Source organism: Leptodactylus fuscus, chromosome 4 (assembly GCF_031893055.1).
Source record: "Leptodactylus fuscus isolate aLepFus1 chromosome 4, aLepFus1.hap2, whole genome shotgun sequence".
Classification (NCBI taxonomy): Eukaryota; Metazoa; Chordata; class Amphibia; order Anura; family Leptodactylidae; genus Leptodactylus; species Leptodactylus fuscus.
In genome coordinates this window covers 4,668,274-4,800,138 of record NC_134268.1, presented here as the reverse complement: position 1 = coordinate 4,800,138, position 131,865 = coordinate 4,668,274, and the positions used below count along the sequence as shown (strand labels likewise).

Genomic DNA, 131,865 nt, shown 5'->3' with positions numbered 1-131,865 from the left:
TCGGGCAGTATATGATGTGCGCGGAGCCCCCACTATGAGAGCGGGCAGTATATGATGTGTGCGGGGCCCCCACTATGAGAGCGGGCAGTATATGATGTGCGCGGAGCCCCCACTATGAGAGCGGGCAGTATATGATGTGCGCGGAGCCCCCACTATGAGAGCGGGCAGTATATGATGTGCGCGGAGCCCCCACTATGAGAGCGGGCAGTATATGATGTGCGCGGGGCCCCCACTATGAGAGCGGGCAGTATATGATGTGCGCGGGGCCCCCACTATGAGAGCGGGCAGTATATGATGTGCGCGGGGCCCCCACTATGAGAGCGGGCAGTATATGATGTGCACGGGGCCCCCACTATGAGAGCGGGCAGTATATGATGTGCGCGGAGCCCCCACTATGAGAGCGGGCAGTATATGATGTGCGCGGGGCCCCCACTATGAGAGCGGGCAGTATATGATGTGCGCGGGGCCCCCACTATGAGAGCGGGCAGTATATGATGTGCGCGGGCCCCCACTATGAGAGCGGGCAGTATGTGATGTGCGCGGAGCCCCCACTATGAGAGCGGGCAGTATATGATGTGCGCGGGGCCCCCACTATGAGAGCGGGCAGTATGTGATGTGCGCGGGGCCCCCACTATGAGAGCGGGCAGTATATGATGTGCGCGGGGCCCCCACTATGAGAGCGAGCAGTATATGAAGTGCGCGGGGCCCCCACTATGAGAGCGGGCAGTATATGATGTGTGCGGGGCCCCCACTATGAGAGCGGGCAGTATATGATGTGCGCGGGGCCCCCACTATGAGAGCGGGCAGTATATGATGTGCGCAGGGTCCCCACTATGAGAGCGGGCAGTATATGATGTGCGCGGGGCCCCCACTATGAGAGCGGGCAGTATGTGATGTGCACGGGGCCCCCACTATGAGAGCGGGCAGTATATGATGTGCGCGGAGCCCCCACTATGAGAGCGGGCAGTATATGATGTGCGCGGGGCCCCCACTATGAGAGCGGGCAGTATATGATGTGCGCGGGGCCCCCACTATGAGAGCGGGCAGTATATGATGTGCGCGGGGCTCCCACTATGAGAGCGGGCAGTATATGATGTGCGCGGGGCCCCCACTATGAGAGCGGGCAGTATATGATGTGCGCGGAGCCCCCACTATGAGAGCGGGCAGTATATGATGTGCACGGGGCCCCCACTATGAGAGCGGGCAGTATATGATGTGCGCGGGGCCCCCACTATGAGAGCGGGCAATATATGATGTGCGCGGAGCCCCCACTATGAGAGCGGGCAGTATATGATGTGCACGGGGCCCCCACTATGAGAGCGGGCAGTATATGATGTGCGCGGAGCCCCCACTATGAGAGCGGGCAGTATATGATGTGCGCGGAGCCCCCCACTATGAGAGCGGGCAGTATATGATGTGCGCGGAGCCCCCACTATGAGAGCGGGCAGTATATGATGTGCACGGGGCCCCCACTATGAGAGCGGGCAGTATATGATGTGCACGGGGCCCCCACTGTGAGAGCGGGCAGTATATGATGTGCGCGGGGCCCCCACTATGAGAGCGGGCAGTATATGATGTGCGCGGAGCCCCCACTATGAGAGCGGGCAGTATATGATGTGCGCGGAGCCCCCACTATGAGAGCGGGCAGTATATGATGTGCGCGGAGCCCCACTATGAGAGCGGGCAGTATATGATGTGCGCGGAGCCCCCACTATGAGAGCGGGCAGTATATGATGTGCGCGGGGCCCCCACTATGAGAGCGGGCAGTATATGATGTGCGCGGAGCCCCCCACTATGAGAGCGGGCAGTATATGATGTGCGCGGGGCCCCCACTATGAGAGCGGGCAGTATATGATGTGCACGGGGCCCCCACTATGAGAGCGGGCAGTATATGATGTGCGCGGGGCCCCCACAATGAGAGCGGGCAGTATATGATGTGCGCGGGGCCCCCACTATGAGAGCGGGCAGTATATGATGTGCGCGGAGCCCCCACTATGAGAGCGGGCAGTATATGATGTGCGCGGGCCCCCACAATGAGAGCGGGCAGTATATGATGTGCGCGGGGCCCCCACTATGAGAGCGGGCAGTATATGATGTGCGCGGGGCCCCCACTATGAGAGCGGGCAGTATATGATGTGCGCGGGGCCCCCACTATGAGAGCGGGCAGTATGTGATGTGCGCGGGGCCCCCACTATGAGAGCGGGCAGTATATGATGTGCGCGGGGCCCCCACTATGAGAGCGGGCAGTATATGAAGTGCGCGGGGGCCCCCACTATGAGAGCGGGCAGTATATGATGTGTGCCGGGCCCCCACTATGAGAGCGGGCAGTATATGATGTGCGCGGGGCCCCCACTATGAGAGCGGGCAGTATATGATGTGCGCAGGGGCCCCCACTATGAGAGCGGGCAGTATATGATGTGCGCGGGGCCCCACTATGAGAGCGGGCAGTATGTGATGTGCACGGGGCCCCCACTATGAGAGCGGGCAGTATATGATGTGCGCGGGGCCCGCACTATGAGAGCGGGCAGTATATGATGTGCGCGGAGCCCCCACTATGAGAGCGGGCAGTATATGATGTGCGCGAAGCCCCCACTATGAGAGCGGGCAGTATATGATGTGCACGGGGCCTCCACTATGAGAGCGGGCAGTATATGATGTGCGCGGGGCCCCCACTATGAGAGCGGGCAGTATATGATGTGCGCAGGGCCCCCACTATGAGAGCGGGCAGTATATGATGTGCGCGGAGCCCCACTATGAGAGCGGGCAGTATATGATGTGCGCGGGGCCCCCACTATGAGAGCGGGCAGTATATGATGTGCGCGGGGCCCCCACTATGAGAGCGGGCAGTATATGATGTGCGCGGAGCCCCCACTATGAGAGCGCGCAGTATGTGATGTGCGCGGGGCCCCCACAATGAGAGCGCGCAGGATATGATGTGCGCGGGGCCCCCACTATGAGAGCGGCAGTATATGATGTGCGCGGAGCCCCCACTATGAGAGCGGGCAGTATATGATGTGCGCGGGGCCCCCACTATGAGAGCGGGCAGTATATGATGTGCGCGGGGCCCCACTATGAGAGCGGGCAGTATATGATGTGCGCGGGGCCCCCACTATGAGAGCGGGCAGTATATGATGTGCACGGGGCCCCCACTATGAGAGCGGGCAGTATATGATGTGCACGGGGCCCCCACTATGAGAGCGGGCAGTATATGATGTGCGCGGAGCCCCCACTATGAGAGCGGGCAGTATATGATGTGCGCGGGGCCCCCACTATGAGAGCGGGCAGTATATGATGTGCGCGGGCCCCCACTATGAGAGCGGGCAGTATATGATGTGCGCGGGGCCCCCACTATGAGAGCGGGCAGTATATGATGTGCGCGGGGCCCCCACTATGAGAGCGGGCAGTATATGATGTGCACGGGGCCCCCACTATGAGAGCGGGCAGTATATGAAGTGCGCGGGGGCCCCCACTATGAGAGCGGGCAGTATATGATGTGCGCGGGGCCCCCACTATGAGAGCGGGCAGTATATGATGTGCGCGGAGCCCCCACTATGAGAGCGGGCAGTGTATGATGTGCGCTGGGCCCCCACTATGAGAGCGGGCAGTATATGATGTGCACGGGGCCCCCACTATGAGAGCGGGCAGTATATGATGTGTGCGGGGCCCCCACTATGAGAGCGGGCAGTATATGATGTGCGCGGGGCCCCCACTATGAGATCGGGCAGTATATGATGTGCGCGGGGCCCCCACTATGAGAGCGGGCAGTATGTGATGTGCGCGGGGCCCCCACTATGAGAGCGGGCAGTATATGATGTGCGCGGGGCCCCCACTATGACATCGCGCAGGATCACATGTCTAGCAATAGGGCGCTGGCGATGTCTTGCTGACACCAGGATACAGTGACGTGTCTTGCCCTTGCACTTGGCGGGCTGATAGCGGCGTTGCGAGGCGGTTGGCTGCCGTTCCTCACACCCCTGTGTTTGCTCAGGATTAATAAGTCATCTCCTTCACCTGTGCAGAGATAAACGCTGACTGCGGAGGAATGTGACTGCCGGTGGGGCAGAGATCAGGGGGCAACGGGCGCCCTCTGTACCCCGTCCCTGGGTGCCCCATCACTTAACACCTCACCTCCCAGAAGCAAGAGAAGTGGTACTGTGCACTGTCCATATATACAGTATAGGAGAAGTAGTACTGTGCACTGTCCATATATACAGTAAAGGAGCAGTAGTACTGTGCAGTGTATATATACAGTATAGGAGCAGTAGTACTGTGCAGTGTGTATATATACAGTATAGGAGCAGTAGTACTGTGCAGTGTGTATATATACAGTATAGGAGCAGTAGTACTGTGCAGTGTGTGTATATACAGTATAAGAGCAGTAGTACTGTGCAGTGTGTATATATACAGTATAGGAGCAGTAGTACTGTGCAGTGTGTATATATACAGTATAGGAGCAGTAGTACTGTGCAGTGTGTATATATACAGTATAGGAGCAGTAGTACTGTGCAGTGTGTATATATACAGTATAAGAGCAGTAGTACTGTGCAGTGTGTATATATACAGTATAGGAGCAGTAGTACTGTGCAGTGTATATATACAGTATAAGAGCAGTAGTACTGTGCAGTGTGTATATATACGTATAGGAGCAGTAGTACTGTGCAGTGTCTATATATACAGTATAGGAGCAGTAGTACTGTGCAGTGTGTATATATACGTATAGGAGCAGTAGTACTGTGCAGTGTGTATATATACAGTATAGGAGCAGTAGTAGTGTGCAGTGTGTGTATATACAGTATAGGAGCAGTAGTACTGTGCAGTGTGTATATATACAGTATAGGAGCAGTAGTACTGTGCAGTGTGTATATATACAGTATAGGGGCAGTAGTACTGTGCAGTGTGTATATATACAGTATAGGAGCAGTAGTACTGTGCAGTGTCTATATATACAGTATAGGAGCAGTAGTACTGTGCAGTGTGTATATATACAGTATAGGAGCAGTAGTACTGTGCAGTGTGTATATATACAGTATAAGAGAAGTAGTACTGTGCAGTGTGTATATATACAGTATAGGAGCAGTAGTACTGTGCAGGGTGTATATATACAGTATAGGGGCAGTAGTACTGTGCAGTGTGTATATATACAGTATAGGAGCAGTAGTACTGTGCAGTGTGTATATATACAGTATAGGAGCAGTAGTACTGTGCAGTGTGTATATATACAGTATAGGAGCAGTAGTACTGTGCAGTGTGTATATATACAGTATAGGAGCAGTAGTACTGTGCAGTGTATATATACAGTATAGGAGCAGTAGTACTGTGCACTGTGTATATATACAGTATAGGAGCAGTAGTACTGTGCAGTGTGTATATATACAGTATAGGAGCAGTAGTACTGTGCAGTGTGTATATATACAGTATAGGAGCAGTAGTACTGTGCAGTGTGTATATATACAGTATAGGAGCAGTAGTACTGTGCAGTGTATATATATATACAGTATAGGAGCAGTAGTACTGTGCAGTGTGTATATATACAGTATAGGAGCAGTAGTACTGTGCAGTGTGTATATATACAGTATAGGAGCAGTAGTACTGTGCAGTGTATATATACAGTATAGGAGCAGTAGTACTGTGCACTGTGTATATATACAGTATAGGAGCAGTAGTACTTTGCAGTGTGTATATATACAGTATAGGAGCAGTAGTACTGTGCAGTGTGTATATATACAGTATAGGAGCAGTAGTACTGTGCAGTGTGTATATATACAGTATAGGAGCAGTAGTACTGTGCAGTGTGTATATATACAGTATAGGAGCAGTAGTACTGTGCAATGTGTATATATACAGTATAGGAGCAGTAGTACTGTGCAGTGTGTATATATACAGTATAGGAGCAGTAGTACTGTGCAGTGTGTATATATACAGTATAGGAGCAGTAGTACTGTGCAGTGTGTATATATACAGTATAAGAGCAGTAGTACTGTGCAGTGTGTATATATACAGTATAGGAGCAGTAGTACTGTGCAGTGTGTATATATACAGTATAGGAGCAGTAGTACTGTGCAGTGTGTATATATACAGTATAGGAGCAGTAGTACTGTGCAGTGTCTATATATACAGTATAGGGGCAGTAGTACTGTGCAGTGTGTATATATACAGTATAGGAGCAGTAGTACTGTGCAGTGTGTATATATACAGTATAGGAGCAGTAGTACTGTGCAGTGTGTATATATACAGTATAGGAGCAGTAGTACTGTGCAGTGTGTATATATACAGTATAGGAGCAGTAGTACTTTGCAGTGTGTATATATACAGTATAGGAGCAGTAGTACTGTGCAGTGTGTATATATACAGTATAGGAGCAGTAGTACTGTGCAGTGTGTATATATACAGTATAGGAGCAGTAGTACTGTGCAGTGTGTATATATACAGTATAGGAGCAGTAGTACTGTGCAGTGTCCATATATACAGTATAGGAGAAGTAGTACTGTGCACTGTCCATATATACAGTAAAGGAGCAGTAGTACTGTGCAGTGTATATATACAGTATAGGAGCAGTAGTACTGTGCAGTGTGTATATATACAGTATAGGAGCAGTAGTACTGTGCAGTGTGTATATATACAGTATAAGAGCAGTAGTACTGTGCAGTGTGTATATATACAGTATAGGAGCAGTAGTACTGTGCAGTGTCTATATATGCAGTATAGGAGCAGTAGTACTGTGCAGTGTGTATATATACAGTATAGGAGCAGTAGTACTGTGCAGTGTGTATATATACGTATAGGAGCAGTAGTACTGTGCAGTGTGTATATATACAGTATAGGAGCAGTAGTACTGTGCAGTGTGTATATATACAGTATAGGAGCAGTAGTACTGTGCAGTGTGTATATATACGTATAGGAGCAGTAGTACTGTGCAGTGTGTATATATACAGTATAGGAGCAGTAGTACTGTGCAGTGTGTATATATACAGTATAGGAGCAGTAGTACTGTGCAGTGTGTATATATACAGTATAGGAGCAGTAGTACTGTGCAGTGTATATATATACAGTATAGGAGCAGTAGTACTGTGCAGTGTGTATATATACAGTATAGGAGCAGTAGTACTGTGCAGTGTGTATATATACAGTATAGGAGCAGTAGTACTGTGCAGTGTCTATATATACAGTATAGGAGCAGTAGTACTGTGCAGTGTATATATATACAGTATAGGAGCAGTAGTACTGTGCAGTGTCTATATATACAGTATAGGAGCAGTAGTACTGTGCAGTGTCTATATATACAGTATAGGAGCAGTAGTACTGTGCAGTGTCTATATATACAGTATAGGAGCAGTAGTACTGTGCAGTGTATATATACAGTATAGGAGCAGTAGTACTGTGCAGTGTCTATATATACAGTATAGGAGCAGTAGTACTGTGCAGTGTGTATATATACAGTATAGGAGCAGTAGTACTGTGCAGTGTATATATACAGTATAGGAGCAGTAGTACTGTGCACTGTGTATATATACAGTATAGGAGCATTAGTACTGTGCAGTGTGTATATATACAGTATAGGAGCAGTAGTACTGTGCAGTGTGTATATATACAGTATAGGAGCAGTAGTACTGTGCAGTGTCTATATATACAGTATAGGAGCAGTAGTACTGTGCAGTGTGTATATATACAGTATAGGAGCAGTAGTACTGTGCAGTGTCTATATATACAGTATAGGAGCAGTAGTACTGTGCAGGGTGTATATATACAGTATAGGGGCAGTAGTACTGTGCAGTGTGTATATATATACAGTATAGGAGCAGTAGTACTGTGCAGTGTGTATATATACAGTATAGGAGCAGTAGTACTGTGCAGTGTCTATATATACATTATAGGAGCAGTAGTACTGTGCAGTGTGTATATATACAGTATAGGAGCAGTAGTACTGTGCAGTGTGTATATATACAGTATAGGAGAAGTAGTACTGTGCAGTGTGTATATATACAGTATAGGAGCAGTAGTACTGTGCAGTGTGTATATATACAGTATAGGGGCAGTAGTACTGTGCAGTGTGTATATATACAGTATAGGAGCAGTAGTACTGTGCAGTGTGTATATATACAGTATAGGAGCAGTAGTACTGTGCACTGTCCACATATACAGTAAAGGAGCAGTAGTACTGTGCAGTGTCTATATATACAGTATAGGAGCAGTAGTACTGTGCAGTGTGTATATATACAGTATAGGAGCAGTAGTACTGTGCAGTGTGTATATATACAGTATAGGAGCAGTAGTACTGTGCAGTGTGTATATATACAGTATAGGAGCAGTAGTACTGTGCAGTGTGTATATATACAGTATAGGAGCAGTAGTACTGTGCAGTGTACATATGCAGTTTAGGAGCAGTAGTACTGTGCAGTGTCTATATATACAGTATAGGAGCAGTAGTACTGTGCACTGTCCATATATACAGTATAAGAGCAGTAGTACTGTGCAGTGTGTATATATACAGTATAGGAGCAGTAGTACTGTGCAGTGTGTATATATACAGTATAGGAGCAGTAGTACTGTGCAGTGTCTATATATACAGTATAGGAGCAGTAGTACTGTGCACTGTGTATATATACAGTATAGGAGCAGTAGTACTGTGCAGTGTGTATATATACAGTATAGGAGCAGTAGTACTGTGCAGTGTCTATATATACAGTATAGGAGCAGTAGTACTGTGCAGTGTGTATATATACAGTATAGGAGCAGTAGTACTGTGCAGTGTGTGTATATACAGTATAGGAGCAGTAGTACTGTGCAGTGTCTATAAATACAGTATAGGAGCAGTAGTACTGTGCAGTGTCTATATATACAGTATAGGAGCAGTAGTACTGTGCAGTGTCTATATATACAGTATAGGAGCAGTAGTACTGTGCACTGTCCATATATGCAGTATAGGAGCAGTAGTACTGTGCAGTGTCTATATATACAGTATAGGAGCAGTAGTACTGTGCAGTGTGTGTATATATACAGTATAGGAGCAGTAGTACTGTGCAGTGTGTATATATACAGTATAGGAGCAGTAGTACTGTGCAGTGTGTATATATACAGTATAGGAGCAGTAGTACTGTGCAGTGTGTATATATACAGTATAGGGGCAGTAGTACTGTGCAGTGTGTATATATGCAGTATAGGAGCAGTAGTACTGTGCAGTGTCTATATATACAGTATAGGAGCAGTAGTACTGTGCAGTGTGTATATATATACAGTATAGGAGCAGTAGTACTGTGCAGTGTGTATATATACAGTATAGGAGCAGTAGTACTGTGCAGTGTGTATATATATACAGTATAGGAGCAGTAGTACTGTGCAGTGTGTATATATACAGTATAGGAGCAGTAGTACTGTGCAGTGTGTATATATACAGTATAAGAGCAGTAGTACTGTGCAGTGTGTATATATACGTATAGGAGCAGTAGTACTGTGCAGTGTGTATATATACAGTATAGGAGCAGTAGTACTGTGCAGTGTGTATATATACAGTATAGGAGCAGTAGTACTGTGCAGTGTGTATATATACAGTATAGGAGCAGTAGTACTGTGCAGTGTCTATATATACAGTATAGGGGCAGTAGTACTGTGCAGTGTGTATATATACAGTATAAGAGCAGTAGTACTGTGCAGTGTGTATATATACAGTATAGGGGCAGTAGTACTGTGCAGTGTGTATATATACAGTATAGGAGCAGTAGTACTGTGCAGTGTCTATATATACAGTATAGGGGCAGTAGTACTGTGCAGTGTGTATATATACTGTATAGGAGCAGTAGTATTGTGCAGTGTCTATATATACAGTATAGGAGCAGTAGTACTGTGCAGTGTGTATATATACAGTATAGGAGCAGTAGTACTGTGCAGTGTCTATATATACAGTATAGGAGCAGTAGTACTGTGCAGTGTGTATATATACAGTATAGGAGCAGTAGTACTGTGCAGTGTGTATATATACAGTATAGGAGCAGTAGTACTGTGCAGTGTCTATATATACAGTATAGGAGCAGTAGTACTGTGCAGTGTGTATATATACAGTATAGGAGCAGTAGTACTGTGCAGTGTGTATATATACAGTATAGGAGCAGTAGTACTGTGCAGTGTGTATATATACAGTATAGGAGCAGTAGTACTGTGCAGTGTGTATATATACAGTATAGGAGCAGTAGTACTGTGCAGTGTGTATATATACAGTATAGGAGCAGTAGTACTGTGCAGTGTGTATATATACAGTATAGGAGCAGTAGTACTGTGCAGTGTGTATATATACAGTATAGGAGCAGTAGTACTGTGCAGTGTGTATATATACAGTATAGGAGCAGTAGTACTGTGCATTATAGGCTCTCTCTTACTTGCAGGGTGTGAAGAAGCCGTTTACAGAAGTTATTAAAGCAAACATCGGGGACGCTCACGCCATGGGCCAGAAGCCGATCACTTACCTCCGGCAGGTGAGGCTGCAGTACACATGGCCTCCACTAGGGGGGTGACATTACAGGGTCATTCCTCTGATTGTGACCCCGGGGTGTTTGTCCTGCAGGTCAGCGCCATCTGCTTGTACCCCGAACTCCTGAATGATAATAAGTTTCCGGATGATGTGAAGCAGAAGGCCGTGCGGATCCTGCAGGCGTGTGGGGGCAACAGCATTGGTGAGTAGAGGCGGCGCCTGATGGGGTCATACACTGGTGGTGGGGTCTGGTATGACAATGACATTTTATAGGTAGTGTCAGGGTCATACACTGGTGGTGGGGTCTGGTATGACAATGACATGTTATGGGTGGTGTCGGGGTCATACACTGGTGGGGAGGTCTGGTATGATGTTGACATGTTATGGGTGGTGTCGGGGTCATACACTGGTGTTGGGGTCTGGTATGACAATGACATGTTATAGGTGGTGTTGGGGTCTGTCACGGGATGGTTAGAGTCTATACTATAGGCAATGTGTAATATATATTTCATGTGGAATGTATTCTCTAACCTGTTATATACATCAATGTGTAGTTGGCTGATTAGGGTCTAGTGTGTTAGCACATTGTATGCAAATACCTCTAACTAGTGAGGACCAGTGAGGACAATGGGTGGAGATAATCTGATCAGTGTCTCCAAGAAGATGTTGGATGGTGCATTGTCCATAGTAGACAGGGAGTCTGCTCTCCTTGGTATAGGTGAGGGGGGAAGGATCTGTGACTCAGCCCTTCCCCCCCACAGATATAGGTGTAACAGTCTTAGTATATAGTTGTAGCTAGGAGTTAGTATGAGTTAGCCGGCCTGTGCACAGCTCTGCAGAGATCCAGGATTTAGTTACAGGACCAAGGAGCCAAAGCTATCATTGGATTGTGACTTCTGTGGACTTATTGTTATTACGGTTGATGTGACCGCCGCCGGCTACTAACTTTGTGGATTACAATAAATTGCTGTTGTCTCCCGACCTCTTGCGTCCGTGTTGATTCAAAAGACCTTCCGGAGGAAGACGTATACCTCAGCTCTGTGACAACTGGTTGGCAGCGGTGGGATCAACAGCGGACAGCGAGATGGACTACAGCAGCCCAGCGATTAATGGAGCCACAACCTCAGTATACAGGAACTGGACTATGGCAAGTCTACAAGTAAGGGCCCGGGAACTAAACCTGAGTTACCAGGGAAGAACGAAAGAGCAACTGATCGAGGCACTGGAGGAGATGACCCTGCAAAGCGACCATAAGGAGGGCTGCCCCCAGGAGACAGTAGAGATACGGGAGTGGCAGGTACAGACCCAAAAGAGCAGATGGGTTGTTTTGTATGAGGAGGAATTGGCAGTGCTGGGGCTAGGAGCAACTGCAGAGCAAAGGAGTAGAGCATTACAGAGGGCTCAGGAAACGGAGAAGGAGGAACAGAGAATGGCGCATGAAAAGGAAAGAATGGCGCATGAAAGGCGAATGGCTGAGATAACTATGAGGAATTATAATCAAACGTCGACCCCCAGCCCAACAGTGAGAGAACCACCATATGTCTCCCATAAACACTTCAAGACCTTTGATGAAGCGGCTGGGGATGTTGATGGATATTTTCAGGACTTCGAACACCAGTGCCACCTGATGGAAGTCCCAGAGAAGGATTGGGTCCGGTATCTGGTGGGGCACCTACGAGATGGGGCTGCGGAAGCTCTCAGAGCCATGGACCCTAGTGATCAGCGGGACTATGAGGCCATTAAAAGAGCGGTGCAGAAGTATTATGCAGTCACTCCAGAGTCCTACCGAGTTCAGTTCCGCTCTTTGTCTTACAATGGGGGAAGCTCCTTCCACATGTTCGCCCACAAGTTGAAGCAAGCATGCAAGCGCTGGCTAGAAGGAGAGGAGGCTGTCACAGTCGATAAGATCCTCCAAGTCATACTTAAGGAACAGTTCTTTTCCCAGTGCCCCGCTGAGATTCGTGAGTGGGTGCTGGAACGGAACCCAGCCACAGTGGAGCAAGCTGCTTCCCTTGCAGATGAGGGCCTGACCATCAAGCCGCAGTGGAAGAGGTTGTTTGCAGAGGAGCGGAAAACTACCACAGTCCGCCAGACACCCTTCAGCCAGCAACCCATCTTTCGTGCCCGGCCTCAGGATTACAATTCCCCCTCTACCCCTGCCCCAGCCCATCGGCCTCCAGCTATGAACAACCCTGTCCCTAGACAACGACCTACTGGAAGAATGCTAGAGCGCAGATGTTTTGGGTGCGGGCGGCCTGGACATTTGCAAGCTAGTTGCCCTGTTAACATGGGGGCACGGGCCACCGTGGCATCCCGGCCTATTCACTACCTGGGAACCACCCCTAGGACAGAAAGTTTGGCCCCATTTCCAGATGACTCCATGAATGACCCATCTGTTCCACCTCCAGGGGTCTATGGGATTCAGCCTTCCGCCACACATCCCGCAAACCTTCAGAGGAAGCACTTGCAGGAGGTCCTACTGGATGGCCGAACAGTTGTTGGATTCCGGGACTCGGGAGCTTTCCTAACGGTAGCGGACCCCCGAGTGGTTCGACCTGAGGCCCTAGAGGAGGGCCCTGGCCTTTCTATCGAGTTGGCAGGAGGTACTCGGAAACGTATTCCTAAAGCTACCGTGGAACTCGACTATGGTTATGGACCAAAACAATGCACAATTGGTGTGATGAGCGGGCTGCCGGCCGATGTTCTGTTAGGCAACGATGTTGGAAATCTACAGTGCCACTTTGTGGGAGCAGTGACCCGCAGCCAAGCTCAGGGAGAAGCCAACATGGATCCACCGGATTTTCTGCCAGATGCCAGCCCTTCAACTCTACAACTTTACCATTCAGTACCGCCGAGGGAACCAACACCAGAACGCGGATGAGTTATCCCGGCAGGAGGACATATGAGCTATAGAGACTGATGTGCATTCCCCAATTTACCTGTGTAGGCCAATTGTGTCATGCACATGTTTTGAGAGGGGGAGGGGTTGTCACGGGATGGTTAGAGTCTATACTATAGGCAATGTGTAATATATATTTCATGTGGAATGTATTCTCTAACCTGTTGTATACATCAATGTGTAGTTGGCTGATTAGGGTCTAGTGTGTTAGCACATTGTATGCAAATCCCTCTAACTAGTGAGGACAATGGGTGGAGATAATCTGATCAGTGTCTCCAAGAAGATGTTGGATGGTGCATTGTCCATAGTAGACAGGGAGTCTGCTCTCCTTGGTATAGGTGAGGGGGGAAGGATCTGTGACTCAGCCCTTCCCACCCACAGATATAGGTGTAACAGTTTAGTATATAGTTGTAGCTGGAGTTAGTATGTGTTAGCCGGCCTGTGCACAGCTCTGCAGAGAGCCAGGATTTAGTTACAGGACCAAGGAACCAAAGCTATCATTGGATTGTGACTTCTGTGGACTTATTGTTATTACGGTTGATGTGACCGCCGCCGGCTACTAACTTTGTGGATTACAATAAATTGCTGTTGTCTCCCGACCTCTTGCGTCCGTGTTGATTCAAAAGACCTTCCGGAGGAAGACATATACCTTCGCTCCGTGACAGGGTCATACACTGGTGGGGAGGTCTGGTATGACAATGACATGTTATGGGTGGTGTCGGGGTCATACACTGGTGGTGGGGTCTGGTATGACAATGACATGTTATAGGTAGTGTCGGGGTCATACACTGGTGGTGGGGTCTGGTATGACAATGACATGTTATGGGTGGTGTCGGGGTCATACACTGGTGGTGGGGTCTGGTATGACAATGACATGTTATAGGTAGTGTCGGGGTCATACACTGGTGGTGGGGTCTGGTATGACAATGACATGTTATGGGTGGTGTCGGGGTCATACACTGGTGGTGGGGTCTGGTATGACAATGACATGTTATAGGTAGTGTCGGGGTCATACACTGGTGGTGGGGTATGGTATGACAATGACATGTTATGGGTGGTGTTGGGGTCATACACTGGTAGTGGGGTCTGATATGATGTTGACATGTTATAGGTAGTGTCGCGGTCATACACTGGTGGGGTCTGATATGACAATGACATTTTATGGGTGGTGTCGGGGTCATACACTGGTGGGGAGGTCTGGTATGATGTTGACATGTTATGGGTGGTGTCGGGGTCATACACTGGTGGTGGGGTCTGGTATGACAATGACATGTTATAGGTAGTGTCGGGGTCATACACTGGTGGTGGGGTCTGGTATTACAATGACATGTTATGGGTGGTGTCGGGGTCATACACTGGTGGTGGGGTCTGGTATGACAATGACATGTTATAGGTAGTGTCGGGGTCATACACTGGTGGGGAGGTCTGGTATGACAATGACATGTTATAGGTGGTGTTGGGGTCATACACTGGTGGGGAGGTCTGGTATGACAATGACATGTTATAGGTAGTGTCGGGGTCATACACTGGTGGTGGGGTCTGGTATGACAATGACATGTTATGGGTGGTGTCGGGGTCATACACTGGTGGTGGGGTCTGGTATGACAATGACATGTTATGGGTGGTGTCGGAGTCATACACTGGTGGGGAGTTCTGGTATGACAATGACATGTTATGGGTGGTGTCAGGGTCATACACTGGTGGTGGGGTCTGGTATTACAATGACATGTTATGGGTGGTGTCGGGGTCATACACTGGTGGTGGGGTCTGGTATGACAATGACATGTTATAGGTAGTGTCGGGGTCATACACTGGTGGGGAGGTCTGGTATGACAATGACATGTTATAGGTGGTGTTGGGGTCATACACTGGTGGGGAGGTCTGGTATGACAATGACATGTTATAGGTAGTGTCGGGGTCATACACTGGTGGTGGGGTCTGGTATGACAATGACATGTTATGGGTGGTGTCGGGGTCATACACTGGTGGTGGGGTCTGGTATTACAATGACATGTTATGGGTGGTGTCGGGGTCATACACTAGTGGTGGGGTCTGGTATTACAATGACATGTTATGGGTGGTGTCAGGGTCATACACTGGTGGTGGGGTCTGGTATGACAATGACATGTTATAGGTAGTGTCGGGGTCATACACTGGTGGTGGGGTCTGGTATGACAATGACATGTTATAGGTGGTGTTGGGGTCATACACTGGTGGGGAGGTCTGGTATGACAATGACATGTTATAGGTAGTGTCGGGGTCATACACTGGTGGTGGGGTCTGGTATGACAATGACATGTTATAGGTAGTGTCGGGGTCATACACTGGTGGTGGGGTCTGGTATGACATTGACATGTTATGGGTGGTGTCGGGGTCATACACTGGTGGTGGGGTCTGGTATTACAATGACATGTTATGGGTGGTGTAGGGGTCATACACTGGTGGTGGGGTCTGGTATGACAATGACATGTTATAGGTAGTGTCGGGTCATACACTGGTGGTGGGGTCTGGTATGACATTGACATGTTATGGGTGGTGTCGGGGTCATACACTGGTGGTGGGGTCTGGTATGACAATGACATGTTATAGGTAGTGTCGGGGTCATACACTGGTGGTGGGGTCTGGTATGACAATGACATGTTATAGGTAGTGTTGGGGTCATACACTGGTGGGGAGTTCTGGTATGACAATGACATGTTATAGGTGGTGTTGGGGTCATACACTGGTGGTAGGGTCTGGTATGACAATGACATGTTATGGGTGGTGTCGGGGTCATACACTGGTGGTGGGGTCTGGTATGACAATGAGATGTTATGGGTGGTGTCGGGGTCATACACTGGTGGTGGGGTCTGATATGATGTTGACATGTTATGGGTGGTGTCGGGGTCATACACTGGTGGTGGGGTCTGGTATGACGATGACATGTTATGGGTGGTGTCGGGGTCATACACTGGTGGTGGGGTCTGGTATGACAATGACATGTTATAGGTAGTGTCGGGGTCATACACTGGTGGTGGGGTCTGGTATGACAATGACATGTTATGGGTGGTGTCGGGGTCATACACGGGTGGTGGGGTCTGGTATGACAGTGACATGTTATAGGTAGTGTCGGGGTCATACACTGGTGGTGGGGTCTGGTATGACAATGACATTTTATAGGTAGTGTCAGGGTCATACACTGGTGGTGGGGTCTGGTATGACAATGACATGTTATGGGTGGTGTCGGGGTCATACACTGGTGGGGAGGTCTGGTATGATGTTGACATGTTATGGGTGGTGTCGGGGTCATACACTGGTGTTGGGGTCTGGTATGACAATGACATGTTATAGGTAGTGTCGGGGTCATACACTGGTGGTGGGGTCTGGTATGACAATGACATGTTATAGGTGGTGTTGGGGTCATACACTGGTGGTGGGGTCTGGTATGACAATGACATGTTATGGGTGGTGTCGGGGTCATACACTGGTGGTGGGGTCTGGTATTACAATGACATGTTATGGGTGGTGTCGGGGTCATACACTGGTGGTGGGGTCTGGTATGACAATGACATTTTATAGGTAGTGTCGGGGTCATACACTGGTGGTGGGGTCTGGTATGACAATGACATGTTATAGGTAGTGTCGGGGTCATACACTGGTGGTGGGGTCTGGTATGACAATGACATTTTATAGGTAGTGTCGGGGTCATACACTGGTGGTGGGGTCTGGTATGACAATGACATGTTATAGGTGGTGTTGGGGTCATACACTGGTGGGGAGGTCTGGTATGACAATGACATGTTATGGGTGGTGTCGGGGTCATACACTGGTGGTGGGGTCTGGTATGACATTGACATGTTATGGGTGGTGTCGGGGTCATACACTGGTGGTGGGGTCTGGTATGACAATGACATGTTATGGGTGGTGTTGGGGTCATACACTGGTAGTGGGGTCTGGTATGATGTTGACATGTTATAGGTAGTGTCGCGGTCATACACTGGTGGGGTCTGATATGACAATGACATTTTATGGGTGGTGTCGGGGTCATACACTGGTGGGGAGGTCTGGTATGATGTTGACATGTTATGGGTGGTGTCGGGGTCATACACTGGTGTTGGGGTCTGGTATTACAATGACATGTTATGGGTGGTGTCGGGGTCATACACTGGTGGTGGGGTCTGGTATTACAATGACATGTTATGGGTGGTGTCGGGGTCATACACTGGTGGTGGGGTCTGGTATGACAATGACATGTTATAGGTGGTGTTGGGGTCATACACTGGTGGGGAGGTCTGGTATGACAATGACATGTTATAGGTAGTGTCGGGGTCATACACTGGTGGTGGGGTCTGGTATGACAATGACATGTTATAAGTAGTGTTGGGGTCATACACTGGTGGTGGGGTCTGGTATGACAATGACATGTTATGGGTGGTGTCGGGGTCATACACTGGTGGTGGGGTCTGGTATGACAATGAGATGTTATGGGTGGTGTCGGAGTCATACACTGGTGGTGGGGTCTGATATGATGTTGACATGTTATGGGTGGTGTGGGGGTCATACACTGGTGGTGGGGTCTGGTATGACAATGACATGTTATGGGTGGTGTCGGGGTCATACACTGGTGGTGGGGTCTGGTATGACAATGACATGTTATGGGTGGTGTCGGGGTCATACACTGGTGGGGAGTTCTGGTATGACAATGACATGTTATAGGTAGTGTCGGGGTCATACACTGGTGGTGGGGTCTGGTATTACAATGACATGTTATGGGTGGTGTCGGGGTCATACACTGGTGGTGGGGTCTGGTATGACAATGACATGTTATAGGTAGTGTCGGGGTCATACACTGGTGGTGGGGTCTGGTATGACAATGACATGTTATAGGTGGTGTTGGGGTCATACACTGGTGGGGAGGTCTGGTATGACAATGACATGTTATAGGTAGTGTCGGGGTCATACACTGGTGGTGGGGTCTGGTATGACAATGACATGTTATAGGTAGTGTCGGGGTCATACACTGGTGGTGGGGTCTGGTATGACAATGACATGTTATGGGTGGTGTCGGGGTCATACACTGGTGGTGGGGTCTGGTATGACAATGACATGTTATGGGTGGTGTCGGGGTCATACACTGGTGGTGGGGTCTGGTATGACATTGACATGTTATGGGTGGTGTCGGGGTCATACACTGGTGGTGGGGTCTGGTATGACAATGACATGTTATGGGTGGTGTCGGAGTCATACACTGGTGGGGAGTTCTGGTATGACAATGACATGTTATAGGTAGTGTCGGGGTCATACACTGGTGGTGGGGTCTGGTATTACAATGACATGTTATGGGTGGTGTCGGGGTCATACACTGGTGGTGGGGTCTGGTATGACAATGACATGTTATAGGTAGTGTCGGGGTCATACACTGGTGGTGGGGTCTGGTATGACAATGACATGTTATAGGTAGTGTCGGGGTCATACACTGGTGGTGGGGTCTGGTATGACATTGACATGTTATGGGTGGTGTCGGGGTCATACACTGGTGGTGGGGTCTGGTATTACAATGACATGTTATGGGTGGTTTCGGGGTCATACACTGGTGGTGGGGTCTGGTATGACAATGACATGTTATAGGTAGTGTCGGGGTCATACACTGGTGGTGGGGTCTGGTATGACATTGACATGTTATGGGTGGTGTCGGGGTCATACACTGGTGGTGGGGTCTGGTATGACAATGACATGTTATAGGTAGTGTCGGGGTCATACACTGGTGGTGGGGTCTGGTATGACAATGACATGTTATAGGTAGTGTTGGGGTCATACACTGGTGGGGAGTTCTGGTATGACAATGACATGTTATAGGTGGTGTTGGGGTCATACACTGGTGGTGGGGTCTGGTATGACAATGACATGTTATGGGTGGTGTCGGGGTCATACACTGGTGGTGGGGTCTGGTATGACAATGAGATGTTATGGGTGGTGTCGGAGTCATACACTGGTGGTGGGGTCTGATATGATGTTGACATGTTATGGGTGGTGTCGGGGTCATACACTGGTGGTGGGGTCTGGTATGACGATGACATGTTATGGGTGGTGTCGGGGTCATACACTGGTGGTGGGGTCTGGTATGACAATGACATGTTATAGGTAGTGTCGGGGTCATACACTGGTGGTGGGGTCTGGTATGACAATGACATGTTATGGGTGGTGTCGGGGTCATGCACTGGTGGTGGGGTCTGGTATGACAATGACATGTTATAGGTGGTGTCGGGGTCATACACTGGTGGTGGGGTCTGGTATGACAATGACATGTTATAGGTAGTGTCGGGGTCATACACTGGTGGTGGGGTCTGGTATGACAATGACATGTTATGGGTGGTGTAGGGGTCATACACTGGTGGGGAGGTCTGGTATGACAATGACATGTTATAGGTGGTGTCGGGGTCATACACTGGTGGTGGGGTCTGGTATGACAATGACATGTTATAGGTAGTGTCGGGGTCATACACTGGTGGTGGGGTCTGGTATGACAATGACATGTTATGGGTGGTGTCGGGGTCATACACTGGTGGGGTCTGGTATGACAATGACATGTTATGGGTGGTGTCGGGGTCATAAACTGGTGGTGGGGTCTGGTATGACAATGACATATTATGGGTGGTGTCGGGGTCATACACTGGTGGGGTCTGGTATGACAATGACATGTTATGGGTGGTGTCGGGGTCATAAACTGGTGGTGGGGTCTGGTATGACAATGACATGTTATGGGTGGTGTCGGGGTCATACACTGGTGGGGTCTGGTATGACAATGACATGTTATGGGTGGTGTCGGGGTCATAAACTGGTGGTGGGGTCTGGTATGACATTGACATGTTATGGGTGGTGTCGGGGTCATACACTGGTGGTGGGGTCTGGTATGACAATGACATGTTATGGGTGGTGTCGGGGTCATACACTGGTGGTGGGGTCTGGTATGACAATGACATGTTATGGGTGGTGTCGGGGTCATACACTGGTGGTGGGGTCTGGTATGACAATGACATGTTATGGGTGGTGTCGGGGTCATACACTGGTGGTGGGGTCTGGTATGACAATGACATGTTATGGGTGGTGTCGGGGTCATACACTGGTGGTGGGGTCTGGTATGACAATGACATGTTATGGGTGGTGTTGGGGTCATACACTGGTGGTGGGGTCTGGTATGACAATGACATTTTATGGGTGGTGTCGGGGTCATACACTGGTGGTGGGGTCTGGTATGACAATGACATGTTATGGGTGGTGTCGGGGTCATACACTGGTGGTGGGGTCTGGTATGACAATGACATGTTATGGGTGGTGTCGGGGTCATAAACTGGTGGTGGGGTCTGGTATGACAATGACATGTTATGGGTGGTGTCGGGGTCATACACTGGTGGTGGGGTCTGGTATGACAATGACATGTTATAGGTGGTGTCGCGGTCATACACTGGTGGTGGGGTCTGGTATGATGTTGACACATTATGGGTAGTGTCGGGGTCATACACGGGTGGTGGGGTCTGGTATGACAATGACATGTTATAGGTGGTGTCGGGGTCATACACTGGTGGTGGGGTCTGGTATGACAATGACATGTTATGGGTGGTGTCGGGGTCATACACTGGTGGTGGGGTCTGGTATGACAATGACATGTTATAGGTGGTGTCGGGGTCATACACTGGTGGTGGGGTCTGGTATGACAATGACATGTTATAGGTGGTGTCGGGGTCATACACTGGTGGTGGGGTCTGGTATGACAATGACATGTTATAGGTGGTGTCGGGGTCATACACTGGTGGTGGGGTCTGGTATGACAATGACATGTTATGGGTGGTGTCGGGGTCATACACTGGTGGTGGGGTCTGGTATGACAATGACATGTTATGGGTGGTGTCGGGGTCATACACTGGTGGTGGGGGTCTGGTATGACAATGACATGTCATAGGTGGTGTTGGGGTCATACACTGGTGGTGGGGTCTGGTATGACAATGACATGTTATGGGTGGTGTCGGGGTCATACACTGGTGGTGGGGTCTGGTATGACAATGACATGTTATGGGTGGTGTCGGGGTCATACACTGGTGGTGGGGTCTGGTATGACAATGACATGTTATGGGTGGTGTCGGGGTCATAAACTGGTGGTGGGGTCTGGTATGACAATGACATGTTATGGGTGGTGTCGGGGTCATACACTGGTGGTGGGGTCTGGTATGACAATGACATGTTATAGGTGGTGTCGCGGTCATACACTGGTGGTGGGGTCTGGTATGATGTTGACACATTATGGGTAGTGTCGGGGTCATACACGGGTGGTGGGGTCTGGTATGACAATGACATGTTATAGGTGGTGTCGGGGTCATACACTGGTGGTGGGGTCTGGTATGACAATGACATGTTATGGGTGGTGTCGGGGTCATACACTGGTGGTGGGGTCTGGTATGACAATGACATGTTATAGGTGGTGTCGGGGTCATACACTGGTGGTGGGGTCTGGTATGACAATGACATGTTATAGGTGGTGTCGGGGTCATACACTGGTGGTGGGGTCTGGTATGACAATGACATGTTATAGGTGGTGTCGGGGTCATACACTGGTGGTGGGGTCTGGTATGACAATGACATGTTATGGGTGGTGTCGGGGTCATACACTGGTGGTGGGGTCTGGTATGACAATGACATGTTATGGGTGGTGTCGGGGTCATACACTGGTGGTGGGGGTCTGGTATGACAATGACATGTCATAGGTGGTGTTGGGGTCATACACTGGTGGTGGGGTCTGGTATGACAATGACATGTTATGGGTGGTGTCGGGGTCATACACTGGTGGTGGGGTCTGGTATGACAATGACATGTTATGGGTGGTGTCGGGGTCATACACTGGTGGTGGGGTCTGGTATGACAATGACATGTCATAGGTGGTGTCGGGGTCATACACTGGTGGCGAGGTCTTCACCGCTTCCTTCTCTTCGTGGCAGGTTCTTACAGCGCCAGTCCCGGTATCGAGGTCATCCGGCAGGACGTGTCCAAGTACATAGAGCGGAGAGATGGTGGGATTCCCTCCAGCCCTGACAACATTTACCTGTCCACCGGTGCCAGTGACTCCATTGTGGTAAGAGTCTGCCCTGCCCCCACTCTGCCCCACTGGGACCTCACCGGACGTAAAGGGATCCTCCACATTTATTCAGCTTCTTGTGTGGGCGATTGGAGGGATGGCTGAGCCTTGTGGTGATTGTTGTTTCTATCCCTCTGCATGCCAGTGTCATGTATGATCCGTGTGTCATGTGATGGCTATGGAGAGGCCTGATGATGATGATGATGACGAGGTCTCTGCATTGGTCACCGTGTCAATGGCTCCTTTATCTCCTCTCGGGATGTTCTGTCCCAGATGTCTGATCTCCGGCATTGTCCTTGTCCTGGCACCGGCTGCCACCACCCCCTGCCCGCAGGCTGCACATTCCACCTCCTCTGCCATTTCTTCATCTCCCCCTCCCCCATTTATTTTGGCTCATCATTTTTTAACTTTTCTCTAAAATTTCTTTAATTCTTTCCTCTAAAAAATCCAAAATATAAATCTGTGCGGATCTTGTCAGCAGCGTGGTCATCTCTGGGGGGTTATCGGGGGATCTGCTGGGGGTCCCACCTCATCCACATGGATGGTGATGATTGGTGATGTTAACCCTTGCTGTGTCCTCTCCTCCAGACTATGCTGAAGCTCTTGGTGTCTGGTCAGGGAAGCTCTCGGACCGGCGTCCTCATCCCCATCCCCCAGTACCCGCTGTACTCCGCGGCCCTTGCAGAACTCGGTGCGGTGCAGGTGAATTATTACCTGGATGAGGAAAACTGCTGGGCGCTGAACATCAAGGAGCTGCGGAGGGCGCTAGAGGAGGCGCGGAAACACTGCAACCCCAAGGTCCTGTGCATCATCAACCCGGGCAACCCAACAGGTAACCCACCAAGATGAGGGGCCACACACAGGGTCTCTGGTAGATATGATGAATCCCCTGTAATGGGGGGTCTGGGGTCTGCACCCCATGTCTCTGGTAGATATGATGAATCCCCTGTAATGGGGGGTCTGGGGTCTGCACCCCATGTCTCTGGTAGATATGATGAAGCCCTTGGTAATGGTTGGTCTGGGGTCCGCACCCCATGTCTCTGGTAGATATGATGAAACCCCTGGTAATGGGGGGTCTGGGGTCCGCACCCCATGTCTCTGGTAGATATGATGAAGCCCCTGTAATGGGGGGTCTGGGGTCTGCACCCCATGTCTCTGGTAGATATGATGAAGCCCCTGGTAATGGGGGGTCTGGGGTCCGCACCCCATGTCTCTGGTAGATATGATGAAGCCCCTGGTAATGGGGGGTCTGGGGTCTGCACCCCATGTCTCTGGTAGATATGATGAAGCCCCTGGTAATGGGGGGTCTGGGGTCTGCACCCCATGTCTCGGATAGATATAATGAAGCCCCTGGTAATGGGGGGTCTGGGGTCTGCACCCCATGTCTCTGGTAGATATGATGAAGCCCCTGTAATGGGGGGTCTGGGGTCTGCACCCCATGTCTCTGGTAGATATGATGAAACCCCTGGTAATGGGGGGTCTGGGGTCTGCACCCCATGTCTCTGGTAGATATGATGAAGCCCCTGTAATGGGGGGTCTGGGGTCTGCACCCCATGTCTCTGGTAGATATGATGAAGCCCCTGGTAATGGGGGGTCTGGGGTCCGCACCCCATGTCTCTGGTAGATATGATGAAGCCCCTGGTAATGGGGGGTCTGGGGTCTGCACCCCATGTCTCTGGTAGATATGATGAAGCCCCTGGTAATGGGGGGTCTGGGGTCTGCACCCCATGTCTCGGATAGATATAATGAAGCCCCTGGTAATGGGGGGTCTGGGGTCTGCACCCCATGTCTCTGGTAGATATGATGAAGCCCCTGTAATGGGGGGTCTGGGGTCTGCACCCCATGTCTCTGGTAGATATGATGAAACCCCTGGTAATGGGGGGTCTGGGGTCTGCTCCCCATGTCTCTGGTAGATATGATGAAGCCCCTGGTAATGGGGGGTCTGGGGTCTGCACCCCATGTCTCTGGTATATATGATGAAGCCCCTGTAATGGGGGGTCTGGGGTCTGCACCCCACGTCTCTGGTAGATATGATGAAACCCCTGGTAATGGGGGGTCTGGGGTCTGCACCCCACGTCTCTGGTAGATATGATGAAACCCCTGGTAATGGGGGGTCTGGGGTCTGCACCCCATGTCTCTGGTAGATATGATGAAGCCCCTGGTAATGGGGGGTCTGGGGTCTGCACCCCATGTCTCTGGTAGATATGATGAATCCCCTGGTAATGGGGGGTCTGGGGTCTGCACCCCATGTCTCTGGTAGATATGATGAAGCCCCTGTAATGGGGGGGGGGTATGCACCCCATGTCTCTGGTAGATATGATGAAGCCCCTGGTAATGGGGGGTCTGGGGTCTGCACCCCATGTCTCTGGTAGATATGATGAAGCCCCTGTGATGGATGGTCTGGGGTCTGCTCCCCATGTCTCTGGTAGATATGATGAAGCCCCTGTAATGGGGGGGGGGTATGCACCCCATGTCTCTGGTAGATATGATGAAGCCCCTGGTAATGGGGGGTCTGGGGTCTGCACCCCATGTCTCTGGTAGATATGATGAAGCCCCTGTGATGGATGGTCTGGGGTCTGCTCCCCATGTCTCTGGTATATATGATGAAGCCCCTGGTAATGGGGGGTCTGGGGTCTGCACCCCATGTCTCTGGTATATATGATGAAGCCCTTGGTAATGGATGGTCTGGGGTCTGCTCCCCATATCTCTGGTAGACGTCAGACATGACAGAGTTCCTTCCCTTGCCCCTCAGGTCAGGTGCAGAGTAGGAAGTGCATTGAGGACGTGATCCGCTTCGCTGCTGAAGAGAACCTCTTTCTGATGGCTGATGAGGTCAGTAGTCCCGTGCCCCCCCCCCCCCACAAACTGCAGAAGACTTGTTCTATGCCCCCATCTTGCCCATTTTTGCCCCTTGTATTGTGGCTCTCGCTGACACCGCTCCTCTACAGGTCTATCAGGACAATGTCTACGCCAAAGGCTGCGCCTTCCATTCCTTCAAGAAGGTTCTCTTTGAGATGGGCCCCAAGTACTCCGATGTGGTGGAATTGGCTTCATTTCACTCCACCTCCAAGGGGTTCATGGGCGAGTGAGTATTGTCCAGGCCGTACAGATCTGCTGGGAGTCCATTCGGTGGAGGTCCCCAATAAAGAGCTTATGTTTTCCCCAGGTGCGGTTTCCGGGGTGGCTACATGGAGGTGGTCAATATGGACCCAGCTGTGAAGCAGCAGTTGACCAAGCTGGTGTCTGTGCGCCTGTGCCCTCCTGTTCCAGGGCAGGCACTTCTGGATGTGGTCGTGAACCCTCCTCAACCTGGAGAGCCGTCCTACAAGCAGTTTATGGCGGTAAGACCATTGGAAGTGCTCGGTGTGTAGAGCGCTAGACGAGTGGCGGTGGTATAACGATGAGTGACCGTGCGCGCCATCAATCCAAATCATTCTTAATTTCCAGGAAAAACAAACGGTGCTTGGCAATCTGGCCGAGAAGGCGCGGCTCACTGAGGAAATCCTAAATCAAGCCCCCGGGATCCAGTGTAATCCTGTCCAGGGAGCAATGTATTCCTTTCCAAGGATCGAGATTCCAGAGCGAGCGGTCAAACTGGCCCAGGTAATGTCCAGAGGAGACAGGAGTCAAGAGACCACCCCACGTAATGTCCTCTTGGATTGTAACATGGTCTCATCACATGATGGAGTCCAGGAGTCAATTCTATGCTCTGATAGGGGACTGGGATGAGACCTATGTGACTCCAGCTTCATGGAGATGTCCTCCTTCTTGGTGGTGGAGTCCAGATCTTTGTGTTCCAGATGTTTCACACTTCTCGTCCTCTTCTTCTCAGGCTGAAGGTCAGGCCCCGGACATGTTCTTCTGTATGAAGTTATTGGAAGAGACTGGTATCTGTGTTGTACCAGGAAGCGGGTTTGGCCAACGAGAAGGAACCCACCACTTCAGGTAGGCCAGAACCTTGTACCAGTAGCCGTCGCTTGCCTCGTGCTCTTCTTCTCCTCTTGCTTTGAGGACAATCCTCACTTCTTCTTGTCTCCTCAGGATGACCATCCTCCCACCCACTGACAAGCTGAAGAGTCTCTTGGAGCGGCTGAAGGATTTCCATCAGAAGTTTGTCCAGGAGTATTCCTAGATGACGGCGCAGTCCCCTCCACTCTAGAGCCGCCATGTTGGAATGGACTATGATGAGGACTTACAGAGGAAGCCGTAGATGGAGTCTTAATTCTTGTAGATCTTGTCTCTGCACCTTGTCACTTGTCAGTATTACACGTGCCAAATCCGTCCGGGTGAGCGCGGCTGCCCGGACCACCCCAGCACTTTTATCTCATCCCTCTTAGGTTTTGGTCCCTGGAACTTCCCCACATTTTGGTTTTGGAGAAGTTCATCATATTTTATAGATCTTTTAACCATTTTAGCATATCCCGGTCATGGGCCCCCAGCTGATGATACCCTGCCGATAGCGCCCCCTACTCCATGTGACATCTCGCTATTCGCCTTAATTCACACGGTTAACTTGTGCCTATGAAATGCTTCACGTGAGGAGATGTCAAGGAGCCCTTGTATCTTCATGCCTGGTCTTCTCCAGAAGCGTTGTGCCCCCAATATCTGCCATCTAGTGCCGAACCTGCAGAGCCTTGATTAGACAAAGGGCTCCACCCCCTTCTGTGGCCCCTCCCCCACAATTTCCCTGCACAATATACAGAAATCACTGGATGACGCTGCTATGCAAAACGAATGAACCTGATGGTCCTCCTGCGGCCAGTGTCGGCGCCCTATTAGTCCTGGGAGGTGGCAGAGGGTTTATTTTGGGGTGATGGGTGCGCCCCCTGCTGGTAATTTTTTATACAATGATTTGCTGCTGATGTGGACAAGGGCTAAAAATGTGTGACTGTCTGAGATCAACCAATAAAGACGAAGCAACCGATGTCTGGCATTCTCGTTGGTCACTTCTGGATCTCATGAGATCCCAAAATATTCTTCAAAATGCACAGACACCGTGTCTGGACCCCATACCCTAGAAAAGGAGGCCATGCTAAACAACAAGAGGTCATTACCGCCACGGACCGCTGCTATGTTATGTGTAGGTCCAGACTGACGGGTCGGGGAGCGAGGGCAGGGGTCGCATGGGGCTGTGCTCACGTTCAACACAATGCAGATTTACCCACTGTATAGTGTGAACATGAGGCTATGAAGCCCCTGCCTGCATGACAATGACGTGTCCAGGACCGAACTGCAGCCCTGACCCCCAACATACCCCCATAACACATCTCATGTGAACAAAGGAAATGAAAGTTGCCATATTTATCCTTTAGGGTTGGGATGTGACTTCTCCTCCTGGCCAGCCGTCGGGGTGTCTGCGGTGCCAGGAGGTGGGTTGGAGGGTTGTCTCATTTTACATTAGAAGTTCCCCCTGTGACATCCCAATATCCCGCAGTGTGTGTAATCTCATTCACCAAAGAACCCCAGTGAGGTGTTGTCTGATGAGATACTGGAGATCACCACAAGATGGCGGAAAAGAGCTACAAAAAGCATCTGAAAGGCTACTTTTGGGTAGTGTGCCTCTTGGGGGGAGATGACTGGGGGTTACTTATCATCTGCCCCTTTTTTAGCCCTATTTTTTTCAGCTGGTTATGATATCGGCTCCTTTCTACGTGTTGTGCACATTAGTTAGTCTCCCCCCACGTGTCCTTTGCCCCTTTATAACGCAGTCGGTTCTCAGCGTGTCCTGGGGGTATTTTAGTCTCTTTTTTGCGCCTTTTCGAAAAGCTGCAAATCATAAAAATGGCGTGAAAAGGATTTCCGTATAGGCCACGCGCCCGGCAGAACACATAAGAGGTGAGACGTGGAAAGAGGGCGCAAATGCTTCATAAACGAAACCCAAGGCAGAAAAAGACCACAAAGGGCGCAATAATAAAAGTAGCTGAATACATGGGCCCGACTACTAGGGACGGGCCTACAACAATGGAAGACCCTGAGAGGAGCAGCAGACAATCTACTGCTACTCCTATATACCATACACAGCCTGTATATACCTCCATGTCCTGCCGTATCCCATCTTGTATCCAGACTACAGGTATAACATCTGTGGTAAATGTACTGCTATATACCATACACAGCCTGTATATACCTCCATGATCTGCCGTATCTCATCTTGTATCCAGACTACAGGTGTAACATCTGTGGTAAATGTACTGCTATATACCATACAGAGCCTGTATATACCTCCATGTCCTGCTGTATCTCATCTTGTATCCAGACTACAGGTGTAACATCTGTGGTAAATGTACTGCTATATACCATACAGAGCCTGTATATACCTCCATGTCCTGCCGTATCTCATCTTGTATCCAGACTACAGGTGTAACATCTGTGGTAAATGTACTGCTATATACCATACAGAGCCTGTATATCCCTCCATGTCCTGCCGTATCTCATCTTGTATCCAGACTACCGGTGTAACATCTGTGGTAAATGTACTGCTATATACCATACACCGCCTGTATATACCTCCATGTCCTGCCGTATCTCATCTTGTATCCAGACTACAGGTGTAACATCTGTGGTAAATGTACTGCTATATACCATACACAGCCTGTATATACCTCCATGTCCTGCCGTATCTCATCTTGTATCCAGACTACAGGTGTAACATCTGTGGTAAATATACTGCTATATACCATACACAGCCTGTATATACCTCCATGTCCTGCCGTATCTCATCTTGTATCCAGACTACAGGTGTAACATCTGTGGTAAATGTACTGCTATATACCATACAGACCTGTATATACCTCCATGTCCTGCCGTATCTCATCTTGTATCTAGACTACAGGTGTAACATCTGTGGTAAATGTACTGCTATATACCATACACAGCCTGTATATACCTCCATGTCCTGCCGTATCTCATCTTGTATACAGACTACAGGTGTAACATCTGTGGTAAATGTACTGCTATATACCATACAGACCTGTATATACCTCCATGTCCTGCCGTATCTCATCTTGTACCCAGACTACAGGTGTAACATCTGTGGTAAATGTACTGCTATATACCATACAGACCTGTATATACCTCCATGTCCTGCCGTATCTCATCTTGTATCCAGACTACAGGTGTAACATCTGTGGTAAATGTACTGCTATATACCATACAGACCTGTATATACCTCCATGTCCTGCCGTATCTCATCTTGTATCCAGACTACAGGTGTAACATCTGTGGTAAATGTACTGCTATATACCATACACAGCCTGTATATACCTCCATGTCCTGCCGTATCTCATCTTGTATCCAGACTACAGGTGTAACATCTGTGGTAAATATACTGCTATATACCATACACAGCCTGTATATCCCTCCATGTCCTGCCGTATCTCATCTTGTATCCAGACTACCGGTGTAACATCTGTGGTAAATGTACTGCTATATACCATACACCGCCTGTATATACCTCCATGTCCTGCCGTATCTCATCTTGTATCCAGACTACAGGTGTAACATCTGTGGTAAATGTACTGCTATATACCATACAGACCTGTATATACCGCCATGTCCTGCCGTATCTCATCTTGTATCCAGACTACAGGTGTAACATCTGTGGTAAATGTACTCCTATATACCATACACAGCCTGTATATACCTCCATGTCCTGCTGTATCTCATCTTGTATCCAGACTACAGGTGTAACATCTGTGGTAAATGTACTGCTATATACCATACACAGCCTGTATATACCTCCATGTCCTCCCGTATCTCATCTTGTATCCAGACTACAGGTGTAACATCTGTGGTAAATGTACTGCTATATACCATACACAGCCTGTATATACCTCCATGTCCTGCCGTATCTCATCTTGTATCCAGACTACAGGTGTAACATCTGTGGTAAATGTACTGCTATATACCATACAGAGCCTGTATATACCTCCATGTCCTGCCGTATCTCATCTTGTATCCAGACTACAGGTGTAACATCTGTGGTAAATGTACTGCTATATACCATACACAGCCTGTATATCCCTCCATGTCCTGCCGTATCTCATCTTGTATCCAGACTACCGGTGTAACATCTGTGGTAAATGTACTGCTATATACCATACACCGCCTGTATATACCTCCATGTCCTGCCGTATCTCATCTTGTATCCAGACTACAGGTGTAACATCTGTGGTAAATGTACTGCTATATACCATACACAGCCTGTATATACCTCCATGTCCTGCCGTATCTCATCTTGTATCCAGACTACAGGTGTAACATCTGTGGTAAATATACTGCTATATACCATACACAGCCTGTATATACCTCCATGTCCTGCCGTATCTCATCTTGTATCCAGACTACAGGTGTAACATCTGTGGTAAATGTACTGCTATATACCATACAGACCTGTATATACCGCCATGTCCTGCCGTATCTCATCTTGTATCCAGACTACAGGTGTAACATCTGTGGTAAATGTACTGCTATATACCATACACAGCCTGTATATCCCTCCATGTCCTGCCGTATCTCATCTTGTATCCAGACTACCGGTGTAACATCTGTGGTAAATGTACTGCTATATACCATACACCGCCTGTATATACCTCCATGTCCTGCCGTATCTCATCTTGTATCCAGACTACAGGTGTAACATCTGTGGTAAATGTACTGCTATATACCATACAGACCTGTATATACCGCCATGTCCTGCCGTATCTCATCTTGTATCCAGACTACAGGTGTAACATCTGCGGTAAATGTACTGCTATATACCATACACAGCCTGTATATACCTCCATGTCCTGCCGTATCTCATCTTGTATCCAGACTACAGGTATAACATCTGCGGTAAATGTACTGCTATATACCATACACCGCCTGTATATACCTCCATGTCCTGCCGTATCTCATCTTGTATCCAGACTACAGGTGTAACATCTGTGGTAAATGTACTGCTATATACCATACACAGCCTGTATATACCTCCATGTCCTGCCGTATCTCATCTTGTATCCAGACTACAGGTATAACATCTGCGGTAAATGTACTGCTATATACCATACACCGCCTGTATATACCTCCATGTCCTGCCGTATCTCATCTTGTATCCAGACTACAGGTGTAACATCTGTGGTAAATGTACTGCTATATACCATACACAGCCTGTATATACCTCCATGTCCTGCCGTATCTCATCTTGTATCCAGACTACAGGTGTAACATCTGCGGTAAATGTACTGCTATATACCATACAGAGCCTGTATATCCCTCCATGTCCTGCCGTATCTCATCTTGTATCCAGACTACAGGTGTAACATCTGTGGTAAATGTACTGCTATATACCATACACCGCCTGTATATACCTCCATGTCCTGCCGTATCTCATCTTGTATCCAGACTACAGGTGTAACATCTGTGGTAAATGTACTGCTATATACCATACAGAGCCTGTATATACCTCCATGTCCTGCTGTATCTCATCTTGTATCCAGGCTACAGGTGTAACATCTGTGGTAAATGTACTGCTATATACCATACAGAGCCTGTATATACCTCCATGTCCTGCCGTATCTCATCTTGTATCCAGGCTACAGGTGTAACATCTGTGGTAAATGTACTGCTATATACCCTACACAGCCTGTATATACCTCCATGTCCTGCCGTATCTCATCTTGTATCCAGGCTACAGGTGTAACATCTGTGGTAAATGTACTGCTATATACCATACACAGCCTGTATATACCTCCATGTCCTGCCGTATCTCATCTTGTATCCAGACTACAGGTGTAACATCTGCGGTAAATGTACTGCTATATACCATACAGAGCCTGTATATACCTCCATGTCCTGCCGTATCTCATCTTGTATCCAGACTACAGGTGTAACATCTGTGGTAAATGTACTGCTATATACCATACACAGCCTGTATATACCTCCATGTCCTGCCGTATCTCATCTTGTATACAGACTACAGGTGTAACATCTGCGGTAAATGTACTGCTATATACCATACACCGCCTGTATATACCTCCATGTCCTGCCGTATCTCATCTTGTATCCAGACTACAGGTGTAACATCTGCGGTAAATGTACTGCTATATACCATACAGAGCCTGTATATACCTCCATGTCCTGCTGTATCTCATCTTGTATCCAGACTACAGGTGTAACATATGTGGTAAATGTACTGCTATATACCATACACCGCCTGTATATACCTCCATGTCCTGCCGTATCTCATCTTGTATCCAGACTACAGGTGTAACATCTGTGGTAAATGTACTGCTATATACCATACAGACCTGTATATACCTCCATGTCCTGCTGTATCTCATCTTGTATCCAGACTACAGGTGTAACATCTGTGGTAAATGTACTGCTATATACCATACACAGCCTGTATATACCTCCATGTCCTGCCGTATCTCATCTTGTATCCAGGCTACAGGTGTAACATCTGTGGTAAATGTACTGCTATATACCATACACAGCCTGTATATACCTCCATGTCCTGCTGTATCTCATCTTGTATCCAGACTACAGGTGTAACATCTGTGGTAAATGTACTGCTATATACCATACAGAGCCTGTATATACCTCCATGTCCTGCCGTATCTCATCTTGTATCCAGGCTACAGGTGTAACATCTGTGGTAAATGTACTGCTATATACCCTACACAGCCTGTATATACCTCCATGTCCTGCCGTATCTCATCTTGTATACAGACTACAGGTGTAACATCTGTGGTAAATGTACTGCTATATACCATACAGACCTGTATATACCTCCATGTCCTGCTGTATCTCATCTTGTATCCAGGCTACAGGTGTAACATCTGTGGTAAATGTACTGCTATATACCATACACAGCCTGTATATACCTCCATGTCCTGCTGTATCTCATCTTGTATCCAGACTACAGGTGTAACATCTGTGGTAAATGTACTGCGATATACCATACAGAGCCTGTATATACCTCCATGTCCTGCCGTATCTCATCTTGTATCCAGGCTACAGGTGTAACATCTGTGGTAAATGTACTGCTATATACCCTACACAGCCTGTATATACCTCCATGTCCTGCCGTATCTCATCTTGTATCCAGACTACAGGTGTAACATCTGTGGTAAATGTACTGCTATATACCATACACAGCCTGTATATACCTCCATGTCCTGCCGTATCTCATCTTGTACCCAGACTACAGGTGTAACATCTGTGGTAAATGTACTGCTATATACCATACAGAGCCTGTATATCCCTCCATGTCCTGCCGTATCTCATCTTGTATCCAGACTACAGGTGTAACATCTGTGGTAAATGTACTGCTATATACCATACACCGCCTGTATATCCCTCCATGTCCTGCCGTATTTCATCTTGTATCCAGACTACAGGTGTAACATCTGTGGTAAATGTACTGCTATATACCATACACCGCCTGTATATCCCTCCATGTCTTGCCGTATCTCATCTTGTATCCAGACTACAGGTGTAACATCTGCGGTAAATGTACTGCTATATACCATACACAGCCTGTATATACCTCCATGTCCTGCCGTATCTCATCTTGTATACAGACTACAGGTGTAACATCTGCGGTAAATGTACTGCTATATACCATACACCGCCTGTATATACCTCCATGTCCTGCTGTATCTCATCTTGTATCCAGACTACAGGTGTAACATCTGTGGTAAATGTACTGCTATATACCATACAGAGCCTGTATATACCTCCATGTCCTGCCGTATCTCATCTTGTATACAGACTACAGGTGTAACATCTGTGGTAAATGTACTGCTATATACCCTACACAGCCTGTATATACCTACATGTCCTGCTGTATCTCATCTTGTATCCAGGCTACAGGTGTAACATCTGTGGTAAATGTACTGCTATATACCATACACAGCCTGTATATACCTCCATGTCCTGCCGTATCTCATCTTGTATCCAGACTACAGGTGTAACATCTGCGGTAAATGTACTGCTATATACCATACAGAGCCTGTATATACCTCCATGTCCTGCCGTATCTCATCTTGTATCTAGACTACAGGTGTAACATCTGTGGTAAATGCACTGCTATATACCATACAGAGCCTGTATATACCTCCATGTCCTGCCGTATCTCATCTTGTATCCAGACTACAGGTGTAACATCTGTGGTAAATGTACTGCTATATACCATACACCGCCTGTATATACCTCCATGTCCTGCCGTATCTCATCTTGTATCCAGACTACAGGTGTAACATCTGTGGTAAATGTACTGCTATATACCATACACAGCCTGTATATACCTCCATGTCCTGCCGTATCTCATCTTGTATCCAGACTACAGGTGTAACATCTGTGGTAAATGTACTGCTATATACCATACACCGCCTGTATATCCCTCCATGTCCTGCCGTATCTCATCTTGTATCCAGACTACAGGTGTAACATCTGTGGTAAATGTACTGCTATATACCATACAGAGCCTGTATATACCTCCATGTCCTGCCGTATCTCATCTTGTATCTAGACTACAGGTGTAACATCTGTGGTAAATGTACTGCTATATACCATACAGAGCCTGTATATACCTCCATGTCCTGCCGTATCTCATCTTGTATCTAGACTACAGGTGTAACATCTGTGGTAAATGTACTGCTATATACCATACAGAGCCTGTATATACCTCCATGTCCTGCCGTATCTCATCTTGTATCCAGACTACAGGTGTAACATCTGCGGTAAATGTACTGCTATATACCATACACCGCCTGTATATCCCTCCATGTCCTGCCGTATCTCATCTTGTATCCAGACTACAGGTGTAACATCTGCGGTAAATGTACTGCTATATACCATACACAGCCTGTATATACCTCCATGTCCTGCCGTATCTCATCTTGTATACAGACTACAGGTGTAACATCTGCGGTAAATGTACTGCTATATACCATACACCGCCTGTATATACCTCCATGTCCTGCCGTATCTCATCTTGTATACAGACTACAGGTGTAACATCTGTGGTAAATGTACTGCTATATACCATACACCGCCTGTATATCCCTCCATGTCCTGCCGTATCTCATCTTGTATCCAGACTACAGGTGTAACATCTGTGGTAAATGTACTGCTATATACCATACACAGCCTGTATATACCTCCATGTCCTGCCGTATCTCATCTTGTATCCAGACTACAGGTGTAACATTGGTGGTAAATGTACTGCTATATACCATACACAGCCTGTATATACCTCCATGTCCTGCCGTATCTCATCTTGTACCCAGACTACAGGTGTAACATCTGTGGTAAATGTACTGCTATATACCATACACCGCCTGTATATCCCTCCATGTCCTGCCGTATCTCATCTTGTATCCAGACTACAGGTGTAACATCTGTGGTAAATGTACTGCTATATACCATACAGAGCCTGTATATACCTCCATGTCCTGCCGTATCTCATCTTGTATCCAGACTACAGGTGTAACATCTGTGGTAAATGTACTGCCATATACCATACACCGCCTGTATATACCTCCATGTCCTGCCGTATCTCATCTTGTATCCAGACTACAGGTGTAACATATGTGGTAAATGTACTGCTATATACCGTACACAGCCTGTATATACCTCCATGTCCTGCCGTATCTCATCTTGTATCCAGACTACAGGTGTAACATATGTGGTAAATGTACTGCTATATACCATACACCGCCTGTATATACCTCCATGTCCTGCCGTATCTCATCTTGTATCCAGACTACAGGTGTAACATCTGTGGTAAATGTACTGCTATATACCATACACCGCCTGTATATACCTCCATGTCCTGCTGTATCTCATCTTGTATACAGACTGCAGCCATATACATTATCACGTCACACTGAGGAGATTCACCAGGACATGAGAGAAATCCTCGGACCCGCCATTATCCATAGTCTGTGCTGTCACCTGTTCTCATACGCGGTGCGGCGACGCCTTGGCCTGTAGGGGGCGCCTGTTCCTGATTGGTATAATCGGCACCTCCTGGTTTTCTGGGTGACTTGCCCCCTCATGTGGTGGATGTTGGTACTGCAGGGCTTACTATATACCCTGGCACTGTGAGGGCAGTATATATAGAAATGTATATTCACACACGTCAGATTTGTTATAGATATTTTTGTGACTGTTCCACTCAAAAGAACGGAGAAGAAATCAGTCAGATCCATCACATGTATGGAAGAGGATTGAAATCTGCTGCATGTGAATAAACCCAAAACTCATCTGGCACTGCAGTCACACACTGGGGCCGGCACAGCAGGACAGATTCTGTCTCTTGCATTGATTTTACCTTTGAATTTTAATGAACAGTAGGGATCCAGCCTGACTATAGATCTGCTCTGGTTATAGATCTGCTCTGACTATAGATCTACTCTGCTTATAGATCTGCTCTGACTATAGATCTGCTCTGGTTATAGATCTGCTCTGACTATAGATCTACTCTGCTTATAGATCGGCTCTGACTATAGATCTGCTCTGCTTATAGATCTGCTCTGACTATAGATTTACTCTGGTTATAGATCTACTGTGGTTATAGATCTGCTCTGACTATAGATCTGCTCTGACTATAGATCTGCTCTAGTTATAGATGTGCTCTGACTATAGATCTGCTTTGTCTATAGATCTGCTCTGGTTATAGATCTGCTCTGACTATAGATCTACTCTGGTTATAGATCTGCTCTGACTATAGATCTGCTCTGGTTATAGATCTGCTCTGATTATAGATCTGTTCTGGTTATAGATCTGCTCTGACTATAGATCTGCTCTGGTTATAGATCTGCTCTGTTTATAGATCTGCTCTGATTATAGATCCGTTCGAGTTATAGATCTGCTCTGGTTATAGATCTGCTCTGACTATAGATCTGCTCTGGTTATAGATCTGCTTTGACTATAGATCTGCTCTGACTATAGATCTGCTCTGGTAATAGATCTGCTCTGGTTATAGATCTGCTCTGACTATAGATCTGCTCTGGTTATAGATCTGCTCTGACTATAGATCTGCTCTGGTTATAGATCTGCTCTGACTATAGATCTGCTCTGGTTATAGATCTGCTCTGATTATAGATCTGTTCTGGTTATAGATCTGCTCTGGTTATAGATCTGCTGTGACTATAGATCTACTCTGGTTATAGATCTGCTCTAATTATAGATCCATTCTGGTTATAGATCTGTTCTGGTTATAGATCTGCTCTGACTATAGATTTGCTCTGACTATAGATCTCCTCTGGTTTTAGATCTGCTTTGACTATAGATCTGCTTTGACTATAGATCTGCTCTGACTATATATCTGCTCTGGTTATACATCTGCTCTGACTATAGATCCACTCTGACTATAGATCTACTCTGACTATAGATCTGCTCTGACTATGGATATGCTCTGGTTATAGATCTGCTCTGACTATGGATCTTCTCTGGTTATAGATCTGCTCTGACTATGGATATGCTCTGACTATAGATCTGCTCTTCTTATGGATCTGCTCTGACTATAGATCTGCTCTGACTATAGATCTGCTCTGGTTATAGATCTGCTGTGACTATAGATCTGCTCTGGTTATAGATCTGCTCTGGTTACAGATCTGCTGTGACTATAGATCTGCTCTGGTTATAGATCTGCTCTGATTATAGATCCATTTTGGTTATAGATCTGTTCTGGTTATAGATCTGCTCTGACTATAAATCTGTTCTGGTTATAGATTCGCTCTGACTATAGATCTGCTCTGGTTAAAGATCCACTCTGACTATAGATCCGCTCTGGTTATAGATCTGCTTGCTCTGGTTAAAGATCCGCTCCGACTATAAATCCGCTTTGGGTATAGATCTGCTCTGACTATAGATCTACTCTGGTTATAGATCCGCTCTGGTTATGGATCTGCTGTGATTATAGATCTGTTCTGGTTATAGATCTGCTCTGACTATAGATCCGCTCTGACTATAGATCCTCTGTGACTATACCTCCTCTCTGACTATACATCCTCTCTGACTATAGATCCACTCTGACAATAGATCCGCTCTGACTATAGATCCGCTCTGACTATAGATCCGCTCTGACTATAGATCCTCTCTGACTATAGATCCGCTGACTATAGATCCGCTCTGACTATAGATCCGGTCTGACTATAGCTCTGCTCTGGTTATAGATCTTCTCTGGTTATGGATCTGCTCTGACTATAGATCTGCTCTGGTTATTGATCTGCTCTGACTATAGATCTGCCTTCACTATAGATCCACTGTGACTATAGATCCGCTATAACTATAGATCTGCTCTGACTATAGATCCGCTCTGACTTTACATCTGCTCTGACTATAGATCTGCTCTGACTATGAATCTTCTCTGACTATAGATCCGCTCTGACTATAGATCCGCTCTGACTATAGATCTGCTCTGACTATAGATCCGCTCTAACCATAGCTTTTCCTTGAACATGGATCCCCTGTTGTTATCCCCATATTCTCCTATGTTCTGGCTGCCTATTTCTATTCTGTATGGTGGCTTTCTTATTATCATGTCACCTCCCCCCCCCCATATATTACATCATTACTTCTTATATGGGGGGATTTTTGTATTTTTTGTTGTTACTTTACATGTTACATGTGTGACAAGGAAACATAAATGACATCAGACGTGTTTATTGAAGGGTCACTCTGCCCCGGACTCCATTATCTACAGAGGCTTCATGGTGGCTCCAAATCTGGATGGTGGGAGGTCTGGTGTCATCTAGGAGTGCAGGCGAGGACGATGGTGTGTGTGACCGGAGGGAAGGTCGTCAGATCACCAACCCTCAGGAATACTCCGTCATAAACCGTGTGTGGAATTGTGTGATCTTCTGGAGGATGGATCTCAGCTCATCGATGGGATGGAGAAGAGTGATCCTACAAGACAAGATGGAGAAGAGTGATCCTACAAGACTGAGAAGAGTGATCCTACAAGACAAGATGGAGAAGAGTGATCCTACAAGACAAGATGGAAAAGAGTGATCCTACAAGACAAGATAGAGAAGAGTGATCCTACAAGACTGAGAAGAGTGATCCTACAAGACAAGATGGAGAAGAGTGATCCTACAAGACAAGATGGAAAAGAGTGATCCTACAAGACAAGATAGAGAAGAGTGATCCTACAAGACTGAGAAGAGTGATCCTACAAGACAAGATGGAAAAGAGTGATCCTACAAGACAAGATAGAGAAGAGTGATCCTACAAGACAAGATAGAGAAGAGTGATCCTACAAAACGGAGAAGAGTGATCCTACAAGACGGAGAAGAGTGATCCTACAAGACAAGATGGAGAAGAGTGATCCTACAAGACAAGATGGAGAAGAGTGATCCTACAAGACAAGATGGAGAAGAGTGATCCTACAAGACAAGATAGAGAAGAGTGATCCTACAAGACAAGATAGAGAAGAGTGATCCTACAAGACAAGATGGAGAAGAGTGATCCTACAAGACAAGATAGAGAAGAGTGATCCTACAAGACAAGATAGAGAAGAGTGATCCTACAAAACGGAGAAGAGTGATCCTACAAGACGGAGAAGAGTGATCCTACAAGACAAGATGGAGAAGAGTGATCCTACAAGACAAGATGGAGAAGAGTGATCCTACAAGACAAGATAGAGAAGAGTGATCCTACAAGACGGAGAAGAGTGATCCTACAAGACAAGATGGAGAAGAGTGATCCTACAAGACAAGATGGAGAAGAGTGATCCTACAAGACAAGATGGAGAAGAGTGATCCTACAAGACAAGATGGAGAAGAGTGATCCTACAAGACAAGATGGAGAAGAGTGATCCTACAAGACAAGATAGAGAAGAGTGATCCTACAAGACAAGATAGAGAAGAGTGATCCTACAAAACGGAGAAGAGTGATCCTACAAGACGGAGAAGAGTGATCCTACAAGACAAGATGGAGAAGAGTGATCCTACAAGACAAGATAGAGAAGAGGGATCCTACAAGACAAGATACAGAAGAGTGATCCTACAAGACGGAGAAGAGTGATCCTACAAGACAAGATGGAGAACAGTGATCCTACAAGACAAGATGGAGAAGAGTGATCCTACAAGACAAGATGGAGAAGAGGGATCCTACAAGACAAGATGGAGAAGAGTGATCCTACAAGACAAGATGGAGAAGAGTAATCCTACAAGACAAGATAGATAAGAGGGATCCTACAAGACAAGATGGAGAAGAGTGATCCTACAAGACAAGATGGAGAAGAGTGATCCTACAAGACAAGATGGAGAAGAGTGATCCTACAAGACAAGATGGAGAAGAGGGATCCTACAAGACAAGATGGAGAAGAGTGATCCTACAAGACAAGATGGAGAAGAGTGATCCTACAAGACGGAGAAGAGTGATCCTACAAGACAAGATAGAGAAGAGGGATCCTACAAGACAAGATGGAGAAGAGTGATCCTACAAGATGGAGAAGAGTGATACTACAAGATGGAGAAGAGGGATCCTACAAGACAAGATAGAGAAGAGGGATCCTACAAGACAAGATGGAGAAGAGGGATCCTACAAGACAAGATGGAGAAGAGTGATCCTACAAGATGGAGAAGAGTGATCCTACAAGATGGAGAAGAGTGATCCTACAAGACAAGATGGAGAAGAGTGATCCTACAAGACAAGATAGAGAAGAGTGATCCTACAAGACAAGATAGAGAAGAGGGATCCTACAAGACAAGATAGAGAAGAGTGATCCTACAAGACAAGATGGAGAAGAGTGATCCTACAAGACAAGATGGAGAAGAGTGATCCTACAAGACAAGATGGAGAAGAGTGATCCTACAAGATGGAGAAGAGTGATCCTACAAGATGGAGAAGAGTGATCCTACAAGACAAGATGGAGAAGAGTGATCCTACAAGACAAGATAGAGAAGAGGGATCCTACAAGACAAGATAGAGAAGAGGGATCCTACAAGACAAGATGGAGAAGAGTGATCCTACAAAACGGAGAAGAGTGATCCTACAAGACGGAGAAGAGTGATCCTACAAGACAAGAAGGAGAGCAATGACATCAAACTGTTCCGCCAACCTACTGATCATTAAAGGTTCTTAATACCCCTGGGGCACTCCGTAGTGATTATAGGGGCACTCTCGGGCTGGCAGTCTCTATGGGGCACTCCATATTGATTATAGGGGCACTCTCGGGCTGGCAGTCTCTATGGGGCACTCCATACTGATTATAGGGGCACTCTCGGGCTGGCAGTCTTTATGGGGCACTCCATATTGATTATAGGGGCACTCTCGGGCTGGCAGTCTCTATGGGGCACTCCATACTGATTATAGGGGCACTCTCGGGCTGGCAGTCTTTATGGGGCACTCCATATTGATTATAGGGGCACTCTCGGGCTGGCAGTCTCTATGGGGCACTCCATACTGATTATAGGGGCACTCTCGGGCTGGCAGTCTCTATGGGGCACTCCATACTGATTATAGGGGCACTCTCGGGCTGGCAGTCTCTATGGGGCACTCCATACTGATTATAGGGGCACTCTCGGGCTGGCAGTCTCTATGGGGCACTCCATACTGATTATAGGGGCACTCTCGGGCTGGCAGTCTCTATGGGACACTCCGTAGTGATTATGGGGGCACTCTGTGATGTTGTTGGTATCTCCCACATTCCTCCATTATTTCCAGCCCAATCGTTTTGCTCACTTGGCACGTGTCCCCCGCAGGGGGCGATAACGACCTACCTGAAGTGATAAGTCCCCACTGCTTGTCCAAAGCTGTTACCAGTGCACAGCACGATGCCCGTGTCCTCCAGCAGAAGATGGCAATAGAAGTCATCAGGCTTCTGACCCCGCTCCTAGAAGAAAGGAGGAAGAAAATAGGATGAAGAGTCCGCCATCTTGTATGACATTAACTAGGGATGGAGTGTCCGCCATCTTGTATAACAGTAACTAGGGATGGAGTGTCCGCCATCTTGTATAACAGTAACTAGGGATGGAGTGTCCGCCATCTTGTATAACAGTAACTAAGGATGGAGTGTCCGCCATCTTGTATAACAGTAACTAAGGATGGAGTGTCCGCCATCTTGTATGACAGTAACTAGGGATGGAGTGTCCGCCATCTTGTATAACAGTAACTAGGGATGGAGTGTCCGCCATCTTGTATAACAGTAACTAGGGATGGAGTGTCCGCCATCTTGTATAACAGTAACTAAGGATGGAGTGTCCGCCATCTTGTATAACAGTAACTAAGGATGGAGTGTCCGCCATCTTGTATGACAGTAACTAGGGATGGAGTGTCCGCCATCTTGTATAACAGTAACTAGGGATGGAGTGTCCGCCATCTTGTATAACAGTAACTAGGGATGGAGTGTCCGCCATCTTGTATGACATTAACTAGGGATGGAGTGTCCGCCATCTTGTATGACATTAACTAGGGATGGAGTGTCCTCCATCTTGTATAACAGTAACTAGGGATGGAGTGTCCGCCATCTTGTATAACAGTAACTAGGGATGGAGTGTCCGCCATCTTGTATAACAGTAACTAGGGATGGAGTGTCCGCCATCTTGTATAACAGTAACTAGGGATGGAGTGTCCGCCATCTTGTATAACAGTAACTAGGGATGGAGTGTCCGCCATCTTGTATAACAGTAACTAGGGATGGAGTGTCCGCCATCTTGTATAACAGTAACTAAGGATGGAGTGTCCGCCATCTTGTATAACAGTAACTAAGGATGGAGTGTCCGCCATCTTGTATGACAGTAACTAGGGATGGAGTGTCCGCCATCTTGTATAACAGTAACTAGGGATGGAGTGTCCGCCATCTTGTATAACAGTAACTAGGGATGGAGTGTCCGCCATCTTGTATAACAGTAACTAGGGATGGAGTGTCCGCCATCTTGTATAACAGTAACTAGGGATGGAGTGTCCGCCATCTTGTATAACAGTAACTAGGGATGGAGTGTCCGCCATCTTGTATGACATTAACTAGGGATGGAGTGTCCGCCATCTTGTATAACAGTAACTAGTGATGGAGTGTCCGCCATCTTGTATAACAGTAACTAGGGATGGAGTGTCCGCCATCTTGTGTGGTACCATAGTGAATAAGACTGGAGTGTCCGCCATCTTGTATAACAGTAACTAGGGATGGAGTGTCCGCCATCTTGTATAACAGTAACTAGGGATGGAGTGTCCGCCATCTTGTATGACATTAACTAGGGATGGAGTGTCCGCCATCTTGTATGACATTAACTAGGGATGGAGTGTCCTCCATCTTGTATAACAGTAACTAGGGATGGAGTGTCCGCCATCTTGTATAACAGTAACTAGGGATGGAGTGTCCGCCATCTTGTATAACAGTAACTAGGGATGGAGTGTCCGCCATCTTGTATAACAGTAACTAAGGATGGAGTGTCCGCCATCTTGTATAACAGTAACTAGGGATGGAGTGTCCGCCATCTTGTATGACATTAACTAGGGATGGAGTGTCCGCCATCTTGTATAACAGTAACTAGGGATGGAGTGTCCGCCATCTTGTATGACATTAACTAGGGATGGAGTGTCCTCCATCTTGTATAACAGTAACTAGGGATGGAGTGTCCGCCATCTTGTATAACAGTAACTAGGGATGGAGTGTCCGCCATCTTGTATAACAGTAACTAGGGATGGAGTGTCCGCCATCTTGTATAACAGTAACTAGGGATGGAGTGTCCGCCATCTTGTATAACAGTAACTAGGGATGGAGTGTCCGCCATCTTGTATAACAGTAACTAGGGATGGAGTGTCCGCCATCTTGTATAACAGTAACTAAGGATGGAGTGTCCGCCATCTTGTATAACAGTAACTAAGGATGGAGTGTCCGCCATCTTGTATGACAGTAACTAGGGATGGAGTGTCCGCCATCTTGTATAACAGTAACTAGGGATGGAGTGTCCGCCATCTTGTATAACAGTAACTAGGGATGGAGTGTCCGCCATCTTGTATAACAGTAACTAGGGATGGAGTGTCCGCCATCTTGTATAACAGTAACTAGGGATGGAGTGTCCGCCATCTTGTATAACAGTAACTAGGGATGGAGTGTCCGCCATCTTGTATGACATTAACTAGGGATGGAGTGTCCGCCATCTTGTATAACAGTAACTAGTGATGGAGTGTCCGCCATCTTGTATAACAGTAACTAGGGATGGAGTGTCCGCCATCTTGTGTGGTACCATAGTGAATAAGACTGGAGTGTCCGCCATCTTGTATAACAGTAACTAGGGATGGAGTGTCCGCCATCTTGTATAACAGTAACTAGGGATGGAGTGTCCGCCATCTTGTATAACAGTAACTAGGGATGGAGTGTCCTCCATCTTGTGTGGTGCCATAGTGAATTAGACTGGAGTGTCCGCCATCTTGTATAACAGTAACTAGGGATGGAGTGTCCGCCATCTTGTATAACAGTAACTAGGGATGGAGTGTCCGCCATCTTGTATAACAGTAACTAAGGATGGAGTGTCCGCCATCTTGTATAACAGTAACTAGGGATGGAGTGTCCGCCATCTTGTATAACAGTAACTAGGGATGGAGTGTCCGCCATCTTGTATAACAGTAACTAGGGATGGAGTGTCCGCCATCTTGTATGACAGTAACTAGGGATGGAGTGTCCACCATCTTGTATAACAGTAACTAGGGATGGAGTGTCCGCCATCTTGTATGACAGTAACTAGGGATGGAGTGTCCGCCATCTTGTATAACAGTAACTAGGGATGGAGTGTCCGCCATCTTGTATAACAGTAACTAGGGATGGAGTGTCCGCCATCTTGTGTGGTACCATAGTGAATAAGACTGGAGTGTCCGCCATCTTGTATAACAGTAACTAGGGATGGAGTGTCCGCCATCTTGTGTGGTACCATAGTGAATAAGACTGGAGTGTCCGCCATCTTGTATAACAGTAACTAGGGATGGAGTGTCCGCCATCTTGTATAACAGTAACTAGGGATGGAGTGTCCGCCATCTTGTATGACAGTAACTAGGGATGGAGTGTCCGCCATCTTGTATAACAGTAACTAGGGAGTGAATAAGACTGGAGTGTCCGCCATCTTGTATGACAGTAACTAGGGATGGAGTGTCCACCATCTTGTATAACAGTAACTAGGGATGGAGTGTCCGCCATCTTGTATGACAGTAACTAGGGATGGAGTGTCCGCCATCTTGTATAACAGTAACTAGGGATGGAGTGTCCGCCATCTTGTATAACAGTAACTAGGGATGGAGTGTCCGCCATCTTGTGTGGTACCATAGTGAATAAGACTGGAGTGTCCGCCATCTTGTATAACAGTAACTAGGGATGGAGTGTCCGCCATCTTGTGTGGTACCATAGTGAATAAGACTGGAGTGTCCGCCATCTTGTATAACAGTAACTAGGGATGGAGTGTCCGCCATCTTGTATAACAGTAACTAGGGATGGAGTGTCCGCCATCTTGTATAACAGTAACTAGGGATGGAGTGTCCGCCATCTTGTATAACAGTAACTAGGGATGGAGTGTCCGCCATCTTGTATAACAGTAACTAGGGATGGAGTGTCCGCCATCTTGTATAACAGTAACTAGGGATGGAGTGTCCGCCATCTTGTATAACAGTAACTAAGGATGGAGTGTCCTCCATCTTGTGTGGTGCCACAGTGAATAGGACTGGAGTGTCCTCCATCTTGTGTGGTGCCACAGTGAATAGGACTGGAGTGTCCGCCATCTTGTGTGATAACATGATGTCCGTGGATACATTATGTCTCGAGTTGTTATCCCGCCCTGATGTAGTGACCATGTCTGATGACCTCTAGTGGACATCACTGTGTTACCTATGTGCACAATATCAGCATTTTCCCCCTATGACCGTGGTGATACCTGTGCCAGTCTGACGGCCCTGTCGGGGATCTGGACCCTTGGGAAGGCGTACAAGGCTCCTTGGATGGGGTTACAGTAGATTCCGGGGGCCTGGTTCAGGATCTCCTTGGTAATCCGGGCCTTCTCTGCCAGATTATAGAGCAACGTCTTCTTCTCCTGAGAATAACATAGAAGAGGACATGTGTAAGGAAAAGGCACCACGACTCTCAGCAACCAATCAGATGGGTTGAATTTCTAATCTGCATTTGGATCCCTGATGGAAGATTCTGATTGGCTGCCATTATTAACAATAGAGTTGCTTACTTGTTATTGGATAGGCAATGTCTTCTATGAGAGTCCTAGGGGAGGGACCACTGTCTTCTGTGAGAGTCTTAGGGGAGGGATCACTGTGTTCTATGAGAGTCTTAGGGGAGGGATCACTGTGTTCTATGAGAGTCCTAGGGGAGGGATCACTGTGTTCTATGAGAGTCCTAGGGGAGGGATCACTGTGTTCTATAGTGTCCTGGGGGAGGGTCACTGTGTTCTATAGTGTCCTAGGGGAGGAGGGTCACTGTGTTCTATAGTGTCCTGGGGAGGAGGGTCACTGTGTTCTATAGTGTCCTGGGGGAGGGTCACTGTGTTCTATAGTGTCCTAGGGAGGAGGGTCACTGTGTTCTATAGTGTCCTAGGGAGGAGGGTAACTGTGTTCTATAGTGTCCTAGGGGAGGAGGGTCACTTTGTTCTATAGTGTCCTGGGGGAGGGTCACTGTGTTCTATAGTGTCCTAGGGGAGGAGGGTCACTGTGTTCTATAGTGTCCTGGGGAGGAGGGTCACTGTGTTCTATAGTGTCCTAGGGGAGGAGGGTCACTTTGTTCTATAGTGTCCTGGGGAGGAGGGTCACTGTGTTCTATAGTGTCCTGGGGTGGAGGGTCACTGTGTTCTATAGTGTCCTGGGGTGGAGGGTCACTGTGTTCTATAGTGTCCTGGGGTGGAGGGTCACTGTGTTCTATAGTGTCCTGGGGAGGAGGGTCACTGTGTTCTATAGTGTCCTGGGGAGGAGGGTAACTGTGTTCTATAGTGTCCTAGGGAGGAGGGTCACTGTGTTCTATAGTGTCCTAGGGAGGAGGGTAACTGTGTTCTATAGTGTCCTGGGGAGGAGGGTCACTGTGTTTTATAGTGTCCTGGGGTGGAGGGTCACTGTGTTCTATAGTGTCCTAGGGAGGAGGGTCACTGTGTTCTATAGTGTCCTAGGGAGGAGGGTAACTGTGTTCTATAGTGTCCTGGGGTGGAGGGTCACTGTGTTCTATAGTGTCCTAGGGGAGGAGGGTCACTGTGTTCTATAGTATCCTGGGGGAGGGTCACTGTGTTCTATAGTGTCCTGGGGAGGAGGGTAACTGTGTTCTATAGTGTCCTGGGGAGGAGGGTCACTGTGTTCTATAGTATCCTGGGGGAGGGTCACTGTGTTCTATAGTGTCCTGGGGAGGAGGGTAACTGTGTTCTATAGTGTCCTTGGGAGGAGGGTCACTGTGTTCTATAGTGTCCTGGGGAGGAGGGTCACTGTGTTCTATAGTGTCCTTGGGAGGAGGGTCACTGTGTTCTATAGTGTCCTAGGGAGGAGGGTAACTGTGTTCTATAGTGTCCTGGGGAGGAGGGTCACTGTGTTCTATAGTGTCCTGGGGTGGAGGGTCACTGTGTTCTATAGTGTCCTAGGGAGGAGGGTCACTGTGTTCTATAGTGTCCTAGGGAGGAGGGTAACTGTGTTCTATAGTGTCCTGGGGTGGAGGGTCACTGTGTTCTATAGTGTCCTAGGGGAGGAGGGTCACTGTGTTCTATAGTATCCTGGGGGAGGGTCACTGTGTTCTATAGTGTCCTGGGGAGGAGGGTAACTGTGTTCTATAGTGTCCTGGGGAGGAGGGTCACTGTGTTCTATAGTATCCTGGGGGAGGGTCACTGTGTTCTATAGTGTCCTGGGGAGGAGGGTAACTGTGTTCTATAGTGTCCTTGGGAGGAGGGTCACTGTGTTCTATAGTGTCCTGGGGAGGAGGGTCACTGTGTTCTATAGTGTCCTGGGGAGGAGGGTCACTGTGTTCTATAGTGTCCTTGGGAGGAGGGTCACTGTGTTCTATAGTGTCCTGGGGGAGGGTCACTGTGTTCTATAGTGTCCTGGGGAGGAGGGTCACTGTGTTGTATGGGGTCCTGGAGGAGGGATCAATGTGTTCTATGGGGTCCTGGGGATGACGCTCTCTGTATCCACTACTACACTCACCATCATGAAGGTCTCATAAGAGGGGTCTCCGGGCTGTGGAGGGTCCAGAATAACGTCCAACATCAGAGCTCCAATGACTGAGGGAACACTGAAGGATTTCAGGATGTACAAGGCCTCAAAAACTTCAGGATCAATATTCACAAACTCAATATATCCCGTCCGGGCCCCGCACCTTATGGAAGAGAGAAGAGAGAGAGACACATATTGTAGATAGATAGATAGATAGATAGATAGGAGATAGATAGGAGATAGATAGGAGATAGATAGACAGATAGATAGATAGATAGGAGATAGATAGGAGATAGATAGACAGATAGATAGATAGATAGATAGATAGATAGATAGATAGGACATAGATAGGAGATAGATAGATAGATAGATAGATAGATAGATAGATAGATAGATAGACAGACAGATAGATAGATAGGAGATAGATAGGAGATAGATAGACAGATAGATAGACAGACAGATAGACAGACAGACAGACAGATAGATAGATAGATAGATAGATAGATAGATAGATAGATAGGAGATAGATAGGAGATAGATAGACAGATAGATAGATAGATAGATAGATAGATAGATAGATAGATAGATAGGACATAGATAGGAGATAGATAGATAGATAGATAGATAGATAGATAGACAGACAGATAGATAGATAGGAGATAGATAGGAGATAGATAGACAGATAGATAGACAGATAGATAGACAGACAGATAGACAGACAGACAGATAGATAGATAGATAGATAGATAGATAGATAGACAGATAGATAGACAGACAGACAGACAGACAGACAGACAGACAGATAGATAGATAGATAGATAGATAGACAGACAGACAGACAGACAGACAGACAGACAGACAGACAGACAGACAGACAGACAGATAGATAGATAGATAGATAGACAGACAGACAGACAGATAGATAGATAGATAGATAGATAGATAGATAGATAGATAGATAGATAGATAGATAGATAGATAGATAGATAGAATGAGTTCTCACTCTCCGGTGATCCCCTTGGAGATGGAGTTGAGTGATACCAGCTGTACTCGCTCTGAGTATTCGGGGCCCATTTCATACAGAACTTTTTTAAAAGAATGGAAAGTAGCGCCGTCTCCGAAGACATTGTCCTGATAAACCTGAGAGGAGGAGACAGATAAGGAATAGAGATGAGCGAACAGTAAAATATTTGATGTTCGTTATTTGTTCTGAATATCATCTTAATATTGATGCCGACACCTCTGCAATGTAACTGGGCCAGCAGGGGGCGCATGTCTGGGGGCATCTAACACCCCAAAGCCCCTCTATTACCCCACTATCACAGCCTAACAACTACACACTATACACACTCACTACAACCGCTATCAAAGTGGGGGGAAATACCTGGAAACCTTCTTTACTCCCCAAATGGAGGGACACAAACCCCAATGTAAGCTCCACAAACATTACTGAGCCCCCCTTTATATCACATTACCCATGACAACCACAGATGGAATAGACAATGGGAAATCCTTCAGTCCCCCCCTGACCTGTCATTGTGGATGTGTGTGATGTGTATATATGTATATGTGTGTGATGTGTATATATGTATATATGTATGTATGTGTGTGTGTGTGATGTGGGGAGACCTTCCAAAATTCACTTTTATGGCCCTTAACATGAGCCTGGCTGAATGTAGTTGCAAACTGCGGCGGCCTGCCTTGTCTCCCCGCCCAATATTCCTGGCAGGAGTGCTGAAACACCACCCTCCTCCTCCTCCTCCTCCTCCTCCTCCTCCTCCTCCTCCTCCGCCGCCGTTGAAGTGACTCCAGCTACTGGTGTGGGGAGACGTCAGCAGGCCGCACTGAAGCTCATCAGCTTGGGGGACAGACAGCACACTGCCTCCGAGGTCAGGGATACCATCCTGGATGAGATGGCAATGTGGTTTTCCCTGCTACACCTGGGGCCAGGCATGTTTGTCTTGTGTGATAACGGCAGGAACCTGGTAGCGGCTCTGGAGCTTGCCAGCCTCCAACACGTTCCATGCCTGGCCCACGTCTAACTTAGTGGTGCAACGTTTTTTGAAAACACACCCCAATGTACACAAGCTACTGGTGAAATTGCGGCGCTTGTGCGCCCACCTTCGCAAGTGTACAGGAGCCGCTGCTAGCCTCCGAAGCCTCCAGCAAAGCCTCCATCTGCCAGAATAGAGTGTGTGAGCAGCGGAGACCTTTGATGGAGTACCATCTCCAAAACCCAAGGGTTCCTCAGAGTCAGCTCCCTCAGCTTCTGCACCATGAGTTTCCATGGGTGGCAGACTTACAGTCCTATGAAAAAGTTTGGGCACCCCTATTAATCTTAATCATTTTTAGTTCTAAATATTTTGGTATTTGCAACAGCCATTTCAGTTTGATATATCTAATAACTGATGGACACAGTAATATTTCAGGATTGAAATGAGGTTTATTGTACTAACAGAAAATGTGCAATATGCATTAAACCAAAATTTGACCGGTGCAAAAGTATGGGCACCTCAACAGAAAAGTGACATTAATATTTAGTAGATCCTCCTTTTGCAAAGATAACAGCCTCTAGTCGCTTCCTGTAGCTTTTAATCAGTTCCTGGATCCTGGATAAAGGTATTTTGGACAAACAATTCAAGTTCAGTTAAGTTTGATGGTCGCCGAGCATGGACAGCCCGCTTCAAATCATCCCACAGATGTTCAATGATATTCAGGTCTGGGGACTGGGATGGCCATTCCAGAACATTGTAATTGTTCCTCTGCATGAATGCCTGAGGATTTGGAGCGGTGTTTTGGATCATTGTCTTGCTGAAATATCCATCCCCGGCGTAACTTCAACTTCGTCACTGATTCTTGAACATTATTCTCAAGAATCTGCTGATACTGAGTGGAATCCATGCGACTCTCAACTTTAACAAGATTCCCGGTGCCGGCATTGGCCACACAGCCCCAAAGCATGATGGAACCTCCACCAAATTTTACAGTGGGTAGCATGTGTTTTTCTTGGAATGCTGTTTCTTTTTGGACGCCATGCATAACGCCTTTTTTTTTATAACCAAACAACTCAATTTTTGTTTCCAAAATGAAGCTGCCTTGTCCAAATGTGCTTTTTCATACCTCAGGCAACTCTATTTGTGGCGTACGTGCAGAAACGGCTTCTTTCTCATCACTCTCCCATACAGCTTCTCCTTGTGCAAAGTGCGCTGTATAGTTGACCGATGCACAGTGACACCATCTGCAGCAAGATGATGCTGCAGCTCTTTGGAGGTGGTCTGTGGATTGTCCTTGACTGTTCTCACCATTCTTCTTCTCTGCCTTTCTGATATTTTTCTTGGCCTGCCACTTCTGGGCTTAACAAGAACTGTCCCTGTGGTCTTCCATTTCCTTACTATGTTCCTCACAGTGGAAACTGACAGGTTAAATCTCTGAGACAACGTTTTGTATCCTTCCCCTGAACAACTATGTTGAACAATCTTTGTTTTCAGATCATTTGAGAGCGGGCTGTCCATGTTCGGCGACCATCAAACTTAACTGAACTTGAATTGTTTTGTAGAAAGAAATGGTCCAAAATCCCTTCATCCAGGATCCAGGAACTGATTAAAAGCTACAGGAAGCGACTAGAGGCTGTTATCTTTGCAAAAGGAGGATCTACTAAATATTAATGTCACTTTTCTGTTCAGGTGCCCATATTTTTGCACCGGTCAAATTTTGGTTTAATGCATATTGCGCATTTTCTGTTAGTACAATAAACCTCATTTCAATCCTGAAATATTACTGTGTCCATCAGTTATTAGATATATCAAACTGAAATGGCTGCTGCAAATACCAAAATATTTAGAACTAAAAATGATTAAGATTAATAGGGGTGCCCAAACTTTTTCATAGGACTGTATGTGAAATCCTTTCCCATCCTTTCCACTGGACACGAAACATTAGCATGCGCTCATCACAACTCCGGATATGGCAGCTGCGTTAAGCGGGGTGCAGGGTACAGTTTTCAGTGTTCTAGTACCAGTGTCCGGTGCTTGGACTGCTCGAGTTATTGGTTGAAATAATGTCACAGAAATCAAAGAAAAATACAAGGGGTAGACCCTTAAAAATGGGATTGAGCTGATATAGCCTGACTGCATTTCTGGGTCTCCCACCTAAGTTTTGGGGTTACACACTGTGAACAACTGTATTGAGCGGACATAACTGGACTGAATTTCGGTGTCTCCCACCTAAGTTTTGGGGGTACACACCGTGGATACCTGGATTGAGTGTACATAGCCTGACCTAATTGCTCTGTATCCTTATTTTGGGGTTACACAGCCTGAAAAGCTGCTTTGCACGTATATAGCAAGAAGTAACTGCAGTGGATTGCTGCTATTTTTCAGGACCCCCCAAAATTCCAGGCTTTTTCCAGCTCTATATGATCTAGTCACTGCTGTGTATTCCGGCTATTCTGTGTGCGGACAGCCAACAATGAACGCTGTTTCTCCGCTATATATGAAGGTGTATCTGTTGTGTATCCCTGTTCTCCACCGTCCGGGGACAGCTGGACTGATGTCCCTACAGTATATAGCTCTGAGCTGCTGGTTTTCTTCTTTAGTTCTTGCCTATCTGAAGCTAATCGCTATCTCACCCTCAGCAGATATGTTTCTCTCCCTATGTCTGACCGCCAAAATGGCGAATAGGGCGGCGGCCGTTCTTATGAATGGGTGGTTACATGTTTTCAGCAGCCAATGGGTTTTTCCTATTTTTTTCGATGCCTCCGTTGTCGTAGTTCCTGTCCCACCTCCTCTGCACAGTTATTGGTGCAAAAAACGCACCAGGGAAGGTGGGAGGGGACACAAATTTTTACTGCGTATGCGGCCTGGTATTCGATTGTGAACGACTACATTGAACGCCATGATATTCAAACGGCGTTCGCTCATCTAATAAGGAAGCGTACAGACAGAACATGATATACTACGTGTATAGCACCACAGTGCCCAGACAATATTACCTCCACGCTCACATACCGCCATATAGGCATGCATGATACAGCAATATCATGTACAAATAACACAACCCTCTAGATGTAGACTGATATTTTATATGTGATGTATATGTTGTATGTTTAATATGTTTTACATTCAAGTGTGCCTCTGTTAGTCATACCCTGTAGTGTACAGTACAGATTCTGCTGGATCTTCAGTAATAGCGCCCCCTGGTGTTCACAATGTATAGATAAGTGCCCCGTGTGCCTCTTTTAGTCACACATGCCGATAGAGTACAGTACAGTACTGGATCCCCAGTGATAGAAGCAGGTAGATAACTAAAGCGGAGCATAAAATAAATTCCAAACACCAGGGGGCGCTATCACTAGCGCAATACTGTGTGTGTGTGTGTGTGTGTGGGGGGGGGGCACTGCTGGGTATATAATACTATGTGTGGAGGGGAGGGCATATCATACATACTATATCATACATATACATATCATACATACACTATTATACAGCTACATATCATACATACTATATTATACAGATACATATCATACATACTATATTATACATACACATATCATATATACTATATTATACATATACATATCATACATACTATATTATACAGATACATATCATACATACTATATTATACATATACATATCATACATATTATATTATACAGATACATATCATACATACTATATTATACATATACACATCATACATACTATATTATACATATACACATCATACATACTATATTATACATATACACATCATACATACTATATTATACATATACACATCATACATACTATATTATACATATACACATCATACATACTATATTATACATATACACATCATACATACTATATTATACATATACACATCATACATACTATATTATACATATACACATCATACATACTATATTATACATATACATATCATACATACTATATTATACATATACACATCATACATACTGTATTATACATATACATATCATACATACACTATTATACATATACATATCATACATACTATATTATACATATACATATAATACATACTATATTATACATATACATATCATACATACTATATTATACATATACACATCATACATACTATATTATACATATACACATCATACATACTATATTATACATATACACATCATACATACTATATTATACATATACACATCATACATACTATATTATACATATACACATCATACATACTATATTATACATATACACATCATACATACTATATTATACATATACACATCATACATACTATATTATACATATACACATCATACATACTATATTATACATATACACATCATACATACTATATTATACATATACACATCATACATACTATATTATACATATACACATCATACATACTATATTATACATATACACATCATACATACTATATTATACATATACACATCATACATACTATATTATACATATACACATCATACATACTATATTATACATATACACATCATACATACTATATTATACATATACACATCATACATACTATATTATACATATACACATCATACATACTATATTATACATATACACATCATACATACTATATTATACATATACACATCATACATACTATATTATACATATACACATCATACATACTATATTATACATATACACATCATACATACTATATTATACATATACATATCATACATACTATATTATACATATACATATCGTACATACTATATTATACAGATACATATCATACATACTATATTATACATATACACAGTCTTGTAGTAATCGATCCCTCTGTAACAACTATATCACCCTCCATTGTTACACAGCCTCATCGTCTCCCCCTAGTGGCGGCCATGCTTGTATACTACAGATACCTCATCCGCCAGGATCAGCAGCTTCTCCTCGGCCGCCAGCTGGATCAGCTCTGTGATGTTCTTCCGGCTCAGGACGTGTCCTGGGGGTAAATAAGCTCAGGTCAGCTGTATATACAGGAGACAGCTAACATGTAGTATACAGGAGACAGCTAACATGTAGTATACAGGAGACAGCTAACATGTAGTATACAGGAGACAGCTAACATGTAGTATACAGGAGACAGCTAACATGTAGTATACAGGAGACAGCTAACATGTAGTATACAGGAGACAGCTAACATGTAGTATACAGGAGACAGCTAACGTGTAGTATACAGGAGACAGCTACCATGTAGTATACAGGAGACAGCTAACGTGTAGTATACAGGAGACAGCTAACATGTAGTATACAGGAGACAGCTAACATGTAGTATACAGGAGACAGCTAATGTATAGTATACAGGAGACAGCTACCATGTAGTATACAGGAGACAGCTAACGTGTAGTATACAGGAGACAGCTAACGTATAGTATACAGGAGGCAGCTAACATGTAGTATACAGGAGACAGCTAACATGTAGTATACAGGAGACAGCTAACGTGTAGTATACAGGAGACAGCTACCATGTAGTATACAGGAGACAGCTAGCGTGTAGTATACAGGAGACAGCTAACGTGTAGTATACAGGAGACAGCTAATGTATAGTATACAGGAGACAGCTACCATGTAGTATACAGGAGACAGCTAACATGTAGTATACAGGAGACAGCTAACATGTAGTATACAGGAGACAGCTAACGTGTAGTAAACAGGAGACAGCTAACATGTAGTATACAGGAGACAGCTAGCGTGTAGTATACAGGAGACAGCTACCGTGTAGTATACAGGAGACAGCTAACGTGTAGTATACAGGAGACAGCTAGCGTGTAGTATACAGGAGACAGCTAACGTGTAGTATACAGGAGACAGCTAACGTGTAGTATACAGGAGACAGCTAACATGTAGTATACAGGAGACAGCTAACATGTAGTATACAGGAGACAGCTAACGTGTAGTATACAGGAGACAGCTAACATGTAGTATACAGGAGACAGCTAACGTGTAGTATACAGGAGACAGCTAACGTGTAGTATACAGGAGACAGCTAACGTGTAGTATACAGGAGACAGCTAACGTGTAGTATACAGGAGACAGCTAACGTGTAGTATACAGGAGACAGCTACCATGTAGTATACAGGAGACAGCTAACGTGTAGTATACAGGAGACAGCTAACGTGTAGTATACAGGAGACAGCTACCATGTAGTATACAGGAGACAGCTAACGTGTAGTATACAGGAGACAGCTAACGTGTAGTATACAGGAGACAGCTAATGTGTAGTATACAGGAGACAGCTAACGTGTAGTATACAGGAGACAGCTACCATGTAGTATACAGGAGACAGCTACCGTGTAGTATACAGGAGACAGCTAACGTGTAGTATACAGGAGACAGCTAACGTGTAGTATACAGGAGACAGCTACCGTGTAGTATACAGGAGACAGCTAAAATGTAGTATACAGGAGACAGCTAACGTGTAGTAAACAGGAGACAGCTAACGTGTAGTATACAGGAGACAGCTAACGTGTAGTATACAGGAGACAGCTAACGTATAGTATACAGGAGACAGCTAACGTGTAGTATACAGGAGACAGCTACCATGTAGTATACAGGAGACAGCTAGCGTGTAGTATACAGGAGACAGCTAACGTGTAGTATACAGGAGACAGCTAATGTATAGTATACAGGAGACAGCTACCATGTAGTATACAGGAGACAGCTAACATGTAGTATACAGGAGACAGCTAACATGTAGTATACAGGAGACAGCTAACGTGTAGTATACAGGAGACAGCTACCGTGTAGTATACAGGAGACAGCTAACGTGTAGTATACAGGAGACAGCTAACATGTAGTATACAGGAGACAGCTAACGTGTAGTAAACAGGAGACAGCTAACGTGTAGTATACAGGAGACAGCTACCATGTAGTATACAGGAGACAGCTAACGTGTAGTATACAGGAGACAGCTAACGTGTAGTATACAGGAGAAAGCTACCGTGTAGTATACAGGAGACAGCTAACGTGTAGTATACAGGAGACAGCTAACATGTAGTATACAGGAGACAGCTAACGTGTAGTATACAGGAGACAGCTAACGTGTAGTATACAGGAGACAGCTAACGTGTAGTATACAGGAGACAGCTAACGTGTAGTATACAGGAGACAGCTAACATGTAGTATACAGGAGACAGCTAACGTGTAGTATACAGGAGACAGCTAACGTGTAGTATACAGGAGACAGCTAACGTGTAGTATACAGGAGACAGCTAACGTGTAGTATACAGGAGACAGCTACCATGTAGTATACAGGAGACAGCTAACGTGTAGTATACAGGAGACAGCTAACGTGTAGTATACAGGAGACAGCTACCATGTAGTATACAGGAGACAGCTAACATGTAGTATACAGGAGACAGCTAACGTGTAGTATACAGGAGACAGCTAACGTGTAGTATACAGGAGACAGCTAACGTGTAGTATACAGGAGACAGCTAACGTGTAGTATACAGGAGACAGCTAACGTGTAGTATACAGGAGACAGCTAACATGTAGTATACAGGAGACAGCTAACGTGTAGTAAACAGGAGACAGCTAACGTGTAGTATACAGGAGACAGCTAACGTGTAGTATACAGGAGACAGCTAACGTATAGTATACAGGAGACAGCTAACGTGTAGTATACAGGAGACAGCTACCATGTAGTATACAGGAGACAGCTAGCGTGTAGTATACAGGAGACAGCTAACATGTAGTATACAGGAGACAGCTAATGTATAGTATACAGGAGACAGCTACCATGTAGTATACAGGAGACAGCTAACATGTAGTATACAGGAGACAGCTAACGTGTAGTAAACAGGAGACAGCTAACATGTAGTATACAGGAGACAGCTAACGTGTAGTATACAGGAGACAGCTAACGTGTAGTATACAGGAGACAGCTACCGTGTAGTATACAGGAGACAGCTAACGTGTAGTATACAGGAGACAGCTAACGTGTAGTATACAGGAGACAGCTACCGTGTAGTATACAGGAGACAGCTAACATGTAGTATACAGGAGACAGCTAACGTGTAGTAAACAGGAGACAGCTAACGTGTAGTATACAGGAGACAGCTACCATGTAGTATACAGGAGACAGCTAACGTGTAGTATACAGGAGACAGCTAACGTGTAGTATACAGGAGAAAGCTACCGTGTAGTATACAGGAGACAGCTAACGTGTAGTATACAGGAGACAGCTAACATGTAGTATACAGGAGACAGCTAACGTGTAGTATACAGGAGACAGCTAACATGTAGTATACAGGAGACAGCTAACGTGTAGTATACAGGAGACAGCTAACGTGTAGTATACAGGAGACAGCTACCATGTAGTATACAGGAGACAGCTAACGTGTAGTATACAGGAGACAGCTAACATGTAGTATACAGGAGACAGCTAACGTGTAGTATACAGGAGACAGCTAACGTGTAGTATACAGGAGACAGCTACCGTGTAGTATACAGGAGACAGCTAGCGTGTAGTATACAGGAGACAGCTAACGTGTAGTATACAGGAGACAGCTACCGTGTAGTATACAGGAGACAGCTAACGTGTAGTATACAGGAGACAGCTAACGTGTAGTATACAGGAGACAGCTACCATGTAGTATACAGGAGACAGCTAACGTGTAGTATACAGGAGACAGCTAACGTGTAGTATACAGGAGACAGCTAACGTGTAGTATACAGGAGACAGCTAACATGTAGTATACAGGAGGCAGCTAACATGTAGTATACAGGAGACAGCTAACGTGTAGTATACAGGAGACAGCTAACATGTAGTATACAGGAGACAGCTAACATGTAGTATACAGGAGACAGCTAACGTGTAGTATACAGGAGACAGCTAACGTGTAGTATACAGGAGACAGCTACCATGTAGTATACAGGAGACAGCTAACGTGTAGTATACAGGAGACAGCTACCATGTAGTATACAGGAGACAGCTAATGTATAGTATACAGGACACAGCTAACGTGTAGTATACAGGAGACAGCTAACGTGTAGTATACAGGAGACAGCTAACATGTAGTATACAGGAGACAGCTAACATGTAGTATACAGGAGACAGCTACCATGTAGTATACAGGAGACAGCTAACGTGTAGTATACAGGAGACAGCTAACATGTAGTATACGGGAGACAGCTACCATGTAGTATACAGGAGACAGCTAACGTGTAGTATACAGGAGACAGCTAACATGTAGTATACGGGAGAAAGCTACCATGTAGTATACAGGAGACAGCTAACGTGTAGTATACAGGAGAAAGCTACCGTGTAGTATACAGGAGACAGCTAACATGTAGTATACAGGAGACAGCTAACGTGTAGTATACAGGAGACAGCTACCATGTAGTATACAGGAGACAGCTACCGTGTAGTATACAGGAGACAGCTAACGTGTAGTATACAGGAGACAGCTAACGTGTAGTATACAGGAGACAGCTACCATGTAGTATACAGGAGACAGCTAACGTGTAGTATACAGGAGACAGCTAACGTATAGTATACAGGAGGCAGCTACCATGTAGTATACAGGAGACAGCTAACGTGTAGTATACAGGAGACAGCTAACGTGTAGTATACAGGAGACAGCTAACATGTAGTATACAGGAGGCAGCTAACATGTAGTATACAGGAGACAGCTAACGTGTAGTATACAGGAGACAGCTAACATGTAGTATACAGGAGACAGCTAACATGTAGTATACAGGAGACAGCTAACGTGTAGTATACAGGAGACAGCTAACGTGTAGTATACAGGAGACAGCTACCGTGTAGTATACAGGAGACAGCTAACGTGTAGTATACAGGAGACAGCTAACGTAGTATACAGGACACAGCTACCATGTAGTATACAGGAGACAGCTACCATGTAGTATACAGGAGACAGCTACCATGTAGTATACAGGAGACAGCTAACGTGTAGTATACGGGAGAAAGCTACCATGTAGTATACAGGAGACAGCTAACGTGTAGTATACAGGAGACAGCTAACGTGTAGTATACAGGAGACAGCTAACGTAGTATACAGGACACAGCTACCATGTAGTATACAGGAGACAGCTACCATGTAGTATACAGGAGACAGCTACCATGTAGTATACAGGAGACAGCTACCATGTAGTATACAGGAGACAGCTAACGTGTAGTATACAGGAGACAGCTAACATGTAGTATACGGGAGAAAGCTACCATGTAGTATACAGGAGACAGCTAACGTGTAGTATACAGGAGAAAGCTACCGTGTAGTATACAGGAGACAGCTAACATGTAGTATACAGGAGACAGCTAACGTGTAGTATACAGGAGACAGCTACCATGTAGTATACAGGAGGCAGCTACCATGTAGTATACAGGAGACAGCTAACATGTAGTATACGGGAGAAAGCTACCATGTAGTATACAGGAGACAGCTACCATGTAGTATACAGGAGACAGCTACCATGTAGTATACAGGAGACAGCTAACGTGTAGTATACAGGAGAAAGCTACCGTATAGTATACAGGAGACAGCTAACGTGTAGTATACAGGAGACAGCTAACGTAGTATACAGGACACAGCTACCATGTAGTATACAGGAGACAGCTACCATGTAGTATACAGGAGACAGCTACCATGTAGTATACAGGAGACAGCTACCATGTAGTATACAGGAGACAGCTAACGTGTAGTATACAGGAGACAGCTAACATGTAGTATACAGGAGACAGCTAACGTGTAGTATACAGGAGACAGCTAACATGTAGTATACAGGAGACAGCTAACGTGTAGTATACAGGAGACAGCTACCATGTAGTATACAGGAGACAGCTACCGTGTAGTATACAGGAGACAGCTAACGTATAGTATACAGGAGACAGCTAACGTGTAGTATACAGGAGACAGCTAACGTGTAGTATACAGGAGACAGCTAACGTGTAGTATACAGGAGACAGCTAACGTGTAGTATACAGGAGACAGCTAACGTGTAGTATACAGGAGACAGCTAACATGTAGTATACAGGAGACAGCTAACGTATAGTATACAGGAGACAGCTAGCGTATAGTATACAGGAGACAGCTAACGTGTAGTATACAGGAGACAGCTAACGTGTAGTATACAGGAGACAGCTAACGTGTAGTATACAGGAGACAGCTACCATGTAGTATATGTAGCAGTCAGTAGTAGCCCCTATTGTCTTAACAGTGGTGTTTTGCTGCCATCTACTGGTGTGAAGAAATATAGCCTGGGACTGTACTACTGTGAGACAATAATCACCCTGTTCTGTTTGGTAAATGGTGCGGTCCAGAGGAAGTGACGTGAGCAGCGTGGTGTGGGCCCAGAGTGTGTGCTGTGAGGACCTGTGAGAGGCCATTGCTGCTGTAGGCCATAGTAGAAGGCCTGAAACACTGCAGAGACTGACTGGAGAAAGCGGCAGTGTTGTGGAGATTGTTCTGGAGACTAAAGCCGGACTGTGCCTTGGACTTTGTTCAGACCTTCACCCAAGACAGAAGCAAGACAGAGTCTGCTGAGTTCCTGGACAGGCCTGCATCGAGGGAGCACCACAGAGAGCTGAGAGACTGTATAAACCCGGTACCGTACAAGTATCTCAGGGACAGCTAGGGCCAGTTTATAGCGTGCGTTATCCTCATACTGTTATATGTAACTTAGTTTTATTTTGTTGATTCCTTCCCATTTTCCATAAGTAAATTGTGTTATATACCTGCCAGTGTGCGTCTGTCTCCTAGTCGCGGATCCTTGTTACCTGCTGGCCCGGACTTACATTTTGGCGTAGTCGGCAGGATCCGTAGCTCAGGAGACATGTCGGACAGGGAAGAGGGAACCTCTGCCGGGTCAAGCTCAGGCGCCCCAGCTGATAGTCCCAATGTAGCTGTTTTACCAGGAAGGAGAATGGTGCCGCCGGGCTCAGTGATGAGCCAAGTGACAAAATTTAATGGATGTAATATGACGGTAGCTGAATGGGCAGATCAGATACGAGGCTTACAGCAGATATATGACATTGCACCAGATGTGATAGTACAGTTAGCCACACTGACGCTGACAGGGGACGCCAAGACGACTGTCAGGCTACAACCAGCTAATGAGAAAAAGACATTTGATGAAGTAGTGACTTTGTTAGAGACCATTTATGGAGAGACAGCATCATTAGGTTCCCTAAAGGTCAGGTTCTTTCAGCGAACCCAGTCAGAAATTGAAACTCTCCCTCAGTATGCCAATGCCCTACAAGAACTACTCAATGACGTTAGGGAAAAAGGGGGAACCAACGCTATAGCCGACTATGACCGTACTCTCCGAGACCAGTTTGTCATAGGAATACGTGACAAGATCATAGCAGAGGCAATGCAAGATGAGATAAGGAGACGGCCACAATCTACCTTCAGTGACATACGGGTGGAGGCAATTTACCGTGCGAATAGTAAAGTGACAGAGCCACAGGTGAGACAGAGTGTCACACTAAGTCAAGGGGCTGAAGCAGCAGCTATAGGAAAAGCCAGAGACCTGGAGTCCATTATTCAGAAACTACAGGTACAAGTAGAATACCTAACAAAGCGCTGCGAAGATTATGCACAGCAGGCCAAGAGAGGCTATGAAGGAGGAAGAGTGAATAAAGTACCTGAGAGTGGAGTGTCAGGGGCCTACCGAGGGGGCCCAGAACAGGACCGAGAACGTTGGGTCTACCGAGGGGGCCCAGAGAGACGACCACCTCGGCGAGAGATCCAGTGCTGGGTGTGTGGAAGACTGGGACATGTCGCTGCAAAATGCCCAGACAAGTTCCCAAGACAGCCGCCTTTAAACTAGAAGGTTCCAGCGCAGCGGGGCATGCGTTGGAAGGGAATAAAAGAGTGAAGGAAGTTAAGAGCCCTGATGATACACTGATTGCAGCAAGCCCAGTATTGCAGGTCAAGATGAATGATGTTCTTGTTACTGGAATGATAGATACGGGATCACAGGTTACCACTATGGGAAGAGAATGTTATGAACGGTACTTCCAACAGTCTGCCCAGTATGACCCTGAGATGTTTGTGAGTGTGGTGGCAGCCAATAACCTACCTGTCCCGGTATGCGGAGTAGTCTGGATGGACGTGAACATATGCGGCCGAGACTTAGGCAGAAGAGGTATTATCGTAGTCCAGGAGGGCTATGATAAACAGATCCCCGTAATTTTAGGGATGAATATTCTGAAGGACATGGACCACCTGCTGTTTGCTAGAGATGGGCATAATTATTGGAGAGAAGCTACTGCTCACCAACCCACTCGGGCTGCCTTACAGCGATTAATAAGGATGTGTGGACTACAGAGAGCCACCGGTGGAGAACAGCCCGTGGGCTGTATTACTGTTCCTCATCACACCAAGATAACACTACCAGCTGAAAGAGAGACTATTATATCGCTCCCACTGGGCACCACCCGGAAATTAGAAGGCCTCTCTGTCATGATTGACCCATTATCTAACCAGATCGGGTGCACTAATGTGCTTGTGGCTCGCTCCTTGTCTGTGGTAACCCAGGGGAGAGTGTTGGTGCGGTGTGTCAATACCCATAACCAGAGTTTAGATTTGACTCCAGGTAGCCTCCTTGCCAAGGTCTATGCTGTCCCAGCTGAAATACGAAAGGCGACACCTTTAGAACTGACCCCGTCCGGGAAGGGGGAATGGTCAGTGACCGTGTCCACAGAAGCAGAAGGGCTCATTGTCTCCCATGAAGAAGGGTGGTTGCTGCGGGAACGGATGAAGTTAAATGTTTCCCGATTCACCACTGATCAAGTCAGAAAGATAGACCAGTTGCTAGGAGAACACAAGGCCTCATTTGCACGACATGAGAATGACTTTGGCTGTGCACAGGGAATCTATCACGAAATACCCACTGGAGATGCGGCTCCCATCCGAGAGAGATATCGGCAGATACCACCCCAACAGTACCAAGAAGTGAAAGATCTGCTGAATTCAATGCTGGAGAATGGAGTTGTTAGAGAGAGTCAAAGCCCTTGGGCTGCACCAGTGGTGTTAGTCAAAAAGAAGGACGGATCTTTAAGGTTCTGCGTGGATTATCGTAGACTGAACTCCTGCACTGTACGTGACTCTTACCCGCTCCCCCGTATTGAAGAATCGCTTACGGCCTTAGGCAAGGCCCGTTACTTCTCGTCCCTGGATTTAGCAAGTGGCTACTGGCAGGTCCCCATGAGTGAGAAAGACAAAGGGAAGACGGCTTTCATCCTCCCAATGGGTCTATATGAGTTCAACCGTATGCCTTTTGGTCTGACCAATGCCCCGGGTACATTCCAACGGCTCATGGAGAAATGTCTGGGCGATTTCAATTTCGAATTCACTCTGATTTACCTTGATGACATCATTGTCTATTCCGCTACATTCGAAGATCATCTTCAGAAGCTGGGGCAGGTTTTTAGGAGACTGAGAGAGCACGGTTTGAAGTTGAAGCCCAGTAAGTGTCGCCTGTTACAGGAAGAAATTGAATATTTGGGACATCGAATATCAGGACGTGGAGTGCAGCCATCCAGTGAGAAGATTGCGGCTGTGTGAGACTGGCCCACTCCTACCACCCTACGAGAGGTCCGTGCCTTCTTAGGGCTTGCTGGATATTACAGGCGGTTTGTGAAAGACTTTGCACACAAAGCTGAACCACTGAATGCGCTATTGAGGAATACCGCTAGGGGTCCGAAGGCTCAATGCGTGCCTTGGGGTATCGAACAAGAGAGAGCATTTCAAACTCTGAAAGATGCTTTGACCAACCCTCCAATTCTGGCATATGCTGATTACCATCTACCCTTTCAGCTTTATACAGACGCCAGCCAATATGGTCTTGGGGCAGTACTCTCCCAAATCCAGAATGGAGAAGAAAGAGTGATCGCATATGGCAGCCGGTCATTACGAGACTCTGAAAGAAACCCTGCTAATTACAGCTCCTTCCGCTTGGAGTTATTAGCCCTTGTGTGGGCAATGACTGAGAAGTTTGCGGGGTACCTCACCGGGGCAGAAGTACAAGTGTTGACAGACAACAATCCACTGGCACATTTGGATAATGCAAAGCTAGGTGCCCTGGAGCAACGGTGGATGGCCCGACTTTCTAAGTACCGCTACAGTGTGAAATATCGCTCCAAAAATGAGAATCAGAATGCCGATGCATTGTCCCGAGTCACCACCCAACCACCGGTCGGGGACATAGATCAAGAATTAGAATCAACAGAGGTACCTGATTTCACCCAGTTTTCCCAGAAGGTGGTGACTGCTCGACAGAGCGAAATACTGGGAACTCAAGTAGCTCCCTTCCTGGGCCCATCCCACCAAGAATGGATTGGGCTCCAGCAACGTGATCCAAGCCTGGCACTGTTATGCCGTTGTGTTAAAAAGGGGTGCAAGCCTACTACTGATGAAAGAGACCAGCTGTCACCCGAAGTATTAGCGGTACTGGGGCAGTGGAACCGATTGGAGATGAGGGACGGGATCCTACGACGGCGTGTATACTTGCCAACTGAAATTGACGCCTGTTATCAAATTGTAGTGACTACTGATCTGGCCCGTCCACTAGCCGCCGAGGTACATCGTAGGAATGGTCACTTTGGAGCTGAGAAGACCTTTAGGTGGCTCCAACGATTGATCTTCTGTCCGAGTCTCCGCTTCATTGTTGAAGAAGTATGTCGTGATTGCAGAGCATGCGAAATCAACAAAGCAGTTGAACAGAGGGCTCCAACACAGACCATAGTGACGAAAGAGCCACTTGAAGTATTGATGATTGACTATCTCGCCGTGGGATATTCTGCAAGTGGGCATCAGTATTGCTTAGTTATGGTAGATCACTTTACCAAATTTGCTGTAGCCGTTGCAACAAAGGACCAGACTGCTGAGTCGGCTGCTGAGGCCCTGTGTCACCACTTCATACGAGTGTACGGCTGCCCTCAACGCATTCACTCTGACCAAGGCGCCTGCTTTGAGGGGCGAGTCATGCAAGAAGTGCAACGTATTTATGGAATGAAAAAGTCACGCACCACCCCATACCATCCACAGGGGAACGGGGCATGTGAACGATTTAACCGCACATTACTTCAGATGATCCGTACCTTGGAAGCCGACAAGAAGCGACAATGGCCGCAGTACCTGCCTGAATTGCTATGGGCCTATAATAATCAAATCCACTCTGTCACAGGGTACGCCCCATATGTTCTCTTCTTTGGGCGACCCGGAAAAGGTGTGGGAGACCTCAACCTCGAAGACACCGATGAATTTCCTTATCGAGGCCTGCCCACTTGGATTCAGGCTCACCGTCAGAGATTAGAGACTGTCCACCGGATAGTACGTGAGAGACTACAAGAACAAGTTCACCCTAATCATCGGCCGGTGCAGGACACCCCTCTTAAAGTGGGCGACTTAGTCTTGGTACGAGTAAAGAAGCCACTAGGGAAATTGGACAGTAGGTGGGAACCTGACCCTTACTGCATTGTGGCCCACCCTCATGTTGATAGTCCCGTTTACCAAGTCCAAAATACCCTGACCAAGCAGACGCGGACGCTACACCGTGACATGTTACGCCCATGTCAGTCTCAGGGACCAGTTCAGAACGACAGAGAGGAAGTGACTATGACACACCCCTCCACAAGTGAGCCCTGGTTGTGGGATGACGATGATGATAACGGGGGTGTTGTGGAAGCTGTGACCACCCCGACAGTAACTGGGCCTGCAACAGTAGTGACACCCCCGACTGCCATATCTGACCGTCCTAATGAGAGACCGACCTCTACACTTGCTGATGATATGACAAGCTTGCGGCGGACTAGTCGCTCCACAGCGGGTGTACCGCCAGTGCGTTATGCCCAGAATGAGTTTGTTTGGCCAGCGGTCCATCGTTACATCACAACATTGCGATTACAGAAATGTGTTGATGGGGCTATTGTTGTCAGGGACTGCCAACATTCGACTGGGGGGGTATGTAGCAGTCAGTAGTAGCCCCTATTGTCTTAACAGTGGTGTTTTGCTGCCATCTACTGGTGTGAAGAAATATAGCCTGGGACTGTACTACTGTGAGACAATAATCACCCTGTTCTGTTTGGTAAATGGTGCGGTCCAGAGGAAGTGACGTGAGCAGCGTGGTGTGGGCCCAGAGTGTGTGCTGTGAGGACCTGTGAGAGGCCATTGCTGCTGTAGGCCATAGTAGAAGGCCTGAAACACTGCAGAGACTGACTGGAGAAAGCGGCAGTGTTGTGGAGATTGTTCTGGAGACTAAAGCCGGACTGTGCCTTGGACTTTGTTCAGACCTTCACCCAAGACAGAAGCAAGACAGAGTCTGCTGAGTTCCTGGACAGGCCTGCATCGAGGGAGCACCACAGAGAGCTGAGAGACTGTATAAACCCGGTACCGTACAAGTATCTCAGGGACAGCTAGGGCCAGTTTATAGCGTGCGTTATCCTCATACTGTTATATGTAACTTAGTTTTATTTTGTTGATTCCTTCCCATTTTCCATAAGTAAATTGTGTTATATACCTGCCAGTGTGCGTCTGTCTCCTAGTCGCGGATCCTTGTTACCTGCTGGCCCGGACTTACATATACAGGAGACAGCTAACGTGTAGTATACAGGAGACAGCTAACGTATAGTATACAGGAGACAGCTAACGTGTAGTATACAGGAGACAGCTACCATGTAGTATACAGGAGACAGCTACCGTGTAGTATACAGGAGACAGCTAACGTGTAGTATACAGGAGACAGCTAACATGTAGTATACAGGAGACAGCTACCATGTAGTATACAGGAGACAGCTAACATGTAGTATACAGGAGGCAGCTAACATGTAGTATACAGGAGACAGCTAACATGTAGTATACAGGAGACAGCTACCATGTAGTATACAGGAGACAGCTAACATGTAGTATACAGGAGACAGCTACCATGTAGTATACAGGAGGGGGGTCATATACTATGAGGGTGGAAAACAAGGGGCTTTTATGATCTTCTCTGACTACAGGACCGATTCCCTTTTGGACCCTAAATCATCATTGGCTGTTGTTACCTGTGGGGTTCCCAGGATTGATGACGCAGATCACTTTGGGGTTACAGCGCCTCCTGGCTGCAGGGAGAGACTTCCGAATACCGTCCACGTTGATGGCCCAGCCGTGCTCCTCATCCAGGTAATACGGCACCATAACCGCCCCAGAGAGGGCGACTGTGTCCATATAGAGAGGGTAATAGGGCACAGACAGCAGGATCCCGGTCCTCAGCTCCTCCGCATCACTCACCACCAACCATAAGACACTCTACAAGACAGATCGAACACTGATTATATACAGTCACCACTAGAGGGAGCGCAGGAGCTGACCACAGACTGATTATATACACCACCACTAGGGGGAGCTCAGGAGCTGACTGCAGACTGGTTATATACAGTCACGACTAGAGGGAGCTCAGGAGCTGACCGCAGACTGATAATATACAGTCACCACTAGAGGGAGCTCAGGAGCTGACCACAGACTGATCATATACAATCACCACTAGAGGAGCTCAGGAGCTGACCGCAGACTGATTATATACAGTCACCACTAGAGGGAGCTCAGGAGCTGACCACAGACTGATCATATACAATCACCACTAGAGGAGCTCAGGAGCTGACTGCAGACTGATCATATACAGTCACCACTAGAGGGAGCTCAGGAGCTGACCGCAGACTGATAATATACAGTCACCACTAGAGGAGCTCAGGAGCTGACCGCAGACTGATTATATACAGTCACCACTAGAGGGAGCTCAGGAGCTGACCGCAGACTGATTATATACAGTCACCACTAGAGGAGATCAGGAGCTGACTGCAGACTGATCATATACAGTCACCACTAGAGGGAGCTCCGGAGGTGACCGCCGCAGAATGATTATATACAGTCACCACTAGAGGGAGCTCCGGAGCTGACCGCAGACTGATAATATACAGTCACCACTAGAGGAGCTCAGGAGCTGACTGCAGACTGATCATATACAGTCACCACTAGAGGGAGCTCCGGAGCTGACCGCAGAATGATTATATACAGTCACCACTAGAGGGAGCTCCGGAGCTGACCACAGATTGATTATATACAGTCACCACTAAAGGGAGCTCAGGAGCCGACCGCAGACTGATTATATACAGTCAACACTAGAGGGAGCTCAGGAGCTGAACGCAGACTGATTATATACAGTCACCACTAGAGGGAGCTCAGGAGCTGACCATAGACTGATTATATACAGTCACCACTAGAGGGAGCTCAGGAGCTGACCACAGACTGAATATATACAGTCACCACTAAAGGGAGCTCAGAAGCTTACCAGACTGATTATATACAGCCACCACTAGATGGAGCTCAGGAGCTGACCACAGACTGAATATATAAAGTCACCAGTAGAGGGAGCTCAGGAGCTGACACCAGACTTATTATATACAGTCACCACTAGGGGGAGCGCAGGAGCTGACTGCAAATTGATTATATACAGTCACCACTAGAGACGGCTCAGGAGCTGACCGCAGACTGATTATATACAGACCCCACTAGAGGGAGCTCAGGAGCTGACGGCAGACTGATTATATACAGTCACCACTAGATGGAGCTCAGGAGCTGACCACAGACTGATTATATATACCACCACTAGAGGGAGCTCAGGAGCTGACTGCAGACTGGTTATATACAGTCACGACTAGAGGGAGCTCAGGAGCTGACCGCAGACTGATTATATACAGTCACCACTAGAGGGAGCTCAGGAGCTGACTGCAGACTGGTTATATACAGTCACGACTAGAGGGAGCTCAGGAGCCGACCGCAGACTGATTATATACAGTCACCACTAGAGGGAGCTTAGGAGCTGACTGCAGACTGATTATATACAGTCACCACTAGAGGGAGCTCAGGATCTGACCACAGTCTGATTGTATACAGTCACCACTAGAGGGAGCTCACGAGCCGACCGCAGACTGATAATATACAGTCACCACTAGGGGGAGCTCAGCAGCTGAGTGCAGACTGATCATATACAGTCACCACTAGAGGAGCTCAGGAGCTGACTGCAGACTGATCATATACAGTCACCACTAGAGGGAGCTCAGGAGCTGACCGCAGACTGATTATATACAGTCACCACTACAGGAGCTCAGGAGCTGACCGCAGACTGATTATATACAGTCACCACTAGAGGGAGCTCAGGAGCTGACTATACACTGATTGTATGCAGTCACCACTAGAGGAAGCTCCGTAGCTGACCACAGACTGATTATATACAGTCACCATTAGGGGGAGCTCAGGAGCTGACCGCAGACTGATTATATACAGACCCCACTAGAGGGAGCTCAGGAGCTGACCGCAGACTGATTATATACAGTCACCACTCGAGGGAGCTCAGGAGGTGACCACAGACTGAATATATATAGCTACCACTAACAGGAGCTCAGGAGCTGACCAGACTTATTACAGTCCTATGAAAAAGTTTGGGCACCCCTATTAATCTTAATCATTTTTAGTTCTAAATATTTTGGTGTTTGCAACAGCCATTTCAGTTTGATATATCTAATAACTGATGGACACAGTAATATTTCAGGATTGAAATGAGGTTTATTGTACTAACAGAAAATGTGCAATATGCATTAAACCAAAATTTGACCGGTGCAAAAGTATGGGCACCTCAACAGAAAAGTGACATTAATATTTAGTAGATCCTCCTTTTGCAAAGATAACAGCCTCTAGTCGCTTCCTGTAGCTTTTAATCAGTTCCTGGATCCTGGATGAAGGGATTTTGGACCATTTCTTTCTACAAAACAATTCAAGTTCAGTTAAGTTTAATGGTCGCCGAACATGGACAGCCCGCTCTCAAAAGAACTGAAAACAAAGATTGTTCAACATAGTTGTTCAGGGGAAGGATACAAAACGTTGTCTCAGAGATTTAACCTGTCAGTTTCCACTGTGAGGAACATAGTAAGGAAATGGAAGACCACAGGGACAGTTCTTGTTAAGCCCAGAAGTGGCAGGCCAAGAAAAATATCAGAAAGGCAGAGAAGAAGAATGGTGAGAACAGTCAAGGACAATCCACAGACACCTCCAAAGAGTTGCAGCATCATCTTGCTGCAGATGGTGTCACTGTGCATCGGTCAACAATACAGCGCACTTTGCACAAGGAGAAGCTGTATGGGAGAGTGATGAGAAAGAAGCCGTTTCTGCACGTACGCCACAAATAGAGTTGCCTGAGGTATGCAAAAGCACATTTGGACAAGGCAGCTTCATTTTGGAAACAAAGATTAAGTTGTTTGGTTATAAAAAAAGGCGTTATGCATGGCGTCCAAAAAGAAACAGCATTCCAAGAAAAACACATGCTACCCACTGTAAAATTTGGTGGAGGTTCCATCATGCTTTGGGGCTGTGTGGCCAATGCCGGCACCGGGAATCTTGTTAAAGTTGAGAGTCGCATGGATTCCACTCAGTATCAGCAGATTCTTGAGAATAATGTTCAGGAATCAGTGACGAAGTTGAAGTTACGCCGGGGATGGAGATTTCAGCAAGACAATGATCCAAAACACCGCTCCAAATCCTCAGGCATTCATGCAGAGGAACAATTACAATGTTCTGGAATGGCCATCCCAGTCCCCAGACCTGAATATCATTGAACATCTGTGGGATGATTGGAAGCGGGCTGTCCATGCTCGGCCACCATCTAACTTAACTGAACTTGAATTGTTTGTCCAAAATACCTTTATCCAGGATCCAGGAACTGATTAAAAGCTACAGGAAGCGACTAGAGGCTGTTATCTTTGCAAAAGGAGGATCTACTAAATATTAATGTCACTTTTCTGTTCAGGTGCCCATACTTTTGCACTGGTCAAATTTTGGTTTAATGCATATTGCACATTTTCTGTTAGTACAATAAACCTCATTTCAATCCTGAAATATTACTGTGTCCATCAGTTATTAGATATATCAAACTGAAATGGCTGTTACAAATACCAAAATATTTAGAACTAAAAATGATTAAGATTAATAGGGGTGCCCAAACTTTTTCATAGGACTGTATATACAGCCACCACTAGAGGGAGCTCAGGAGCTGACCACAGACTGAATATATAAAGTCACCACTAGAGGGAGCTCAGGAGCTTAGAGCAGCCTGATTATATACAGTCACCACTAGAGGGAGCTCAGGAGCTAACTGCAGACTGATTATATACAGTCACCACTAGATGGAGCTCAGGAGCTGACCACAGACTGATAATATACAGTCACCACTAGAGGAGCTCAGGAGCTGACCACAGACTTATTATATACAGTCACCACTAGAGGGAGCTCCGGAGCTGACTGCAGACTGATTATATATACCACCACTAGGGGGAGCTCAGGAGCTGACTGCAGACTGGTTATATACAGTCACCACTAGAGGGAGCTCAGGGGTTTCACTACTTATATTGTTAATACAGGTCTGGTTGTGTACACTGAGAATTACACTGACTCACCAGAATAGATTGTGAGGTTCCGCTGCACACAATGATGTTTCTGGGGTGACTGGGGATCCCATTATCTCTCTTCTGTATGTAGGTTGCGATCTTTTGTGGAAGGGTTTGAGCTATGTATTTCGGGTTGTAGGATCCTGGGGACACAGTGAGACAGTGGAATTATTGCAGATACTTCACCAGTGACCCAAATGATGAAGCCCCTTGTTACATGTGGTGAGGAGCCCGATCTGTTATAAGGGTCACTATAGACCCACACTCCTTACCCCGCAGACCCCAGAGATCTACGCCACAGGAACAGCTGTCATTTACCTACAGATCCATTGTCTAGGGTCTTCAGAATCGCCCGGGCTCTGGTCTTGGCATCTTCAGGAAAAAGAGCACTCTCCAGCAATTCTGGGTGGGTGCACAATGCTGCCACCTAGAGGGGAAGATGAGATGAAAAACATGCAGAAATGGAGCTTAGTCATCAATGTTCTGAAGGGTTTGATGGACATAATCCACAGCAAAGTAACTGCATGACAACCTAACACAAGTGTCAGATGGAGAAATGTAACCTCTTACCTCTGATTGTTTCTTTCCTGGGGTCCTGTTACTAGCCTGCTGCCTGGCTCTTACCTCAGATTGTGTCTATCCTGGGGTCTGTCAGTAGTCTGCTTCCTGGCTCTTACCTCAGATTGTGTCTATCCTGGGGTCTGTTAGTGGTCTGCTGCCTGGCTCTTTCCTCTGATTGTTCTATCCTGGGGTCTGTCAGTAGTCTGCTGCCTGGCTCTTACCTCTGATTGTTTGTATCCTGGGATCTGTTAGTAGTCTGCTGCCTAGCTCTTACCTCTGATTGTTTCTGTCCTGGGATCTGTCAGTAGTCTGCTGCTTGGCTCTTACTTCTGATTGTTTGTATCCTGGGATCTGTCAGTAGTCTGCTGCCTGGCTCTTTCCTCTGATTGATTCTATCCTGGGGTCTGTCAGTAGTCTGCTGCTTGGCTCTTACCTCTGATTGTTTGTATCCTGGGATCTGTCAGTAGTCTGCTGCCTGGCTCTTACCTCTGATTGTTTGTATCCTGGGATCTGTTAGTAGTCTGCTGCCTAGCTCTTACCTCTGATTGTTTCTGTCCTGGGATCTGTCAGTAGTCTGCTGCCTGGCTCTTACCTCTGATTGTTTGTATCCTGGGGTCCTGTTACTAGTCTGCTGCCTGATTCTTACTTGTAATTGTTTCTATCCTGGGGTCTGTCAGTAGTCTGCTGCTTGGCTCTTACCTCTGATTGTTTGTATCCTGGGATCTGTCAGTAGTCTGCTGCCTGGCTCTTACCTCTGATTGTTTGTATCCTGGGATCTGTTAGTAGTCTGCTGCCTAGCTCTTACCTCTGATTGTTTCTGTCCTGGGATCTGTCAGTAGTCTGCTGCCTGGCTCTTACCTCTGATTGTTTGTATCCTGGGGTCCTGTTACTAGTCTGCTGCCTGATTCTTACTTGTAATTGTTTTTATCCTGGGGTCTGTCAGTAGTCTGCTGCTTGGCTCTTACCTCTGATTGTTTGTATCCTGGGATCTGTCAGTAGTCTGCTGCCTGGCTCTTTCCTCTGATTGATTCTATCCTGGGGTCTGTCAGTAGTCTGCTGCTTGGCTCTTACCTCTGATTGTTTCTTTCCTGGGGTCTGTTAGTAGTCTGCTGCCTGGCTCTTTCCTCTGATTGTTCTATCCTGGGGTCTGTCAGTAGTCTGCTGCCTAGCTCTTACCTCTGATTGTTTCTGTCCTGGGATCTGTCAGTAGTCTGCTGCCTGGCTCTTACCTCTGATTGTTTGTATCCTGGGGTCCTGTTACTAGTCTGCTGCCTGATTCTTACTTGTAATTGTTTCTATCCTGGGGTCTGTCAGTAGTCTGCTGCTTGGCTCTTACCTCTGATTGTTTGTATCCTGGGATCTGTCAGTAGTCTGCTGCCTGGCTCTTTCCTCTGATTGTTTGTATCCTGGGATCTGTCAGTAGTCTGCTGCCTGGCTCTTACCTCTGATTGTTTGTATCCTGGGGTCCTGTTACTAGTCTGCTGCCTGATTCTTACTTGTAATTGTTTCTATCCTGGGGTCTGTCAGTAGTCTGCTGCTTGGCTCTTACCTCTGATTGTTTGTATCCTGGGGTCTGTCAGTAGTCTGCTGCCTGGCTCTTACCTCTGATTGTTTGTATCCTGGGATCTGTCAGTAGTCTGCTGCCTGGCTCTTTCCTCTGATTGATTCTATCCTGGGGTCTGTCAGTAGTCTGCTGCTTGGCTCTTACCTCTGATTGTTTCTGTCCTGGGGTCTGTCAGTAGTCTGCTGCCTGGCTCTTACCTCTGATTGTTTGTATCCTGGGATCTGTCAGTGGTCTGCTGCCTGGCTCTTTCCTATGATTGTTTCTGTCCTGGGGTCTGTCAGTGGTCTGCTGCCTGGCTCTTACCTCTGATTGTTTCTGTCCTGGGGTCTGTCAGTAGTCTTCTGCCTGGCTCTTACCTCTGATTCTATCCTGGGGTCTGTCAGTAGTCTGCTGTCTGGCTCTTACCTCTGATTGTATCCTGGGGTCTGTTAGTAGTCTGCTGCCTTTTCTCTTACCTCTGATTGTTTGTATCCTGGGGTCTGTTAGTAGTCTGCTGCCTAGCTCTTACCTCTGATTGTTTGTATCCTGGGATCTGTCAGTAGTCTGCTGCCTGGCTCTTTCCTCTGATTGTTTGTATCTTGGGGTCCTCTTACTAATCTGCTGCCTGACTCTTACTTGTAATTGTTTCTATCCTGGGGTCTGTCAGTAGTCTGCTGCCTGGCTCTTACCTCTGATTGTTTGTATCCTGGGATCTGTCAGTGGTCTGCTGCTTGGCTCTTACCTCTGATTGTTTCTGTCCTGGGGTCTGTCAGTAGTCTGCTGCCTGGCTCTTACCTCTGATTGTTTGTATCCTGGGATCTGTCAGTGGTCTGCTGCTTGGCTCTTACCTCTGATTGTTTCTGTCCTGGGGTCTGTCAGTGGTCTGCTGCCTGGCTCTTATCTCTGATTGCTTCTGTCCTGGGGTCTGTCAGTAGTCTGCTGCCTGACTCTTACTTGTAATTGTTTCTATCCTGGGGTCTGTCAGTAGTCTTCTGCCTGGCTCTTACCTCTGATTCTATCCTGGGGTCTGTCAGTAGTCTGCTGTCTGGCTCTTACCTCTTATTGTATCCTGGGGTCTGTTAGTAGTCTGCTGCCTGGCTCTTACCTCTGATTGTTTGTATCCTGGGGTCTGTTAGTAGTCTGCTGCCTAGCTCTTACCTCTGATTGTTTGTATCCTGGGATCTGTCAGTGGTCTGCTGCCTGGCTCTTTCCTCTGATTGTTTGTATCTTGGGGTCCTCTTACTAGTCTGCTGCCTGGCTCTTACTTGTAATTGTTTATATCCTGGGGTCTGTCAGTAGTCTGCTGCCTGGCTCTTACCTCTGATTGTATCCTGGGGTCTGTCAGTAGTCTGCTGCCTGGCTCTTACCTCTGATTGTATCCTGGGGTCTGTCAGTAGTCTGCTGCCTAGCTCTGTGTGATGTACAATCAGTGTTCTGTGCCATGTCTTTAAGCTGGAGGCCAACCTGACTCATGGCCCCACTAGGGGATTTACCTGTTCACCTTTGGGCCAGTCCTAGCCGGCCTCCGCCTTCATACTGACCTGCCTGAGGTAGGTGCACGGCTTATGCCCCATCAGCTGCATGTCTCCAAAGAAGCAGGGAGTGATCTTAGTGAAGGATTTGTGGATTCCCTGCAGTAGAAGACGATGAGAAACAGAACATCAGTTAATAAAACATACAGTGAAGGAATAAGTATGTGACCCCTGACTGATTCTGTAAGTTCGCCCCTGACACAGACATGAACAGTCTATAACATTAAGGGTCGGTTCATTGTAACAGTGAGAGAGAATATCACAAATACAATCCAGAAATCCCCTTGTATAAATGTTAGAAATGTATTTGCATTCTGCAGAGAGAAATAAGTATGTGCCCCCTCTGGCAGACAAGACGTAATACTTGGTGGTAAATCCCTTGTTGGCCGCAGCAGTCAGAGGTTTGGAGGTGATGATGAAGTTTGTGCACATGTCAGACATGTCAGGAGGGATCTCGGCTGGCTCCTCTCTGCAGATCTTCTCTATATCAGTGAGATTTTGGGCTGTCGCTCAGCCACTCGGGACTTCAGCTCCTCCATATGTTCTCTATGGGATTGAGGTCTGGACACTGGCTGGGCCCCTCCATATGTTCTCTATGGGATTGAGGTCTGGACACTGGTTGGGCCCCTCCATATGTTCTCTATGGGATTGAGGTCTGGACACTGGCTGGGCCCCTCCATATGTTCTCTATGGGATTATGGTCTGGACACTGGCTGGGCCCCTCCTTATGTTCTCTATGGGATTATGGTCTGGACACTGGCTGGGCCCCTCCTTATGTTCTCTATGGGATTATGGTCTGGACACTGGTTAGGCCCCTCCATATGTTCTCTATGGGATTGAGGTCTGGACACTGGCTGGGCCCCTCCATATGTTCTCTATGGGATTATGGTCTGGACACTGGCTGGGCCCCTCCTTATGTTCTCTATGGGATTATGGTCTGGACACTGGCTGGGCCCCTCCATATGTTCTCTATGGGATTGAGGTCTGGACACTGGCTTGGCCCCTCCATATGTTCTCTATGGGATTATGGTCTGGACACTGGCTGGGCCCCTCCTTATGTTCTCTATGGGATTATGGTCTGGACACTGGCTGGGCCCCTCCTTATGTTCTCTATGGGATTATGGTCTGGACACTGGCTGGGCCCCTCCTTATGTTCTCTATGGGATTATGGTCTGGACACTGGCTGGGCCCCTCCATATGTTCTCTATGGGATTATGGTCTGTACACTGGCTGGGCCCCTCCATATGTTCTCTATGGGATTGAGGTCTGGACACTGGCTGGGCCCCTCCATATGTTCTTTATGGGGCTATGGTCTGGACACTGGCTGGGCCCCTCCATATGTTCTCTATGGGATTGAGGTCTTGACACTGACTGGGCCCTTCCATGATCTTAATGGGCTTCTCTTTGGGCCGCTCCTTTGTTGCCTTGGCTGTATATTTTGGGTCATTGTCCTGCTGGAAGACCCAACCACCACCCATTATAAATGTCCTGGCGGGGGAAGGAGGTTGTCACTCATAATGGTATGGTCCATGGCTCCATCCATTATCCCATTGATGTGGTGAAGTCATCCTGTGCCCTTAGCAGAGAAACCCCCAATACATAATGTCTCCCCCTCCATGCTGGGCAGCGGGATCGGGGGTCTTTGGGTCATAGGCAGCCTTTCTCTTCCTCCAGACACGGCGAGCTGAGTTAATGCCAAAGAGCTGAAAGTGTCTCCTCTGAGCACAGACCTTCTCCCTATCACTCGCACATCCAGATTGGTAGGGTGAGAAATCCCATAGAAACTTATGGAGGAGCTGAAGCTCCAAGTGGCCGAGCGACAGCCCAAAATCTTACTGATATAGAGAAGATCTGCAGAGAGGAGCCAACCACAATACTCCTGACATGTCTGACATGTACAAACCTCATCATCACCTCCAAACCTCTGACTGCTGCGGCCAACAAGGGATTTACCACCAAGTACCCTGTTTCCCCGAAAATAAGACCCCCCCCCCCTTCTGGATCACAGACAACCAGCAGTCATGCCGGCGCTCCGCTAAGGAAGCATCAGCATGACTGCCAATTGTTCCCCGCTCCAGCCGCTGCATAAGACATCCCCCGAAAATAAGAAAACTCATATATTTCGTTAGATAATTAATTATAAGAGACTGTCTTATTTTCAGGGAAACAGGGTATTACGTCTTGTCTGTCAGAGGGGGCACATACTTATTCCCTTCACTGTATACAGTACAGTCATGGCCAAAAGTTTTGAGAATGATACAAATATTACTTGTTACAAAGTCTACTGCTTCAGTTTTCCTAATGGCAATTTGCATATACTCCAGAATGTTATAAAGAGTGATCAGCTTAACAGCAATTACTTGCAAAGTCAATATTTGCTTAGAAAATTAACTTTATCCCCCAAAACACATTTCAACATCATTGCAGCCCTGCCTTAAAAGGACCAGCTAACAGCGTTTCAGTGATTGCTCCAGTAACACAGGTGTGGGTGTTGATGAGGACAGGGCTGGAGATCAATCTGTCATGATTAAGTAAGAATGACACCACTGGACACTGTAAAAGGAGGCTGGTGCTTGGCATCATTGTTTCTCTTCTGTTAACCATGGTTATCTCTAAAGAAACACGTGCAGTCATCATTGCACTGCACAAAAATGGCCTAACAGGGAAGAGTATCGCAGCTAGAAAGATTGCACCTCAGTCAACAATCTATCGCATCATCAAGAACTTCAAGGAGAGAGGTTCCATTGTTGGCAAAAAGGCTCCAGGGCGCCCAAGAAAGACCAGCAAGCGCCAGGACCGTCTCTTAAAAGTGTTTCAGCTGCGGGATCGGGCTACCAGCAGTGCAGAGCTTGCTCAGGAATGGCAGCAGGCAGGTGTGAGTGCATCTGCACGCACTGTGAGGCGGAGACTCTTGGAGCAAGGCCTGGTCTCAAGGAGGGCAGCAAAGAAGCCACTTCTCTCCAGAAAAAACATCAGGGACAGACTGATATTCTGCAGAAGGTCCAGGGAGTGACTGCTGAGGACTGGGTGAAAGTCATTTTCTCTTATGAATCCCCTTTTCGATTGTTTGGGACATCTGGAGAACAGCTTATTGGGAGAAGAGGAGGTGAGCGCTACCACCAGTCTTGTCTCATGCCAACTGTAAAGCATCCTGAAACCATTCATGTGTGGGGTGGCTTCTCAGCCAAGGGAATCGGCTCTCTCACAGTCTTACCTAAAAACACAGCCATGAATAAAGAATGGGACCAGAATGTCCTCCAAGATCAACTTCTCCCAACCGTCCAAGAGTAGTTTGGCCACCAACAATGCCTTCTCCAGCATGATGGAGCACCTTGCCATAAAGCAAAGGGGAGAACTAAATGGCTCAGGGAACAAAACAGAGAGATTTTGGGTCCATGGCCTGGAAACTCCCCAGATCTTAATCCCATTGAGAACTTGTGGTCAATCATCAAGAGACGGGGGGACAAACAAAAACCTACAAATTCTGACAAAATGCAAGCATTGATTGTGCAAGAATGGACGGCTATCAGTCAGGATTTGGTCCAGAAGGTGATTGAGAGCTGCCAGGGAGAATTGCAGAGGTCCTGAAGAAGAAGAAGGGGCAACACTGCAAATATTACACCGCTGCACTAACTCCTTCTAACTGTCACTATAAGCTTTTATTACTCCGAATATGATTGCAATTCTATTTCTGTATGTGATAAAAACATCTGACAAACACAGAAACCAGAGGGAGCAGATCATGTGACAAGAGGAGATTTGTGGCAGTCTCAGAACTTTTGGCCACGACTGTATAATATATATATAGTGTGTGTGTGGGGGGAGGGACATCTTATCTTATCTTATTGTATATTATATTGTAGGGGAAATCAAGTATGTTATTTTGTGTGCAAGATCTAGTAGGTAAGAGATCCAGTATCTTATATCTGTAGGTGGAGACCTGCAGCCCTGTCTTATATTCTGGTGGGAGACTAATCCTACTAATATTATACATGTGACAGTATATATATATCCTATCCTACTACTATTATACATGTGACAGTTTGGATGTTTGTTCCTCAATCACACAATAACCACTGAGTGGATTTGGATGAGATTTGTCCCATAGATACTCTGTCACCTGGAGTAACACATCGGCTACTTTGTATCCTGGTAAATGACATGGCTTCACTACTGTTATGAACACGCAACCACCTGCAGACGAGGTTGCGGACAGAGCCTAGTATATATATATGTTAGTATCCAGTATCTTACATTTTAGGATCTAGTATTATATCAGTTTTGTTACCTCTTGGATTTCCCTTTGGATCTCGCCAGCTCGGGTAAAGAGAGAGCCCACGATTGGGACTTTGGCAGCTCGAACCCTCGGATTCATTGACTCTATAGTTAGCAGCTTCTTCCTGGGCGTCATCCTGACTACAGCAAGATCCAAGATGGACACAAGATGTAATGATATGGAGCAGAGGAAAGTCTGACACCCCAATATTGTGATATATCTGACATTCTCGTATACTGCACCCATCGCCATTGTACAGTGGCGCCCCATCATGTTACTATACACCTACTACCCCCATCCTCCCAGTATAACTATACACCTACTACCCCCATCCTCCCAGTATAACTATACACCTACTACCCCCATCCTCCCAGTATAACTATACACCTACTACCCCCATCCTCCCAGTATAACTATACACCTACTACCCCCATCCTCCCAGTATAACTATACACCTACTACCCCCATCCTCCCAGTATAACTATACACCTACTACCCCCATCCTCCCAGTATAACTATACACCACTTACCCCCATCCTCCCAGTATAACTATACACCTACTACCCCCATCCTCCCAGTATAACTATACACCTACTACCCCCATCCTCCCAGTATAACTATACACCTACTACCCCCATCCTCCCAGTATAACTATACACCTACTACCCCCATCCTCCCAGTATAACTATACACCTACTACCCCCATCCTCCCAGTATAACTATACACCACTTACCCCCATCCTCTCTTACCTTATCTGCTTTGATGGTGACTGGAGGACCGGCTGTGTCTTGCTGTGTCTTTGCTGATCCTGGAGGAATTATTAACTGGGGAGGGATCCGGTGATCTGGTTACCGTGTAATGTGGGGAGGGGTCACTTATTAACCACACAGGTCGCAGGTCACCAATCTTCTTCTGTACTGGGACAGTGATGGGCCCTTCTCCCCATCTCCATACACTCCTGACATCTGGATGGATGATGGGGGTCGTTGTTCTCAGTCACTACAATGTGTGCACTACTACTGCAGACCGCCGGATACTTCCCATCCTGCGGGGGCGCTGCAGCCTGTGATAGACTCAATAACTCTGCCCCTGTCAGTGACTGGATGTCTCCAGGAGTGTAACCCTGCCAGGCACAGCGCGCCCCATTAGGATTAGGATATGAGGGGGATCTGTCTGAATATTAGAGGCAGTAGGATAATACTGGGGGGGGGGGGGGTGCTCAGAATCTAAACCAGGGGTGCGTGTAATATGGCTCTGTCCCCCCCACGGTGTGTGGACCTCCGGACAATCACAGCCACTTGTCTCACTCGGGTGGTCACATTCATTACAGCAGCTGAGAGACATCTGCGGAGAGTCCTGAACAGATAAGTCAGGTCCTGAACCAGCACAACCAGTCCCGCTCCATCCTGTCCTACTGTTGAAGAAATAGTGCAACGTAGTGCCCCGAACATAAGAGCGGACAACGGAGAGTACCCCGAACATGGGAGAGGACAAAGGAGAGTGCCCCGAACAAAGGAGCGGACAACGGAGAGTGCCCCCAACATAAGAGCGGACAACGGAGAGTGCCCCGAACATAAGAGCGGACAACGGAGAGTGCCCCGAACATAGGAGCGGACAACGGAGAGTGCCCCGAACATAGGAGCGGACAACGGAGAGTGCCCCCAACATAGGAGCGGACAACGGAGAGTGCCCCGAACATAAGAGCGGACAACGGAGAGTGCCCCGAACATAGGAGCGGACAACGGAGAGTGCCCCGAACATAAGAGCGGACAACGGAGAGTGCCCCGAACATAGGAGCGGACAACGGAGAGTGCCCCCAACATAGGAGCGGACAACGGAGAGTGCCCTGAACATAGGAGCGGACAACGGAGAGTGCCCCGAACATAAGAGCGGACAACGGAGAGTGCCCCGAACATAGGAGCGGACAACGGAGAGTGCCCCCAACATAGGATTGGACAACGGAGAGTGCTCCGAACATAAGAGCGGACAACGGAGAGTGCCCCGAACATAAGAGCGGACAACGGAGAGTGCCCCGAACATAGGAGCGGACAACGGAGAGTGCCCCGAACATAAGAGCGGACAACGGAGAGTGCCCTGAACATAGGAGCGGACAACGGAGAGTGCCCTGAACATAGGAGCGGACAACGGAGAGTGCCCCGAACATAGGAGAGGACAAAGGAGAGTGCCCCAAAACAGCGAGTGCCCCAAGAATAAGAGCGGACAACGGAGAGTGCCCCGAATATAGGAGCGGACAAAGGAGAGTGCCCCGAACATAAGAGCGGACAATGGAGAGTGCCCCCAACATAGGAGCGGACAACGGAGAGTGCCCCCAACATAGGAGCGGACAATGGAGAGTGCCCTGAACATAGGAGCGGAGAACGGAGAGTGCCCTGAACATAGGAGCGGAGAACGGAGAGTGCCCTGAACATAGGAGCGGAGAACGGAGAGTGCCCTGAACATAAGAGCAGACAACGGAGAGTGCCCCGAACATAGGAGCGGACAACGGAGAGTGCCCCGAACATAGGAGCGGACAACGGAGAGTGCCCCGAACATAGGAGCGGACAAAGGAGAGTGCCCCGAACATAGGAGCGGACAAAGGAGAGTGCTCTGAACATAGGAGCGGACAACGGAGAGTGCCCAGAACATAAGAGCAGACAACGGAGAGTGCCCCGAACATAGGAGCGGACAAAGGAGAGTGCCCCGAACATAGGAGCGGACAACGGAGAGTGCCCCAAACATAGGAGCGGACAAAGGAGAGTGCCCTGAACATAGGAGCGGACAAAGGAGAGTGCCCCGAACATAGGAGCGGACAATGGAGAGTGCCCCGAACATAAGAGCGGACAACGGAGAGTGCCCCGAACATAGGAGCGGACAATGGAGAGTGCCCCGAACATAAGAGCGGACAACGGAGAGTGCCCCGAACATAAGAGCGGACAACGGAGAGTGCCCCGAACATAAGAGCGGACAACGGAGAGTGCCCCGAACATAAGAGCGGACAACGGAGAGTGCCCCGAACATAAGAGCGGACAACGGAGAGTGCCCCGAACATAAGAGCGGACAACGGAGAGTGCCTCGAACATAAGAGCGGACAACGGAGAGTGCCCCGAACATAAGAGCGGACAACGGAGAGTGCCCCGAACATAAAAGCGGACAACGGAGAGTGCCTCGAACATAGGAGCGGACAACGGAGAGTGCCCCGAACATAGGAGCGGACAACAGAGAGTGCCCCGAACATAAGAGCGGACAACGGAGAGTGCCCCGAACATAAGAGCGGACAACGGAGAGTGCCCCGAACATAAGAGCGGACAACGGAGAGTGCCTCGAACATAGGAGCGGACAATGGAGAGTGCCCCGAACATAGGAGCGGACAACGGAGAGTGCCCCGAACATAAGAGCGGACAACGGAGAGTGCCCCGAACATAAGAGCGGACAACGGAGAGTGCCCCGAACATAGGAGCGGACAACGGAGAGTGCCTCGAACATAGGAGCGGACAAAAAAGAGTGCCCCGAACATAGGAGCAGACAAGGGAGAGGGCCCGAAACAGCGAGTGTCCCGAACATAGGAGCGGACAACGGAGAGAGCCCCGAACATAGGAGCGGACAACGGAGAGAGCCCCGAACATAGGAGCGGACAACGGAGAGTGCCCCGAACATAGGAGCGGACAACGGAGAGTGCCCCCAACATAGGAGCGGACAACGGAGAGTGCCCTGAACATAGGAGAGGACAAAGGAGAGTGCCCCAAAACAGCGAGTGCCCCAAGAATAAGAGCGGACAACGGAGAGTGCCCCGAATATAGGAGCGGACAAAGGAGAGTGCCCCGAACATAAGAGCGGACAACGGAGAGTGCCCCCAACATAGGAGCGGACAACGGAGAGTGCCCCCAACATAGGAGCGGAGAACGGAGAGTGCCCTGAACATAGGAGCGGACAACGGAGAGTGCCCCGAACATAAGAGCAGACAACGGAGAGTGCCCCGAACATAGGAGCGGACAACGGAGAGTGCCCCGAACATAGGAGCGGACAACGGAGAGTGCCCCGAACATAGGAGCGGACAAAGGAGAGTGCCCCGAACATAGGAGCGGACAAAGGAGAGTGCTCCGAACATAGGAGCGGACAACGGAGAGTGCCCAGAACATAAGAGCAGACAACGGAGAGTGCCCCGAACATAGGAGAGGACAACGGAGAGTGCCCCGAACATAGGAGCGGACAACGGAGAGTGCCCCGAACATAGGAGCGGACAAAGGAGAGTGCCCCGAACATAGGAGCGGACAAAGGAGAGTGCCCCGAACATAGGAGCGGACAACGGAGAGTGCCCCGAACATAAGAGCGGACAACGGAGAGTGCCCCGAACATAGGAGCGGACAATGGAGAGTGCCCCGAACATAAGAGCGGACAACGGAGAGTGCCCCGAACATAAGAGCGGACAACGGAGAGTGCCCCGAACATAAGAGCGGACAACGGAGAGTGCCCCCAACATAGGAGCGGACAACGGAGAGTGCCCCGAACATAAGAGCGGACAACGGAGAGTGCCCCGAACATAAGAGCGGACAACGGAGAGTGCCCCGAACATAAGAGCGGACAACAGGGAGTGCCCCGAACATAAGAGCGGACAACGGAGAGTGCCCCGAACATAAGAGCGGACAACGGAGAGTGCCTTGAACATAGGAGCGGACAATGGAGAGTGCCCCGAACATAGGAGCGGACAACGGAGAGTGCCCCGAACATAAGAGCGGACAACGGAGAGTGCCCCGAACATAGGAGTGGACAAAGGAGAGTGCCCCGAACATAGGAGCGGACAAAGGAGAGTGCTCCGAACATAGGAGCGGACAACGGAGAGTGCCCAGAACATAAGAGCAGACAACGGAGAGTGCCCCGAACATAGGAGAGGACAACGGAGAGTGCCCCGAACATAGGAGCGGACAACGGAGAGTGCCCCGAACATAAGAGCGGACAACGGAGAGTGCCCCGAACATAGGAGCGGACAATGGAGAGTGCCCCGAACATAAGAGCGGACAACGGAGAGTGCCCCGAACATAAGAGCGGACAACGGAGAGTGCCCCGAACATAAGAGCGGACAACGGAGAGTGCCCCCAACATAGGAGCGGACAACGGAGAGTGCCCCGAACATAAGAGCGGACAACGGAGAGTGCCCCGAACATAAGAGCGGACAACGGAGAGTGCCCCGAACATAAGAGCGGACAACAGGGAGTGCCCCGAACATAAGAGCGGACAACGGAGAGTGCCCCGAACATAAGAGCGGACAACGGAGAGTGCCTTGAACATAGGAGCGGACAATGGAGAGTGCCCCGAACATAGGAGCGGACAACGGAGAGTGCCCCGAACATAAGAGCGGACAACGGAGAGTGCCCCGAACATAAGAGCGGACAACGGAGAGTGCCTCGAACATAGGAGCGGACAAAAGAGAGTGCCCCGAACATAGGAGCAGACAAGGGAGAGGGCCCGAAACAGCGAGTGTCCCGAACATAGGAGCGGACAACGGAGAGAGCCCCGAACATAGGAGCGGAGAACGGAGAGTGCCTCGAACATAGGAGCGAACAACGGAGAGTGCCCCGAACATAGGAGCGGAGAACGGAGAGTGCCCTGAACATAGGAGCGGACAACAGAGAGTGCCCCGAACATAGGAGCGGACAACGGAGAGTGCCCCGAACATAGGAGCGGACAACGGAGAGTGCCCTGAACATAGGAGCGGAGAACGGAGAGTGCCCCGAACATAGGAGCGGACAACGGAGAGTGCCCCGAACATAGGAGTGGACAATGGAGAGTGCCCCGAAACAGTGAGTGCCCCGAACATAGGAGTGGACAACGGAGAGTGCCCCGAACATAGGAGCGGAGAACGGAGAGTGCCCCGAACATAGGAGCAGACAACGGAGAGTGCCCCGAACATAGGAGCGGACAACGGAGAGTGCCCCGAACATAGGAGCGGAGAACGGAGAGTGCCCCAAACATAAGAGCGGAGAACGGAGAGTGCCCCGAACATAAGAGCGGAGAACGGAGAGTGCCCCGAAACAGCGAGTGCCCCGAACATAGGAACGGAAAACAGAAAGTGCCCCGAACATTGGAGCAGACAACAGAGAGTGCTCTGAATATAAGAGTGGACAACAGAGAGTGCCCCGAACATAGGAGCAGAAAACAGAGAGCGCCTCGAATATACTCAGGGTGATAACTGCCCTCCGCTCCATTATTGTATCTGCTGTATCTGCGTCCTGAGATTTGTGGGGGCAACTGGAAAGTCCTAAAATCACAGACATAGTGATCTTGATCCATGTGAGCCATGTGAATAAATCTGCACCTGGGAGTGCTATAGTCTGCAAAATGCATATGTTTTTTTTTTTTTTTTGGGGGGGGAACAGTTGTGAGAAGGTGACAAGAAGAGTGCTGGAGTCCCGCTATATCTCCCCCAGGTCTCTGACATATGTGAGGTCCGGGGAAGATCTGAAGTAGCCTCAGCACAGGGGCAGATCTGGAGTAACTCAGCACAGGGACAGATCTGGAGTAGCCTCAGCACAGGGGCAGATCTGGAGTAGCCTCAGCACAGGGGCAGATCTGGAGTAGCCTCAGCACAGGGACAGATCTGGAGTAGCCTCAGCACAGGAGCAGATCTGGAGAAGCCTCAGCACAGGGGCAGATCTGGAGTAGCCTCAGCAAAGGGACAGATCTGGAGTAGCCTCAGCACAGGGGCAGGTCTGGAGAAGCCTCAGCACAGGGGCAGATCTGGAGAAGCCTCAGCACAGGGGCAGATCTGGAGTAGCCTCAGCACAGGGGCAGATCTGGAGTAGCCTCAGCACAGGGGCAGATCTGGAGTAGCCTCAGCACAGGGGCAGATCTGGAGTAGCCTCAGCACAGGGGTAGGTCTGGAGTAGCCTCAGCACAGGGGCAGATCTGGAGAAGCCTCAGCACAGGGACTGTGACAGTCACAGCGCCCCATAACAGTGACAGCCACAGCCCTATAACAGTAATTAAGATATTTAATAATATTAAAATGATTTAAACAGAACATTTCAGATTTTGGGATTATTTTATTTTAGTTTTCAGATTTCGTTATATTTTTGTGGATTTGTTTTATCAGTTCTGACATAATCCCCAGAGAGCTCGAAGTCCTGTGCCTGTCATACAGGTCCCCACTCCGGTCCCTCATCACCCTGCACCGCCAATGTGACGATGATGAGGAGTGTAGTGCCCCCAGGTGGTCACACAGAGTAATACCTCTATGTAGTAAGTGATGGAGTCAGGGCTGAGGTCACCAGTGTCTGCTCAGTGTCAGGCAGGAGCCGCAGGACTATAAGAACATGTCTCACCATAACCGGAGTCATCGCGGGTCGGAGTCAGAATCCTCAACACCCTGATATATATATATATAGAGAGAGAGAGAGGACCAAGTGGTTATAAAGATCTCCTGAGAGGGGACGTGGGGAGGGTGTTATATGTTATAATAATGAGAAGGTCAGAGACCAATCCTGCTATATACAGGGGTCCGGAAAGTCTTCAGACCCTTCCCATGTCTCCCTCGTTGTCTCCTTGCCGCCATGTTATGTCTCAGTAATTGACACTCGGCCCCTCCTGACAGATAAAACAGAAATGGAGAGAAAACCTGAGCTCTCCCCCGGCCAGAAGTATCCGGAGCCTTTGCTGTGACCCTCATATGTATCTCACAGGTGTCCATTTCCTTCTGATCCTCCTTGAGATGCTTCTTCTCCTTCATTAGAGGTCGGCTGTGTGTAATTAACCTGATTGGATGTGATTAGGAGGCGCAGACCTGTCTATAATAAGACCTCACAGGTCACAGCATAGGAGAATCAGGAGGTCAAAGGAACTGTCCCAGGAGCTCAGAGACAGGATTGTGCAAGGCCCAGATCTGGCCAAGGTTCCTCAGAGCACAGCGGCCTCCATAATCCTTACATGGAAGAAGTTTGGGACGAGCAGAAATCTTCCTAGACCCGGCCATCCAGACAAACTGAGCAATGGTGGGAGAAGAGCCTTGGTGAGAGAGGTAAAGAAGAAGCCAACGATCACTGAGGCCGAGCTCCTGAGATACAGGAGGGGGATGGGAGAACGTTCCACAAAGTCACCGATCACTGCGGCCTCCACCAGTCAGGGCTTTATGGCAGAGGGGCCCGAAGGAAACCTCACCTCAGTGCAAGACATAGGAAAGCCAAAAACACAAGAAGGACTCCCAGACTATGAGAGATAAGATTCTCTGCTCTGAGGATGGTCTGTGTGGAGACAACCAGGCCCGGCCCAATACAATCCCACCAGTGACACATGGGGGGCAGCATCAGGCTATGGGGCAGGACGACTGGTGGTAATGGAAGGAAAGATGAATGCGGCCCAGTACAGAGAGATCCTGGAAGAAACCTCTCAGAGCGCTCTGGACCTCAGACCGGGCGAAGCTTCACCGTCCAACAAGACAATGACCCTCAGCACACGGCTAAAATAACAAAGGAACAACCCTGTGACCATTACTGACCGGCCCAGCCAGAGCCCCGACCTGAACCCAATGGAGCTTCTCTGGAGAGACCTGACAATGGCTCCACCAACGTCCTCCATCCAACCTGATGGAACTGGAGAGGATCTGCCAGGAAGAACCGCAGAGGAGCCCCAAATCCAGACTTGTATCAAGAAGACTCCGGGCTGTGTGAGCTTAGAAGGGGCAAATACTCCGAGCAAAGGGGCAAATACTCCGAGCAAAGGGGAAAATACTCCGAGCAAAGGGGCCGAATACTTCGAGCAAAGGGGCTGAATACTCCGAGCAAAGGGGCAAATACTCAGAGCAAAGGGGCCGAATACTCTGAGCAAAGGGGCTGAATACTCCGAGCAAAGGGGCAAATACTCAGAGCAAAGGGGCCGAATACTCTGAGCAAAGGGGCTGACTACTTCTGGCCAGGGGAGATTTCAGGTTTACTCTTTTGATAAAGTTACAAACATCTCTACATTTCTGTTTTTTTGTGAAGTTGGGGCTGAGTGTCCACTACTGAGACATAACATGGCCGCCATGACACAAAGAGTCTACAATGCCCTTATTACTGCTGCACCATCTGAGCCTGAGACCTTCTGCCCCCTAACATCATGTCTCCTATAGAGCTGGGGAACCTGTGGTGTCCATCATGGCTGACCCACAGTGGGTGCCCTCAGGAGATGCCAGGGGTTACCTATAGGATGATGTGCGTCTCAGGTCACTGCAGCCACAGGTGCAGGGTCAGGGGTCACTGAGATAACCCAAAGTGGAGGCTTGAAACACCTGGTGCTGTTTACCTGACATTGATCCGCTACAGCAGCAACCAAGGCAATGGCTGCCCTCTCCCCAGCATTTCTTAAGCTCCACATACCTGTGTGTGGGGTCATGTGGGGGCACCTGCAGAGTAGGCAGCAATGGTGGACATGGACAATCCTGACACTCACATGTTATGTGTCAGAGTCAGGGCTGGAGGTCATCAGTGTGTGCTCAGCTGTGTCTGCTCAGTGTCAGGAGCCTCCCCGGAGGGTAAAGCTGCAGGAACACACAGAGATCTACAATTCATGGAAAAACCTCTCAAGATCCAAGAACTACCATTACAAAACCAGGTCAAACTGCCCAAAGCCCTGGTGTGAAGAAGACACCTGGAGGACCTGCACAGACTGACAGTATACGTGCCCTAAAAGTACCATCTATAGTGCCCATATCATAGTATAGTGTCCAGAGAGGGGCTACGGGTCTCACCTGGCGAGGGTTTCTCTATGGCACACGTGGCCTGTGACCTTGTTTTTTGTGGCCTTTGGCTGTGTTTGCAATGAAGCGATGGCCTCAGGTGGCTCCTCATAGCAGGGACTGAGGCCACCGTTCTTTTTGTAACTAGCCACTACCTATTGTATTATTGTAATTGATCATATACTCACCTCTCCACACTCCTGTCCAGGCTTACCTCTAGGTGGTGCTGCACGTTGCATCACAACACTGAAGAAGTTCTTCATTGTCTGATATAGGGCGCCCTGGTGGTGGCCATGGTGGCAAACCCTTACACCACACCACTGTCTCCAGGTGTATCCGGGAGGACAATACAAGGGGAGCGCAGGAGGGAGGACGATACAAGGGGAGCACAGGAGGGAGGATGATACAAGGGGAGCACAGGAGGGAGGACGATACAAGGGGAGCACAGGAGGGAGGACAATACAAGGGGAGCACAGGAGGGAGGACGATACAAGGGGAGCACAGGAGGGAGGACAATACAAGGGGCGCACAGGAGGGAGGACGATACAAGGGGAGCGCAGGAGGGAGGACAATACAAGGGGCGCACAGGAGGGAGGACGATACAAGGGGAGCACAGGAGGGAGGACAATACAAGGGGAGCGCAGGAGGGAGGACGATACAAGGGGAGCACGGGAGGGAGGACGATACAAGGGGAGCACAGGAGGGAGGACGATACAAGGGGAGCACAGGAGGGAGAAGGATACAAGGGGAGCACAGGAGGGAGGACGATACAAGGGGAGTGCAGGAGGGAGGACGATACAAAAGGAGCACAGGAGGGAGGATGATACAAGGGGAGCACAGGAGGGAGGACAATACAAGGGGCGCACAGGAGGGAGGACAATACAAGGGGATCGCAGGAGGGAGGACGATATAAGGGGAGCACGGGAGGGAGGACGATACAAGGGGAGCACAGGAGGGAGGACGATACAAGGGGAGCACAGGAGGGAGGACGATACAAGGGGAGCACAGGAGGGAGGACGATACAAGGGGAGCACAGGAGGGAGGACGATACAAGGGGAGCACAGGAGAGAGGACGATACAAGGGGAGCGCAGGAGGGAGGACGATACAAAGGGAGCACAGGAGGGAGGACGATACAAGGGGAGCGCAGGAGGGAGGACGATACAAGGGGAGCACAGGAGGGAGAAGGATACAAGGGGAGCACAGGAGGGAGGACGATACAAGGGGAGTGCAGGAGGGAGGACGATACAAAAGGAGCACAGGAGGGAGGATGATACAAGGGGAGCACAGGAGGGAGGACAATACAAGGGGAGCGCAGGAGGGAGGACGATACAAGGGGAGCACGGGAGGGAGGACGATACAAGGGGAGCACAGGAGGGAGGACAATACAAGGGGAGCACAGGAGGGAGGACGATACAAGGGGAGCACAGGAGGGAGGACAATACAAGGGGCGCACAGGAGAGAGGACGATACAAGGGGAGCACAGGAGGGAGGACAATACAAGGGGAGCGCAGGAGGGAGGACGATACAAGGGGAGCACGGGAGGGAGGACGATACAAGGGGAGCACAGGAGGGAGGACGATACAAGGGGAGCACAGGAGGGAGGACGATACAAGGGGAGCACAGGAGGGAGGACGATACAAGGGAAGCACAGGAGGGAGGACGATACAAGGGGAGCACAGGAGAGAGGACGATACAAGGGGAGCACAGGAGGGAGGACGATACAAAGGGAGCACAGGAGGGAGGACGATACAAGGGGAGCGCAGGAGGGAGGACGATACAAGGGGAGCACAGGAGGGAGAAGGATACAAGGGGAGCACAGGAGGGAGGACGATACAAGGGGAGTGCAGGAGGGAGGACGATACAAAAGGAGCACAGGAGGGAGGATGATACAAGGGGACCACAGGAGAGAGGACGATACAAGGGGAGCACGGGAGGGAGGACGATACAAAGGGAGCACGGGAGGGAGGACGATACAAGGGGAGCAGAGGAGGGAGGACGATACAAAAGGAGCACGAGAGAGAGGACGATACAAAGGGAGCGCAGGAGGGAGGACGATACAAGGGGAGCACGGGAGGGAGGACAATACAAGGGGAGCACAAGAGGGAGGACGATACAAGGGGAGCACGGGAGGGAGGACGATACAAGGGGAGCACAGGAGGGAGGACGATACAAGGGGAGCACGGGAGGGAGGGCGATACAAGGGGAGCGCAGGAGAGAGGACGATACAAGGGGAGTGCAGGAGGGAGGACGATACAAGGGGAGCACAGGAGGGAGGACGATACAAGGGGAGCACAGGAGGGAGGACGATACAAGGGGAGCACAGGAGGAAGGACGATACAAAAGGAGCACAGGAGGGAGGACGATACAAGGGGAGCACAGGAGAGAGGATGATACAAAAGGAGCACAGGAGCGAGGACGATACAAGGGGAGCACGGGAGGGAGGACGATACAAGGGGAGCACAGGAGGGAGGACGATACAAAAGGAGCACAGGAGGGAGGACGATAGAAGGGGAGCACAGGAGGGAGGACGATACAAGGGGAGCACAGGAGGGAGGACGATACAAGAGGAACATGGGAGGGAGGACGGTACAAGGGAAGCACGGGAGAGAGGACGATACAAGGGGAGCACAGGAGGGAGGACGATATAAGGGGAGCACAGGAGGGAGGATGATACAAGAGGAGCACGGGAGGGAGGACGATACAAGGGGAGCACAGGAGGGAGGACGATATAAGGGGAGCACAGGAGGGAGGATGATACAAGAGGAGCACGGGAGGGAGGACGATACAAGGGGAGCACAGGAGGGAGGACGATACAAGGGGAGCACAGGAGGGAGGACGATACAAGGGAAGCACAGGAGGGAGGATGATACAAGGGGAGCACAGGAGGGAGGATGATACAAGGGGAGCACAGGAGGGAGGACGATACAAGGGGAGCGCAGGAGGGAGGACGATACAAGGGGAGCGCAGGAGGGAGGGTGATACAAAAGGAGCACAGGAGGGAGGACGATACAAGGGGAGCACAAACTGCATAAGTGACACTGCACATGTGTATGATTATCTATATACAGACACGCATCTCGTGCCCCTGTAATGTGGGAGCCTGTCCTCTGTCATGTGGTCTCCATTCTCCGTGGCGAAACCAGACACAAAGTCAGACATGCAGCAAAAAAAAAGGTTTCGCACTCGCACTCTCTTGGACGTACCGTTCTTGAGATTCAGCTTTTCCAAAACAATGACCTGCATTAGCCAATACAAACCAGTAAGTATTAGATACACAGCTCAGAACACACTATCACACACCAGGGGATTAGATACACAGCTCAGCACAAATCAGAAGATTAGATACACAGCTCAGCACACAGTATCATAGCCAAGGTTGTGGCGGCGCCCCCTGTGGTCAGTGACCAGTCAGTGCAGCAATGACAACCATGTACACACATTATATCTTTTGTTACTTTCACCCCATAAATTCTCTTATTCGCCAGAAATTATTGGCTTTAGTAACTTTTTGATTCTCCATCGTCAGGACTTGGAGGGGAGGAGGGGAGGAGGGAGGAGGGGAGGAGAGAGGAGGGGAGGAGGGGAAGAGGGGAAGAGGGGAGGAGGAAGGGGAGGAGGGGAAGAGGGGAGGAGGGGAAGAGGGGAGGAGGGAGGAGAGGAGCAAGGGAAGAGGGGAAGAGGGAGGAGGGAGGGGAGGAAAGAGGAGAGGAGCAGGGGAGGAGGGAAGAGGGGAGGAGGGAGGAGGGGAGGAAGGGAGGAGGGGAGGAAGGGAGGAGGGAGTACAATGTGCTGGGAAACTGGGAAATGGGGACATTCAAGAATTGGCATTTGTGCAACTTTCTTACAGGCTTCACTTTTACAGCGTTCACTCTGCAGCCACAATGACATCCCCTGTATTCTATACGTCCCCTGTATGTTATATATCACCTATATACCTCAGTATGTGAGAGCCCGGGACTGTGTGTCTGACACTGTGATCTGTAGTACGGGGGCACCACAAGGTCCAGTTTTTGCCCCATTTCTCTTCACACTGTACACTGCTGACTTTAGGCACAACTCCTCCAGCTGTTACTTACAGAAGTACTCCGATGTCTCTGTAATAGTAGCCTCACCACAGACGGGGGCGATAGCGAGTACAGAAACTTATACCGAGACTGTGTGGACTGATGTCAGCGGAACCAGCTCAGGATTAATGCTGGGAAGACCAAGGAGATTGTGGAGGACTTTAGTAAGTGGAGAAGTGCTCCGACCCCGGTGGAGATCCAAGGACATGTATTTGTAAGGGGCTTATGGAATAACTGTGTCATTTGTCTGATCTTCTGCTGCCATCTACTGCTGAAAGACTAAATTGCAGGGCAAATCTATTCACAAAAGAACCCCCCCTACAGCTCAGAGAAAGATGGTATGTTCCAGAGAGGAAAAGTGTGTGCATACAGGAAGCTGCAGGCAGAAGGGGGACACATGTCGTGCTAAGAGGACCTGCTGCAGGCTGCTTTGCCCATTAAGGACTTTCCTTTGCTGAACAAGGACCCTGAGAGACTTCACTATTCCTGCCTTGTGTCAGCTTGTAAACAGAGGTATGTTGGAGTGTGAGTAGAGTGAGGGGCCATACAGCTCGGTCAAGCATTAAAGCAGCTCTGTGTGCTGGAAGACAAAGCAGGCCCCTGCCTGGTAGATTAATAAGGTGCACCTTGTTACTGACTTACTTTAAGAGAGGTCTCTCCTAGCCAATGCATACAGGTTCTAACTAAAGACACTAGAGAGGTAACTACCACTATTTGTTGTGCGCACTGTCATATTGAAGTTATATGTTTTGCTTAGCTACTGTATACTTATTTCTTACCGTCTCTCCCGTTCCCATTCCCTTCCCCTCCTTTCTTTATTAAACTGTTATATATTGTTATTCCGTGGCTCCGTGCAGTTACTGCGTATATCATCACCTGCTCCCCATTACATTTCTGGCGTAGTCGGCAGGATACGCAGTCTGTATTGAGGCATGGAAGGACAGGGGAATGCTGTAGATGGGAATGCACTAGTGCAACCAGAAGGGGATGCACCAAGGCAACCAGATGGGGGAATACCAGTGAGACCTTTATCCCTGGGTGCAATGTTGACCCATATACCAAAATTTAAAGGAGATAATATACCGCTGCATGACTGGGCACAGCGTATGAAAGGCATGTTAAGGGTGGCAGGAGTAACTACAGAAAATCAAGGTGAAATATTGCTGATGGCCCTAGAGGGGCATGCTCAAGATACTGTATTGCTGCGTCCTGAGAGTGAAAGGAGGACACTGGAGCAGGTGGTGAAGATTCTTGAGAGAGTGTATGGTGGGAGACCTGAAACAGGTGATTTGCAGGCACAATTGTTTCATAGATTACAATGTGAGGAGGAAGGGTTGCCACAGTATGCCAATGCACTTCAGAGAATTATGAGGCGAATTCTTGCCGCAGAGCCAGAACTAGCACAAACTCCCGGATATGCTGATCGCACCCTGCGAGATCAATTTCTTAGAGGACTATACAATCCACTGATTAAAAGTGCCCTCCGGGAACGAATCAGAGTAGAGAAAAAACTGACTTTCCAAGAGATATTAGAAGAGGCAGTCTCACGCACGCAGGCTGAAGACCATGACCCACCGAATAAATGGAGTGAGGTCCGGACGCATAGGGTAGTCCCGAGTGAGGAGCCCAGAGAGCCAAGTCGGCTGGAAAAACAAGTAGATCTTCTGCAAGAGACTGTATTAGCCCTTCAAGAGCAGCTGAAGCTTATGCAATTACAAGCCAGAACGCCAATGACTGAAGTGGTAGCAACAAGACCAGCGGCCGCGCAGCCAAACACTCGCATAGCATCAGAGCAAGAAAAGAGAGACCGGTTTGATCAAAGGCGACAGAGACTCGCTAGAGAATATCAGTGTTGGGACTGTAGAAGGTGGGGCCACATGGCAAGTCGCTGCCCTGAGAAGAGGGGACCCCAGGGGACTCCGACGTTAAACTAGAACCTCCCTCCATAGTTGGGCGTATGGCGGGAGGACAAACGGACAGTATGGGAGATAAATGCCCTGAAGATATAGTTGCAAACACTCCAACGATTACGGCTGAATTTGAAGGGAAGAAAGTGAGATGCCTGCTAGATACGGGGTCTCAGGTGACCACGATGCCAGAACAATTCTTCTATCAACACTTTGGACGGACCATGTCCATTGACAAGAGAGCCCATATCAAGCTGATGGCCGCTAACAATCTACCTATTCCAGTAGTGGGAGTCGTGTGGATGGCGGTGCGTGCTTGTGGCCAAGACTTAGGCCAGAAGGGGATTATATTAACGGAAGGACAGTACAACAGGGTGGTGCCAGCCATCATGGGCATGAATATTTTGAAGGAGCTGGATCAGCTGCTTTTCAACAAAGAAGGACCTGATTACTGGAAGCAGACCGCTAATGACAGACCCACGCAGAAAGTTTTCCAGCACCTTATCCGCACCAGCGGTTTGAGGAGGAATGGCGGGAATCGATATCCAGTAGGAAAGATCCGCGTACCAAGGCGGACCAAGATAACTTTACCACCAAATCGAGAGACTGTCCTCACGTTACCTGTTGGGGCGCACCGGAAGCTAGATGGTATAGAAGTTTTGGTGGAGCCCATATTCCTCGAAGAGGATAGAGTTGATCCATTGGTGGCATGAACTTTAGCCAGGGTGAGAGATGGAAGAGTCCCTTTGCGGTGTGTGAATACAAGTGATCAAGCCCTCACGTTCACACCGGGTGTCGTCTTGGGACATGTTTATTTGGCGCCTGAAGAAGTAGCAAGTACTGAGACAATTGAGCTGAAACCAATAGAGGGAGAAGCCTGGGCCTTGTCCGTATCCTTTGAAGAAAGAGAGGATCCCACTGAACAGTGGAACAGCCGCATTATCCTAGGACAGATGGGAGCAGACCTCACACCCTTTACTCCTGTAGAGGCCAAAACTATAGAAAATTTTATCTGGGAAAATCAGGCCACGTTCTCTCGACACGAGGAGGACTTCGGTTGTACCGACAAAATTCAACATGAGATACCCACTGGGGAGGCTCCCCCCAGCAGAGAGAGATATCGACAGATACCCCCAAAGTACTATAAAGAAGTAAAGGAATTGCTTGCGCAGATGCTGAAGAGCGGGGTGATATGAGAAAGTCAGAGCCCTTGGGCTGCCCCGATTGTGCTGGTTAAGAAAAAGGATGGGTCCACTCGGTTTTGTGTTGATTACCGCAAACTGAACAGTTGTACAATCCGAGATTCTTATCCACTGCCCCGTATAGAGGAGTCATTGACCGCCTTGGGAAAAGCCCGTTACTTCTCCTCTCTGGACTTGGCCAGTGGGTATTGGCAGGTCCCTGTGGCAGAGAAAGACAAAGCCAAGACTGCATTCATTGTGCCCATGGGGCTCTTTGAATTCAACCGAATGCCGTTTGGACTGAGTAATGCCCCGGGAACCTTTCAGCGCCTTATGGAAAGCTGTCTAGGAGACATGAACTTTGAAGCTACCCTGATATACCTGGATGATATCGTGGTATATTCTGCAAGCTTTACACAACATCTAGACCAGTTAGGCCAAGTGTTCCGACGCCTGCGGGGACATGGGCTTAAACTCAAGCCTAAGAAGTGTCGAATCTTTCAGAGAGAAATCGAATATCTGGGGCACAAAGTGTCCGAAGCTGGAATACAACCTTCAGATGACAAAGTGAGAGCAGTGCAACAGTGGCCCACACCGACCACATTGAGGGAAGTTCGTGCATTCCTTGGGCTAGCGGGTCATTACCGCTGCTTTATCAAGCACTTTGCGAAGTTGGCAGAACCCTTGCACGAATTACTCAGAGGGACTGCAAGAGGGCCAAAAACACAAAGGATCAACTGGGGACCTCGACAAGCGGAAGCTATGGACAAAATAAAAGAAGCCTTGACCAGCGCCCCTATCCTCGCATATGCAGACTACAATCTTCCCTTCCGGTTATATACCGACGCAAGCCTTTACGGACTAGGCGCAGTACTGTCACAAGTACAAGAGGGCGTTGAACGTGTAATTGCTTACGGCAGCCGTACGTTACGAGAAACAGAACGTAATCCTGTGAATTACAGCTCTTTTCGCTTGGAACTGCTGGCGTTAGTGTGGGCAATCACTGAAAGGTTTGCCGAGTACCTCGCTGGAGCCCGGATTGAAGTATACACGGACAACAACCCCCTGGCACACATCACCACTGCCAAGTTGGGAGCCATGGAGCAAAGGTGGATAGCACGTTTATCCAAGTATGACTACCATGTACAGTACCGCTCAAAACATGAGAACCAAAATGCTGATGCGCTCTCTCGAGTCACCTCAGAAGTTCCTGTGGGAGAAATAGATGAACAATTGGAAGAAGATGAAATTCCAGATTTCCGCAAGTTCACCTCAAAGGTTGTAGAGGCTCGGATTTTGGAAATAACAACAGGAACATCTTCACGGCTACTGGGCCAATCCAGGGAAGAATGGATCAAAGTGCAGTCTTCTGACCCAGAGTTAGTCAGGGTGAGGGAATGGGTGACTCAACAGAGGAAACCAAGCAAGAAGGTACGGGAAGAATTATCACACGAGACCCTCCAGATTTTGAGCCAGTGGGAGAAGTTGTCTATGCAAGAGGGGCTGCTGTATCGCAGAGTGTACTTGGCGGCTGAGCTAGAGGAGCGATGGCAGGTGGTGATACCGCAGAAAATGGCATTACCCCTGGCTCAGGAAGCTCATGAGAAGGGGGCCCACTTTGGACCGGATAAGACGTACCAATGGCTGCAAAGGATAGTATACTGTCCCCAACTTCTCCGGACAGTAGAAAAAGCCTGCAAGTTGTGCCGTGCCTGTGAGCTAAGCAAGTCCCTGACACAGAGAGCGCCAACGCAAACCATTGTTACCAAGGAGCCATTGGAAGTGCTTATGATTGACTATCTGAAGATTGGACATTCACATCGGGGCTATCAGTACTGTCTTGTGATGACGGATCATTTCACCAAGTTTGCAGTGGTGACGCCCACCAAAGATCAAACGGCTGCATCAGCTGCGCAAGCCATCAGTGAAAACTTTATCCAAGTGTATGGCTGTCCCAAACGAATACACTCTGATCAAGGGGCCTGCTTTCAGGGCAGTGTCATGAGGGAGCTGCAGAGAATCTATGGCATGCAAAGGTCAAAAACCACTCCGTACCATCCCCAAGGAAACGGAGCCTGTGAGAGGTTCAATCGGACTCTATTACAGATGCTACGCACATTAGAAGATGATCGCAAGAGCCACTGGCCCAATTATGTAGCAGAATTGGTGTGGACTTACAATAATCGTGTTCACTCTACCACCGGCTATGCCCCATATGTTTTGTTGTTTGGAAGAACTGGGAGGGGCATCGAGGAATTGAACCTGACTCCCCCTGGGGATAGTGAAAGTCAGAGTGTGGGCTCCTGGATAGACTGCCATCGCAGACGACTGGAGACTGTACATCGCATTGTCACCAAGCGACTACAGGAAAAGAAACACCCGCCACAAAAACCTGCACAAGAGGTTCCGTTCCAACCGGGTGACAAGGTTCTAGTCGCTGAGAAGCGTCCACAACATAAATTGAGTGAGCGCTGGGAAGTAGAGCCCTACATTGTAGTCAGAAGAACCTTCCCCCATGGACCAGTTTATGAAGTGAAAAATGAGCGAGGGGACCGTACTCGCATTCTCCACCGAAATATGCTAAGGCCCTGTTATTCTGAGACAAGACCGACTGAAAGCGAAGCTGAGAGCACGCCTGCATCTGTATGTGTCCCCACTGAGGGGGGCTTTGAAGACGAAGACGAAGAATGGTGGCAGCCTCCAACCAACCCAGTCGACTGGGAAGCATCACCTGACAGAGATCCAGAAGATGTAAACCTTGAAGACAGCCTCCTTCCTCCATCTAATCCAGATGCAGGTGCCACCCCTGCAGAAGATGATCTGACCTTTGCCAGAGCCAGCAATGAGAATGCTGTGACCCCTGATATGGCTCAGACCACGAGAGAAGTGGCCATGGCTCCACGTAGAACTGAGAGGGCCAATGCTGGTATTCCCCCTGAAAGGTATTTGGCAGATGAGTTTGTGTATACTGTTAATAGGGTTGATTATAAAGTATTGACCCCCAAACCCAGGTTGGGAGGCCGAGCAGAAGGTGCTTTCGCATGACCCTATGTAAGGCGTCCAAGGAAAGTATCGACCGGGACGGCCGATGTCAAAGAGGGGGGGCATGTAAGGGGCTTATGGAATAACTGTGTCATTTGTCTGATCTTCTGCTGCCATCTACTGCTGAAAGACTAAATTGCAGGGCAAATCTATTCACAAAAGAACCCCCCCTACAGCTCAGAGAAAGATGGTATGTTCCAGAGAGGAAAAGAGTGTGCATACAGGAAGCTGCAGGCAGAAGGGGGACACATGTCGTGCTAAGAGGACATGCTGCAGGCTGTTTTGCCCATTAAGGACTTTCCTTTGCTGAACAAGGACCCTGAGAGACTTCACTATTCCTGCCTTGTGTCAGCTTGTAAACAGAGGTATGTTGGAGTGTGAGTAGAGTGAGGGGCCATACAGCTCGGTCAAGCATTAAGCAGGCCCCTGCCTGGAAGATTAATAAGGTGCACCTTGTTACTGACTTACTTTAAGAGAGGCCTCTCCTAGTCAATGCATGCAGGTTCTAACTAAAGACACTAGAGGGGTAACTACCACTATTTGTTGTGCGCACTGTCATATTGAAGTTATATGTTTTGCTTAGCTACTGTATACTTATTTCTTACCTTCTCTCCCGTTCCCATTCCCTTCCCCTCCTTTCTTTATTAAACTGTTATATATTGTTATTCTGTGGCTCTGTGCAGTTACTGCGTATATCATCACCTGCTCCCCATTACATATTGAGATAGTCAGGACCTATAAGTATCTGGGTGTGCTCCTCAACAATAAACTAGACTGGGCTGATCACCTGGAGGCGCTGCACAGAAAGGGCCACAGCAGACTCTACCTGCTCAGGAGGCTGAGGGGCTGCGGGGTCCAGGGGACACTTCTTAGGGCCTTTTCCATCTTCTTCAGTGTGGTCTGCTGGGGGCGCTGTATACCAGCCAGGGACAGGAATAGACTTGTTAGGCAGGTTAGAAGGGCCGGCTCTGTCCTGGGGAGCCCCCTGGGCCCAGTACAGGTGGGGGGTGACAGAAGGATACTGTCTGTGGTGACCTCCATGCGGGAGAACAAATCCCACCCCATGTATGAGACTGTGATAGCACCAGGTAGTCCTGTCAGTGACCGACTGCTGCACCCCAAGTGTGAGAAGGAGCTATCAGAGATCCCCCCCGCGGTCAGGCTGTATAATCTACATCAGGCCGAGCGCAGATACTCCGCACACAGAGCTACATGCTCCGGAGTCTTGTTTCTTTTCTTCCTTTGCTGCTCTGACTCCCAGTATCTTTCGCCTATCTACTATTCTGAGTTTAGGTCTCCTTCTGTCATATATTACTGTATTATCTGCTGCTGTAACACGCTGAGTATCCCCATGGTGGGACTATGAAAGGATTATCTTATCTTATATTATTCTATATGTCACCTATACTCTATGTGTCACATGTATTCTATATCTCCCCCTGTATTCTACATATCACTTATATACTATATGTCCCCTGTATAGTATGTGTCACCATTATTCTATATGTCCCCTGTATAGTATATGTCTCCTGTATTCTATATGTCCCCTTTATAGTATATGTCACCATTATTCTATATGTCCCCTGTATAGTATATGTCCCCTATATTCTATATGTCTCCTGTATTCTATATGTCCCCTATATTCTATATGTCTCCTGTATTCTATATGTCCCCTATATTCTATATGTCTCCTGTATGGTATATGTCACCATTATTCTATATGTCCCCTGTATAGTATATGTCACCATTATTCTATATGTCCCCTGTATAGTATATGTCCCCTTTATAGTATATGTCACCATTATTCTATATGTCCCCTGTATAGTATATGTCTCCTATATTCTATATGTCTTCTGTATTCTATATGTCCCCTGTATAGTATATGTCTCCTATATTCTATATGTCCCCTGTATAGTATATGTCTCCTATATTCTATATGTCCCCTGTATAGTATATGTCTCCCATATTCTATATGTCCCATGTCCCCTGTATAGTATATGTCTCCTGTATTCTATATGTCCCCTGTATGGTATATGTCACCATTATTCTATATGTCCCCTGTATAGTATATGTCACCATTATTCTATATGTCTCCTGTATTCTATATGTCCCCTGTATAGTATATGTCTCCTATATTCTATATGTCCCCTGTATAGTATGTCTCCTATATTCTATATGTCCCCTGTATAGTATATGTCTCTTGTATTCTACATGTCCTCTGTATAGTATATGTCTCCTATATTCTATATGTCCCCTGTATAGTATATGTCTCCTGTATTCTATATGTCCCCTGTATAGTATATGTCACCATTATTCTACATGTCCTCTGTATAGTATATGTCTCCTATATTCTATATGTCCCCTGTATAGTATATGTCTCCTGTATTCTATATGTCCCCTGTATAGTATATGTCTCCTGTATTCTACATGTCCTCTGTATAGTATATGTCTCCTATATTCTATATGTCCCCTGTATAGTATATGTCTCCTGTATTCTATATGTCCCCTGTATAGTATATGTCTCCTGTATTCTACATGTCCTCTGTATAGTATATGTCTCCTATATTCTATATGTCCCCTGTATAGTATATGTCTCCTGTATTCTATATGTCCCCTGTATAGTATATGTCACCATTATTCTATATGTCCCCTGTATAGTATATGTCACCATTATTCTATATGTCTCCTATATTCTATATGTCCCCTGTATAGTATATGTCCCCTATATTCTATATGTCCCCTATATTCTATATGTCTCCTGTATTCTATATGTCCCCTGTATTCTATATGCCCCCTGTATAGTATATGTCTCCTGTATAGTATATGTCACCATTATTCTATATGTCCCCTTGCACTGACAGCCTTTACACTCTTTGCACCGCTCACGGGCTCACGGCCACCTGCACCCCCGGCCCATCCTAATCCTCCAGCCCAGGGGTTCTGTTCTCCTCTCCTTCTCCCGCTACCATTTCTCTGTATGTCCCATTATTTTGTTTATTTACTTGTATCATCATCTGATCTTTTTGCCCCTCCCCCTTGACTTTGGGGGCACTTTTTTTTTGACTGTGTTGGCCAGAAATGCGTTGTGTGTGTATGGAATACAAGTCAATTCCCTGGACCGGCACTGTTGACCTTGTTTTTTTCTTCCTGGAGAAATTCTCCTTATATTCGGACTGTGAAGCCGTGAGATCCGCTCGTCCCGAGGAGGTGTCGGGCTGTGTACATGTATCGTAGTAGTGAGAATCTCTCCGCGCGGTCACTTTACACTATTATAGCGGATGTCAGGAAAGGGTTAAGTACTCTGGGATATGGCGACGTCTTCCAGAAATGATCTGTGAGAGTCCCGAGGATGCTCGGATGGCGTTATATATGGAGTGGACCCTGTAATAGGTCATAGGTCACATAAGCACCTCCCATTGTGTATGATGGGTAGCGTGTTGTTTGGGTTATGTCATTGATGTCATCATGTGATAACATTCAGACCGTCTCATTGGTGGGTCAAATCTAGATAAACTCCTTATCCTAAAGTGCCCCGCTCCTGAAGAAGGAGTACACGAAACGTGCGTAGAGCCGGTGCACGGGGGCCCTCCAGTGCGGGACAGGTAGGTTAGTCCTCCGGCGCTGGTCTTATCGGTAGTCTCATATCCCTTTAACCCCAGGTAAGATGTGCGCATGTAATTGGGAGCCTTGTCTGTGATCTTGGTATAGCAGTGCCGGATAGGAGACAATTCCAGAGCATGGTCCTACATCATGTCCTACACGCCAGGAATTTACGATGATTATTGTGTGAAATTTAAATTAAAAAAATCAATTTGTTGTAATTTTTCTAGGCTGTTCCTCTCCCAATTCTCTGGTGACATCTGTTGGATTCCTTTGGCTTTTGGAGTAGATTCCACCATTGTATACAGGGATTTTCAGTCCATAAATATAATTTCTTGTCCCCAGCTGTTGCCCATGACTTGTAGGCCCAATTACTATTATTACGGTTTCAATAATTATATTTGTCCATTTCAGTCCTGTATCTGACTCACACGGGTCACTATGTATAGATTTGTATAATATGGCACAAATGTCGTGCCCATCGCGGTCCCATTGGTCTGAGAGTAATAATATGGTGTCTACATGAAGGGCTGCGGTGTACCCTGTATGAGGGGGTTCTCCACCAGGAACTAGGGAACTCTATGATAGGATATATTAGTATGGGGGCTGTAACATCTAGAGAGTCACTAATGTAATGAACCTTACATTGTAGGTCCCCCGCATTTACATATTAAACATATGGGTCACGTGTATCAGCAAAAGACAAAAAGGATAAAAGACTGTAAGAGCCTCAGCCCACCATAAAAGGTCCAAACCATGGTCGCCTTTAATGAATGAAGTGATGGAAGGTATGAAGTCGCTCCCGCCGCTCTCCTGTGGGATCGGACCAGTTGGGTTCACCATTACTCTATACATATCAACCTTCCTTGACCGCCCATCACCCTCCCACCAGATGTCCTTTCTTGGACAATACCTGCAACATACCAGGAACCCCAATAAGACCTGTTGTACCGAGATGTCCTGACCCAGACGTCACCATCACAATATGACCCTTGTCATGGTTGCTCAGATCCTTACGCTTGCTCATTTTTCCTGCTTTGCTGCCTGAGGTAGCCCAGCATATCCCCATATATATTTCCCCCTACACCCAACAGCAGCACAACTGGGGTATTCCTGCCCCTATGAGCTGTTAGGACAGGTGGAATATTTAATTACCTAACAGCAATTAACCCCTATAAGAGGTCGGAAGACCAACTCCCCCTTGTGTTTTTTTCTGTCCTGTGGGACAGGACAGGTGGACAGGGGAGAGGTGCTCCGGCCTCCTATAGGGGGTCCCCTCTCCCCCCTAATTGTACCTTGCTGCGCGGTTCCTGAGGAGGTCTCCCTCGCTGCTTTGGTCCGGGTCTCCCTGGCTGAAGCTGTGCCTGCAGCATCCCGGACGTCTGGTCTATTGCTGAGCCGGCGGGTAGGAACTTCTGTCCTCCGGCGGGGTCTGGGAACCAGTTTGTGGTTCCCAGGTTCCGCCCCAGCCGGGGACTGCTTCCGGGGAAACCGCGCATGCGCAGTCCGCGCGACCCGTTCTAGGGGCCGCGGCTGCAAGCAGCTTACAACAAGTAGGACTTAGTGAGAGCTTTACAGATTTATCTAGAGCGCACTGCGTCCTTTCGGAAATCGGAGAATTTGCTGATCAACGTGTTTGGCCACACTAAAGGTACCAAAGCATCCAAACCAACTCTGTCAAGATGGATTAGAGAAGCCATTATCTGCTCCCTACGTGCTCAGGATCTCCCAGTGCCAGACCTTATCCGTGCCCATGCCACCCGAGCAGTAGCAACATCTTGGGCCGAGAGACGTTCTCTTTCCTTGGAGCAGATATGTGCAGCGGCTTCTTGGAGTTCTCAGCTAACTTTCGCCAAACATTATAGACTTGAGTGGCGAACGATGGAGTACACAGCATTTGGACACTCGGTATTGGCATCAGTCTGCCAGGATCACCCGCCCTAGGGTAAAGCGATACTTGCTAAATCCCCAGTTGTGCTGCTGTTGGGCGTAGGGGGAATGAAAGATTATGAAAGATAATCTGTTTTCCCTTAGCCCAAACAGCAGCACAAGGCTCCCCCCCCCCCCCCTCCCTATGCTGTATTTGTACTATTTTTTGTACTATGTCATATTACTTCTGTAAAATATATGTCAAAACTTTTACTTGTTACTAACACAAGGGGGAGTTGGTCTTCTGGCCTCTTATAGGGGTCAAAGCTGTTAGGTAATTAAATATTCCACCTGTCCTAACAGCTCATTAGGGGCAGGAATACCCAGCTGTGCTGCTGTTTGGGCTAAGGGAAAACAGATTATCATTCATAATCTTTCGATATCTACTTGTCCCCGTTATTCCCACAGCGTGTCTACTGGATTTGTGACCCGTGTGCTGTCCCTGGAAGGTTTTACAAACCCCCATTACTCATTGTCCTAGGCCCTGTCACAGTAGTCTTCTGGTCCTCTGAGGTGGTGCAGTCCTCCATCTTCATGATGTCTTTGGCCCACCATGAGGACTGCAGATGGCACTGGAGGACGGCTGGCTGTAATGGCAGGGCCTAGGACAGCAGGGAAGTTTTTAGGCCTTTTCTTTGTGTGTTTCGGTCTGAAGCCGCGACCCCGGAGAATAATAAAGGATTTGACAGGGCACATGAGATACGGACGCAATAAATTCAGAGATTGTTTCATAAGTATTTGTGAGCTTCGTCTTGGTCTGAACCAAAAGCGCTTTATTACACCCAAGAATCTCTACAGATCTGAGTCTAATAATGGGGGGCCCCAGGGGGGGGGCAGGAACCGAATAGACCCTGACACTCACCTCTCCAGGGCTCCCTCACAGCATCTGGGGTTCACTCCTGATGTCAACGTCCCAGGTCACCGCCAAGGCCTGTGATTGGTTCTCAGCAATTATTTGGGCTAGGTAGACATGATTTTGATGTGATCCCCTAATCACAGACCTTATAGGAGACCTGGGGATCACTGACCTCACTCCGGAGTCTGGAACTGATGATTGGATGCAGCGAGGTCTCCCGGGAGAGGTGAGTATGAGCGGGGGAGGAGTCATCCACTTATTATAATGACTCATGAATGTCGGTTTTGACTTAGCTCAATTTTTTGGGAAAATTTGGGTAAAACCTGACTTGTTACAAAGTGTTTTTCTCTTCTCTTGTTCTAAATGAATTTTTTGCCCAAATCAAGAGAATTTCTCCAACACCGATCTGACAAGACGAGTAACGGGATCTTTATTTGTGTGTCATACAAGGTTACAGGACTGAGGACTTCAGGATGGTGAGGACGGAGCCCAGTGCCAGGAGGATGGCGGCATAGCTGGACCTGATGATGGCGCCACCACTGTAGTTACACAGATTGGAGGAACAGCAGGTGACGGTGGCGGTGACTCCGGCGATGGTCAGGGTGGTGGGCGCGCAGGATGTTTCACACCTCTTAAGGATGCTGGTAGATGAGACGCCTGCTACAGAGGAGACAAGTGAAACGTAAGGAACGGAGCAGTCATGTGACTATTCATCACTGACACTAGTAGGGGTGGGGTTGTGACAACCTGTCAGTCACTGTAGTCAGATCCCACCTGTAAGAGAATGAACATCCAACCAAAACACTGAACTCACCAAATGAGCCGGATCCCACCGAGGTCAGACAATACGTTTCATTGCTGGAACAGTTTGTAACAGTCAAACAGGCGGAGTTAGAAGATGCTAAGTCACATGTGTAACACTGCAGAGAGTAAGCTGCGGAGACAAGAGGAGAGGTTATATGTGTATCTAATCCTGTCCTGTGTGATACTGTATACTGAGCTGTGTATCTAATCCTGTCCCGTGTGATACTGTATACTGAGCTGTGTATCTAATCCTATCCTGTGTGATACTGTATACTGAGCTGTGTATCTAATCCTATCCTGTGTGATACTGTATACTGAGCTGTGTATCTAATCCTGTCCCGTGTGATACTGTATACTGAGCTGTGTATCTAATCCTATCCTGTGTGATACTGTATACTGAGCTGTGTATCTAATCCTATCCCGTGTGATACTGTATACTGAGCTGTGTATCTAATCCTATCCTGTGTGATACTGTATACTGAGCTGTGTATCTAATTCTATCCTGTGTGATACTGTATACTGAGCTGTGTATCTAATCCTCTCCTGTGTGATACTGTATACTGAGGTGTGTATCTAATCCTATCCCGTGTGATACTGTATACTGAGCTGTATCTAATCCTATCCTGTGTGATACTGTATACTGAGCTGTGTATCTAATCCTATCCTGTGTGATACTGTATACTGAGCTGTGTATCTAATCCTATCCTGTGTGATACTGTATACTGAGCTGTGTATCTAATCCTATCCTGCGTGATACTGTATACTGAGCTGTGTATCCAATCCTATCCTGTGTGATACTGTATACTGTGCTGTGTATCTAATCCTATTCTGTGTGATACTGTATACTGAGCTGTGTATCTAATCCTATCCTGTGTGATACTGTATACTGAGCTGTGTATCTAATCCTATCCTGTGTGACACTGTATACTGAGCTGTGTATCTAATCCTATCCTGTGTGATACTGTATACTGTGCTGTGTATCTAATCCTATTCTGTGTGATGCTCTTTAGTGTATCTAATCCTATCCTGTGTGATACTGTATACTGAGCTGTATCTAATCCTATCCTGTGTGATACTGTATACTGAGCTGTATCTAATCCTATCCTGTGTGATGCTCTCTAGTGTATCTAAGCCTATGTTGCCCATATATTGCCCCTGTCGGGCAGGTGTAGGCTCTTACCTGTGGCTGCACAGAAGGCGATGACCAGGAGGAGACTTGTTTGGGCCGCCATGGTGTGCGCTGTGATGGGGAGACTCGTCCTCTCTCTATGTACAGGTATATACAGGGCTCAGTCCTCGCTCTCTCTATATCGGTATATATATTGGTGTGATTGGGGCGGCTTATCTCTTGCCCTCTCTATATATATACAGGTGTGTGCTTTAGGAGGTCCGTCCTTCCCCTTTGTGTAGATTATATATACAGTTATATCATATGTTTGTATATGAGAAGATGCTTCTAGGAAAAGTGATGTGTAACATGAGTGGGTCCGTAACAGAATAGACAGAAGGACAATAGCACTGCCATATATTTGGGAGAGGTGTTTCTGCTGCCCTGAGCTGTTTCGTGCTGTGCCCCAGTCACTATGTGATATAGAGTCCCTTTGGTTTCACCATGGTGTCACCATCCACTCTCCAAATTTGGATCCTCCTACCGAACATGATGTGCTCACTTTAGTTTTTATTTTTTTTAGTTCACCTCTTTGGGGTTGGATGGGGTTGAGGTTTGGGCTCTCCATAGATAGTCAATTCCTTTAAACTGGACCTCTTTCACTGGAGCAAGTCCTGCAGGAACAAAATAGAAGCCCCAACCTGTCCCCACAAAGATGGAGCAACAATGTCACCGATGTCCTGGTGTGCCAAAGATGAAGATTTACCTTCTCTAGAACAGGCGAAGGCCGACCCCGAAATAAACACTTGTCCTCTCCATATATCTCTGACCTCACCCTCACCTGTCCTCTCCATATATCTCTGACCTCACCCTCACCTGTCCCCTCCATATATCTCTGACCTCATCCTCACCTGTCCTCTCCATATATCTCTGACCTCACCCTCACCTGTCCTCTCCATATATCTCTGACCTCATCCACACCTGTCCCCTCCATATATCTCTGACCTCACCCTCACCTGTCCTCTCCATATATCTCTGACCTCACCCTCACCTGTCCTCTCCATATATCTCTGACCTCACCCTCACCTGTCCCCTCCATATATCTCTGACCTCATCCACACCTGTCCCCTCCATATATCTCTGACCTCATCCACACCTGTCCCCTCCATATATCTCTGACCTCATCCACACCTGTCCCCATCATATATCTCTGACCTCATCCTCACCTGTCCCCTCCATATATCTCTGACCTTATCCTCACCTGTCCCCTCCATATATCTCTGACCTCATCCTCACCTGTCCTCTCCATATATCTCTGACCTCATCCTCATCTGTCCTCTCCATATATCTCTGACCTCATCCTCACCTGTCCCCTCCATATATCTCTGACCTCACCTGTCCTCTCCATATATCTCTGACCTCACCTGTCCTCTCCATATATCTCAGATCCTCATCCTCACCTGTCCTCTCCATATATCTCTGACCTCACCTGTCCTCTCCATATATCTCAGATCCTCATCCTCACCTGTCCTCTCCATATATCTCAGATCCTCATCCTCTCCTGTCCTCTCCATATATCTCAGATCCTCATCCTCACCTGTCCCCTCCATATATCTCTGACCTCATCTTCACCTGTCCTCTCCATATATCTCTGACCTCATCCTCACCTGTCCCCTCCATATATCTCTGACCTCATCTTCACCTGTCCTCTCCATATATCTCTGACCTCATCCTCACCTGTCCCCTCCATATATCTCTGACCTCACCTGTCCTCTCCATATATCTCTGACCTCATCCACACCTGTCCCCTCCATATATCTCTGACCTCATCTTCACCTGTCCTCTCCATATATCTCTGACCTCATCCTCACCTGTCCCCTCCATATATCTCTGACCTCATCTTCACCTGTCCTCTCCATATATCTCAGATCCTCATCCTCACCTGTCCCCTCCATATATCTCTGACCTCATCTTCACCTGTCCTCTCCATATATCTCTGACCTCATCCTCACCTGTCCCCTCCATATATCTCTGACCTCATCTTCACCTGTCCTCTCCATATATCTCTGACCTCATCCTCACCTGTCCCCTCCATATATCTCTGACCTCACCTGTCCTCTCCATATATCTCTGACCTCATCCACACCTGTCCCCTCCATATATCTCTGACCTCATCCTCACCTGTCCCCTCCATATATCTCTGACCTCATCCTCACCTGTCCCCTCCATATATCTCTGACCTCATCTTCACCTGTCCTCTCCATATATCTCTGACCTCATCCTCACCTGTCCCCTCCATATATCTCTGACCTCATCCACACCTGTCCCCTCCATATATCTCTGACCTCATCCTCACCTGTCCCCTCCATATATCTCTGACCTCATCTTCACCTGTCCCCTCCATATATCTCTGATGTCATCCTCATCTGTCCCCTCCATATATCTCTGACCTCATCCTCACCTGTCCCCTCCATATATCTATGACCTCCTCACCTGTCCCCTCCATATATCTCTGACCTCCTCACCTGTCCCCTCCATATATCTCTGACCTCATCCCCACCTGTCCTCTCCATATATCTCTGACCTCATCCTCACCTGTCCCCTCCATATATCTCTGACCTCATCCTCACCTGTCCCCTCCATATATCTCTGACCTCATCCTCACCTGTCCCCTCCATATATCTCTGACCTCATCCTCACCTGTCCCCTCCATATATCTCTGACCTCATCCACACCTGTCCCCTCCATATATCTCTGACCTCATCCTCACCTATCCCCTCCATATATCTCTGACCTCATCCTCACCTGTCCCCTCCATATATCTCTGACCTCATCCTCACCTGTCCCCTCCATATATCTCTGACCTCATCCTCACCTGTCCCCTCCATATATCTCTGACCTCCTCCTCACCTGTCCCCTCCATATATCTCTGACCTCACCTATCCCCTCCATATATCTCTGACCTCATCCTCACCTGTCCCCTCCATATATCTCTGACCTCCTCACCTATCCCCTCCATATATCTCTGACCTCATCCTCACCTGTCCTCTCCATATATCTCTGACCTCATCCTCACCTGTCTCCTCCATATATCTCTGACCTCATCCTCACCTGTCCTCTCCATATATCTCTGACCATATATCTCTGATCATATATCAAAGTCATGCCAAGTAACACACTGGCACACATGGCTGACTTCATGTTGGGTTGCTTTTCAAGAGACAATTAAATTTTTTTTCTCTGCCTCCATTGTCGTAGTTCCTGTCCCACCTCCTCTGTACAGTTATTGGTGCAGAAAACGCACCAGGGAAGGTGGGAGGGGACACGAATTTCTACTGCATATGCGGCCTGGTATTCGATTGTGAACAAATACATTGAACGCCATGATATTCCATCGAATACCTATACGATAGAACAGCGTTCACTCATCTCTAGTAGTGATGTAATGACGGGTCAGTGGTGTTATCTATAGAGATGGTAAGTGATGTGTCTGGGATGTAAATGAGATACAGAATACAGAATTGGGAAATGTCACTCTATTTTTAGGCTTAGTAGTCAGAATGACAATTGCAGGATATAGTACTTTTTACATATAGACATTGACATGGAAAATTAAAAAACAAAATGATCAAAATTCCTAAAAAAATTATGTTTCAAATAAACACTTGGTTGACAACTAGGCCATTGTCAGGGAGACGTTCCCATATAGGCTACAGTGTGAATAGGGACGGTGGCCTCCACCTTACGGGACATCACATAGGGCCATACAAGCGCCCACAGTCTGCAGCAACTTCTGGACAAGTATTTCAGGAATTGCAATGGTGTGAGATACCCCGGGCGCAGAAGAAGATGGTGGTAAGTCATGGAGGTATGGACACCGTACAGAGGAGGAGGAGGAGGAGGCGGCAGTGTGTCCAGAGGAGACGAGAAAAGTCAACATCAACCACAACTAATCTCCCCCTAAGAACAGGAAAAACCAGTCCACCGAAATAAAGACCTGTCATGGTACAAGTGGACGAGCAAGAAACAACGAGACGGAAGAGTGGAGATGGAAAGAACGCTGTCACGTGAGGCCGACATGTCCTGTCTAGTCAGGGTATTAATAGACACCACACAACTGCTCTCACCAGGAATGTTAGATTTGGCCAAACCCTACATTTTTTGGTTTTCCACCCACAAATTATTATTATAGTCTGGTGTCTATTGAGAGTGTGTGAGCCTCGCCCGGAGCATCGACATCGCAACGCTTCATCGTGATGGCCAGAACGTTAGGTGGAAGCTGAACTGATGTCCTCAAGATGAATCTTCTACCATGGATGATGCACAGACTGGAGCTTCACAAGGACCGAGAGGTGGTCAGAGAAGGTCTGAGAGAAGAAGAGGCCATGAGTGGTCACACGTTGCTGGTGATGGAAGGGCTGCAAGTCTTTGATGTGGGTCCTGGGGGCTCCACATGGCAGAAAGGTCCAGACTAGTGATGAGGACACGCTCCATAAGGAGACGGGCTCTCTATAAATTTTCCAAAAACTTCTGGTTCAGATAAACTCAACATTTTTGGGGTTCACCTCCCACAAACCACTATTATTACCAGGGAAGGTGCAGAAACATGACAAAAGGTTATACTCACCTCTTATGGGTTTCGTTTTTGCGTCTAGGCTCGGTGACCCCATTGTCTTCAGGCCTCTTTTGGTCTCCTGAATGATGTCATCAACACCAGGTGACCAATGAGGCCCAATCACATGGGTCACACTGAGGTCACCACAGTCTCCATGACAGGGACCCGGGAGAGGTGACTATGAGTGACTGCTTATTGTACTCTGAGGTCCGGAGGGGTCACCGGGATTAGACACAGGGTTCCCCTTCTGAATTGTGTGTCTATTGCTGAAATATCACCATTGTTGCAATTATGTAAATGAGCTCCTTGGAGCAATGAGGGCAAGAACATTACTAAGGAGGGAACACGGTCATTGCTCCAAAGAGCTCATTTGCATATTGACTAAAGCAGTGATGTTAGCGGGGTCTCCCTGTTTTAGGGCTCGGAGAAGACTTCTCTGTCCCTCGATCCCCATAACAAGAGCAATGAGTCATTAGACAGGACAACATACAGTGAAGCTGCTCCTCTTACCTATCCTGGGGAGGGTCTGCCCCGCCAAATACACCTGAGGCCAAATCAGTAGGAGGGGGCGACGCCATCACCGGTATCAGTCACTGTGATAAACCTGTCCTACCAATGACCTGCCTACCAGTCTCTGCGCCATCACCTGTGAGGAATCCCTGCAAGGCCGAGGACGCACATTCAACTTGGTGTCTTGCATATCAGCCTGTACCCTGTGAACCCCAAAACCTGAGCCTGTACCCTATGAATCCCCAAACCTGAGCTTGCACCCAGTGAACCCCAAAACCTGAGCCTGCACCCAGTGAACCCCCAAACCTGAGCCTGCATCCTGTGAACACCAAAACCTGAGCCTGCACCCAGTGAACCCCAAAACCTGATCCTGCACCCAGTGAACCCCAAAACGTGAGCATGCACCCAGTGAACCCCAAAACCTGAGCCTGCACACTGTGAACCCCAAAACTTGAGCCTGCCCCAGTGAACCCTAAAACCTGAGCTTGCACCCAGTGAACCCCAAAACCTGAGCCTGCACCCTGTGAACCCCAAAACCTGAGCCTGCACCCAGTGAACCCCAAAACCTGAGTCTGCACCCAGTGAACCCCAAAACCTGAGCCTGCATCCTGTGAACACAAAACCTGAGTCTGCACTCTGAACACAAAACCTGAGCCTGCACCCAGTGAACCCCAAAACCTGAGTCTGCACCCAGTGAACCCCAAAACCTGAGCCTGCATCCTGTGAACACAAAACCTGAGTCTGCACTCTGAACACAAAACCTGAGCCTGCACCCAGTGAACCCCAAAACCTGAGTCTGCACTCTGTGAACCCCAAAACCTGAGTCTGCACTCTGTGAACACAAAACCTGAGTCTGCACTCTGTGAACCTCAAAACCTGAGCCTGTATCCTATGAACCCCAAAACCTGAGCCTGTATCCTATGAACCCCAAAAACTAACCTTGTATCCTGTGAAGCCTGAATGTGATCCAATATACTGTAGACACTGAACCCCAACTTCACAGTCTGGTTTTAATAAATAAATACAATTTGGTTATAAATTCCGCTCGTGGAGAGACGTCGGCCTGTGGTCATCCTGATGGTCTCACGTCCACATACTAGCAGATGATTGGGGTGTCCCCATGTGTATGAGACCCCAGACTCTCCTAACTTCACAACGAGGGGGCTCAGTAGTCTCCGCAGGTGGTGACCAATGTCCAGGAAGCCCCTAGTTTGCTCCTTGACTCCTTGACGCAGCCATTATGTAGGTGGGCTTTGTCTTGGCCCCGATGTTCAGTGCACTTTGTCCAGCCCTATAGGTTCAGGAGATGTCCACTACTGTCTCGTTCAGTCTTCAGGGACTTGTTGATATCCACATTATGGAGTTCAGCACATTCAGGCTAGTAGGAGACTTGTAGGAGATCTTGTTAGTTGGAGGTGAATGTCTACGTGGTGGTGGTCTGCACTAGCAAGAGAAAGTAGAAGAACATGGTGGAGCGGGGACTGCTGCTTGGGAACCCTACGAGGACAACACAAGGACATTTGGGGGTGGCAGTTCTGTTGTGGTGCTCACTGTGGGGGGTGGGTTAGGAGATGCCCCTATAGACTGCTATTTTGGTTAGTGAGTGGGTACACCCTGATGTAAATGGCGAAGCCCCTGCCAGAGAGAACGTGTGAACCCCGTTGGTTAGCGAGCTAGAGGTTACATGAAGACTTGGCAGTGAGGAGGGATGTCTTATATAGGGATGGAGTCAGACAACATGGAGCCTTGTCAGGGCAGGACTGTGACACTGAGTGGCATTAGGGTGCTACTGAAATATTGTGCCAAACGACCACAGGAGTGTGGCACCTGGATAGACAAGCGCCATGCTAGTGGGGTGGTGTAATAAGGTTGTGCCTGGAGGGTAAATGCACAGCGCGTCTCTGGGGCTCCTGGCTTGAGATAGGGAAGGCTTAAGTCCCTGTTCAGATTGTTCATGCAGTAATAGTGCTGATAAGGCTCAGCGCAGCAGATGGAGGATGGCATTGGGTTATATTACATGAGGACTATCACTTTAAGCATGTGCAGGTCACCGTGTGGACAGACGTTCTCTTAATTTCGAGAGACTCTGTCGTGCGATCTTCTCAGAGGTAGAACAAAGGTGCGACTGTGAGTTGCACCATAAGACTAGTTGTTTGTTGCTCCCCTCTGGTGTAACCCATTGATGTCCATCATCACCCAAGGTGGGAATGGCTTCTGATCTAAGGGCCTGTTCCTGCACCTTTGGTGAGAGGAACAACGTGTACGAGAATAGGACTACTCGAGGAGATGTGGAAGCTGGTGGTGGGGATGCTGGTGGTGTGGATGCTGGTGGTGTGGAAGCTGGTGGTGTGGAAGCTGATGGTGTGGACGCTGGTGGCGTGGATGCTGGTGGTGTGGGTGCTGGTGGTGTGGATGCTGGTGGTGTGGATGCTGGTGGTGTGGGTGCTGGTGGTGTGGAAGCTGGTGGTGTGGACGCTAGTGGTGTGGAAGCTGGTGGTGTGGATGCTGGTGGTGTGGATGCTGGTGGTGTGGGTGCTGGTGGTGTGGAAGCTGGTGGTGTGGATGCTGGTGGTGTGGATGCTGGTGGTGTGGGTGCTGGTGGTGTGGAAGCTGGTGGTGTGGATGCTGGTGGTGTGGATGCTGGTGGTGTGGGTGCTGGTGGTGTGGAAGCTGGTGGTGTGGAAGCTGGTGGTGTGGAAGCTGGTGGTGTGGGTGCTGGTGGTGTGGGTGCGGGTGGTGTGGAAGCTGGTGGTGTGGATGCTGGTGGTGTGGGTGCTGGTGGTGTGGGTGCTGGTGGTGTGGAAGCTGGTGGTGTGGAAGCTGGTGGTGTGGGTGCGGGTGGTATGGAAGCTGGTGGTGTGGATGCTGGTGGTGTGGGTGCTGGTGGTGTGGAAGCTGGTGGTGTGGGTGCTGGTGGTGTGGATGCTGGTGGTGTGGATGCTGGTGGTGTGGATGCTGGTGGTGTGGATGCTGGTGGTGTGGGTGCTGGTGGTGTGGAAGCTGGTGGTGTGGAAGCTGGTGGTGTGGGTGCGGGTGGTGTGGAAGCTGGTGGTGTGGATGCTGGTGGTGTGGATGCTGGTGGTGTGGGTGCGGGTGGTGTGGAAGCTGGTTGTGGTGTGTGCTGGTGGTGTGGAAGCTGGTGGTGTGGGTGCTGGTGGTGTGGAAGCTGGTGGTGTGGAAGCTGGTGGTGTGGACGCTGGTGGTGTGGAAGCTGGTGGTGTGGATGCAGGTGATGTGGACGCTAGTGGTGTGGACGCTGGTGGTGTGGAAGCTGGTGGTGTGGGTGCGGGTGGTGTGGAAGCTGGTGGTGTGGATGCTAGTGGTGTGGATGCTGGTGGTGTGGGTGCTGGTGGTGTGGAAGCTGGTGGTGTGGGTGCGGGTGGTGTGGGTGCTGGTGGTGTGGACGCTGGTGGTGTGGAAGCTGGTGGTGTGGATGCTGGTGGTGTGGATGCTGGTGGTGTGGGTGCTGGTGGTGTGGAAGCTGGTGGTGTGGATGCTGGTGGTGTGGATGCTGGTGGTGTGGGTGCTGGTGGTGTGGAAGCTGGTGGTGTGGATGCTGGTGGTGTGGATGCTGGTGGTGTGGGTGCTGGTGGTGTGGAAGCTGGTGGTGTGGAAGATGGTGGTGTGGAAGCTGGTGGTGTGGGTGCTGGTGGTGTGGGTGCGGGTGGTGTGGAAGCTGGTGGTGTGGATGCTGGTGGTGTGGGTGCTGGTGGTGTGGGTGCTGGTGGTGTGGAAGCTGGTGGTGTGGAAGCTGGTGGTGTGGGTGCGGGTGGTATGGAAGCTGGTGGTGTGGATGCTGGTGGTGTGGGTGCTGGTGGTGTGGAAGCTGGTGGTGTGGGTGCTGGTGGTGTGGGTGCTGGTGGTGTGGATGCTGGTGGTGTGGATGCTGGTGGTGTGGATGCTGGTGGTGTGGGTGCTGGTGGTGTGGGTGCTGGTGGTGTGGAAGCTGGTGGTGTGGGTGCGGGTGGTGTGGAAGCTGGTGGTGTGGATGCTGGTGGTGTGGATGCTGGTGGTGTGGGTGCGGGTGGTGTGGAAGCTGGTGGTGTGGGTGCTGGTGGTGTGGAAGCTGGTGGTGTGGGTGCTGGTGGTGTGGAAGCTGGTGGTGTGGAAGCTGGTGGTGTGGAAGCTGGTGGTGTGGACGCTGGTGGTGTGGAAGCTGGTGGTGTGGATGCAGGTGATGTGGACGCTAGTGGTGTGGACGCTGGTGGTGTGGAAGCTGGTGGTGTGGGTGCGGGTGGTGTGGAAGCTGGTGGTGTGGATGCTAGTGGTGTGGATGCTGGTGGTGTGGGTGCTGGTGGTGTGGAAGCTGGTGGTGTGGGTGCGGGTGGTGTGGGTGCTGGTGGTGTGGACGCTGGTGGTGTGGAAGCTGGTGGTGTGGATGCTGGTGGTGTGGGTGCTGGTGGTGTGGAAGCTGGTGGTGTGGATGCTGGTGGTGTGGAAGCTGGTGGTGTGGATGCTGGTGGTGTGGGTGCTGGTGGTGTGGAAGCTGGTGGTGTGGAAGCTGGTGGTGTGGGTGCGGGTGGTGTGGAAGCTGGTGGTGTGGATGCTGGTGGTGTGGAAGCTGGTGGTGTGGATGCTGGTGGTGTGGGTGCTGGTGGTGTGGAAGCTGGTGGTGTGGAAGCTGGTGGTGTGGGTGCGGGTGGTGTGGAAGCTGGTGGTGTGGACGCTGGTGGTGTGGGTGCTGGTGGTGTGGACGCTGGTGGTGTGGAAGCTGGTGGTGTGGGTGCTGGTGGTGTGGAAGCTGGTGGTGTGGAAGCTGGTGGTGTGGGTGCTGGTGGTGTGGAAGCTGGTGGTGTGGGTGCTGGTGGTGTGGAAGCTGGTGGTGTGGGTGCGGGTGGTGTGGAAGCTGGTGGTGTGGATGCTGGTGGTGTGGACGCTGGTGGTGTGGGTGCTGGTGGTGTGGTGTGGTGGTGGTGTGGAAGCTGGTGGTGTGGGTGCTGGTGGTGTGGAAGCTGGTGGTGTGGATGCCAGTGGTGTGGGTGCTGGTGGTGTGGAAGCTGGTGGTGTGGAAGCTGGTGGTGTGGAAGCTGGTGGTGTGGAAGCTGGTGGTGTGGACGCTAGTGGTGTGGGTGCTGGTGGTGTGGACGCTAGTGGTGTGGAAGCTGGTGGTGTGGGTGCTGGTGGTGTGGAAGCTGGTGGTGTGGATGCCAGTGGTGTGGGTGCTGGTGGTGTGGAAGCTGGTGGTGTGGAAGCTGGTGGTGTGGGTGCTGGTGGTGTGGAAGCTGGTGGTGTGGATGCCAGTGGTGTGGGTGCTGGTGGTGTGGAAGCTGGTGGTGTGGACGCTGGTGGTGTGGGTGCTGGTGGTGTGGAAGCTGGTGGTGTGGATGCCAGTGGTGTGGGTGCTGGTGGTGTGGAAGCTGGTGGTGTGGAAGCTGGTGGTGTGGAAGCTGGTGGTGTGGAAGCTGGTGGTGTGGACGTTGGTGGTGTGGACGCTGGTGGACAACTTGACACCTCAGTCATGGGCATGTACTTGTCTAGTCCAGAAGTGCACAGCTGATCTCACGATGAGTAACCATCTTTGTAGGTTTGTTGTTCGTCTCTCGGTGATTCCACGCAGAACCGTTGCCATCTTTCTTTCGGACTAGCACGGGGGGGGCTCACAAGTCGTGTCTGTAATCCGCAGCTTCCGTTTCCACAGTCGTCCTCTTTCCTTGCCTGTACACGGTTGGTGGAATGGGTTGATATCCCGCCATGTTTGGAGGATGTGATTCAGTTGGGTTGGTCGTCATAATTTTCTTAGATCTCTTAAAGACCAATGGGTGTTGGCTGAAGTCTGGGTGATGTTCTCTCCCAACGTGTAGGACCCCAGTAATCTTGTGACATCACTATGGGGTCAATGTCCGGCTCTCCCCCCCAAGAGTGTTGATGGACTGACTAAGGAGGAAGAGACTACATGCACCTCCTCCTAACTCTGTCTTCTTCTACCCACTAGAATGTCTTACCATGGAGCGTCTCGGCTCACCCCGGGGGTTGGTGCTACTTAAAGTTACATTTTTTTAAAGTGTAAATCCCATTATATAGATCTTTGCCCAGAGCCCCCATTGGGGGGCGCACGTACCAGGAGAAGCTTCCCTTGTCCTCTTTCTCCAGGACAGTAATGGCAGGCTTCCCCCTGGGTCACAGCCAACCGGAGGTCCCCCCTTATATAACATTCCTGTATGGAGCCGACACAGGATTTCTTATACACAACTATATAATGTTTTCATACATTAAACATGTTCTCCTATCCTAAGGATGGGATTGGTGGGGATTTTAGAGCTGACACCCACACCGATCAGCCCTGCTCATCAGCTGATGCCCAGAGATGCAGCAGGAAGCAGACAGCGCTGTTCTCTGTGTAGTGGCCAGATCAGGTACTGCAGCCTGCTACTGCTGACGTTACACATCTGGATTCTGCACCGGGGGTGGAGATGATGGCAGTGCTGTTTCTGGCTGCAGTGTTGGCTACTGTGCACATTTCTGACAACCGAAAGCCGAAATACAGGGGAATAAAAATGTTACAAGTAGGGAAGAGACTCTGACAACTCGCCAGTCACTACCAGCCATCACTGCAGGACAAACCTGTGATCATAAACTGAGGGGATGACCTGACACTGATCCCACTGACACCTGCTGTGACATTGTTAGTGCAGGTTGTCAGGTATTTGGCATTGGTAGATATTGACATACAGGGGTAACATTACAGAGAGGAAGGATTAGATAATACACACAGCTGGGGTATCTAATCCTATGTACACGGTCATTGTCAGCGCTCTCTTTGTCTCTCTCTATACATATACTGCTCTGTATACATAACATATAGATTCCAGAAAAACAAACATTTCTGCTTTGGCGCCATCTAATATAAGAGCCTAAAATAGATAAACCTCAGTAACGCCAATACACCGAGGCTCCGGCCGGTTACTGGGAGTGATCGAACCTGAGTATCAACCATAGCGTGACTGACATAGACTGCCATCATATAGGGACTGCCATCATATAGGGACTGCCATCATATAGGGACTGCCATCATATAGCTCAAACAGAAGGGCCCAAACAGAGGAACCCAAACAGAGGAGCCCAAACAGAGGAGCCCAAATGAAGGAGTTCAAACAAAGGAGCTCAAACGGAAAGCCCAAACAGAGGAGCCCAAACAGAGGAGCTCAAACAGTGTAGCCCAAACAGACGAACCCAAACAAATGAACCCAAACAGAGGAACCCAAACAAAGGAACCCAAACAGAGGAGCCCAAACAGAGGAACCCAAACAGAGGAACCCAAACAAAGGAACCCAAACAGAGGAACCCAAACAGAGGAGCCCAAACAGAGGAACCCAAACAGAGGAACCCAAACAAAGGAACCCAAACAGAGGAGCCCAAACAGAGGAGCCCAAACAGAGGAACCCAAACAGAGGAACCCAAACAAAGGAACCCAAACAGAGGAGCCCAAACAGAGGAACCCAAACAGAGGAGCCCAAACAGAGGAACCCAAACAAAGGAACCCAAACAGAGGAACCCAAACAGAGGAATCCAAACAGAGGAGCCCAAACAGAGGAACCCAAACAGAGGAACCCAAACAAAGGAACCCAAACAGAGGAGCCCAAACAGAGGAACCCAAACAAAGGAACCCAAACAGAGGAGCCCAAACAGAGGAACCCAAACAGAGGAGCCCAAACAGAGGAACCCAAACAAAGGAACCCAAACAGAGGAGCCCAAACAGAGGAACCCAAACAAAGGAACCCAAACAGAGGAGCCCAAACAGAGGAACCCAAACAGAGGAGCCCAAACAGAGGAACCCAAAGAAAGGAGTTCAAACAGAAGAGCCCAAACAGAGGAGCCCCAAAAGAGAAACCCAAACAAAGGAGCCCAAACAGAGGACCCCAAACAGAGGAACCCAAACAGAGGAACCCAAACAGACAAAACTCAAACAGAGGAGCCCAAACAGAAGAGCCCAAACAGAGGAACCCAAACAGAGGAACCCAAACAGAGGAACCCAAACAGAGGAACCCAAACAGAAGAGCCCAAACAGAGGAGCCCAAACAGAGGAGCCCAAACAGAGGAGCCCAAACAGAGGAGCCCAAATAGAGGAGCCCAAACAAAGGAGCTCAAACAGAAGAGCCCCATCAGAGGAGCCCAAACAGAGGAACCCAAACAAAGAAGCCCAAACAAAGGAGCCCAAACAGAGGAGCCCAAACAGAGGAGCCTAAACAAAGGAGCCTAAAAAAGAAACTCAAACAGCTCTGGAGGTCTCAGTAGCTTAGTGAGGACTACTCAGGGTAAAAAGGTCTACGCCTAGGGAGTTAGTAGATCTGGAGTCCTCTTTATCCTTTACTTCCCTGACACCCCTGATGAAACCCTTCTCAGACTTCCCACCATTTTCTGAATTTCAATTAGCTCCACTTTATCACATCATTTCTCCAGAAATTTAGTTTTAGCATTTTTTAGTCTTCATAAACCCATAAACTGTCCGCACCCCGCAAAGTGACAGCTGGATACTGAGAAGATACCAAGAGCTTGTGATATGGACGTCTTAACCATTGGCTAGTTTTCTCTTATATTGGTATATCTAAAAGTTGTCCTTCAGTTTGCTAAAATTGGGAGTGAATTTTAAATAAAATAAATTTTATGAGGTTAATTAAAAAAATTGTTTAATTCCAAGTAAATACAATCTCATCAATGAAGTGGCGCCATAGGAGCCGCTGCCCACCAAGACTGCCCTGTGGGTGGATGTTTGGCTCCTCCCACTAGCCATTTATTGACTTTCTTGCGGGCTTATAGCCAGGTGTGGCGCTATATTACATATGTGTGTAAGGGAATGTATTCTCAGAGCGAGTTATTAGCTGACGGCTGTATACGGATTAAACACAGGCAAAAATGCAATGTTTTAAAAAGTTGATTCAACAAATCGTTATAGCGTGTATGAGTGACATCATATATTAATATGCACATGATAGTAAAGAGTTAATCAAATCAATATACTGCACCATACAATGAGAGGACAGCGGGGGCCCGGGCTTCTTTACAAGGACCTGTGTGGAGAAGACAAGGAAAGCTAGGAGAAGAATCGCCTTGTCACCGCACAAAGGAAAGGGGGCATAACGGGGTGTGGTGGGGCGGGTTGACGTGAAGTGTTTTGGGGCGTGGTACCTGTCACACTTCAAAGAAATGGGGCGTGGTGGGGGCGGCTTGACGTAGAGGTTAGATGCTTCACTATTCTTGAACATTTTTAAATATGAAGGTGATTTTCATTTGGAAATATTAAGGTACCGCAATGGGGGCCGGGAGCACGCCACCTTCTGGAAATGTCTACATGTGTCAGGGACAGAGAAAATACAGCCGTCCCTGGGGTGGTCCTGGTGTGATCCGGAACCTGTGCGGCCATTGTAGGAATAAGATCAGATTTATTTGGAAGGGAATGACCTGACACCGGATTCTAATAGGATTAATAAAAACGGATTTCATTGCATGTTCATCTCACTATTCATTTTATAGGTCATTTTTGGGATGGAACGGTTTATGGCCGCTGAAGAAAGATTCATGAGACGCGTTGGCAGGAACTTTGTCCCAAGTGTCTCCCCCTACTGGCGGTGGCTTCCCCCGGGGCCCTGTGACTTGGCTTTAAGATGTTCCATGGCAATTAGTATAAGTATCATCGTGAGAAGCATGGCGGTGGCTAAAGATGCCCTTACACGTGCAAAATTACACGCGTTACACACCCGTAACGACCCATTGAAATGAATGTGATCTGTTTTGGGCACACACATTTTGACTCGTGTATACATGCCAGAATGTGAGCGCGTTAACTCCGTGTGAACTGGCCCTTAGGCAACTTATCCCAATAGTAGATCACACGACTCCTCGCACACAGTGACCGATGGTGGAAACCCAATGACTACAATGGGGGCTACGTCTGAGGTCCGCTTATTCTATTGTTCTATTCAATTTATTTTGGGGCCAGGTTTGGCATTTGAAGTCTCCATCCCTTTGCCACACCTTTTTATATAAGCCACACCCCATTTGCAGCAACCCACTACCCAGGTACCACTCTGAAAGGAGGTGATAGGGTTAAAGGGGGTGGCTTGGATTGTTTTTAAATAAATTGTTCCAAATCTAGGCCATAAATATCTGATTGTTGGGAGGCCAATAGGTGGACTATGCTCGGATCAGCTGTTTGGGGTCACGTCCAACACCCGTACTGCATATATATATATATATATGTATATATATATATATATATATATATATATATAATATATATATATATATGGCCCTGATCCCTGTATAGTGGCCGGACACCAGTAGTGCAGCTCAGCTTCCACTGAAGTCAATGGGCCATCCACTGTACCGGGCACAGGGCTTTTGGGTACAGTACGGGTGTCAGAAACAATCTGAGACATCTGGTCCTTGTGGCACCCGGCCGTCATGTCAGATATTTATGGTCTATATACAACAATCCTGGACAACCCCTTTAACTCATCAAGTATCAGAGTTTATGTGGAGCCAGAAATGGCCGTAATGGGACACGTAAGGGAATCGCTGGGAGATCGGAGAATCTGCTAATCCTACAAGGAAACTAATCCTGGAACTAGAAATGTAACTTTAGTCATAGAGGAGGATACATTGTAACAGAACGGCATCAAATACAAACAAAGACTATGGAATGGATGGAGAGGATCTATGGGCTGTACAGGGAGGCAATGGAGGCTGCTATCTATCTGACCTAGTCCGGCACACACAGCTGAGGGTTTGGGACAATTACATCATTCTGTATCTCTCCTGTCTTGATACATTGTACATTGTCTGGAGACCAGATGACTGTATATTGTGGATACAACTATAAGGGGGTGTTCACATGACCGTCACTAACGTCAGAAGCTAGAAGCTAGTGTCCGTCATGTTATTTACAGTAGTGTCAGTGTGAATCAGTCTGTGACAGCTAAAACCCATAGTAACGGTAGTGTCCCCCCCCACACACACACACAAACACAAACCCTCGGCTGTAACAAGTCTTTGACAGATTTTCAGTCTCTAGATGTAACAGAGCAGTCATGGGGGACAGGACACTGCGGGGACAACATCTTTATTTCTATATTCTGCCCTCTGAGGTTACATGACTGAGCTCTTCAGGATGATCAGGATGGATCCCAGTGCCAGGAGGATGGCGGCATAGCTGGACTTGATGCTGGCGCCACCACTGATGTTACACAGGTCGGTGCTGCAGCAGGAGACGGAGGCGGAGGCACCAATAAAGGAGCTGCTGGACTCCTGGCATGCTGCAGCGCACGTCTTTGTGATACTGGCAGATGAGATCCCGGCTATGGAGGAGAAAAGCAACGAGTAATAAAGTGAGAGAGGCGGAGCTCTGACAAGCTGTCAGTCATAACATATGAATGAATGAACAAGTAAGTGAACCACAAACACAATGTAACTAACCCAACAACTGAATAACTAACTCAACTAAATGAATAACCCAACTAACTAAACCAATTAACAAACCCAACTAACTAACCCAACTAACCAACCCAACTAACTAATCAAACTAACCTACCTAACTAACCAACCCAACTAACTAACTAACCCAACTAACCAAACCAACTAACTAACCCAACTAACCAACCCAACTAACTAACCAAACCAACCTACCTAACTAACCAACCCAACTAACTAACTAACCCAACTAACTAACCAAACCAACCTACCTAACTAACTATAGCAACTAAATAACTAACTAACCCAACTAACCAACCCAACTAACTAACCAAACCAACCTACCTAACTAACTAACCCAACTAACTAACCAAACCAACCTACCTAACTAACTAACCCAACTAACTAACTAACCCAACTAACCAACCTAACTAACTAACCAATTCAACCTACCTAACTAACCAACCCAACTAACTAACCAAACCAACCTACCTAACTAACTAACCCAACTAACTAACCAAACCAACCTACCTAACTAACCCAACTAACTAACTAACCCAACTAACCAACCTAACTAACTAACCAATTCAACCTACCTAACTAACCAAACCAACTAACCAACTAACAAACTAACCCAACTAACCAAACCAACCTACCTAACTAACCCAACTAACTAACCAAACAAACCTACCCAACTAACCCAACTAACCAACCTAACTAACTAACCCAACTAACCAACCCAACAAACTAACCAAACCAACCTACCTGACTAACCCAACTAACTAACTAACCCAACCAACCCAACTAACTAACTAACTAACCCAACTAACTAACCAACCTACGTAACCAACCTAACTAACTAACCAAACCAACCTACCTAACCAACCCAACTAACTAACTAACTAACCCAACTAACCAACCCAACTAACTAACCAAACCAACCTAACTACCTAACCAACCCAACTAACTAACCCAACTAACCAACCCAACGAACTAACAAACTAACTAACCAAACCAACCTACCTAACTAACCAACCCAACTAACTAGCCAATTAACCTTGGTTGAGGTCACTGCTGCTAAAGGAGAATCCACAGCTTATTAAATACAAGGGTGCACTTACTTTTTCTCCCTGTGGATGTTACTCAGTAACAGACATGTCCGATACATGTGCAGTGCAGTGTTACAGTTTAGATACATTCCCACCCATTCTGCTCATTGACTTAAAAAGTGGCCAGAGGGGGCAGGAGCTGAGATACGTCAATGTATGCCAAGTTAGGGTAAACCTTCATCCACTTAGTAAATCTTATGGTGGCTTAGATACATTTAGGGCAGTTCATTAGACATCACACAGACATCCAGGAGCGCCCTGAGGGTTCCCTTCCTGTGACTCTGGGGTATTACACAGTCATATAACCAAAATCCTGCACTCACCCCAGGAGACCAACGCCACCGAAGTCCTGCAATACCCCTCACCACTGCCGCAGGGAGTTTGTGTTATTAGGCAATCAGAATTGGAAGATTGAGTCATACAGGTGTAACATGTCAGAGAGTAAGCTGCGGACACAAGAGAAGAGGTTACTACCATGTATCTAATCCTATCCTGTGTGATACTGTATACTGCGCTGTATCTAATCCTATCCTGTGTGATACTGTATACTGAGCTGTGTATCTAATCATATCCTGTGTGATACTGTATACTGAGCTGTGTATCTAATCCTATCCTGTGTGATACTGTATACTGCGCTGTATCTAATCCTATCCTGTGTGATACTGTATACTGAGCTGTATCTAATCCTATCCTGTGTGATACTGTATACTGCGCTGTATCTAATCCTATCCTGTGTGATACTGTATACTGAGCTGTGTATCTAATCCTATCCTGTGTGATACTGTATACTGAGCTGTGTATCTAATCCTATCCTGTGTGATACTGTATACTGAGCTGTATCTAATCCTATCCTGTGTGATACTGTATACTGAGCTGTGTATCTAGTCCTATCCTGTGTGATACTGTATACTGAGCTGTATCTAATCCTATCCTGTGTGATACTGTATACTGAGCTGTATCTAATCCTATCCTATGTGATACTGTATACTGAGCTGTATCTAATCCTATCCTGTGTGATACTGTATACTGAGCTGTGTATCTAATCCTATCCTGTGTGATACTGTATACTGAGCTGTGTATCTAATCCTATCCTGTGTGATACTGTATACTGAGCTGTGTATCTAATCCTATCCTGTGTGATACTGTATACTGAGCTGTGTATCTAATCCTATCCTGTGTGATACTGTATGCTGAGCCGTGTATCTAATCCTATCCTGTGTGATACTGTATACTGAGCTGTATCTAATCCTATCCTGTGTGATACTGTATACTGAGCTGTGTATCTAATCCTATCCTGTGTGATACTGTATACTGAGCTGTATCTAATCCTATCCTGTGTGATACTGTATACTAAGCTGTGTATCTAATCCTATCCTGTGTGATACTGTATACTGAGCTGTGTATCTAATCCTATCCTGTGTGATACTGTATGCTGAGCCGTGTATCTAATCCTATCCTATGTGATACTGTATACTGAGCTGTATCTAATCCTATCCTGTGTGATACTGTATACTGAGCTGTGTATCTAATCCTATCCTGTGTGATACTGTATACTGAGCTGTATCTAATCCAATCCTGTGTGATACTGTATACTGAGCTGTATCTAATCCTATCCTGTGTGATACTGTATACTGCGCTGTATCTAATCCTATCCTGTGTGATACTGTATACTGAGCTGTATCTAATCCTATCCTGTGTGATACTGTATACTGAGCTGTGTATCTAATCCTATCCTGTGTGATACTGTATACTGAGCTGTATCTAATCCTATCCTGTGTGATACTGTATACTGAGCTGTATCTAATCCTATCCTATGTGATACTGTATACTGAGCTGTATCTAATCCTATCCTGTGTGATACTGTATACTGAGCTGTGTATCTAATCCTATCCTGTGTGATACTGTATACTGAGCTGTGTATCTAATCCTATCCTGTGTGATACTGTATACTGAGCTGTGTATCTAATCCTATCCTGTGTGATACTGTATACTGAGCTGTGTATCTAATCCTATCCTGTGTGATACTGTATACTGAGCTGTGTATCTAATCCTATCCTGTGTGATACTGTATACTGAGCTGTGTATCTAATCCTATCCTGTGTGATACTGTATACTGAGCTGTATCTAATCCTATCCTGTGTGATACTGTATACTGCGCTGTATCTAATCCTATCCTGTGTGATACTGTATACTGAGCTGTATCTAATCCTATCCTGTGTGATACTGTATACTGAGCTGTGTATCTAATCCTATCCTGTGTGATACTGTATACTGAGCTGTATCTAATCCTATCCTGTGTGATACTGTATACTGAGCTGTATCTAATCCTATCCTATGTGATACTGTATACTGCGCTGTATCTAATCCTATCCTGTGTGATACTGTATACTGAGCTGTATCTAATCCTATCCTGTGTGATACTGTATACTGAGCTGTGTATCTAATCCTATCCTGTGTGATACTGTATACTGAGCTGTATCTAATCCTATCCTGTGTGATACTGTATACTGAGCTGTATCTAATCCTATCCTATGTGATACTGTATACTGAGCTGTATCTAATCCTATCCTGTGTGATACTGTATACTGAGCTGTGTATCTAATCCTATCCTGTGTGATACTGTATACTGAGCTGTGTATCTAATCCTATCCTGTGTGATACTGTATACTGAGCTGTGTATCTAATCCTATCCTGTGTGATACTGTATACTGAGCTGTGTATCTAATCCTATCCTGAGTGATACTGTATACTGAGCTGTGTATCTAATCCTATCCTGTGTGATACTATATACTGAGCTGTGTATCTAATCCTATCCTGTGTGATACTGTATACTGAGCTGTGTATCTAATCCTATCCTGTGTGATACTGTATACTGAGCTGTGTATCTAATCCTATCCTGTGTGATACTGTATACTGAGCTGTGTATCTAATCCTATCCCGTGTGATACTGTATACTGAGCTGTATCTAATCCTATCCTGTGTGATACTGTATACTGAGCTGTGTATCTAATCCTATCCCGTGTGATACTGTATACTGAGCTGTATCTAATCCTATCCCGTGTGATACTGTATACTGAGCTGTGTATCTAATCCTATCCTGTGTGATACTGTATACTGAGCTGTGTATCTAATCCTATCCTGTGTGATACTGTATACTGAGCTGTGTATCTAATCCTATCCTGTGTGATACTGTATACTGAGCTGTGTATCTAATCCTATCCTGAGTGATACTGTATACTGAACTGTGTATCTAATCCTATCCTGTGTGATACTGTATACTGAGCTGTGTATCTAATCCTATCCCGTGTGATACTGTATACTGAGCTGTATCTAATCCTATCCCGTGTGATACTGTATACTGAGCTGTATCTAATCCTATCCCGTGTGATACTGTATACTGAGCTGTGTATCTAATCCTATCCTGTGTGATACTGTATACTGAGCTGTGTATCTAATCCTATCCTGTGTGATACTGTATACTGAGCTGTGTATCTAATCCTATCCTGTGTGATACTGTATACTGAGCTGTGTATCTAATCCTATCCTGAGTGATACTGTATACTGAACTGTGTATCTAATCCTATCCTGTGTGATACTGTATACTGAGCTGTGTATCTAATCCTATCCTGTGTGATACTGTATACTGAGCTGCGTATCTAATCCTATCCTGAGTGATACTGTATACTGAACTGTGTATCTAATCCTATCCTGTGTGATACTGTATACTGTGCTGTGTATCTAATCATATCCCGTGTGATACTGTATACTGAGCTGTGTATCTAATCCTATCCTGTGTGATACTGTATACTGAGCTGTGTATCTATCCTATCCTGTGTGATACTGTATACTGAGCTGTGTATCTAATCCTATCCTGTGTGATACTGTATACTGAGCTGTGTATCTAATCCTATCCCGTGTGATACTGTATACTGATCTGTATCTAATCCTATCCTGTGTGATACTGTATACTGAGCTGTGTATCCAATCCTATCCTGTGTGATGCTGTATACTGAGCTGTGTATCTAATCCTATCCTGTGTGATACTGTATACTGAGCTGTGTATCTAATCCTATCCTGTGTGATACTGTATACTGAGCTGTGTATCTAATCCTATCCTGTGTGATACTGTATACTGAGCTGTGTATCTAATCCTATCCTGTGTGATACTGTATACTGAGCTGTGTATCTAATCCTATCCTGAGTGATACTGTATACTGAGCTGTGTATCTAATCCTATCCTGTGTGATACTATATACTGAGCTGTGTATCTAATCCTATCCTGTGTGATACTGTATACTGAGCTGTGTATCTAATCCTATCCTGTGTGATACTGTATACTGAGCTGTGTATCTAATCCTATCCTGTGTGATACTGTATACTGAGCTGTGTATCTAATCCTATCCCGTGTAATACTGTATACTGAGCTGTATCTAATCCTATCCTGTGTGATACTGTATACTGAGCTGTGTATCTAATCCTATCCTGAGTGATACTGTATACTGAGCTGTGTATCTAATCCTATCCTGTGTGATACTGTATACTGAGCTGTGTATCTAATCCTATCCTGAGTGATACTGTATACTGAGCTGTGTATCTAATCCTCTCCTGTGTGATACTGTATACTGAGCTGTGTATCTAATCCTATCCTGTGTGATACTGTATACTGAGCTGTGTATCTAATCCTATCCTGTGTGATACTGTATACTGAGCTGTGTATCTAATCCTATCCTGTGTGATACTGTATACTGAGCTGTGTATCTAATCCTATCCTGTGTGATACTGTATACTGAGCTGTGTATCTAATCCTATTCTGTGTGATACTGTATACTGAGCTGTGTATCTAATCCTATCCTGTGTGATACTGTATACTGAGCTGTGTATCTAATCCTATCCTGTGTGATACTGTATACTGAGCTGTGTATCTAATCCTATCCTGTGTGATACTGTATACTGAGCTGTGTATCTAATCCTATCCTGTGTGATACTGTATACTGAGCTGTGTATCTAATCCTATCCTGTGTGATACTGTATACTGAGCTGTGTATCTAATCCTATCCTGTGTGA

The 131,865-nt window shown here is 47.8% G+C and overlaps 4 protein-coding genes across 4 annotated transcripts; 1 reads left to right on the top strand and 3 right to left on the bottom strand.

Annotated features, from left to right (window-relative positions):
* The first annotated feature begins 10,361 nt into the window (after positions 1–10,361).
* Positions 10,362–27,385, top strand: LOC142200016 (alanine aminotransferase 2). Its single transcript, XM_075270011.1, has 10 exons — positions 10,362–10,463; positions 10,553–10,661; positions 22,325–22,458; positions 23,050–23,293; positions 25,214–25,293; positions 25,410–25,546; positions 25,628–25,802; positions 25,909–26,064; positions 26,294–26,406; positions 26,503–27,385. The coding sequence occupies exons 1-10, from the start codon at positions 10,431–10,433 to the stop codon at positions 26,591–26,593; spliced, it is 1,272 nt and encodes a 423-aa protein (XP_075126112.1). The 5' UTR covers positions 10,362–10,430; the 3' UTR covers positions 26,594–27,385.
* An 11,887-nt stretch (positions 27,386–39,272) lies between these two features.
* LOC142200015 (alanine aminotransferase 2-like) lies at positions 39,273–81,103 on the bottom strand. The gene is made up of 11 exons (XM_075270010.1): positions 80,981–81,103; positions 76,702–76,791; positions 73,375–73,483; positions 73,066–73,199; positions 68,626–68,869; positions 55,475–55,554; positions 49,577–49,713; positions 48,565–48,736; positions 46,320–46,475; positions 42,183–42,295; positions 39,273–39,363 (listed from the first exon to the last, which is right to left on the bottom strand). Exons 1-11 carry the CDS (start codon positions 81,101–81,103, stop codon positions 39,273–39,275), a joined length of 1,449 nt encoding a protein of 482 aa, XP_075126111.1.
* A 26,600-nt stretch (positions 81,104–107,703) lies between these two features.
* On the bottom strand, positions 107,704–109,288 carry LOC142201225 (lymphocyte antigen 6E-like). The gene is made up of 3 exons (XM_075272048.1): positions 109,237–109,288; positions 108,067–108,186; positions 107,704–107,912 (listed from the first exon to the last, which is right to left on the bottom strand). Exons 1-3 carry the CDS (start codon positions 109,286–109,288, stop codon positions 107,704–107,706), a joined length of 381 nt encoding a protein of 126 aa, XP_075128149.1.
* Positions 109,289–125,345: 16,057 nt separating this feature from the next.
* LOC142201110 (lymphocyte antigen 6E-like) lies at positions 125,346–127,278 on the bottom strand. Its single transcript, XM_075271937.1, has 2 exons — positions 127,125–127,278; positions 125,346–125,580 (listed from the first exon to the last, which is right to left on the bottom strand). Exons 1-2 carry the CDS (start codon positions 127,276–127,278, stop codon positions 125,372–125,374), a joined length of 363 nt encoding a protein of 120 aa, XP_075128038.1. The 3' UTR covers positions 125,346–125,371.
* Between the last annotated feature and the right edge of the window lie 4,587 nt (positions 127,279–131,865).

Coding starts and splice junctions, on each gene's coding strand:
- LOC142200015 (XM_075270010.1), bottom strand. CDS start 81,103: ATGACGCCCAGGAAGAAGCTGCTAACTATAGAGTCAATGAATCCGAGG. Junction 76,792..80,980: donor TCCAAAGGGAAATCCAAGAG/GTAACAAAACTG, acceptor CTTCTACTGCAG/GGAATCCACAAATCCTTCAC. Junction 48,737..49,576: donor TCCAAGGGGATCACCGGAGA/GTGAGAACTCAT, acceptor CTCTTCCATAAG/GTGCGGGGCCCGGACGGGAT.
- LOC142200016 (XM_075270011.1), top strand. CDS start 10,431: ATGGGCCAGAAGCCGATCACTTACCTCCGGCAG. Junction 23,294..25,213: donor CAACCCGGGCAACCCAACAG/GTAACCCACCAA, acceptor CTTGCCCCTCAG/GTCAGGTGCAGAGTAGGAAG. Junction 26,065..26,293: donor GAGCGGTCAAACTGGCCCAG/GTAATGTCCAGA, acceptor TCTTCTTCTCAG/GCTGAAGGTCAGGCCCCGGA.
- LOC142201225 (XM_075272048.1), bottom strand. CDS start 109,288: ATGGCGGCCCAAACAAGTCTCCTCCTGGTCATCGCCTTCTGTGCAGCC. Junction 108,187..109,236: donor CGCCTTCTGTGCAGCCACAG/GTAAGAGCCTAC, acceptor TTGTCTCCGCAG/CTTACTCTCTGCAGTGTTAC. Junction 107,913..108,066: donor GGTGGGATCCGGCTCATTTG/GTGAGTTCAGTG, acceptor TCTCCTCTGTAG/CAGGCGTCTCATCTACCAGC.
- LOC142201110 (XM_075271937.1), bottom strand. CDS start 127,278: ATGGTAGTAACCTCTTCTCTTGTGTCCGCAGCTTACTCTCTGACATGT. Junction 125,581..127,124: donor GGTGGCGTTGGTCTCCTGGG/GTGAGTGCAGGA, acceptor TCTCCTCCATAG/CCGGGATCTCATCTGCCAGT.